This window comes from Sebastes fasciatus, chromosome 12 (assembly GCF_043250625.1).
Source record: "Sebastes fasciatus isolate fSebFas1 chromosome 12, fSebFas1.pri, whole genome shotgun sequence".
NCBI lineage: Eukaryota > Metazoa > Chordata > Actinopteri > Perciformes > Sebastidae > Sebastes > Sebastes fasciatus.
Window position 1 is genome coordinate 32273246 of NC_133806.1, and position 144179 is coordinate 32417424.

At 43.1% G+C, this 144179-nt stretch overlaps 2 protein-coding genes across 4 annotated transcripts; one reads left to right on the top strand and one right to left on the bottom strand.

Moving 5' to 3' along the window:
- Positions 1 to 71056: 71056 nt before the first annotated feature.
- On the bottom strand, positions 71057 to 108207 carry LOC141779747 (teashirt homolog 1-like). Of its 3 annotated transcripts, none has more exons than XM_074654752.1 (3): positions 108067 to 108207; positions 105395 to 105932; positions 71057 to 75914 (listed from the first exon to the last, which is right to left on the bottom strand). In XM_074654752.1, the coding sequence occupies exons 2-3, from the start codon at positions 105432 to 105434 to the stop codon at positions 72403 to 72405; spliced, it is 3552 nt and encodes a 1183-aa protein (XP_074510853.1). In that variant the 5' UTR covers positions 105435 to 105932; positions 108067 to 108207; the 3' UTR covers positions 71057 to 72402. The 3 variants fall into 3 exon arrangements, with proteins under 3 accessions (XP_074510853.1, XP_074510852.1, XP_074510854.1); XM_074654751.1 differs by lacking the exon at positions 108067 to 108207 and adding an exon at positions 106137 to 106782; XM_074654753.1 differs by lacking the exons at positions 105395 to 105932; positions 108067 to 108207 and adding an exon at positions 89249 to 89413.
- On the top strand, positions 107158 to 111475 carry LOC141779749 (prostaglandin reductase 3-like). The gene is made up of 2 exons (XM_074654755.1): positions 107158 to 107920; positions 110212 to 111475. Exons 1-2 carry the CDS (start codon positions 107610 to 107612, stop codon positions 111140 to 111142), a joined length of 1242 nt encoding a protein of 413 aa, XP_074510856.1. The 5' UTR covers positions 107158 to 107609; the 3' UTR covers positions 111143 to 111475.
- Positions 111476 to 144179: the final 32704 nt, after the last annotated feature.

The following is a 144179-nucleotide window of genomic DNA, read 5'->3' on the forward strand; positions in this document are numbered from 1 at the left end:
ATTGGCTGTGGTTAATATTCCAGCTCTACAGTGGTCATGTCATGTTTTTAATGATAGTGATACAATACTCATTACAATACTTTATATATTTTCTTCCCTATAACTTTGAATATGTGAGGACTTTTTTTCTGAATGTTACTGGTCAGCTCTGCTGTTAAGTGAGTCAGCTACATTCTAACACTTTACTGCACGCTGTGTACAGTTACAGTATGATCCATACTAAGTTTAGCACACGCTGCGTGAGTGATAATAATGATTCATGCTAAAGTTACAGGCCAGTATGTTAGGCTATGATAACACAAAAACAAAATATCAAGCATGAAAGAGATTATTTAGCATCCCACGATGCAAATCAAAGTACAAAAGACAAAATCCTTCAACTCCAAAGGTCACAAATCTCCCCAACTGAGGTTAAAATGAGGTTATGGGAACCCGTTTGATCCCAAAGTAGAGGTGTGGACAGTTCTGTGGATGTGTTTTGCTAATGAATAGGAAATGTACTCTATTTATAAGGGCATCCAAACACTCTGTACTACCTCTGTGTACTTGTGAGGACTAGGGGTGGTGTTGGGGGGGGGGACAATAAAGCATAGTATCGCAATACTTTGCATGGCAATATTGTATCGATACACGGATGCCAAGTATCGATCTTTTATTATATAAACTATTAACTTCTTAAGAATCCGACGGCCGGACGGTGGGCCCACCCGCTATTCTCTCACCATGTCATGTTAGCTTGTCAGGGAGAGAGCGCTAAATAATGCTCAAAAGTTACGCTACATTTTAGTGAGGAAAAACTAAAATGGCCATTTTTAAAAGGGGTCCCTTGACCTCTGACCTCAAGATATGTGAATGAAAACTCTGAGATGAACAGAGTGACAAATGCATCTTATCACATTAAACAGATGACAAACTGCATAATTCACAGTTGAAAAAAAAGTTATAAATCGCAATATATCACATCTTATCACAATAGTGAGCATCTTGCAAAATATTTAAAATCGCAATAAGATCATATCGTGACTTATGCGTCGTGATAATATCGTATCGTGGGGCCTCTGGTGATCCCAGGACACAGTACTTTCATTCTTTCTCTGAAGGCTTAATCATAACACCCAACTTGACCTTAACCTTGATCTAGTGATAACTCAACCCTAAACCCTGTCTGAAGTCTGAACCCTAAAATAAACTGTTAACCCCACGGGTGCAGGGTTTCTGTCCCCAGATAAGAAGCGAGTCCCCACACATGATGGTGTGAACAGATTTCTGACCCTGCAAAGTGGTGAATACACACGCACACACACACGCACACACAAACACACACACACACACACACACACACACACACACACACACAGAGACACATGTTCCTGTCATTCAAACAATGCCCCTCTATTAGGCTGAACTCTATACCTTCATATCTATGGATGAAGGCTTGGCACAAAGCGACCCCTCTTTGCCCTAACCCCCATTCCTCCCTTCTCCCCCCTTCTCCCCCCTTCTCTGCTGCTTTTATTTGGGAGTGTGAAGGAGAAGATTAGCAGTGGCTGTTGGAGGGGTGTAGGGGTGTAGGGAGGGAGAGCTGGACGGGTAGTGGGTCTCGTTGGAGAATTAAAAGGTGTGTATTTGTTGCTTTTTTGTTGTCGATGTCCACTGCATGGCAGAGGCATAAAATGGGCACCTCTGTGTTGTGTTGCCCAGACGCTTCTGAATGTCGCCGTTCATCCCTCCTCTCTCTCTCTCTCTCCACACACACACACACACACACACACACAGACACGTATGTTCAGTTCCGCTCTATTTTCCATCTCCTCCGTGAGGGTTAATCTGTGGATGTGTTCCAGTGCCCTCCTTCTCTCTTTCTCTGTCTCCCCCCTCCTCCTCCTCCTCCTCCTCCTCCTCCTCCTCCTGCTCCTGCTCCTTTTCTTTCCCCTCTCATCCCTCCATCCCCTGGGTCTGGAGACAGCCTGTTTCTCTGCATCCCAACATAGCGGGGAGAAGCTAAGAGGCTGCCTGGCCGCTCGGCCGCTCGGCCGGCTGGCATGGAATTGAAAGATGTTTACTAAATAGCCCCCATGTCCCTGCGCCTGGCATTTAGTAGTCAAGACTCTGCTTGCCTGTTACAGCACAATATGAAGGGGAAAATGACTCATAGCTTTGCGGCGGCGACACGCAGCGTCGCATGCTTTGTGCGCTCTATCCGGGGCCTTGTGTTCACAGTTTTGAAACGTTTGCAGAAGTCATTTCAATTAGCACTCAGGCTTGGATCATGTTCTCTAACCTTTTATTTATCTAGGGACAACACCGGAGCATCATTTTCACTTCCTGCAACACCCTGCTTCACATTCATCGCCACAGACGTTCACACTGGATGCAACTCAAACTAAAATAAACAGTGCCTCCTAGTTGCTGAGGGAGAGGAGTGTTAAGCTTTGTTTATGCTCGCGCGAGACGCCGTGGCGCGAACCTCCGTAGATGGCGTGCGCACTACAAGCATGCACAGAGGCGTTTATGCTCAGCGTGCTGTTCGTTACAATATTCACAATATTCTGTGGATAAGCAAGAAGTCAACAAGCGGTACCGGAAAGGAAAGTAGGCTGCCTGGCAACAGTAGTAAACACTAAAGACTGGCGTACGTACCGCCAAACGTTGCATTTGTGTACTGTAATTATTACTGTCGCTTACCTTCAAGTCTATTTTATCTCGTTGCTTCCCCTCGGGTCGCCTCTCTTTCCATGGGACTTTTTTTTTAGCTTTTACAAAACGATCTCTCATATTCTTTCACAGCCTGCGGCAGAAAGCCTCATCTATCCCCAGTGTGTTGCCTATTTCTTTCCAAGTATTTAATGACATGTGACTGTCCCTGCGGTCACGTGACTGTCCCTGCGGTCACGTGACTGTCCCTGTGGTGTCTCAATGAACAGTTGTAGAGATGTCTGTACCGGCGAACCTGCTCGGCCATGTCTTCCCTCGAAGGCGTCCATGTTGAAATGAAAAGCGCAGCGCAGTTAAAAAAATTCAAAGGTGCCTGAAAAACCACCGCGACAACTTTCGGAGCCTTCGCGCACCACGCGAAAGCCGTGTTGATGTTATTTTTTTGGCACGCGCCAGATTCACTACGGCGACCATTAACCAGGCTTTATACTCGCTTACCAGAGTCACAATTCTTTCATCGTCTGGATTTGTGAAACAAGTGAACTTGGTGAATGTGATATTAATGACTTGTTAATATGTAGGTACTCATTCATGCGCACAGGCCAGCTCACAAGCTCTCTCTCACACACACACACACAAAGGCAGGCCTCCCCATCTCCCTGCATGGCTGTGAGAGGGACAAACCCGGCTCATCATAAATCAAGATGATAAATCCTGATCATAAGTCAGTCAGGCTGGTGTCAGAGCCAGCAGGCAGAGACATGCCCTCAGACGACAGGGACACCGGTGACACCCATCACCTTCACATGTCACCCAGCTGAGACACATGAAACACACACACACACACACATTCAGGCCTCTCTGTCCGCTACCACTTGCTCTCCCGTCCTTTAAACATCCCGCCAAGGACATGAACCCCCCCCCCCCCCCCCCCCCCCCCCAAAAAAAAACACACAGACCCAGGTACACACTGCACACATTCACCTCAAAATAGAGCTATCCGTTACCCCACCAGCCCTAGACAGAAAAAGATGACTGCATTCACTTCTTTCATGAGAATTTCAAGGCTGTGAGACAGAAAAGGCCTCAGCTATTAGCCTGGGCCGACCTTCATTAACGCATCGCCATTGATTCCTCCCAACGAGCTGTTTACCTAATTAAAACCGGGAACCCCGCATCGGTTTGCCTAAATAAATATGTCTATTAAAATATGACTTTGCCGCGTACAGACAGGGGGGGTGACGAGTGGCTCATTTCTCAGCGCTGTGCTGCCAGGCTTTGTGGGGGGAGACACGGGAGTTAAATCACACTCGGAGAGGCGAGTGTTTGACAGACCTGGTCCTTGTGCCGCTTGTCACGCACATTTGATATTTTGATAGCTTCCCGTCTCTTCCCATTAGCCCCCGGGGTCCCGAAACCATTTTAGATGTTTATCGGCAAAGCGCTGGGGGTTAATTTCGTGTCTCGTCAGGAGCGCCGGTACAGAACGGTATCGCACTGTCACCTGTCGCGGCCAATCGTCGCAATCGGCCGGCTTATCAGGGAGAGTCGTGTTACACTGACTGACACATGACAATGACCCTGGTGGCTCTCTGAGGGGCTGATAGCATCTGGGTTTTCTTTTCGCTACCTCTCCTTACTCTCCCGCTCTTTCCCTCCCCTCCCCTCCCCTCCCCTCCTCTCTCTTGCAGCTTCCCCCCCCCCTCGTCTTTCTGTCTGACTGCAGGCAATGGAGAAATTGGGACTTTGTCTCTGGGGAAGTGGAAAGAGTAGGAGGGAGAGTGTATGGTGTCTTTGTGGGAGTGTATTACTCACACACATGCACAGATAACACACACAAAGCAAACCCCTGTAAGCCCAGTGCATGCACACACACACACACACACACACACACACACACACATATATAGTAGCTGACTGAGCAGAGGGTGTGTGTTTTTCGTGTGTGTGTGTGTATGTGTGTGTGTGTGTGTGATAATATGCATGCCTATCTCTGGCCATCCAGTTTTATCAGCGACAAAAAGGTATTGGTTTCACTGTTTGGTGTGGAACAGCATGGTGCCACGGGGCATGCCTGCTCAATAATCTGCTAACACACTGGAAACAACCACACACACACACACACACACACACAAACATATTCATGCAGACGCACACACAGGTTCATAAATGCAAACCAATATGCATAAGCATGCTGAACACACGCAGGTGGCACATGTAAAGGTGTACGTGCATTCTGCAAAAATACAAATCTACAAAAAAAGGTGAATTGTGTCTGTCCATCAAGCCTCTCCCAGTCATTTCCAGTCTCCCCTGTCTCCCCTGTCCTCCCTGACACATGGGCTACTCCTTTTTTTTTTTCTTCTCCTCTGCTTTAATCCCCTTATTTGCTTTCAGCTGCTGGTACTGAGGTAGTGTTTATCTTCACTCATACACACACAGCGTAGCTTAAATTACCTCGTATATACAGTATATGATTGATTTCATTTGAAATACATCACAAATAAATGAGTATACAAGTAATTTATGTGTCACACTTCTTCTGACATAAATAAAGCACGATGGCATTGATTTGGAGATATCTCTATGACAACCACGAAGAAACAAGACCACGGTGGCTTCACCCGGCCTCTACTGTGTGCTGCAGTTTTTACATTGGCTGCAGCTGACTTCAGATTTTGTAAGGAAACCTACTGTTACAGTGTGCGACACTAGGGATGTCATGATACCAGAAATTTAGTAGTCAATACCAATAACTGTGAAATTCCACGATTCCAGATACCAATTCAATACCAATAAAAAAGTAAAACAATAAATCCCATTTACTTCAACATAGACTACACTACACTACTTATTACGTTTGCATACTGTTTTTTTTTAGGAAGTTAAGTCATAATTCCCTCTCTATTATCTATTTCATATTGCTGTGAAAACATCTCCTTCAAAGTATTTATTCAAGTTTCTCAACAAATACTACATTTAACAAGATTGCATTTGAACACATCATGATAACATTTGAATGTACCTTCACCCAATACTCATTTAGAACCTGAACGCATCATAATGTAAATCAATGGTGCATCCCGTGTTGAAATGGGCAGTTGAGAGCTAGTTAACGTTAGCTGTTAGCAGCCGGTAAGCAGCACAGTCCTGCATGGAGCTAACAGCTAACGTTAACTAGCTCTCGTCCTGACGATTTCAACACGCATTTGTAGTTTGCAATGTAGTGTTATCAGGGAAAAAATAGGGTGAGTCCCCTGGACGCATCGATACTGAGTTTAGTCCCAAACACATTTTCTATCGATGGGACGATGGTCTCGAAAGCAATAGTCTCGAGCCCTGACGGTATCTACGGTGTATTGGCACAAATCTGGTGATACGATACATATCATGATACTGGGGTAACGATTCAATATATTGTGATATATTGTGATACTGTAAGCAAGACGATATATATTGCGATGTTAGAAAAACTGTCATAGTATAAAGAACACACCAAAAATACAGCATTTTAGAATAGGCAAAAACAACAAATGTATACTGTATGCAAAAAAAACGACATTTTTTTTGCCCCAAACTGCATGTGATTATCATAAAGTGGGCATGTCTGTAAAGGGGAGACTTGTGAGTACCCATAGAACCCATTTACATTCACATATCTGGAGGTCAGAGGTCAAGGGACCCCTTTGAAAATGGCCATGCCAGTTTTTCCTCACTAAAATTAAGCGTAAGTTTGGAGCGTGATTTAGCCTCCTTTGCAACAAGCTAGTATGACATGGTTGGTCCCGATGGAATCTTTAGGTTTTCTAGTTTCATATGATGTCAGTAACTTCACTCTAGCTTTAAAACTAAAAGCTAATAAAACAGGGGGCGCCGCTGTAGCTTACCTGGTAGAGCAGGTGCCCCATGTACCAAGGCTGAGTCCTTACTGCAGCGGCCCGGGGTTTGAATCCGACCTGTGGCCCTTTACTGCATGTCATCCCCTCTCCCTCCTCCTTTCAATAATGTCTGTCACTATCTAATAAAGGCATAAAAAGCTAAAAAAAATAATAATCTTTATAAAAAAAAACTGAATAAAACAACTAATAGAAAATGGATACAGTGTTTTGGAGAATCGATACAATATCACACAACATAATATCGCGATAATCATTCGTATTGATATTTTCTTACACTCATACCTACAGTACGTGCGGTACTGTAGAAAAAATTAGTACCTTGTCCTTCATGTATTCAGAATTTTAGCATTGACTTCTTGTGACATCCCTATGAGACACAAAGGGAGATAGCTTTATAGCACAAAACAGGAAGAAGGTTAGAAGAGAGAAGAGTTGTGGTAGTAAAAGGCCAGTATTCTGAAAATATAATGAAAAGTTTGCTACCAATTGGTCCCGATCACCAGGGTCAAGGTAAAACAGAGAAAAGTCTTATGTTTTCTCTCACTCTTTGATAACTTTTTCTTGTCTCTCTTGTGAAATACAGAACAATTCCAAGTCTTTAGAGCCCCTAAACATCAGACAAAAGAATCTGAGAAGTAAAAAAATCACTCTTTGTTTGAATAGTGAACCAATCATGTCCTCACTGAGTTCTTAACCTGTGTTCAGTGGTTACATTCTCTCATTTTAGGGGTTCACAAGGCACAATGCTCAATGCCCTTTGTTTATAGTATTCACACAAAGACACCGCTGGTAATTGGCCAATGATTTATTATTGCTGGATTTATTGAAATGAAACTAATTCTTGTAAATCATGCATTCTGTCTTATATAATTTTTCTATTGGACAGCAGTAGTACTAAATGTGCTACTCACAGTCACGAGATGATGCATTTGTGGATATTTGCTCAAGTGAAGAAAGCAAAAGACAAATGTGTGTGTGTGTGTGTGTGTGTGTGTGTGTGTGTGTGTGTGTGTGTGTGTGTGTGTGTGTGTAATTCTTTGGGCGCCAGCCATGTCAATCAGCCCCCTGCAGCGCAACTGCCCTTCACACTTCTGTTTATCTGCTGCTGCTGAGGACTGGGAAGACTGATAAGAGTACATCACTCTCTGTCTCCCTCTCTCTCTCTCTCCCTTTCCCCATCTCTCTGTCTGTCTCTCTCACACACATTATACACAAACACCCACAGATTGTTAGCCGTCTCTTCATCATCAGCGAAGATCATCGAGGCTATGTTTCAGTGCAATCGTAAAACAGCATTGCATTGTTTGAAGCGAGACCCGTTCATTGTTAATATTCACCCCCCCAAGTGATGCTCACTTTCTATGCATCCCGCGTGTGTTCCTACGGAATCAGATGTTTAATAGGGGTTCATTCAGGACATACTGCTTCCAGTGGAGTACTCATGTTTATTCCTCAGATGTGGAAAATGATCACAATCATGTATCTAATGGTCAAGGAGAGACCATGTTCTCGGTTTTCAGCGTGCTTATTCACACACGGTGTGTGTTTGAGCTGTTTCAGATTGTGCCCTATATTATAATCAAGGATCAGAATCCATTTTCCCTATCAAAGCGCTCGCCGCCGGCAATGTTGATTAGCAAAAAAAACCTCAAAATGTTTTTTTTTCCCTTCTTCTTCTCTCTTTTTTTCCCCCACAGCCACCTGAAATTTTCTCTTTTCATGTCTGACGGCCGGAGACTGCGAGGCTCCACATTTCCCTGGAGACAGGCCATTGTTACCATGGTCGCCGGACAATATTGGCGGCCATTGTGCCACCCATGTACACCTGTCACTCAAGGATGGAGAGGCCACTCTTGAGCACACAGACGCACTCTATTGAGGTGAACACGTGTGTATGGATGTGCTGAGTGTTGAGGGAGTCCATACCGTGTATATTGAGTGGGTTGAGTCTGCACGCCTCTCTGTGTGTGTGTGTGTGTGTGTGTGTGTGTGTGTGTGTGTGTGTGTGTGTGTGTGTGTGTGTGTGTGTGTGCGCCTGGCTGTGTGCATGTACATGCCTGTGTGTGTCCTCACTCAGTCAGCCAGCTGAGTCTGCAGTCAGTTTACGTTTGACTGCAGGGCAAAAGCTCGAGCAAGAAATGAATTCTGACTCACCGAGCGCCTCACATAAATTCCTTTTCTCATATTCCGACACAAAAGACAACATATCTGCATTGCATTAGCCCTGGGACTCCTTTCTCATTCTGATGATGATTTAGGGATGTTGAGATCTCCCCACGAACCTCAGAGCCGAGCCAAAGAGAAACAGTGAGACGGAGATAAAGAGGAGAGACACACTGAGAGATGGTTTTTGGGTGTGGGGTGAGGAGGAGGGAGGGGGTGCTAAGAAAGGAAAAGGAAGGGATAAAATTATATTTAGGTTTCATGTGCAGTCTGAAATTATATTTTTTCCCCTCAATTATTTGTTTGAATCTGCATGCTGTTAAATGTAATGTGCAAACATTACTGGGCAGCTGTAAAGCTAACGACTTTACATTACCTTGAATGTGATATTCTGTAGGTTGATGATTACACTGCGAGAAAACTTCATCTATGTTTCTAATGGACTCTAATTGAATGTCAGTATACGTATATAAGTAAAGTTTAATATTGTTTCATTTACTAGTTGCCACAGTGACACGTTTTTTTTATCATATCAAAACGTACTACATCCTTCAAACACTTTTATAATGTGCTTATGTCTTAAAATTATGACAGAGTATTAGGGCCACACTTAGGGAAAAGAAATTGGAGATTTCGAGAATAAAGTCATAATATTACGAGAAAAAGTCGTAATATTATGAGAATAAAGTTATAATATCACGAGGAAAAAGTCGTAATATTACAAGAATAAAGTCATAACTTTACGAGAAAAAAAGTTGTAATATTACGAGAATAAAGTCATAAGTTTACGAGAAAAAAAGTAATTTCCTCCTCCAGAAAAGGGGCAATTTCCCCATCAGGTCCGTGTGGTTCTTTCTTTGGAATAAACATAGTTTGTTGCGCAATCTTTTCAAAGTCCTGATGCTGATGATAATGTGGTGCTAATGTGCCAAAAGATGAAGTATTTCGTTATTTGTGAAACCTAAACTATATATATATATATATATATATATATATATATATATATAAATTAATATAACTTCCCAAGATGCTCCATGTTCCTCATTTTCACACAGGAGGCACGCTGCTCTATTTCCCCTCTAAAATAACATGTAAAATTACTACTTTATAATTTTATGACTTTATTCTCATAATATTATGACTTTATTCTCGTCATATTACGACTTTTTTTTCTCGTAAACTTCTGACTTTATTCTCATAATATTACGACTTTTTTTCTCGTAAACCTATGACTTGATTCTCGTAAAATTATGACTTTATTCTCGAAATCTCAGATTTATTTATTTTCCCTCAATGTGGCCCTAATACTCCGTCGTATATAATACCTTCTGTTTACCTCTTGAAGTAAAGTGCTTGACCGATGATTGTTCAAGTTGACCTATTCCTCTAGTGGTATTGTATTGATTGTTTTGACATGTATTGGCACATTATTGGCCTACTAAAGGAGTTGAATTCCACTGAGAGGCATTCATGGTCCATTTTTTTTCTCCTCTCACGGACTTTCTCTCTCTTCTTGTCCCCGAGGTGCACAGAGTGACACGCTGGATAATATTTTCTTTTGACTGAGGTGACAGCCCTCCATTACCATTAGGTCCCAGTGATGCCACAGTCTCAGAGACGGAGAAAAAGAGAGGGAGGAAGATGTAGAAACGGACAAGGTCGATTTCAGTTTTTAACTGTTTTTTTTTTTTTATTTGAGCACCTGTTGTTTGTAAAGGTCGTTTGTGCAGCAGGAAGATATATTTCAAAGAAAGGGGAAAATACAGCATGTGCTCAGCTTGACACGTTTCATAAAGGAAATAGTCCCTGGTCTTGAGAGGGTCTATTTCCACGTTTGTGTCTTTTATTGTGAAACGCTTTACACTGCTAAGAGTCACAGGAAATAAACTGATGAGGTGAAGAAGCTTTTTTTTTGGTTTAGTTTTTCAGGTGCAGGGTTTCCGATCGCAAGCCCAGCGGCCCCCCCCGGGCCTAAGCATCAGGGAATTATGTATTTTTAAGATGTTTTTCCAAACTAAAATGTATTATACAGGTAGAAAGGTCCTTTAAGGAATAACTCAGTGTGTAGGTTGTGTGCTTGACGTTAGCGAGTGTTGGTGTGCAGTCGAGAGAGACAGAGAGTTCCCATGTCTTGCTTTTCCCCTGCTGATTAAAGTGAGGAGGGTTAGCCCCTAAGTTAACGACAATTTACAACCTAACGCCTAGTCTCAACTAGCCAGACTTATCTGGCTCCACACATAATCATTCTGGTATGGGGGGGAGTGGGGGGGGGGGACGCTTGTTTGTATTTCTTTAAGCCAATCCCAATCGTCTTGGGCGGCGCTAAGCAAAGGATGCAGCGAAGGTGCCCTTGCAAAATATATAGCGCAGATTAGGGTTGGGTGATTGGACGAATAAATCGGCTAACGGTGACTGGCTGAGTACATCGCCAGTTTTTTTTTTTGGGGGGGCTGATTTTTGGGCGATGTTTGTCATTTCATTTTGCTAATTTAATGGTCTACCTCTGAAGAACGAGAGCCACTCAGCAGCTGGGGAAAACAACGTGCATAGTCGGCATATTTTCAGATCTAACGCGTTGAAATAAAGGTTTATTTCGACCAAACCAGAGTTGGTGATCGTTGGAAAGACGAACCAAGACGGATTTGGTGAGTTCCACCGCTAAAACTACGGCAGTGGCACGAATATAACAGCCGGTTGTTGGGCTGACGATGGCCGGTTGGAAAATTTGAACATATCGCCAACCCTACAGTCTACATCCAGAGATTCAGACTACTGAACCCCTAACCGCTCCTGATGAGCAGCCCCTGCCATCAGTGTATGAATGTGTGTGTGAATGGGTAAATGCATGTGATGTTGAATGGTCGGTAGACTACAAAAGGCGCTACAGTGTATAAATGCAGTCCATTTACCATTTTACTTTTGAAAAGGTGCTCTGGTGCTTCACCTTACCAATATCTCTGCTGTTTATGCTGCAGCAATGTTATGTTACACCATCTATTCAGAGCGGGATGAAGAAAGAATGTCGTTTGTTTGTTCTCGTTTAAACGCCAATGTGTGTCAAATGAAAGTCAATTAAGAACCCTGATCACAAATGTAAACACTGCAAGGCTGACTGGCATTTCATTTGGTGCACACGTCTTTACAACCTTATGTATTGTTTGGCCCAAAGGGTGGGGCTCTATCAGTCAATATCAAAAATATCATTTGCTTCTTACATTTCAAACTTTGACCTTTTGACATCTGTATAACAGGTTACTGATTGGTCCGAAGGGTGGATACGTCATCGGTGCTTGACTATATGTTTACTGCTGCCTTGTTATTATTGCCATGTCCCGGGCACAGTGGGGGACTTGTCATTGAGGAAGGTTTTAACCTTCATTGGGCGCTCCGGGTGGAGGCAGTGGTAGGTCGGATGGTGTGTGTGTGTGTGTGTGTGTGTGTGTGTGTGTGTGTGTCGGGGGGGGGTTCTGTCTACATGTATGTGTGTGTGTATTAGGGGTCTCTCGGTATCAGAAAATAAAGGGTAACATGCAGGTGTGAACCTCTCATTACCCAGTGGCATGTGTCCTGTCACTCATTCATTGTTACTGGCCACGTTCACATCTGAGCTCTTTCACATTACTCATCCTCTGTTTGCCCCACCTGACCTCTTTCTCACTCTCTCTCACACACACAGACACACACACACACACACACACACACACACACACACACACACACACACACACACACACACAGACAAACAGAACACGGAGTATTCAGGCAGACAAAGCCTCTGCGCACTACAATATTTATACATCTCAGTTGTTCTTGTGTGCTCAACTTAGAATAGAGGAAATTGTTTTACAAAATACTGCTTATTCATTATTTACCGTTCTTTCCCTTTGTTTGTTCTACTCGCCATTCCTTTGTAGCACCGCTTCCTGAACATGTGCATGGAGAAATCTTTCTCACAGTCCTGGAACACTACTAATAGTTTTAATAACTTTGGTGTAAGCCATTAGACACTTTGGAATTAATATAACGGGATTTCAAAAGGTTTCTAGGTACAGGGATCAAAACGTTCTCTATAGACATCCTTGTCATCCTGCCAAATCATACATGTATATCATTTTAATGTCAAAAACTAACTGTGTCAATAAAGCTGTAGAGTGACATTAAAATGTTCAGGCTGTTCTCATACACTGATCGTAGCTATACCTACGAAAAGTAATGCACTGTAATTCGTATTCCATGAAATCAATTCGTATGTTATCCACTTAATCGTGAACCAGGTAGTATAAAGAGCGACAAACGCCATGTAGGGAGGATGTCGCAAAAAACACCAGACTTTCGCCAAGGAGACCGGTGTTCGTACCCGGTGTGAAACCAGAAGCCAACGTTGATTTGTCACGTAACTTCCGTATTTAAGTTACGCCACTTCCGGAGTTATTTTAACCCAAATCACGATCTTTTCCTAAACCTAACTCAGTAGTTTTGTTGCCTAATCCTAACCAAGTTGATCTTTCCCTAAACCTAACCAAGTAGTTTTATTGCCTAATCCTAACCAAGTTGATCTTTTTCTAAACCTAACTAAGTAGCATTGTTGCCTCAAACCAACTAAGTAGTTTTGTTGCCTAATCCTAACCGAGTTGATCTTTTTCTAAATCTAACTAAGTAGTTTTGTTGCCTAAACCTAACCAAGTTGTTTCCTGTGAAGATGGAAATGTATTTTGAAAAGACTCTATGCATGTAACAAGCAGAAACTGACACATGTTGCTGGACATTTGTAGGAAAACGCATGAAAGATGTGGAATAACTTTTCCTAAGATATCATACGAACCGTTGTTGTATGAGGATACATTGAAATGTGACAATGTAAGCATAAGACAGAACTTCTATTGAAGATCCCATAAGTTGGAAGTGTGACAGCAGTGTTCTCGCCACGGGAGTTTGCAAAAAAGAATGTTACAGTAGATACTGGAAGTTTGTCTTCCTTCACGAACTGTTGATTTGGAGCATTGGGTGGGAAGTATAGTCTTATCTATATGCTGTGGAGCTGTGGATTTAGGGGAAAAGGAAGGGGGTGGAGGGGTGGAGGAGTAGTGGCTGTGTTGTACGCATCATTTCATGGGTGACAGAAAATGGAGAGCCCCCAGTGGGTGCCTCCTTCTGCTCAGAGAAGCCAAGGGGAGAGGGACTTTAGGGACTGAGAGTAAAAGAGAGAGAGAGAGTTACAGAGACGGAGTGAGAGAGGGGGGGTCCTGCCATCACATGGGACGGATCAAACCACAGCTGGCTGATTTCATTCGTCCCTCGCCTCCCACTCTTCCCAACCACCCCTGTCTGTCCCCTTGAACCTCCTCGTTCTATTTCTCTGTCCTCTCTCAGAGACGCTACGGAACAGAGGAGATCAAAATGTTTGCAGTGTTCAGCCTGTTGATAGTTTACTGTTTGTCCAATGAAAGCTTTTATGAGTTTGACTTTTGTTTCTACAAATTCCTGCACAAATGGCATTCATTTCTGCGATCTGAAAACCCTTTTTCAACTCTGGTACTCATAGGAACAACAATATAATTATCAATGGCTTCCTGTTTCATGTGTTTATGACCTCAACATGCTGCCTCGTCGGCTAGAATCTAGGATGGTTATGTTTAAAGACCAGCAAAGTTAACTATCCTATGGGGATTGTAACAACATATTTACATATTTACATCACTCCTTTTGGTCAGTGCAAATTCTCCTCTTCTTTATCAAAAAGACTTCCTAAAGATATCGTCAAAGACAAGATGACATTGGCCTAATATCACTCGCCTTCTTCCAAACTAAATGTATAGATGACCAAACTATATGGAGGCATATGACCACCAGCGCACAGCTATATTTCAATCAGCGCTGTAACTCCCACCTCCTACGCTTCCTGCTCCACGCTCTCCTTCTTTTTTTTTCCATGCAGAGGAGGCGGAGGAAGGAGCGAGATCAGACCACACATACAGAACCAGGCCTCCACCCTCCACCCCCAGCCTCCAGTTCCCCCGCCATCTGTGCACGTCCCTCCGCCTGCAACTCCACAACAACAAGGCCCTGAACCTCCGCGGAGGAGTCAATCCATCACCGGCGAAAGAGAGAAAGAGAAAGGAAGTAAAGGGAGAGAGGGGATGAAGGGTGAGGGGGTGAGGAGGGGGGGTGTATGAGGAAGGAGAGGTGAGGAAAAGCGAAAGTGAGATGCCATGAAACTTAATCACAGAAAGGGTCGTGTCGGGCAGAGGAGGGGAACAGATTAAATTAGCATAGCATTAGATATGGAAAATGATCTCTGTCAAAATCATCCGCTGCACAATTATAATATGTTAATTACTTATTTCATTAAGGAAGTTTATTATGGCCTCGCAGATGAAATCATGCAGGCCAAAGACACCTGGAGGAAAAGCAGTGATGCCTGAATATCTCTCTCTCTCTCTCTCTCCCTCCCTCTGCCGTCACTCTGGAGTCTCATCTGCCTCTCTCGCCCCCCTCCCCTCCCCTCCCATCCTCATTCCTTCACTCCTCTCTCTTTGTTCCTCACTACATCACTCACAGTGTCACACTTTAAAACACAATGTTTAATAATGTCTACGATGATCGCTGTAGGAGTGTTATATTGACGACCACCAGAGAAGAGGTTTGATGTCTACCCCTCTGTCTCCTGTCTCATGTGGTCCATCAGTATAAAAAGTGTGCATATAAATAGTCTGGATGTGGAAGTGTACAGTACACGCACACACATGGAGACTGTACAAACATCTGCACATGCAGGTTTATGCAAAGTCTTCACTTTAGAGTCAAGCTGGCTTTCCATCCAAGAGTTGTTTTTGTTTTTTTGCAAATGTATTGTCTTGTCTTGTTTTTTTTTGTCAAATACATGAATTCATAGGCCTCATTGCTTCATCAAAAAGTGGCTTTTAGGTGACAAACATCTGTCTCTATAGAGCAATAACTTTCCCAATACTTATTTATTATTGAAAAGACAGTGGTTGTGTTTTTATTCATTCATAATGCCAATTTATTCACTCCCAACCCAAGTGAAAACACACTTAATTCAGATTCAATTTTTTTGGTGACATTTCAAAAGTTTGCATAAAATTTGCTTGACAGTTGGATGCAAACGGGGGAGCGTGGGGCCGTTAGTATTTGTTTCCACAGCCCTGCTGTCTGGCTAGCTGGCTCGCTGCCTTTCTGGCTCGTCAACGCCGCTCGGACACACAGACGATGATGATGACAGTCATCAGGGATGGAGCAGCCTTCCGCCCGTCCATCCGACAGTATGAGCGAGAGGAGCAGGTGCAGAAAATGGAGAACAAAGAGGAAAGGAGTGAGTAGAGAGAGACTGATAGGAGGGAGAGAGAGAGAGTTCAGGTCGAGGATAACAAAGACGCCCTTTCTTTATACCTGTTATCAATGTGTCACAGGTTATGTCGGATTTAACTTCGAGGTCAGGAAGAGACCGCAAATCCAGGTGTAAATGTGCTCGATGATATTCTGATCAACCAAACAAATTCCCAACTCCAAAGGTGGTCTAAATACCGATGCATCAGGGATTCACATTAAACAGGTATCGACAAAATGAGGGAGATAGTAACCTCGTTGGGCAACACGCTGCTAGCATGGCTACTGTACATGTAATTAAGTGAGACAGGCTGTTCTCATACAACGTTCGTAGCTATACCTGTGAAAAGTAATGCACTGTAATTCGTATATATCCCACAAAATAAATTCATATGTAATCCACGTAATTGTGAACCAGGAAGTATTAAGAGCGACAAACTTCATATGGATGGAGTCGAGGTGGATGGGTGGGTCAAAAAACATCAGACTTTCAACCAGGAGACCTCTGTTCGTGTCCCGGGTGAAACCAGAAGACAAAGTTAATTTATTTGTCACATAACTTCAAACAAACGCCATTTCCGGAGTTATCCTAAACCTAACCAAGTAGTTTCCTGTGAAGACGGAAGTTTATTTTGAAAAGACCGTATGCATGTAATGAGCAGAAATTGACACGTGCTGCTGGACATTAGAACGCACGAAAAATGAGGAAGAACTTTTCGTAAGATGATCATATGAACCGTTGTATGAGGACACGGTGAGTTAGATGGGTCTTTCATGCTTTCATCCAGGCATGAAGGTGCTGCTGCCAGCAGACTGAATATTACATATTTTGTCATACGAACTTGTAAAATGAAGATGTACAGTAAATGTTTTATTATTATTAGAAATGTATTGAATTGTAAAACTGTCAACATCACACAGTATGTGTGGTAACAGCGAACACTTCGTTAAGAATATATGTATAATATATATAATTCATAATTGGGCAGTTTGTAGTGAATAATAGTGAAATAAAGGCTTGCCAATTACAACTCCCCAAATCTCTGCCTACAAATACACTATATGTATATAGAGATAATAAATTACTGGCCATATAATGTTATTGATTTTTGAATGATTATACTATACTATACTATATGATAAACAAAGAGCTATGACCTCAGAATGAAGCTAAAGACCTATATATGAACTTTTTCTTTTCAAGATTTTAACTAGAGTCTACGCTCACATACTGTACGGCAGGAAGATCGGGCGATGCAGTGTTGGTTTCAAATGAAGCAAACTGATTTTCAAAGTAGATTTATAAATATATAAATATGCATATCACATGTTCATTTTGTAACGATAACTGCTACATCCCTGATTTAGTGATCCGCTAATAGATTCAAATGCAAGAATCAGAAACATTATATAAAAAGCTACAGAAAGATCAAAGATAGCTGATAAAAAGCTATAACGTCTGATGCACGTAGAGTGTGCAGCTGGGAGCTGGGAAAAACAAATTCAGACGTTTAACATCTCTCCGATGATCCCAAATTTTCAAAACATCTCCGCTGTTTAACATGTTTAGCATTCCAACTTCAAAAATCCCGCAGCTCCTCTCATATTGGCCGCGAGGCTTCAAGCGAAAAGCGTATTGATCGCAAAGTGAGAGGACTTGCAGGAGATAAATAAAAGGGAAAAAAGAAAAGGAGATGAGAGAGGAGGATCGGGAGATATATATGGCAAGAGAACGAGGGAAAAAAGAGAGAGACAGAGACAGGCCAAATAAACCAGGGGCAATATCTTCAGTATCTGGGGCTCTGTTCTGCAAGGAACACAGGAGGGGAGGGAGGAGAGGAGGAGGAGAAAAGAGGAGAAAAGAGGAGGAGAGCGAGAACATCTTAGAGAGTGTGTACAAAGAGAATGAAAACACACACAAACCCGAAGGCTGGGGTCACAGTCAGAATGCTGGAGAGGTGCAGCGGAGCCGACGGCTACGCAGGAACACCTCGCTCTGCCTTTAATATACCCTGCCCACCCCGCAGATTTCAAAACAGATAGTCAAAAACAAAAAAATCAACGCCCCCAAACGCACATACACACACCCGCCTCGCGCAAACACACACCCTCTACCATGTACATAAACTCTGCAGCCCCCATGCAGATGTTGTGTAGTCTTGTTAGGTCGAGCTCAGAGGGTGGGAATGGGTAAATTCGACAATGGCAGCCTCTGGGGAATTGCAGAATAGTCTCACACATACACTAAACACTCTCACTCTCTCTCTCTCTCTCTCTCTCTCTCTCTCTCTCTCTCTCTCACTATCTTGATCTCTCACACACACACACACACACACAGAGGCAGAGGGAGAAGTGAAAGGTAAGCTTTTCTTATGGTTTCATGCATAATTCTGCCTCACAGCGCCAAACATTGTGATGAATTTTCACAGGGATTTTTTGTTTTTGGGTTGTGTATTTGGAGGCCACGAGGTGCCGCGGTGACAAGATAGTTAAGTTGGTTTGGGCAACAGCTTGTTTTCAATCAGGACATTTATGAGGGGTTGAATCATTTATGCGCCCGGCGTCCCGGGCGTATGACAGATCCCTTGGAAACACAAATTATCATGTTGACTTGCAACAAACACTGTGTAATTACATCATGGCCTGTCGAGAGGCATTAAGGAATCTTCTCCCTATCGCCAAAGTAATGAGACGCTAATGCAGCTACACATGACACAGTCATTGGCAGTTAAAAGATCCGCCCAAATACGCTGCCGCTGAATAATTATAAAATATCTCAGTTTTATAGGTTATGATATTCGAGGGTCTCTACTAGCATGTCGGCTCAATTTCAATAAAGGGTTCAGTAATAGATTCACTATCAGGGACAAATGTCTCCGTGGCCTGCTGTTGGATCTGGTACATCCCCTGGTGTATCAGACCTGCCGCTGATTTCATTTATACATTTCTATCTTTAGGTGAGGAATAAAACTAGCAGACTTTAAGTCTCATTTGAGATCCAGAAGCTCCTGCCATGTAAAAGAGCTAGAAATGGGACAGTCCTCCTGCATGTGTTAGCACTCCACTTGATCCATCAGGCATCTATCTATTCACAGAGGTCTCTTTAGGAGCAGACCGCTCAGGGCTGTTTGCCTTCCCAATGTAAGTGTGAGAGAAATTGGGAGGGCCCTATCCCTTAATGGTGTTGCCCCCCTCTCCCCCCTTACCCACACCCCAGCCTCCTATCCTTAAATCTGCAGGGAATAAAGAGTGCTGTTAAACCAAACTGGAAGAGAAATGGTTTTGTTCAATGGGAAGCCGCCTCCATAAATTCCCACTTAATGTGGCGGAGGAAGGCTGAGGCAGAAACAGGTGATTTCACCGCAGTGAGGGACGCCATTCATTACCACTCAGCAGAGGAGGAGAGCGGGAGGAGAAAAGGCCGGAGTTACTGTAGATGGACAGATGGATGGACGAGTGGACAGGGTGAAGGAAACACAGCTGAGTTGTGATCGTTCACGGCCCATACTCGTTGTCAGAACCTCCATTTTAAAGTCTCAAGGCCTTTACACATCGGGGACATTTTTGTTTTTATGCGATTAATTTGTCAAACATGTCGATATGTTTTTTTTAACTGTCATGAATACTTTCACACAGAACGCGAATATGGCGGCGTCATTTTTTTCCCCGGTACAAGGTCAATTTGAGCTTTCGCACCGCGAATAAAGGCATCAACCAATCACGTTGTGTGAAACGGGTTGAGTTGTGCCTATATTTGTGAAACAACAACGCGGAGGCTCCGCAGTCCGAACCAGGACGACAAACTGTATTACTCCTTGCAACCTTGACAAAGGCAGCGCAGACTAGATCCACTACTCCTGTTCTTACCTTTCACAATAAAAGCTCTAGATATATAATATTCACAGGCGAGTATTCAGCAATTTCGTGTTGATTAAACGTCACGCTCCCCATGTGTAACGGCCTTTAGGTTAGAGAATATATTGTTTTTATCTGATAATGACCAGTCCGTGTCCGGCATCTCTGATTTTATACGGTTACTGTTTGATTTATTGTGATTGAGTGATTAACTGTATAGTATATATGATTAATTTTGGTTCTCTATAAAAAGCTTTTTCATCAGATTCCACTCAATAACTTAAAGATAGGGTCGACGATGTTGGAAAGATAGCATAATTTGAAAGTAGCATCGCCTCAGGAGCTCCGTCTCGGAACGCGAGGCAGTGATTGGTAGACGTTTTTACAGGATTACAGCAGCTACAGATGACGGCTCTTTTCCGCTCCTTTTTCAGAGCTCATCAGTAATGGATCGCTGTCGGGGTGTAAAGACCATTTCAACCAATAGAACAAATAGTGTAGACTGGAGAACATCATCAACCCTGCCTTTAACTTATTAGTATGATTTATGTTGGAAAAACATGGACTTTTACACTGTTCAATATTGGTAAAAGATGTGACAACTCAACAGTTGACTGGTATCAGCAGTCAGAAATCTAAATAATGAGCCCAGACTGAAACACTTGGTATGTGTGATAACAGCGGTCCAGTACCTATTTGGAGTCCCTGACCGTTGCCAAAGTGCTAAAAGTGATTTCTGTTCAATAATGTAATATCTGGGCAAATGGCCGGGGAAAAGAGATATCCTCCGAAGAGATGAGGCGAGGATAAGACGGGACGAGAGGCTCTGAAGGGTGAGATAAGTGAAGGGGGGGAGGAAAGGTAGGATGGGGGTGTGTGGGGTGTTGGAGAAACAGTGGTACAGGGAAGAGAACTGGAGTTTGGAGTGAGCGGTAAGTGAGTTATATTTAAACCATTAGGCAGCTTATTCGCTCAGTACAAATGCAAATGAACCGGCATTATCATCACGGCCTCTTCCCTGGAAATCGACTCCCTCTGTAATACCTCGGCAGAAGTGGACCGGTCGTGAACCCTCCTCCTCTGCAGTGCCAGCTAGCCCTCAAATGGCCTACATAGACAGCTAGACGTGCACACACACAGACACACACACAGACACACACACACATGCAGCCAGTACCCCTCCTCTGCTAGGCACCCGCCCAAATCAGAGATCAAAGGCTGGATTTGTAAAGCTAATGGCTGCTGCGCTGCAGCCAGGGACAGGGAATGAGAGGAGAGAGAAATAGAGGGAAAGAGGGCAAAACAGACAGCAACAGCGGAGGCAGAGTGACACAGACACACGGAGGAAGAAAATCTCTTTGTATTCCTTTTAAACATGCAAAATTACTAAACACAATGTGGACTGCAAAATGCCACGCTATTTAAAAACAAGGCGATATGGAATATAGTGGGAGGTATCTCCTAAACACCTAGACAAACGCCACACTGAGGCGTTCACACTTTTAACTTTTTACTGGGTGCAGTTTTTTTACTTTTAGGCAAAGTGACGAGAGACACGTCCACAGATGGTGACTATCTCTCGCTCATCACTGTGTGGGATTGTGGGATTGATGGTGTTGAAACAGACCTTTCTCTTTGTCTCACACATGGCGCAAGTGCTGCTGCTATTTCCCCACAGTGTGCAGTGAGAGGCCATTGAGATAAATGGCATGAATACAAGAAAAGGAGCGAAAAAGGAAGAAAGGAAAAGGAGGAAAAATGTGTCTTTGCCTTAAATTAAAAAAAAGAAATCTCAAGCATTCAGTCTGCCAGTTTGTATTGTCCCAACATTTATAATGCTTTAAGCTTGTCAGCGGTGCTCAGTCACTCCCACTCATTACAGTACGTTGAAATCCTCACAAAAAAACGTTTCATCACGTGCAATGATTTGGTGATCACAGAAACATATTGAGGAGCATATTTCACAGCTAAAAACTCTGCAGCACGTATACCGAAATCTCATATATTAACAGCTCAACTCTTGGCTCACTGTTTCCAGTTCGCTCAATTAGGAGCCATTTTGGTGGCGAGTGGCTCGCTGACAATGATGAGAGAGGAAAAGTAGCTCTTGCATACATTAGCAGTGAAACCAGGCCAAAAATGCTAGATTTCTCCTGATGACACTAACACTGTGACTTCATTATCATGACAATAAACAAGCGAAATGAGCAAAAAATAAAAGTGTCAGAGCAGCAGAAACGTGCCGGTGGCTGGTTAGAGCCTCCTCTATGTGATGTCGATACCTTATTCAACGTGTTAATCGAGACAGCTGGTAATTCTCAATGGAGATTTCATGGTTCTGCGTCTTGTTTTTTGACAGTGAACAAACCGCATTTAAAGCGTTTTCACCATTTTAATGCCATAAAACAGCCTTGTGATGAAGACAGCCTTCGAGTGTGCCATCACCCCCCACCCTCTTCCTCTTCCTCTTCCTCACCCATCCCCGAGACTCCATCAGTCATCATGATGGGGCGCTGAGGCCCCTCCATATCCCCGTGAGAGAGAGGATGAGGAAGAGGATGATGCCGAGGGATGAGGGCCAAAGCCAGAGCTCTTTGTCAGGTGACAAAAGCTTTCCAACACAACAATAGCTATCAGTCACTCGCCGAGCCTGTCGGATTATACGGATCACTATACGGCAGCGGTGGTATGTGTAGGTGTCTGTTTAAGTGGTGTGGGGGGTTTTGGAGGTGTGGTGGTGGTGTGTGTGTGGGGGGGGGGGGGGGGGGGGGGGGGGGGGTATTGTAGGAAAAGCTGGACATGGCTCCTCTACACATTCAACATTCAGTCAAAGCAGCAGATTCACTATCATTCTGCTTACATAACAGACAACTCCTACAGCGAGCCAAGAAGGCAAACCAGACTGGTGCTGTTGTCTGGTTGTGTGTTCTGGGTCAGGGTGTGTAACATTTAGGATGATCTATTAGCAGAAATGGAATATAATATTAATAAGTATGATTTCTTTTAGTGTGTAATCACTTGAAAATATTTGTGTTTTTGTTACCTCTGTTACTGGACCTGTTGGGTCCTCTTCACGGAGCCGATCGCCATGTTTCTACAGTAGCCCAGAACGGACAAACCAAATATCGGTTCTAGAGAGGGACATTCTCGTTTTCATGTTTTTGCGTTGGCCACCGTGGTTCTCCTACATACTTGGCACATGGGAGAAATTTCTGTTGGTTGCAATCTGTAACCACGGCGCTAGATGTCTCTAGATCCTACACACTGCACCTTTAAATTCGTTTTTTTTTGTCATTTTGTACGACATTTTAACTCTTATTGGGCAGTTGATAGTTTTAATATGTCCCAAGAGGCAAACTGTAAACGTTGTGATTATATTGTACAGTACGTGTCTGAACTACTCAGCCACCAAGACATAGATACTCCATTACAGGTAAAACTCCTGCATTTAAAATTGTACTTAAACATACAGCAGTATTATTCGCAAAAATGTACTTAAAGTTTTTTAAATATAAAGTTCTCATTATGCAGAAAAAAAGGCAGCCGTGAGTTATGATATATTATCATATTGGATCATTACTGATGAAAAAATGTAATCATAAAAGTACCTTATTACTGTTGTAGTTGGTCAAGCAGGAGCTCATTTGAACCTTTTTTACATTTTGGTAGGTAACCTATAATTATGCACCAAATTTTAAGTTGAAGTTCATATCAAATCTCATCTGTGTAGGTCAAATCTTAGTAGCATTTATATTATATTTCTGTTCATATTGGTGCTTTTTATCAACCACCAGGCAAACACAAACTAGTAATAATATACCTAGCTGCATGTTTGTTAACTAAGCTATTATCATGGATAAAGATGACCACTAAATATTACAGTTAGCAGCTCATTTACACTAACAAGTCATGCTGTAGCGTGTAGTGTTTGAGTGTGTACATGCTGGTGGTGGAGATGGACGAGAGGGGCATTGACAGTGACCTCCAGCTACTCTCTCTCAGGTCAAAGTTCAGGGTGAGGACGCTGCTAAAGGAGCGACTAGAGGGAGCCTGAGAAAGAGGGTGGGATCCCGGTAAAAAAAAAAAAAAAAAAAAAATCAATGCATGGCCGGTGGTTGGTCTCCTTCTCAATCAGCCACCATGACAGCTGCTCCAGATGGCCACTGGGTAAGTTGGCTGTCAGGCCATCAGTATCATCATTACCCATAAGGCCCGGCACGGTCAAAAGGTCAAGGGGTGGCCTCTGTAGATTTGTCAACCTGAAACACCAGGGAAGCGCCAAATATTTGTATCGCTGTCAGCGTGTCTGACATTTATCTATTTTATGAAAATGCCATATTATAATGCTCGCTGAACGCGTAAGCAAAACACACAAACTCCAAAGCAGTGGTGCAGAAAGGGATAATTCATCATGAGAAGTCAACATTTCACATTTCATTTCTTTTGCAGAATGGTATAAATGCTGGCATGGAGACGATTGCGGCGACATGTGTTTTCCTTTTGTTGTTATACTATAGTTTACACCACAGTTGCAGGACAGCCCTTCTAAGAATCCTAATCTGAGGGGTTACATGGCTGATGGAGTGTCTGTGTGTCTTTGAACAGTAGATGACCCCTGTGAACTCAGAAATAACACCGCCCTGATGAATCTGAGGCCGCTGGGTCATGGCAGGGTCAGGGGTCACAGAGAGGACTCTTGTCTGACCTTTGGCACTGTGTCTCACTGATAACCTTGCTGTGGAATGAGGAATCAGAGAAAGTAAAAGGGAGACCCTTAATCTAGAGTATTCTAGTCCTACTGCTTCAGCCCTACAGTAGGCCTACCTCCTCTGCTGTAGTCTTCCCTCCGTTAATTAGTCCTAGCTCCTTTAACCAGAGCTACTTAATGTTAAGGTTGACAATGAAGTCGAAGTTAGTTTGACATTTGGGAAATAGGCTTATTCACTTTCTTGCCAAGAGTTAGGCTAGATAAGATGATTGCTATATGTCGCCGGAGCCAGCAGCTGGTTAGCTTAGCTTAGCATAAAGACTGGAAACGGGGGAAAACAACTAGCTTGGTTCTGTCCAAGGTAACAAAATCTACCTACCAGCACATCTAAACAGGTCCCTGATTGACATGTTATATCTCCTTTGTTTAATCCATACAAACTAAGCTCAGCTGAGCTAACCAGCTGTTGGCTATAGCTTCATATCTAACATACATAGGCTACATGAGAGTGGTCTTTGACTCTCAACTAAAACACATAATACTATACTATACTACGAAAAGAGCCAGCTGTAATAATCTGACCAAACTGTTTATGGCTAACAATCAGGACCTGATAGCCCTGTAGTTTTAGTTGAGTTAACTGAATTACTAACAAAACTGTGATTGTTAGCACAGTTTAGACACTGAATCAGATATATCTGGTAGGGATGTCACGGTGAGGAATTGTTACAGATTACACCAGACATTTTACAAGAAAAGATGACGGTCTGTAGAGCGCTTACTTTTATCTTTAACGTTGGATGGCTGTGTGTCTGGCCTCTCCAGTCCAGCTTTTGCTGCGATGTCACAGGTTTCCACCTGGCGCCACTGCGTCGTACACATCCTCCGCATGGCGATGCTTCATTAACTTTATAGTTCCATTATAGCGTTGCGTTTAAATCCAATATATTCCCATAAAGGTGCTTTTATTTTTCAGTTCGACACCGAATCCTACGCCATCGTCTTGTCTGTCAACTCTCTCGTCCCGTGTGTGAAATCGGACTCCTGCTGCTCTGAGCTGAGACTCCGTACGGAGCAGACACTTTCACTTTCAGTTTGTAGCGTCCGTCGTCCGACTATGTATTGATAACATGATGCTGATGCAGGAAAATGAACTAAAGGGGTTATATTTCTATTAAAAAAAAGCAAAACGACAGTGGGGGCGGTGGGAAAGTAATGAAATCGGTGTATGCACGAACACCGCGTAACATCGGCTACCGCGGTAAGCCTGATATCTGGCAGTAAGAAAGCACAGAAATTAATGTCAAGAAACTTAAGTTGCAATTCTAGAAATGAAGGTAATCCAGATCTTCAACATGTCATCTGAAAGCACTCTCTATGTTCTAGTAGAGTATACAAACCGATATTCCTCTGAAGCTATAAAATGATGCTTTTAGTAATCAGTCAACATTCAGTAGAAGAGCTACAAGTTGCGATATTAAAAAAGCAGTATGAATGGAAGTGATGTTGTAAAGCCACCTTTGACAGACAGCTATAATGATATATGTTCACTTTCCTTTGCTGGCTTCCACTGATTAAACACAATGAGGGATCAACAGCATGTTTTTATGATTGCTGTCTGTTTACTGCCCTGCCTGGTCAAATACTCAGAGTGTGTGCATGTAAACATTATGTGCTGTCTTTCACACACACACATATAGACACACACGTGGGAAAACAGCAGTCGTGTAGGAGGGAATGCAGTTGCAATATGTCTGGTGAATCCACAGTCTGACACGACCCTCTAAACAACAGATGCAGTCGCACACACACTCTGGCAAAGACGCATACACATACCCACTCTGACTAACAGAAGCAAAAAACACTCCCATACATCCACACATGCACAAAATACATGCACTGTACGCGACCTTGCCCTGACAATGGCACCCACCTACGCTACAATCTGTGTGACAGTGGAAAGCAAAAAAAGATGGGATGCCCATTCTTCTTGAAGTGGTATTTCTTCGTGGATTTTTTTTTCTGGCATTGTGGTCTGTCGTTGTGCGATTGCACATTAAACTGACAGAAATCTATCTTTTGTAAGCTAACAATGCAGAAGCTGAAAAGCTGAAGTAAGTACTCAAAAGATGGTTTTAACATTTGATCGGTCAGTTCTTAAAAGTTTAAATTCCAGGTGAAAAAAATGTAGCAAAGTACTTCACTTGAAAATATATTCTTTGTTGAATTTATACTGTTGTTGAATATTACGTTAGCTGTCTATTGGGAGCTCAATGTGATGGGTTAAATGGCAAGAATAAATTATATTCAGAGTACATTTTGAAGTCTATGTCAGACGAGAAGAAAATGTTGAGGTCAAGTTAAAAAAGAAAGCGGCAATGTCGTATTCTTGCAGACATCTTTTTTGCAGAATTGATATTACCTTACAGTAGCTGTCTGTGAGGAGCTCTTAACTCTGTGGATACGGTTTACCATCATCTTTGATGGGTTTCAGGGCACAATTTGAACGTCAATAGATAGTTTAAATAGGACCTGTCTGTCTGTCTGTCTGTCTGTGTGCATGTCTTTTTTTCTCGACAACCGTTCCTCCGATCGACTTCACACTCGGCGGGTGTATTGCTGAGGACCCAAGGAAGTGCAGAGTCGAGCTCTTGAGCTCAACGGGACATATGTACACAGTGGATTGAGAGGGGACCCCTATTAACTGTTACACCGCCGGCCATATACTCTAGCATTGCTAGGGGATGCAACTATATGTCATAGCGGGTGTATTGCTCGGGACCCAAGGAAGGGCAGTGTTGAGTGTGAAGTTGTTTGTTGAGCGGTTCTCGAGAGAACTGAAAGCAGCAACACCAGAGGCCGAGCAACCAGCACCGTTCTGAACAGGCCCGTTTTAAACGGGCACCGCTTTAGTGCGATTAACGATGAAATTTGTCAAAGTCAATGCTCTTAAAAAATGTCATAAAACATCTCTTTAAATATCCAAAAATATCTGTATCTGTTTTCCAAAACTCATATTGTTCAAGCCCTGATCTTCTGAAACCTTTTTCTTCTTTTTTTTTTCAAAGGGGGAGAAAACAACAAGAAAACCTAAAGGCTGTTGAACTACATTTGTCTCTCAGACAGCACCTACAGTCTGCTCTGCCAGCAAGGAAAACAAGGAAAGGAGCAACCAGACGGAGGGGGGGCTGTTGTATTATCCTCCTCACAGGGGGGGTGGAGGGGATGCTCTGCCATGTTATTGAAATCTCCAAGTCCTGAAGCACTCTGCTGTACTTCTCATTAACCGGCGCAATGTTTGCCGGGGTGTCTCTTTCCTCTTTAATAATAAAACAACGCTCCCCTCTTTTCTGCCGACTTAAAGGATTTCCTAATTTAATCAACACGGGCAGGAACAATAACAACAAAAGCATCAACAATGGTAACATGGCCTCCAGTGTCTTGTCTGTACTTTTGCAGAGCAGAGAACATGCCTGGATGTGGGAAAAGTCATGTGTGTGTGTATGCTGGTGTTTGGGTTTGTGTGTGTGTGGATGGAGCGGAGGATTGGGGGGGAGAAAAACTGCAGAGGAGATGACATTTACTTCAGTCTCGATGTGGTAATAATGTGGCTGTCAATCCATCAAGCGCTAAGTGATTAACTCAGAGGAGGGAAGAGGATGCTGTGTGTTTTCTGTGTTTGTCTGAGCACATGTTTACACTAAAGGATGACACACACACACAGTCCAGCAAAGACGTTCCTCAAAGTGAGCCACGGTGACCACTGCTTGACCCCGACAGTCTCAGTGTACATGGGCAACCTGACCTGACTCTCACCCCGAATATCACTCCAACACCCCTACACACACACACTCCCACACACACACCAGTGCTTATAGGCTCCACTGACCTCATGATCACCCTCTCATAGTCCAGCTGGCCTCTCTTTCACCCCCCTGACCTCTGGATCACCCCAGACAGCACCCTGAGAGAGACAGAAGGGCCGGGGTTTTAGGTGAAAGGCTACGGTCATCTTCCTCTCAGTGGGTGTCTACAATCCATTTCCCAACTCAGGACAGCTCATAAACCAGTGTAGATTAGAACGTAAAAAAACTGAAGAAAAAAAGTAGAACTGATGACAGCCATGAAGTGAATTACAAATTGAATAGCTACATTTGACTTAAAATGCAAAATATTAATCACATCCAGTTTAACTTCACAGTTGTCCATTGAAAAATGTCCCCCACATTGTATTTATTATATGTTATATTACAGTATAATGTACCTTTTAAGTATTAAAATATATTAGTTGAATCTTCGGATATTCAAACTTCTTATACAATTAGTTTAAATTAGAAGTAAATTGTAAGGAAAGGCAAAAAATATTTTCAAATAATCATTTATTTGCTTCAACTTATTGGGAGACATGCATTAGGAACATTATTTTATGCTGAAATGATTTAGAAAATACTTTCTTGAAGTGCATTTGATGCACAACACGCTACTTCAACTGATGAACTTTTCTTAAAATACAATGCACCTTTAAAGTGTTATAGTGCCTTAATATTTAGCCCCCCTTCCAGGCATGTTTCCTCTTGAAAATGAACCTTTCCTGACATGTTACTGTTATTATACTGCCCGACCACTTTACTGGTTCAGACGATGTTCCTATGGGATTCGATTAGCAGTCTTGTACTATAGATAACAGCGACATAGGGCGAGTCATTGTGTTAAGAAATAAAGTATATAATTCACCACTGTATTAGAGAAAATGTAATTGTTGTCTGCCAGTCCAGTAGAACACGTTTCATACAGTACAGGAATCCAGAGAAACATTGGGGGAAAGGTAGGATTTTGTGCACAATATGCAATAGCTCCATCATATTTGAAATGCAAACCGGCTCCTTTGGTGAGAGACTAGTGGGAGTTGGAGGTGCACTGCAATGGCTTCTGGGAGTAGAAAACAAACAGCGCTGTCAAAACAAATGCTTTAATGCCTGCGGAGGCTGTCCTGCACTCTGCAGTTAGCAAGACTGGTCCATACCAGCCGGCTTAATGGGCTAATATGGATGAGAGAATTTGTTCCTGGTGCTTTTGTAAGCTGAACTTTACATCAAAGACCCATGATTAATTACTGATAAGGGGTTAATAAAACATTAATGCTTTTTGTAATTAACCACGACTCTGAAATACAGTACACCCCCCCACCGTTGCCACCACCACTTCTCTCCTCACTCACCCCCAGCTATGTCTTGTCTTCATCTTTTTATGTCACATTCTGCTGCATCGTGCCGTCTTGCAGTTTTTTGTTTTTTTTCAGAGGTTGAAGTGAAATCATTAAAATAGAGTATAGGATGGGCCAGAAGGGAACAAACACAGCCCCAGATTTGTTTATCCTGCTCCAGAGGAGGACGGGGTGGCGGGTTTTTAATTAAGGGCTTTTGAATATTAATTTGGAAGGGTGATGGAGGCTCCAACAAGGTCAAGATAAAAAAAAACAAGAGCTTCATCACACTGACTTTTACAAGAACTGAGCCTCCAGAAAACAAAACACTCTCATTAATTGTCTCGCGCAGGCCAGTGAGAGGGTTCAGACAAAAAAGTAACGTTGCATCATCAAAATGGGGATTCGCGCTGTTATCTTCTACCTGAGTCAGGCACACAAAGCACAATTTAAGGATTGAAATATAAACACTTGAGAGGCCTCGGGTCCCATCATCATGGCTTTGCTGAGTGAATGGCATCCGGTCTGAAATATGCTCTGCAGCATATAATCACACAAACAAGACATTTAATAATGTCATTTTTAGATTTGTAGGTCTGGAGTATTCTCCTCTTGTATCATCAGCCTCCCCACCGATGTCCTGAAAGCTTCATGGTTTACTAACTATCTAATATGAAGCTCTTACATGACTTTAAAATGTTGTTGATACTAAAGGGACAATTCAACGATTTTAGACATGAAGTTCAGTTAGTCATGTGGAGTACTACTACAATATCTAGTTGTATATCGTCTTCTGTGGCTCTAGAGTTTCAGAAGTTTGAAAAACTATGTCAGAGTTATTACAGTTTGGACTTAAGACGTAAAAGTTATAACATAAAATGTGTGTTAAAAACTGGAGGTGGGGTTTGTAAGAGCTGGGCATTTAGGAAGCGAGGGAAGTTTAATGAAAGATACTATTGAGTTGCATTATGGGAAATGTAGGATACAGTGTCTTTGGACCTTGACATATTCTAGAGACTTTAAAGGAGCAGTGTGTAGGATTTGGCGGTATCTAGCAGTGAGGTAGCAGACTGCAACCAACTGAAACTTCTCCCGGGTGCAAAGTGTGCAGAAGAACTACAGTGGCCGACATCAAAACGCGGATGGCCTTATCTAGAGCTAGGGTTTGGTTTGTCCTTTCTGGGCTACTGTGGAAACATGGCGGCCGGCGCCATGAAGAGGACCTGCTCCCTATGTAGATATAAATGGCTAATTCTAAGGTAACAAAAACAAAGGTGATTATACACTAAAGAAAACATACTTATTAATAAAGAGTGCTGCAGGGATGATGTATTTTTGTAGGCCAACCAGGAAGTTAGCATCGCATTGGTTTCCTCGACAAAAAGTACAATGGGATATTTTGGATTATTGCAGAAAATAAACTCTGTGAAAAACAAATGTTTATGATATTTACAAGTTTTGTTCAGCAAGATCATTTTCAAAAATCTAAAAAGTGGTTTGTTTGTGAAGTGTGAACGCAGTCGCCAGAAGTAAAAAGCTGACGTTGGGCTATAAACAAACTACACAACGGTCACATGAACGCGAGTATAAACACAACGAGGCTGTAAAGGCTGTAGGTATTCTCGTTTAACAGCCGCCTTTTTTTAAGACAAGTAAAAACTTCAAAATTCGTGAGTGGGATATTTACTAAGTATTTTATATAGTAGAACAAAACATTAAAACTCTTCAGCTTGTATTAACCGCAGACCTTATTTAAAGCATCTAACTAACAACCCATTCTAAAAACGATCGACTTCCAGACGACAGGACCGGAAGTGCTAAAATGCCAACTCATTTCCGGGTTTACGGACTCATTCATGCCTCTATTATATTCCACTTCTGCCAAGAGATCCCCCTAAATGCTACACACTGTTTCTTTAAATCAGTATCTCAGCGTCTGTTGTTTTGATTTTGACCATTTAAAAAAATTTCTCTCACAAGTCCTCCAACTCAATGGAAGTTAAATACTAAATCCCTGGAGTACCCCTTTAAAGATCCCCTACAGACATATTTTAAGACATATAGAAATACTCAACTTGGAATTACAAAAAAGCTCAGTTACTTAGTTCAAATTCTTAAAATGACATCTACTCCGTCTCACTTATTTAAAAATCCAGAATCTACGCAAAACCTATTTTTGAGTGAGGGGGACTTAGAGGGTTGGAGTAGAAAATAGTCAAATATGAAAGTCAAGTCAAGAAATGCATCACATTTCCTGTGTAAAGACTTCACCAAATTCCATGGTCCTCTATGTCTTCCATGTCTAATGGAAGTCCTGTAGGACAAATTGCATTGGAAATTAGTAGAATTGGCTGACTGCAGACCTAAAGGTCCCAAAAAAAACACAACACTGACCGATACACTCAGACAACTCCAACACACACCCACAAACACTTGATGCACACAACATACACACACTCGGACGTGAATAGAGAGGTCGCACACATAGCTCTCTCTCTCTATCTCCCAAACACACACACACACATACACAGTGGATGAGACAGCGGGAATGTGTGGTTAATATTTAACAAACAGGAACAGAAATAGATGGGCTTGTGTGTTCAGAGCTGAATAGGTTTCAGCAGAGTGGCCTCCGTGGCGCATGAAACATTTAACACACTCCAAACAGTAAATCATAGGAAATAGAAAAGTAAAGTTTACATCAAGATAGACTTGTAAAAGAGCTTCCACTGGACTGGATGAGGCATGGATGTGGCCCTCCCTTTCAACACTTGATTAAAAGGTGCTACCCAAATGGATGTTACTGCAATCAAAAACTGTATGTGTATGTCACAACCAGGTTATTTATAGCATATTATCCATATTTACTGACTGTTGGTAGGGTTATGAAAACACGCTTTGATGATAAATAATCTGCGCTTTTACTTCTATGCAGGAAAAAGACTGATAGTTACTGCATATTATAGATTAAGGCAATCACCAACACTAATTCAAAGTCATCATATTACCCGGTTTACTGCATGTAAGGATCACATTTCCTTAAAATGAAAAACCATCTGGTGTACGAGGTTTGTGAGCGTGTGTTGTTTTTGCTTTTCCCTGCTTTTTTGGAGCCTGCACATGTGCTACCTGTGTGTATGATAAATCTGTTCTCTCTCATAATCTATGTGATTCAAAATGTGATATATGTGAGCGTGAACTTTGAATTATGACCCATACGGCGGATCGTAAATCTCTCCTCCTCCAAACTCTCTCTGAGTATACACTCTTACACTCTTTGGTTTGGTCCACTCATAAATCTCTCCAAACTGGAGCGGAGGTACACACTCTTTCTTTCTTTCTTTTCTTTCTTTCTTTCCAACACTCCCTCTCACAGAAGTTGGAGACTTTCAGATTAGACAAAACAACAGTGGAGAGGCCAGCTGACTTTTTGGAGTGCATGTGTGAAAGCAACAGAAAGAAATAGTAGACTTTGGGAACAGCAAATTTAGATAGTTTGCTTTGAATTATCAGGAACGTTTGCAATAGATAAATCTAAAAAAACATTTGTGAACATTAATAATACACCAAAACCAAAAGCAAGGCGGCCTACAGCATTTCTATCATCACATAAAAGTAGACAACAATAACAGTTGTTTTGGCCAACACCTCCCACAGCTTCCAGACTGACCACTGGTTCAAGGACTGGAGCCTTGAGGGTTTTTTCCAGACGGTGTTTTTTCTCTCTCCGTCTCATTTGTGCCGCAGCCAAAGTAGATTTCAGGAGAATCACAGCATCAGCAGCCGCAAACCGGAGTGGTGAGAGGACAAAAGAGTCGTCTGCTATTGTTACCCTGGCTCTCAATAATTTGCAAGTTAGCATGAGGTGCGATATCACAAACGCCCTCAAACAAATATTGCCATCTCGGCATCCTTCTGTCACCTGTGAAGAGAAGCACCTGTGCTGCGCAAGAGTCGGTGCATGGTGGCGTCGTGATCGGACAGTGAATATTCATAGGCTGCTTCTGCCATCAGTATATACTGTACAGGCAGTGGGCGTCAGTCAACCCAGCTAAGACCAACGCTGTAAACCTGCATGAGTAGTGGGTTGGGTCACCTACAGTATAGCTGCTTCCTGCTCCTTTGGTGACATCAAGATGTAAATATATTTATGAAATATGGTCAAAACCGCTTCTAAGATGTTTTACATTGTCCATGAAAGCCTTGTGGCATTGCTGTACATGTAGATCTGATCTTATAGCTCTTGTCATCAACATTAAATAAAATTTGTCAGATATCAATTTTGAAGCCACTCAGAAGTACAAATAAGTAATGGTGAAAGAGGTATTTAGATCTTTTACTTCTTACTAGTACAGGAGCAGAGCTTTGTCTCGCTGCTCCGCCGGTCCCCGCTGGGAGCAAACAACGACACCACGCTAATGGAGGTCCAGGCCGTATTACTGGGCCCGCTGGAGGGAAGGGAGGCACGGGAGAACCAGGACCAGGACTGCGTGGGGCAGACGGCTCAGTAAAATCTGAGGTTTCCTAAAGGGACTCTTGTGCTCGGAAACACTACCGCTTTAGTCCACAGGGACCGCCAAAATCAAGTTCCTTGTAGTAGCGTTAAATAAAAGTCGTAATATAGCAGTGTGAAAAAGGACCATCTCAAAATAAGTGATGCAAATTATTAAAAATTTAAAACGTATTTCACCGCCCGAAAGATGGGCTTTTCTCAAAGCTAGGCTGTCTATGCAGTAGAAAGGGCAAATATTTTTGAAATTGGTGCTACATGACCAGAGAAAACAGAGGAAAAATGTCTGTGGTATTCCCTTTTACTCAAAAGGTAGAAAACCTACAACAACCAGAATGCACTGGGTTTGTTGCGCCGCTATCATTACCGGTTGGCGGTGCTTGACTCTCGGCTGTGGCGGCCTCTTCCTCCTGCATACGTCGTAATCCTCCGTACTGTATTCTGGCTCATATAAGTAGCCCCGAATGTCCGATTCATCATTCAGCATTACACTATTAAAATCGGCAGGCATAGGCGCCTGGGTTAGCTCAGTTGGTAGAGCGGGCGTCCATGTATCAAGGCTTGGTCCTGACCGCGGCGGCCCGGGTTCGAATCCGGCTTGTGGCCCTTTCCGCATCCACTCTCTCTCCCCCCTTTCCAAGACTCTATCCACTGTCCTCTCAATAAAAAATGGAAAAATGCCCCCAAAAAAATAACTTTAAAAAAAAAAAAATCGGCAGGCATACAAAAAAGAGGGAAGTACAATCTGTAGTTCGAACAAACATCCTTAGAGCTGACAAAAGAGCAGGGAGCTCTGGGTGCTGGCAACATGGAGGGAAGTTAAACATATACAACCAACATTGTAATGATAAAAAGGTGGATGAAAATCAGCAAAGTTTCCCTTTAAGCGTGTGCTTAAAATATCTAAAGTATTTCTTATATGGACAAACGGCCCAAGTAGTTATATTCTTACGCATAATATTATTGTGATTATTGTTATTGATGCATTAATGTGAAAGCAGCTGGTGTAGTTGGTTGAGCTGGAGTTAATTTAAACCACATTATGGACTGTTTCCGTAGTTTATAAATGTGTCACATTTTGAAAGTATTAATCAGCAAAGTACTGTAACCAATATTTATAGCTGTCAAATAAATGTCGTGGGTTAGCAGGTACAATAAATCCCTCTGGAATTAACTGAAGAAGTATTAAGTAACATAAAATGGAAGCACTCAGGTAAAGTACAATACTACACTAAATGTACTTGATTACATGTATTACAAATAAGGACTATTTGGGATCAGTGTTCCCTCTTTACTTATAGTTAGATGACTTACAATGATCACATTAACCAAATAATAACATCTTGTCAGTCACCAGTGAAACTATTTCTCCACTTTGTCCCCAGAAATTCAATCCTGGTGATTTTTTTTATACCAGACGCAGCTTGCATTTAGTGAACTGATGCACCTGATATGCTTCATTATGATTGTCATTTCCACTTCTGCTCCTACTGGTGCCGCTGCAGCCGTTTTGCTGCCGGTAACGGCGCTATATGGAGTAATTAGCCCGAGTGTGTCGCGGTGGGTTTTACGGGACGCGGCGGCGTCGCCTCCATTACGGCTGACATTCATCGCTCATCAGTCCACTCACAGATGATGATGATCAACATACGGCGCATCATCGCCACTAATGAGATGCGCTTTGCTGATGAAAGCCATTCGTCGAAATTCAAGCGTAAAAAATAGAGAAAGAGAGACAGGAAAAAAAACACACACACACACACACACACACACACACAGGAAGGCACATTCGGACAGCGCTCATCTTTCAATCTAATGGTGTTAACTAAGATTCATTAACCACCAGCCATCTTTGTCCTGCAGGAATCTTGGAAGAGTGTTTGTCTGTTTCTCTTCCACATACTCTCCGTCTTGTGTGGCATGTGGTCATATTGTGTGCGAATGTACTGTATTTGTATGAGTGGCCATGGGAATCAGTACCAGATTCATCTGTTTCAAAGGGAAGGTTCACTTCATGCCATTATCCATAGTAGAAACAAATTCACAAATGACTTGCTCCTGGAAATGTGGCCGTGTGTGTGTGGTTGTGGGTGTGTGTGGGTGTTGTCTGTGCAGACGGGGTGCTCATCATCTCCTGGAAGGATTGATATGAACATTCTGTCACTCACGGGCAGCACAGATGGCTAATTTCCGGAAAAGAGCAGATTTGAGCCAGGTTTTAAAGGGGAAAAAAATAGAAATGGCACTTTTTCAAAGTGTGTGTGTGTGTGTGTGTGTGTTTGGGAGAGAGAGCGTGTGTGTGTGTGTGTGTGTGTGACTGCCTATAATGTAGCGGGGGTTCAGTCAGGCTTGACCACTGACAGATAAAAGCTTTGTGTTGTTGAGCTGCCAGCCCAACATGGCTGCCTGTCAGAGTGTGAGTGAGCAGCGTGTGTGTGTGTGTGTGTGTGTGTGTGTGTGTGTGTGTGTGTGTGCGTGCAGTGAAACCTCCAATGTGATCTAGGCGCCCACAGCTGTGGAGCTCTTCCAAAGTGCTAACATTTAGACAAACAAACCCTGCTCCACATCCATCGGAGGGGGAAAAAAGAGAGAGAAAGAAATCCAGATAACGTCACTTCAATACCCATTTAACACTCGCTCCTCTCGCCACCAAATGTTGGCCGAGGCTTTGCGGAAGGACGAGGGAGAGGTTGTGACAGGATTATAGCGCTGTTTACTGTAAATAACCAATTTAATGACCGCTGGCAAGCTTCAGGCTACAGGCCAGAGGCTCAGAGAGAAGCAGAAATACAAATGTGAGTCATCTGGTCGACTCCCCATAAGGCGAATTTAGCGGAGGTACTTTGGAGCCGCGCTCATGTGATGAAACTTGGCCATAAAATAAAAATAAATAAATAAATAAATAAAAGTAGCACATTTACATAAGAGGGACTTCCTCTTTAGTCAAATGTTGAGTGTTTGAGCTGGAATGTGGGTGATCTGGTGCTGCCATAATCTCAAGAGAGACAAGCTGGGCCAGAGACTTCAGACAATATACTGTAGTTAGGGTGTGTGTGGCACACATTTATTCTTGGATATGCATAGGCCTGTGCAAAGACACTTAACACACTAAACAGACATACCGTAAAACTTCAATTAAAAGCAGAGTCCCTTTTACTTGCCGGGTGTGGTTAGACATTTTGACAAATAAACGCAGGGTAACTTCGTGCTCACCGTAGTTACACACATACGGTCTTCAGCGAGTGTCAGACAGACCGTGTGTGTGTTGTCGGTGGCGTTCTAGCTGTGAACGTAGGTGTAGCAGACAGTGTGTGTACAGTTTATTTGTCGGTGAATAAATGCTACGAGGCTACAACTCCTCCACTCAAGCGAGCTATAGACGGGAGCCAACTTCCTGTATCTGTAACACCGGCTCCGCCCCTTAAGGTGGGCTCTTAAGGTGGACCAGCTTTTGCCCTTCAAGTGACGAGTTTTTAATTTTTAATTAATTAATTATTAACATTTCTTTTAACCGTTTTAACCGATAGCGTTAATCGGTTAAAATGCTCAATGTCGGTTAACGGTTAAACGGTTAATTATTAACTTCCCTATTAAGCATCGTTAGATCGGTTATATTCTCCACAATTCAATCGTCCAGTTCATTTTAAGGAAACCATGAGCACCAAAGAATAATTCATTCAGATTTATGGTGCTGTTGATGGCCCCGTTATGTGCACGCCCTCCCTTTGTGATTTTTGACAAGTGAAAATGTTGTTTTTGAAAGGATAAACGCCAAAAAATATGGATTAAAGCAGAGTGTTTCATTGGATGGAAGCATGTTGGTAATTTTGGAAATGATTACATCGACCTTTTTTTCAATAAATGTTGACTTTTGGACTGAAGATTGAGACAATTGCAGTCAGAGACGCTGAGCGCCGCGTCGCTAGTGTGTGTGAAAGAGAGATAGTAAGAAAGACAAGGCACACAATGTTTCTGTAAGTTATTCATAATAATAATTACAATGTCAACGTTATTCAGCTTATATACGCTTCAAACTATTCGGTGCAGCGGTAAACAAGAGAGACAAATAATATCTTTGAAGCGGTCATAAAGTCTGAATATGTGTTGATATTCCTCAATCATTTATATTCCTTTTGTCCGCAAGGGTTCACCGATCAAAAGAATCAAAACGTTTTTTCATTAAAATCAATGTAAAAAGTCCACTACAAAATACAGGTGTCCCCACCTTTCTCTGTTTAGTTTTCCTTTTCGGCATACCGATAAAAAAAATGAGTAAGTAATATTCATACTGGTTTAAATAATCAATTTGATACTATTTCACATCTCTGCGGAGCATGAGTTTTGTGTGAAAGGAATTAAAGGTCCGTCCTGTATAGACGCCTGTCCCAAATATAGTTGAGTTCAGTGGATGAAGCCAATAAAAGCTTGTGCTATAAATTAGTTTTACGGTATGCACATCACACATGTTAATGTGTCTGCATGTGGATGTGTGTGTGCATTTACCCTTTAAACGCATGTTTAACACTGCTTGTTTCAAACACATTTAGACGTATGCTCTAGGTGTGCATGTGTCAGCGTGCATGCATGTGTTTAGATCTGTGCATTCACCCAGCAGTGCCTCCTTGTCTTAAATAGATGGACGGCTTTATGTTTTGTGTGTGTGTGTGTGTGTGTGTGTGTGTGTGTGTGTTTGGCGTGCAGTGCGTAGGCGCATATCTGTGTGTTCATCTGTGCTAAGCGGATGAGGGACCCGGTGAGCAACGCTAAAACATCCAGCTTCTTGTCCTTGCCCTTGTCAACATGGCGCCGTCCGTTATCCCTCACCTAGCAGACAAAGACACTTCTTACAGGAGGGATCATCAGTCGCCTTTGCAACTCTGCAGATTCACTCCATAAATCCTAATTATACCCCTCCCAAGTCCCCCCTCCCTCTCCCGCTCCACAAATAAATGGTCAGAAAGTGTAAAACATCTGCTGCGTGGATCATCTCAGTGGCTGTGAAGGTAAATCATCCTCGTCTGTTTCTATTATAAAAGGCAGCAGGAGAGAGTCGGGGGACTTCAACTCTGCTGAATGTGAAGCATCACTTCACTGACTTGTTCTACCGCGTCACGTCACTTTTCAGCCACTGAGGCTGTGAATTGTTGTCTGTTACTTTTGCGTTTTTGACCACTTAAAGTGGTGCTTATAAGGTATTAGAAGCACATTACAAGAGAAATGCAGAACTCAGGGTATGACATAATGAGCACACCTCGGTTTAATGTTTCATGGGGCTTATAAATGTAATGGATTTTTCTGATGGCTAGTAATTATGCCCAAAAACTTTTCAATGCTTCTATGTTTCTGCTGGACTACATAACATTTGACATTTGAATTTAAGTGGTAACGATTTATTAATGAAACTTTTGACAAATCATTCACTTGACAAGAGCAAATTGAACAACTTCACAAAAAAAAAAAAAAAGATTAATAACAATAAAGAACTTAAAATAGTGTGTTTCTTGTGCAGGTGTTGGTACATTGATGTTTATATGCTAGCAGTCTTCTTCTTTGCCTTTGTTGGCGCATCTTCGTGCGTTACTGCCTCCAAATGTTGATCGACAGAATAACGTGAAACCAATGGCAGGATGTGAATCGACCCACTAAATAACCCACTATTTAAGTATTTAGTAATATTACTAAATAAGTCATATTTAGTAATAATATTTGCTTAAGTAAATAGGCCCCATATAGTATAACACCCTTCAGTCTCACCGAACAGATACGCTTTTGATTAATACAGCCAGTCTCCACAGACAGCTTGTGTTTTACCTGTGCTCTATGCTCGTATTTGCGACACAAATTTTTATTTAAATTTTTATTTTATTTTCTTCAGTTTCATACACTGATTGTGTTTTGGTCGGTGAGCGCTGCCAAAACGAGGGTGAAGACACAGTGGCTGAACACTTCCTGTGTAGAAACTGATGTAGGACTGAAACTGTGCTGCTGATGGGCTGCTATCGCTACGTGACCATTCAAGGTTATCGAGGACGAGGCGCTGAGCGCTGCATGTTTGAATTTTTTTTTCTGGTCGCCAAGAGTTTCAAAATGTTCCAACTTTGGTTAAAACACTGCGCTCGTCACTGTCACTCTTTACCCAGCCATCCAATCTCAATGGAGGAGGGACGGGACAAATACCACAAAGACCGACTGCCACATCCTACATGTAGGCTACAAGTGCTTTTTTTTTCAGCCTTCCCTTCATCCAGAGCAAGTACTCTACCTTGTGCCAACACTTTACTTCTTCTTTCTTCACAACCAAAGAATCTCCGCGGAAAAAAAACGCTGCACCTCGTTGCCCTTCTGTTTTCTGCATTTAACAATAAACAAGTATTTTATTAGTTTTAAAACCGTCATCTTTGTCATTTAAAAAGCAGCAATATACCTAATAATAGCATGACAATAAAGCTTATTTATATAGCACTAAAATTAAGTAATTTGCAAAAGAGAAAAGGCAATAATAATCGCTATCATTATCACCATAGGGGAAATTTCTCACCGCGACAGCCCTAGAAACATTAACTGTACCACCTCGTCTGACTGCCTACTCATCACACGCTCATCAGTACCCTTATAAAAAGGCCATCACCAATACGCATTACACTATATGGGTTGTATGTTCCAATAATTCAAACACATTCTGTGTAAATTCAAACTTGAGTTCTTGAAAAAATGTCTACATTTGTGACAACATAGGTAGAAGCTTAATTGATCTGCCAGCTCCATCACTTTAAAGTACAGACAGAGGTTGCTTTACAGCACAAACAGGAAGAGGGTGCTGTTTAGCCAGCGCAAACAGAGATGAAGCTTTTTGACTTCCTGACGATAACAGATGGTGGGGAAAGTGATGATGGGAAAATATTTCCACAACATGTTTGTCCTCCTCCATCAACTCCAAAAATGAATTGGAGGGGACAAGAGAGAATGAGGTTCTTCGAAAGTGTGGATTCAAATTGAAAAACGCTGGCGCTAGCAGTACCACTGGCATGAGATAGAGGCTATACCATTCACCCCATTCAGAAACAGTAAATGTAAGACCTTTAACTTCTACAACTATAGTCATTTATTTCTGTTAAATATTAAACAAGTGTACTCACCCGGCCCTGTTGCTATTGACAGCGCATTGTTGTTTACTTGTGTAAAAAAACAGATGGCCTTAACATATTTGATGTTGGGGGAGAAGGGAGGGTGGCAGCGGGTTCATGCTAGTTTAGTTTTGTGTGTGTTTCTTGTGCAGGCGTCTGGTATTTTATTTGCCCTCGTCCTTTTCTGCCTGTCTCTTCTCCCCTTCTCCCTCTCTCTCTCGGCTCTCCTCAGCCTCCAGCCAGCCTCGCTGCAGACAGGAGGTCAGGCCATGCCACTCCGCTCTGCCTGCTATGAGCGCCGGGTCACCGAGCCAGATAACACCACCAACTGTTCAATATTTGAAGAAATCGAGCATTCTGTTTGTTTGAAATTTCACTATTTGTTCGCGTTCTCTCCACCTCCCCTGATAAATCTTGCACTTTATGCAAAACAGTGGAGCAGTTCAAGGGTGGAAAGTAACAAATTAAGGCTTTGTGAAAGCTGTAAGGCAGCAGCTCTTTTGTGTTTCTTGTACTTTATGAAGTAAGATAAATGCATGTTTTGACTCCTGTACATTTCAAAACCAATCCATTGTGGAATACATATTTCACAGGTTTTGTACTAGAAACAGGCCAGTCATAGTTGTGATGAATCAAGCGAGTTATTCCTCAACCGAGCTTCAAAACTTTCATTTACATAGAAAAGACATCTGCAGCTATATGCAAAAATAGTTTGAATCAAACCAAACTTTTTACTTTAAGTACATTTTAAATGTGCCCCTGGATTTAACAGCAGTATGAGAATTTCAGTTTAGCAACGGTGCTTCCACTCAAGTGGGACATTTTGGCACTCAGCTGTTGCTGTTTATCATGAATATTCAAAACGGTGTTGCATTCCAAGACTGAAACATGCAGATCAGTGAAGAAATACACTGCACCACTGACGGTGTTCAACGCTAAAGCTTGTTTTAAACTCTAAGCTAATGTATGTTTCCTTTTTGGTCACCTATAGCGAGCGAAAGCAACCAGTGGTAAAATAGAAAGCCACTGTTGTGGGTGTGTTGTGTAAAAACGGGCTGTTTAAAATGGGAGTGCTCTCATGTGCAGCTGAGCCACGCAGTTTCCTCCACAGTAAAAAGGTGATTTATTTAGTGTTTGGGGGGGCTGTCAGGTCGAGCAGGAGATTTCACAGGGTGTAATTTGATCTTAAATTGCTTGGCTACATACACTTTTCACAGCCAAGAAAGGGACACCCACATAGGGTTTTTCAATAAAAGGATGGCAGACATGTCATTTCAACATAACCCAGAAGTTGTACATATGCAAACATAGCCTATACAAATATGAATGTTAACACATTGCTATAAGTGCCAACATGCAAGGATGTGCCAACACATATAGGCCTACAGAGAAGTGATGTCTGGTCTTCTACAGAGCCTGATTTTCATCGTATGCATAATGTTATCACCTTTTCCATCTCTTTCATTCATTTGCTGCCAAAAAGTCAACCAGATTCTGTAGGAACTGAGCCAACTGTAAACATTAAAACAAGAAAATAATGCACTGGACCTACAATAACTGATGTTTAAGCCTCTTGGGAGGAAGGGAATTAAGCTGTAAAGACAACACGGATCATCTTTTATGTTGATATGGTGAACTTGTTAGCACAGATGTCTACAGCAGCATTCATACAGTAGCTTTCTTTGGAAGTTCTGCTTTTTTCTGGCAAATGCAAGTCGATTTTCAGTTTCCTTTTAGCTCTGTTTTTGGTCTCAACTATTTTTTTTAAGGAAATACGTGGCTCTTTAGCCAGTAAATGCTCCATTAACCTACATGTTCCCCACAGGCATGCAAACTTGTCACCTTTCGGCGAAATTCGCTGTTTTTGAGATGTGTGTGTGTTAATGGATGCAAGTGCTCCGTCTACAGAAGTGAATTGTTCCGTCATAATCTGTTAATTTTTATAGCTAACAAAAAAAGATTCATGCACGTAAATCGAAAACCAAAATTCACAACCGCGAGTTTGCTCGAAAACTTATAGCCGGACGCCGCTAGCAACGAGACACTCTTGCACTACGGGGGTATCAGTAAAGACCAATGAAAGTGACAAGAATTTAGATTTTTTTCTTTTGACTGATTTAGATTCTGGTTGCCTTTAAAGTTGATAAGTAAAGATATTTGTGTTATTTTTAATCTAAAATATAGTTGATAGTTAAATAAGAACACGGTTTAGTTCAGTAAGGAGAGAAATAGGACTCCATCACTAGTAGCATACTTTCTGAAGATAAAATGTTTGATTTTATGCTTTTCATGTGTAAATTGGTGCCTTTGCCAGGGATACAAAATCCTGGTGCACAGGTGCTGCTGGAAATGACGCTATAGGACTGAAGAAAGCATAAACCAAAACTGTAAACCTGCAGGCAACAATGAGCTGAAAGACGCTAACAAGATGCAAGCGGCTGTGTGAGGCCGCACTCATGCAACACGGTGCTTTGAGCCAAATGCTAATGCTAGCAAGCTCACACTGACAATATGCTAACATGCTCATGTTTTGCAGCTAATGTTTACTATCATAGTGTAGCACGCTAGCATGCTCACATTTGCTTATTAGTGCCAAACACAGAGTAAGCTACACTGACATTTAACCCAACAACTGAAATTCTGTTTTAGAAAAATAACAACCAAAACTCGATCCTCAAAAATATATTTTTTATCTTTACTACAATTTATCAACCTATTGGCAACGCCGATCCCCAGCACCTTATTGGATGTGATCAGTGTAGCTATACTGATGTTTTCAGTTGTCAGATGATCTCACATCATCTTCTACTTTGTCTCTCTCGGCAGGTTCTCTCTGCCTGTCTTACTAGCTCTCTCTTTCCGTAATGTCCTCTCCAGACACCAGTACACTTGAGGGGTTTAAGGTAATTGCACTCAGGGCTTCATCTTAGCGCTGCTCTCTCACATGTGGAATCATTATCCAGGCTAACAATTACAGCCTGCTCCAGTAATTGATCAGAAAACTGTCTCGAGGAGGTTAAAAGGTATTAAATATCACCACTTTCTTAATTTACTGCGCCTGTCAAATAAAAAAAGAAGGCGAAAGAGGAGTGAAAATGAGAGTCTTCAGCCTTTTCCCTCTCTCAGCTTAAATAATGACCCCCAATTAGAGTTCTTCTCCGTTACTATGCACTGCTCTAATGCAGGTCTGTTGGCCCTGTGGCTAATTTTGTGTACACAGGGTCATGAAGATTTTAATTTATTGTCTTGGCATCGTAGATGTGTGCGTGGGCTTGCTTTTGTGCGCGTGCATATGCATCTGCGTACACAGCATGTGTATGCGCATGCATTTATTTGTGTGTTTTCTCTTATTTTTCCACTTTACTTTCACCAAATCACCAATTCTAATGAGTTGCCACAGGCAATTATTGCCCACTTTAGCGCTGACCCTACAAGATGGGGGGGTCAGAGTGTGTTACTTTGTGCCTTTGTATGCATCAAAATGGGGAGGAGAAATTATCAAAATGTGCAAAAATAAACACAAGATGTTCATTGTGGCCTAAGTGGTCCATTATGCGCACAAATTTCCCTTTCTATGCTATTATAGCACCCTTTGTACTTTTATTACAAAAAAATGACTTGTTGGATGTTACAGCGAGAATATAAAACATACCGTAGGCTATCAAATACTGTAGAGGGATGAGCTTCTTTATATCGTTAGTATGGTCAGTTATGTGTGTTTCACTCACTAATGTGTATCTGATAAGACCCACAAACATCCCTTTGTTGAAATGAAGACTGAAATGTCCCCATTCTGCGGGATTTCATTGTCATCTTTGTATAATTTTGAGGATATTTGGTCCTAAAAACACCACACAGACATATATATATACATACATATATGCATATGATAACAACACCTTTACTGCTAATTCCTCTTTACCTCTATTAAACAACCAACCCCAACGAATGCTTTACATCCCTCCCTGTTTCTCTCTCCCTCCCAGTAAGGATAGCTGACAATGATGGGCAGACAGGGTGAGGCGGAGGGGGTGATAGGAGGAAGACGAGGGAGGGATGGAGGGATAGAGGGTAACAGCAGGGGACAGCAGGGCTAGCAGGGTGAGCGACGCTCGGTGCCTCTCAAATCAGGTCCATTTTTTCATTAGCTCATATCCTTGCCAGGCTTTACAGCTGGCTGATCAGCAATCAGTGGCCGTTTGTTTCAATCAGGCAGCACCTCCACTGTTACAGACAGGGCCAGATTACCGAGAGGGGGAACAAGGGAGGGATGAGGAGGGGAGGAGAGAGGAAGAGGAAGGCCGGCGAGGGAGGGGAAGGGGAGGCAGTGGGGGGGGAGGATGTCTTTACCTTGCCATCACAGAGATGAAAGGGGTGAAGCAGGGGACATGCAAATACAAAATGGAGAGCAAGGCAGTAGCAAATGTAAGGGTTTCAACAATAGAGTGAACTGTGCTGGAAATGAGAAAACGCTCCCTGTCGCTGCAGAAACAATGGAGCGAGGCTAATTTTATTTCAACGTTGCCACTTGTACGCTGGAAAAGTTAAGGGAGGAAAAAAGGAAAACTGAATGATTGGTACACTGCAAAAGGTATCTCTTTCAACAAGCTTTTCCAGTAAAGTCTTTATTTTTTGTAAAGAATCTGTCATCGGGCAAGATAGAGATGATTATTTCTCTTGTTTTACTATGTTTCCAGTGGAGAAATCTGCATATTCTGCCCTGTTTCAAGATATTGTGGCATGTTTATAACAAAAAATCCCGTGACAGGTGAAACTGCATGAGTAACCAAAAGGAATTATCTCATCTCTGCTGTCCAAATTACCTTCTCATTTCGAGAAAAAGAAGATTTTAAGATCAGATGTATGAGATTAAAAGACTTATTGAGAGCGAGGGAGTTCTCTTTCTTTCCTTTTTTTTTTTGCAGTGAGGGGAAGCGTGAGGAAATAAAGAGAAATGAGAATGATATCTCTCTCATCCCTCTTCCAGTCACCCAGCCGGCCTCTCAGCCTCGCCGTGTTGAAAGGAGGGAGTGAAAAAAGATGAGAATGAGGGATGATTTAAGGGGGAAAGCCAGCACCGTGCCCAGGGAGGCCTTGTGCCTACTGAGCGTGCCCAATGAGTGGCGGAGACTGAGGCGTGTTGGATCTATAAGCAAAGTATTTATCCTGCCAGAGACCCTGAGAGATTAGCCTCCGCAATGGTGATTTATACCGACACACAGCCATCCTTTACCTTATACTACAGACACCCTCTCTCTCTCCTTCTCTCACTCTCTCTCTCTCTCTCTCTCTCTCTCTATCCCTTCATTCCCCGTGGAGTGTGTCTGTCAGTGGGCCCTGATGCCCAGTTAGCCTCCAGCTATGATATTTGATCATAGTAACTACTGACTCTGTCACCTCCATTTCTTTTCTGTTCGGATACATTATATATAAGGCTGCTGAGACTTGGATGTATGGCGGATAGGGGAGGAATCATATGGAGATGGATTAAAACAAGTCTGATGAATAGAGCAGCTTCAGTGTCTGACACGTTGTAGGATGCAGGTTTATTTAGCTCCTTGACAAGCCGGTTGTCTCTCTGTATAAACATGACAGTACGGAATACATCACAGTAATCAAATGGATGAGATGGTGTTAAATCGTAGTTATATAAAACTGAGACGAAGTGTGAGTTACAGAGCAAAATGTGTGGAGTGTGGAGATATAAGCAAACTTTGCTTTATTTGTGTTTTGGAAGACAGATTCTGACCTCGCCAACCAATACACTTCAATTTCAACCTCCTCTGCTTCAGTAGGAATGCTTTGACAGTTAAGACAGTTATTAGACAGGAGGTGATGGTATAAATGTCACGAGAACCAACACTTTGGAACAGAGTCGATGCAAAAATTCTGAAAACGTGACGGCTACTTTTCTATAGCAGCCCACTCGAGACTAATTGCGTCCTCTTATCCTGGGGATAATAGAAAATGTCTTTGGGATGCAGTAAACTCATTATCGCCGCATCCAGGGGACAAACCCTATTTTGTCCCTGATAATGCTACCTTGTGAATAACAAATCAATGTTGAGATCGGCGGGACGAGAGCTAGTTAACGTTAGCTGTTAGCAGCCGGCAGTGAGCACAGTCCTGCACGAAGCTAACTGTAGCACTGCAGGTATTTACAGATAGCTAGGACCAGTTCTAGGTTCTGAGGAGCAGTTTATAACTAGTACTCAAGAATAACAGACCACAGACCAAGAAGTAAGTTTGAACTGCCGGCTTATTTATAATGAAAAGTTAGTAGTACACATACACATTAATTGGTACCAAAATCACACATTTCACACACCAGACAGGAATTGTGTACTTAAATCACTGGAAAACATTGAAAATAAAACCCCAAATCTCATCAAACATGTATTCCTCCCTATTCTATTTCACTCTGGTTTGATTTAAACCTATTTAAGTTCAGGAGATTTTTTCAACTTAGGCGCCTTTAAGTTGTAATTTAGTTTCTTGTTTTTCTTTAAATTAACTCAGTACTAAGTTCTAATTTTTATCTCAGTTAGCCCTCTTTATCTCAGTTAGCCCTCTTTATGACCTTAGTTCTATTTCTCTTTAGTTCACTTAACCATTAAGTGAATACAATTTCAGTAACTCAACCTCTTTGTATCACAAATTCGGCACACAATAAATGAAAATAAAAAAACAGTTTAACACAGAATCAATACATGAAACCAAAATATTACACTGATCAATTTGTATGATTAGTACTTTTGTTAAGTCCTTTATAAGTTCAAATGAGCTCCACTGCGTGTTGCAGCAAAAAACCTACCTGTCCTACCACGATCCAGGAGTATGAATCAGTGTCCTGATCTCAGACGTGCAGGTTGGTCTTGCAGAAGCAGACGCACATCCAACTCGATTTCTCCTACGGGTGGCTCGTCATCTCAATTCTCCAGCTTCGGCGTGTAAACACCAAACGATCCTCTCAACTAAAAAACCTGGCCTGTTGTATAACAGTGCAATACACAGAAAAGTAATTTAGTCTTACATAGTTATAATAATGAAGTACTTGAGGAGGACTAACACCTGAACACAGGTTAATGGTTAACATAATCTGCACCGCACCCAGCACATGGCGGCTTTCACCTCACTTTACTAGCAAGAACTACTTGACCGTGCCTGTTGCATGTAGCTTCTCAACTTGCTTTGCACAAAGAAAACACACAAAATGCATATCATAAAACATCCAAAGTGTCTTAGCTTAGCTACTAGCAATGTATGATACACATTCAGCTTTAAAACAAGAAAATAGCATGCCAATTGACACGGTAAAATTCAGTAACTCACCAAATCCTCGTTCAACTCTCAAACAAAAGAAACGAGTCCAGCAACGTGGACAGAAGGTGAATACAAAATCCTCCAAAAATGTTAAAAAAACTCATAAAACTTGCTTCTTTACTCTTATTTTACTTCTCTTTTTCATTCGTTCGTGATTTCTCTTTCGCTCGTCTCCTGCGCTCTGCTATTCTCTCTCTAATTTCCCTCTCTCACCAGCAAGTGACGCTACAGTTACGCAGATTCGCTGTTTACGCTGTTTACACTGTACGTGTTTAAAGGAACAGTACACAAAGTAAAATAGAAAAAATCAACCATGTAAACTACAATTATGACTGTAAATGTTAATTAACTTAATAACAAATGTCATTTAATTAGCTTACATTGTATTTATTTGTTTAACCTTTTATTTGCTTAAGGTTATATTAACATAGGTTACATAACGGCTAACGTTAACGGGAAGTGCCACTGATTTACATCATTAAAATCAGTAAATGCCGTAAATAATCAGTAAAAATAAGTAGTGGGCGAAAGTAAATTCTAACATTATCATGATGTGTTCAAATGCAATCTTGTAAAATATCATTTTTGGTGAGAAACTTGAATAAATTTAGTTCGCCAGTATGCAACCAGTATGCAAACGGTAATAAAGGAGTGTATAGCTTGGATTCCACCAAAAGTTCGCGGGACTTTTAGTTCCTGGAATTACTTTTCAAGGATCTAAAAGGTTCCTTCAGCCCACTGTTATCTGTGTTTCCACCGCGGTCTAAAGACCTGCAAAGATTAGGTAAATTAGTCCACTGATGTATGAAAAAGCAACATGAAATGGGACAAGGACTGCTCGTGGTCGCAGCAGTAAACACAGTCTGCAGCCTGCAGTTCAGTGTGTCCGCCTGTTTCATCTAAAAAACACACTTCATCTCACTGTGACGATATTTACTGCTGCATATATTTACTGATGCACGTTGGATGCAATGAATGAAATGCAGCAGAGGAAAATGAAACTAAGAGCGTCTGTCTCCACAGTAAATCATCTGTTGAATGTTTTGAAGGAAAGTTCCTGTAATTTCAGAAAGTATTACACCCTGACCAGGGCCTTTTTTCGGGGTAAAAGGTTCCCGGAACTTAATTTAGACCCTGATCCCTGCAGTCGAAACACAAAGAGTTCCTCAAAAGTTTCTTAGTTCAGCGGGAAAGTTCCTGCAGTCGAAACAGGACTTATGTTATTGAATCGTGAAAATTTCACTGGTACTGACTAATACATTTCTATAATCGTAACATCCCTAGTATAAATATGTATTTTGAATAGACAGTGTGAACTTATTGCCCCGTTAGTGACCAAGCTAACTAGCTTGCTTACTGAGAGTGGCACAGCGGATGCATTTCCTTGTACCACCGGGCCTTTAGACCAATTTCCAGTAAATGTAAAATAAAACTACAGTAAATGTATCATATCTATCAAATCAGTCCTGGCTGATACTAACCATGTGATAGCTTTTTTTTCTTTTTTTTTTTAAACAAAGCCAACGTCAGTGATCTCATGTTTAACTCCAGATCCCATTGAACATCTAAGCATCTACAAGCATATTGTCAAGTCTTATGCTGTCAACAGTGCATTAGGCATCTATTGCGAATAACAGCCAGTGTGATGTGGCCGATCATGTGAGCCTCTATTTGCCCCCGATGTAACCACCCCCCTCTCCCCCCGCGGTGCATCGCTGCTGTAATTGGCTGGCCTCAGACAAATACAGTGTGACAGCTAAAAGCAGCAGACAAGTTGGGACATTATGCTAATTATGAGATGTCATTACATCTTTAAGGGAATGGCTGGTGGGCTCAGAGAGAGGAAGGAGGATGTTGGCAGAAGCCATATCAACACAAGCTCAATCCATTAGACGCCCCGATCCGTACCCCCACCCCACCACTTCCCTCTTTAACATCTCACCCTTGACACCAGCACCCTACAGCCCTGTAATTGTCTAGTCTGACCCAGTTACGCAAACACACCAGTGCTTTGACATACCATCCCAGGGCCTCACCTCAACAAGTAATGATGAAGACTGTTACTAATGAAGGTAAGCATGTAATTGACAGCTTCTTTGTTTGACGCCATTGTGTTATTACACAAATCTAGGTGTATCCAAAACTGTGCACACTCAAACAAAATACATACTACAATACCCATGATCCTCGACCACCGTTGCCATGGAGAAGAAGTCAAACAGAGCCGATATCGGTGCGTCGGTATCAGACGCCGACAGGCACTGACCAAGCGTCGGTATTTGACGAGTTAGGAGAGAGAACGGGTTAGTATGTATATACATATATAAAGTGGAAGTGTGTGTCCTCACTGGCCATTTAATAGCTTTGTGAAATGAGGGGTTGGAGGTCCTCTCTGTGAGGTCACTGAATATGACCTGTCACAGCAGAGTGTCAGCTTAACACAAGGTAGGCCACGATGCACACACACGTGCGCACACACAATTGATGTAGTCATAGTAATGAAATATCTATCTAAGCATGACTTAGAGACGCTTTGGTGTCTAACTAAAGATGTCATACTGTGACAAAAAAAAGTGTATTTGAAATTAGAGTATAAACTACCACGGGTGTTGATAGCATTATTTGCTGTGTGTCGCTGAGGCAAACGAGACGATGTCTGATATTTTCTCCCACAGTGACAACAGGTAGAGTGGGTAATCAGCAAAACAGCAAAAGCATTCACACGCACGCACACATTCACACTCGGGCATAGAGCATTCATCTCTCACTAATCTAACCACGGGGATCCCTCACAGATTTGGCCCCTAATAGCAGGAGCTGTCAATATGGACAAGGTTAGTGAACCCGGGGCCATAACAAGCCAGACCCCCGCCACCCACCACCATACGCACACACCCCACATCCACACAATAAACACACTGCCTGGCTTGATCACATACATGAACATCATGAGTATAATTTAGGAATAGTAGACAATGAATGTGTGCACTGTACACGCCTTAATACACCTCAGTCTGGTGCTAATTGAATTTTATCCATTATACTCCAGGCTCCACAGTGGTATAAGGCACAACATGGCATATAATTAACCATTCATTTCCGATGGCATAACATTATATGGATGTTATCACCGGGAGTCTATCAGGGGACTTGTATTGATGAGCTCAATATGCTCATCTGGAGTAAAAATCTGAATGTATAGAGGACGTGCATGTGTTTTCTCTGCCCATAACTGAGATTAAATTAGAGTAAAATTTAAAAAAGTCAAAAGAAGAGGAATCATCATGCCGATAATAGGATTATTGTTTGTTGTTTGTTTGTTATGGATGGCGGATTAAAAAGAAAACCAGGGTTAAACGCAGGGAAGATTAGCACAGGCTGCGTAGTTATCGCCCTGCCGTTTCATAAAATTAGCAAACGCAACAGACTGAGAGCTCATTTGCATGAGGAGATAACGCTGGCATTGTTGTACGAGTGTTGCTGCTAATTAGAGGTTGTGCAAATACTGTTATGATGAATTAAACCCTTCATCATTAACACTGAGAAAACTCACAAATGATTGGACAGAGGGGGGAATAGCTGAAACGGGAGCTTGAGAGAGTATTTACAGGGTGTCAAGTTGACTGACATCCCCCCCGAAAAAGCATCAAGGGAGGGGCGGCTTTCCCTTTCCGGAGTCAGTAAAGCCCCAGATTGAAATATTATGGGGTTTAATAAGACTTGGGGGGTGTGACCTGCTTTTGGGCGATGGTTTGTGTGTGCCTTCTGGATGAGATTGGTGTGTGTGTGTGTGTGTGTGCGTGTGTGTGCGTGTGTGTGTGTGTGTGTGTGTGTGTGATGCGTATATGCGTTTCTGTACCATACTGTACGTGTGTTTGCTTTATCTAAAGTGGTTAATTAAATAGGAGAGTGGAATTGTCATTTAGTTTTAATTATGTGCCATAAATGAGGAGAGCAGCCGGCTCGCTCTCCCTCTCTCTATGAACTGGTCCTTCAAAAACATCAGTGAATAAAAACCTAATATACGGTTCAGTTCGAAGTTATGCAATCTGACGAGGGTAAGGGGGGGGGGTTGTGGAGGGGGTGTAAAAAGGGAGACGGTGCTAATTAAAGTCAGCTCTCTGTCAGTTCTGGTGGATAAACACTTCAAGAAGCTTTGCAGATAGACGAGAGATGCCTTTGTGTCAGGGAAATCTCTCTTACGTGGAAACGTACTCCGCAAAGGGTGACAATCCCCAGGGAGAAAGCGTCTGATAAGGACCTTGTCTCAGTTTTTAAAAAGCCAGAACAGGCCTCATTAAGGACCAAAGTCATATAGATATGCCCTTCGTCTAGTTTCTATAGCCAGCATAAAAAAAAACCTATGGAAACACTCAATTGTGTTGCCAACAGATTTAAGTTTAAGAGGAAAATATAAATTACAGCTTTTTTTGTGACTAGCAAATGATGATCACTAACTAATTTGATTAACTATAAAATACCATATAGAAATCTTTTCGTCTGTCTTTCTACAAATGATAATTCACATCTAATTAACAGAGAACTAACAAAGTGCTTTCCATTAGCTTAAGATGTCGTCTAAAAGCCTTTACATTACATTTGTTAAGCAACATGTTGCAACTGTACAAGAGGCACTTTATGCCAAATAATCACATTACAAAGCTGTACAACACCGACGGTCTCAAACATCTTGTTTCAAGTTTTAGTCTTTTGGCTTGCATGAGGATTTATAGAGTGCTACAGGAATGAGTCCTAAAACCAAGAAATTAGTTAGTATTTTAGCACTTCCTGTTCCCTCGACTGAAAGTCAATGGGTATTTTTGAATAGGATTTTAGTTAGATGCCTGAAATAAGGTCTGTGGTTAACACAAGCTGAAGAGATGTTAACGTTTTGTTCTACGACATAAAATTCATCAATAAATACCACACTCGTGAATTTTGATGAGCGTCGGTGTGCGGCATCATCCTGTTGGGGTTTCTTTCACAACAAAGACCGGCTCGCTGTACATTATCCCTTACATAGACACTGCAGAAAATGGAAACCGTTTCAAATATTCAGTATCGATATGTAGCGATAATTCAATATTTTTGACAACACCAATGCAAGTAATTTCTCCCATGCTTACCATCTTTGTTTAGAGTGTTAACGTGCTAATATTTGCTAGTTGAACACAAAGTAGAACAAACACTGGTGGGAATGTCCTTAGTTGTGCAGGGATTTGGTCATACAAACTAAAGTATTGGACAAATTAAAAATTTGACCTAATGATGGCGCTAGATGAAAAGCCAGGGGGGGTCACTAAAGTCATTGATATTCATTCTCTGGGGAAAATGAATATCTACACCAAATTATGTCCCAATCCATCACGTAGAGACCTTTCAAAGGATAAGTAAAAACTTTGACCTGCTAGTGGCGTCATCAGGATTCATCCTCTGGGGACCAGATAGATTGGTATCTAACAAGAATAACACTAATCTTATTTTAAGTCATTTAAAACCTAGTATCGAGAACGAATTGACTTGTAATTGAATTAACTACAGTAAACAGGAATTCCTTGACAATAGCATTTTTGATTATATATTTTTTTTAGAAATCTGCGCCCCCTGGTTAGAAAAACAGTTGACCAATCAGAGCTGTGTAGGCGAAATTCAGAATCCATGTCGTCATCTTACCACCGAGCTAAGTAGCTACCTCGCTACATCCATGAGAAATAGCAATGTCTGGCTGAATAAATGAAGCCAAACAAAATGTTTCTTACTGAGCCCTTAACTAGAAAATGTTTGTAGAGGGCCAACATTTCACATTAAATTAAAGCTAAACCGGTTGTTACTGTTGTCGTGATTTTGTAAATGTCTTAGAAGTGACAGTAAGAGATACTGGACGATGTATTATGCTGTGTTGAGGTCATTGGCAGTAGTGTGCAGTGGTTGGATGGCTACATGCAATGTAAAACGTAATTTATGCTTGACGGATCTCGAGTGTCCGCACGACCAAAGTGAAGTCACACCATCAGACACGGCCCTTTGCGGGGGTTCCGTGCAGCAGGTTTCACATCCAACATTTTCTAACTATGCGGACGTGGATGGGTGGAGAAAATGGAAAACTTTGAGGAGCTTTGGGATCCAAACCTTTCCTCATCACGATTCCACTTCAGCTCATGTGCGTGCGACCGTCCTTGCGGAAAGGTTTTACTCTCTTTCTAAGCTTAAATGAGCACCTCTTCAAGTGTTAACAAATATTTTAAAATGTCATAAATGTGTACTCCACATACCATCTGAGGTTAATGGTAAAGTAACCTCTTTCATTTTGCCAGCCGTTGATCCTGTGCTCATTTGTCTGCTTTGCTTTGCTGATGTTATTGTGTTACTTCCTGGTCAGCAGATAGTGCCGGGGCCTCTGTTCTAGTACATGTTGTCTGAGGGATGAAATGAGCGGCTGCTGCAGCTCTGAGGGGCCCCGTGCCTGCAGGCAAAGCTGACCCTGCCGTCCTCATTCGACTGTCTGCGATGAGGCGGCGATCCTCGCTTCAGGCTACAAACATACATGGGGGGGATGGATGGAGGGAGGGAGGGGGAGACTGCATGGGGCAAAGGCTTAATTTGCCTGTTTTGTCACTAAATTTCAAAAGGGAGCTGCTCAGAAGTGTAACATTTTACACAGTGTTTAATCCCACTCTGTCATGGCAAACAAGGGGCTAATGGGGAAAAATGGGGTGAGGGAGTCGGGGGTGGGATGGTTGAGAGGTTTTCCCTGAAGTGTGGGGAGCCAGTTGACTGGTGGTTTGCATGGATATTTGCATCCTCGACACAGCCCAGTCTGCACCCACTTATGACATGAAGTATATTTAATTTGTAATTGAAATAATGTAGCCTTCGCTCAAGATAGTAGCCTGCAGATTACATGAAGGATATTGCTGATTTTCAAAATTGATATTTTAAGCATCAGTTTCTTTAAGACTGTCCTCAATGAAAAATGACAGCATTAGTTGTTTACTCAAAAGCTTTGAATGACTTCTATATCTACATTTTCCTCTTGCAGTTGTGTATGAATAAAGGCGGTCTTCTTTCAGCAGCAAAGGTTAAAGACGGTTGACGTTACATTGCCATAAAACCTCTTAAGGAGGACGTCAGGGTGGATGGCTGGCCTTATAAAGTGTGTGTGACAACACCAGAAACTGCGGTTTGCATCCCGCTTCCTTCCGTCAGTTAACACTGGTTTCTTTAAACTATCAAGGCAATCTTTTCTTAACCATAACTAGACAGTTTTAGTTACCTGAACTTTAGACTTAACCATAGAGGTGAAGGATTATGAATTGCTAATACGAGTTGCTTTTTAGAATAGTCACATGGATTGATTTGAAAGCCACTGACAAATGACCCATTTTGTCGTTTAGGTACTCTACGTAGTGATTCGTAAACGACTCTTAAAGAGGAACGAGTAAACTTGATTCGCAAGCGGGAGTGAATCCAAAAATCTTGCTTCTGTATGTTGCATGTGCAGTGTATAAGAGCCACGTTAACCGCCGAGAGAGGCTGCTCAGCGCGACTCTCGTTAAGACCCTCGTTCACTACGACTCTCGTTCAGCGACCTTGTTCAGGGTGACCCAAATGGACTGTTTGCACCCCTTTTTAGTCTTACTTGAATCACTTTTAGGTGGTATAGTAGTGAGCCGTATCCTAGGTTAAAGGAGGATTGCACTTATTGTTCAGTAATCGTTATCCTTCTGATTATCACCAACAGCAGCTCACTCACCTTTTTATTTACTACTATAACACTGTGTATCACGTCCTAGTGGCTGTGAAAAGGAGAGATAGCAAACAAAAAGGTATTTGGTGAAGGTTTTTTTTGGAACTACACCACATTTCTCTTTGAGTGACAGCCAGCAGTATTTTCAAGGCTTTCCTTCCTAGTGTAGCCCGGGCGACAAACTGCACATCACAAGCCGGCCAAGATGGCATCCATCGCACAGCCCTGCCACTGATCTCACCGCCATCGGCCGCCAATCAGACTCATCACATAGCTGCCTTCTGCTTGCTGACAGCAGCCAGGGCCAAGAAAGTTAACTCTTCCTGCACCAGTCTGGACAAAAAAAAAAAATACTAGAATAACTGACTCTTTCTGTGTCTCGCTTTCTCTTTGTTTCTGGTCAGATTGTATCTGCAGAAAACAGGACTGAACCACAGCAAGCGATCACTCTCTCCAGGATCCACCTCAGCCTTCTCACTGTCACCAGGACAGCAATGCAGCTGTGTTTTTTCTTCTTCTTTTTTTTTTACAGCTAGGCCAGGCTTATCATCTCAGTTTGCATACACAACACTGTGGTGAATTATTGTGTGGATGTGCATAGTGAACATCTCTAACTTAATTGGGAATATTGAATAGCAGATAATTAGATATTTGATGTGACACGTGGCGTCTAATGGGCTTGATGCAGTGGTCTCATGTTGTTCCCATAGCGAGAGGGATTTTTGATGTGTTGTCAGGCCCCAGTGTAAAAATAACTGAAGTGACAGCAGTGACTTGGTTGTCAGTGTTGTCGAGGCTGGTGCGGATTTTCACAGCCGTGGGTCCTGTGTATGTGTGTGTGTACGCCTGTGTATATGCGTGTTTGTGTGTGTGTGCGTCAGTGTGCATGCCTGCGCTTGTGTACGTGTGTGTGTTTGTGCACGGCAATGTTGTGGGTGACAGTGCTGATCGCTGTGTGATGACAGCCTATCATTGTCGCTGTGCAAGAGTGAGAGTGGCAGGGGGGCCTTTTTGGCATGTGTTTTCTCCACGCCTTCATCTGTGTCTATGGCACTCCGAGCTTGGCTTAACAAAGGAGAAGCAGGGTGGTGAGGTGTGTGTGTGTGTGTGTGGCAGGGGGGGGGGGGTTACTGGGTGCCGGATGTCGGAGGCTGGGTGGGGCTAGCCGTGGAGAAAATGTGTTGGTAGCGCAGTCACATGGTGTCACTTCCATCCACGGTTCAGGAACAGGAAGCAGAATTCACAAACTCTTTGGGGCAAAAAAAAGTCACCATGGCAACCGGCTTCTTTTTTAAACTCTTGTACGTTTGCATATTGCTGCAGCAAAAACACACCATCAGTCTCATTTAAGGTGTTTCACAGTAGTTGCTTCTATTGCTGCAGGTTTGTCAGGTTCATTACGGCATATGAGAATCCACCAACACACTCCACTGCTACAATAATCCACAACCTAAAAATTAGCAGACGCTTTTGTCTATAGGGACGTACATCTGAGAGTTCGTACAACACAAGCAAGGATGTAGATAGGAGGGAACAACGTGAGTAAGTGCAAACAACGGATTCAAGTCCGATTGGACATACAGTAGGTGCCTACAGGCAGTGCACAGATGCAATGCACAGGGTGTATAGAAGCAGATTTTAGTTTTTTTTGTCATCAACATCATCAATATCATCAGTGTCATTAGGTGCGGAGGTGTTCATGAAAGAGCTGGGTCTTTAGCTTTTTCTTAAAGGTGGAAAGGGACTCTGCGGATCAAATGGAGGTCGGTAAGTCATTCCACCACCGGGGGACTACAGAGGAGAAGAATCTAGCTAGTGACTTAGGGCCCTGTTGTGATGGGAGTACCAGGCGCCTTTCATTGGCAGAGCGTAGTTGGCGGTAGGGTGTGTAGACCTTGAAGAGGGAGTTCAGGTAGGCGTGAGCCGTTTTTGTTGCTGTTTTGTGAGCAACAGGGTTCTGGATCATCTGCAGAGGTTTGAATGTGCATTTCTGCATTCGTTCAGCTGTGTTTTAAATGGCAAAAAAAACACCAAGCAAACCCGACATTATCAACAAGTGCCATGTGGGAGCAGTCATTTCTTTCTCTGGTCAGAAATTTGGTATGGGGAAGGACTTTTATAAAAACTTGCCTTAAGCCATTATTCACAGTGTGTTTCAAAACAGACGGATTACATGATCATCTGTCAAAACAAAGCTCTGCGGTGCTGGTTGAGAAACACAACAAAAAGCCTCTTTCTTTGTTCTGTTATTACTGTATGCGGAGAAACAAACCAAAACAGCATTCATTTTGAAAATTTTTTCTCCAAACTAACTACTGTAGGAACAAAAATGCCCAGAGAGGGTGGCCTTGGCATGCTTGTGAACCAGCATGCTTCATTTAAAAATCGCCCGTAACGGCTGTTGAGAATACACACACAGCACACACACACACACAAGATGGGTGAAGTAAAATTATCTTGGTGAAGTGACAAGGAAGTGACAGGCTGTCCATTAAATCAACACCCAGGAACTGCAGCTTCCTACCTTCCTACCACTACGGTGATGCATGGCCATTAACTGGACTGTCTGCCCATTCTGTTCTCTCCACATTCACCAAAGCTTTCACTCATCTGCAGACTCCTCCATGGGGAAAGCAGTGTGAAACAGATCATAAACAGTAATTGTTCTCTCTGATTGTCCGACCCGTCAATCCTTTTTTATATTAACAATAAAAATCATGTATAATAAATGTGAACTTTTATACGCGTCTTTATATTTACTACTTTATTTCCTCTCATTCCTCTGCTTTAATTTCCTCTCAAGTTCAGGTTGAGTTTACATTCCTCCTTCTCAGTTATTTATACCAGACATGCTGTGACAAAACCTGTCATTTACTCTGTTATCAGAGGGGAAGACGAACTTTTCAGATGCGTCACAGACAATCCACTGCATGTTGTAAACTCTGAGCATCGTGAGAAACGTACGCTTCATAAGTGTGGAGGCAGTTAACCTTTGATAAACAGATGGACAACTCCAACTGGTGCTGTGAAATTAACAGGCTCGAAATAACAACGGGACAATTACATGCAAGCTGCCTACAATGGCAGTCTGCTTCATTTTCCCTTCATTTTACTTTTGTTTCTTAAAACTGATACCACAGTAGTCGGGGGTTCTCACAGATAGGACTTGGGGCCACCTAAGGGTCCTCAGCAAAGTGAGGTCAGTGACATTTCCAGAAGTTAATGCTTTTATTGTTGTAATCAGAGTAACATCACGTCATATCCGTTCCCTATATCCATCACCAAAACAAAACGCAGCCGGCCGCAGTGAGCCCAAACGAGAGAGGAGAAGACGGCGGAGGGTCAGCGTGGATACGACCTGCAACCTCACATGTTAAATACAAAGTATGCAGGAAAAGCAGAGCTAGACATCATGGCTAAAGCTGCATGCTAACTGTCGTGTATAGGAAGCGTTATCGTATTGTATCATACAAGTTGGTCATCATTGTGAAGGTAAATAAACAGGCTTTCCAACGATGTCAAATACAATGCCAATTAGCATTGTAACAACAGAGAAATAATCCAGCAAACACAAGTTTCCTAACTTTTTTTTCCCAGTTTACATATATGGAAATAAAATTGATGAATTATATTCATGGATGGTTTAAAACATTACATGTCCCTTATAAATTAAAAAGAAAATACCACTTATTTGTGAGGGAACTGTATTAATAAATAATTCCTGACAATGATTGATATATTTGACATCAAGACATCTCTGACTACATACATGCTGAAAATCAAACATTTTACTTTATCAATTTGGATATTTTCCAAAGTAAAAGTCCCTGGAAGTTTATGATTCAACTTTTTCCCATGGTCTAGTGTTAAAAAAGTTAACAAAAATCGCGATAAATCGTAATATCGAATTGCAATAGAATCGTGATAGTATCGAATCGGGAGATAGGTGCATCCCAGCCCTAATATTCAAATGCCTATTGAAATCCTAGGTTTCACTTTATTACCCCAACACCTACAGTGTTGAATTAAAAAGAAAAATCTACTGCCGAGTCATATCAAGTGTGAACCCATATGTCAGTTATTTATCTCAGCAACAAAAAGGCCTCTCTTGATAGTCTTCTGTCTTCATTGCAGTCCAAGAAACCCTGTCAGCAACCTCTGACTACAAAAACCAATAATGTTAATGGAAGGTCACAGGGGAGCAGTGATTGAGCTGGTTGGGGGTAATGCAGGGATACTGCTTCCAAACAAATACATTGAAGTTCTTTACAGGAAGGGAATGGATCTACAATACATGCCCCCGAGGTCCAAATCCTCTGGGAAATAATCATTTTATATAAGTCTTAGAAACAGCATTTAGAGCTTTACGGGACACTAAAACTCTCCATAAAAAAAGCTTTCATTGCAGGTTTTCCAGACTGTTGAAAAACTCCCTCCTACACCACACTGGGATTATTTCTGCGGCCACACATCTGATCTTAAAGTAATATTAACAAAAAGATATTGACTAGTTGTGGTCAGGTAGGAACCACCATCAGGGCCGTGGAGGTTAGATCATCTGTATCCTGTCCTGTGTGAGATAACGTCTTGACAGTTGTTACGAGGGTCTGACACTAAATGGATATTGCGTTATCTTGCCCTATTTTTGTATTCAGCACAAGAAAACTTTTATTCTGCAGGCACCAATTTTACACAGGAGGCGTTTTTTTCGTGTGATTAATTTGCATGTAAATATGTTTTATAGAACTGTTGTATTTGTTGTTCTCGTTCACACAGAACACAAATATTACACAACAAAAAAGCGATATGTTTTTTTTCGGAACAAGGCCAATTTTTCAGAGCTTTTGCACCGCAAATAAAGGCATCAACCAATCACGTTACACGGAAAGGACATATCAAATACGCACACTATAGTGTACAACAACACAAAGCCTCTGCAGTCCGAACCGAGAAGATCAACTTTATTACTCCTTTCAACCTCGGCAAAGACAGCGCAGACCAGATCCACTCCTTCTGTTCTTACCTTTCACAATAAAAGCCCTCGACATATACACTATGTAACAGTTTACCAGAGGAAAAATTCACTCAGAGAAAAATAGCTTACAGTAGTTTAGGCCATATAACAATTTAGCTCAGACAGACTACCAGAGGCTGCTCTGGGTCAATAGGATCCTGGTAGTTGGTTCTCTGCCTGCGCAAATCTGTTCAACTTTTTATTGAAAAAGTGTTGCGACTTTCGCAAATTCGCATCACATTTACAACCTTTGATATATTTTTACCCAAATGTGTGGATATGATGTCAATTGTTGTTTGCTTACTGAAACTTAATCATTAGATACAGACTAGATTTACAGACACAAAAAAAGCCTCATCAATTTTGTTTCCTTACATGATGGAGGAATGTCATTTTCACATAATTAGTATTCAGCTGGATGAATTTGGAAATCTAACAGGACAAGATGCAGGACAGGACACAATAACCTAGTGGTACAAGACCCTCATAACATGATAACACATATTATCACACATTTTATTACATGGCTGTGTTGAATACTAGATTCTGACTGGTCAATCCCGGCATTCTGCGGTCTGTAATTTCTGTATAACAGACCGTTGCTATGGGCGCAGTTCAGATGTCGGACTTTGGCGGACCGTTTCTGCGTAAAAGTATTGATTTCTTTAGTAAGTAGCCGTGTAATAAGCGTGATAATGTACAGCTAGCGGGTCATTGTTGTGAAAGAATCCCCTTCAGGGCGATGCTTCGGGGTCTCTCATCACCCTGAAGGGGATTCCTTCACAACAATGACCGGCTCTCTGTACATTATCTCTTACATATTTCTTCCAGCACATTTTAATTTTTCAGTCTGTACCCTCACCATTATTCCGGTATAACCCTTAAGCTGCCGACACGTCGTTTTACGTTGTGTTAACTCACAATAAACATTTTAATCTGCCTTTCTGACCAGCCTGAGTTCACACTGAATGTCAGCATGGTACCCACACCCCGTCGGGTATGTACAGTGACAATTCATAAAAAGTATTCAAACAAGATGGCTGTGCCCTCAATGTTGACAAAAAGAGAGAAAGGCATTACTTTGTGCAATTCAATTATAAACCGAAGGTAAGAAGAAAAAAATACTAATAATACGGAGCTGCAGATGTCTGTAGGAAGTACACACCAGGGTCCCTCTATTCTGCAGCAAAGTTCACTTTTATATCACAGAAGCCTCAAGACTACAGTATTAGTCACAACATGTAGAATACTATTCAAATAATATGAAAACAAGGTCACTACAGTTTATAACGCATCTTTGGACAGCAGCCATGAAGGAAATCGGACAGTGGAACTACTCAAACTGCATGACAGCCGGCCAAAATATCTGACATGCCAGAAATGCATCAAAATTGTCGGAGAATCAGATCGTTGATCGTTCAAACTGCACATCAAACAGCAACCGATCCGGCTGAATCCGTACAGTCTCTGACCGGCTTCAGGGTTCATGGCAACAGACAGAGCTGAAGTGAAATGAATATTTCCCATCAAGCAGCAGCATCACTACAGTAATATCAGTGGACAGGTGACCTACAGGCCTATAGGACCTCCACATCCTCATCCATGCCTGCCCGGGATGAGGCCTGTCCAGAAAAAGGCCCCGAGGGTCCATACTGTACCTCACAGTCATGTCTAATTTTGGTTACTGCGGCAACGGCAGGGATTAGGAGCATGATGAGGGAGGGGCTCCTCTAACAAGACTGGTCATATGCATAATTCATGTAAACGAGCCAGGCAAGGAGAGGGGTTGGGGGGGCAGGCAGGAGTAGTTGATGCGTGATGAGCACTTCCCAAAGACACACACAAAAACTAAAAGCTAACCATAAGCTAATTGATTTTACAATATTAATGTTCATATTGTAAAACATCAACACACATTGGCACATTTACCAATTCCAGTTAGCCGTAATCTAACCATATAGGCCTTTATAGACACGCTTATTTACAAAAAAAAAGCACCAAATCACATGCAAACACATCAACATATAACATATCTAATTAACGCGTTATTCACTGAAGCATATATCACGTGAGGCTGATGAGAAGCGGTGTCAGCGGTGCTTTAACACCACACTGCAGCTGAAGCTTGGAGAACAACCACATCCGAAGGAATGACAGCGGGTCATGTCAACAATATTAGTCATTTTCACTCATGAACAGATGTCTTAAGGGACGAGATTATGGCTGTGATTTCTCTGTGACTCAACATGCATATCGCCAAAGCGTGAATGTGTGTGTGTGTGAGTGTGTGTTAGAGTCCGGGTGTCTGTATTAGTGAATTTGAATGCACTTGTTTATGTATATGTTGCTTCTCAGTGGACATGACAAATGTGTCGCCCCTTCAGTGTGTGCTACACCAAGACGCCGCCTTCCACCGCCCCTCAAAAACACACACACACTGCCACCTCTGCGCCCTCGCTCTCCTCTTCCTGCCTTCCACCCCCCCACCTGCATAATACCCCCCAGCCCCCCTCTGTCTTCCCTGCCAGAGCGCCCATGTCCAAACCAAACACAACAGATCAACAACTCGGCATGCAGATCGTGTCACAGGATAAATTATGCGCAGCGTGTCAGCTTCATACGTGGGCTCTCGGCTGGCTGTCCGTGACATGTGTCAGGGTGCCCCTGCATCTCCGCCGCGCAACGCTAATGACGTGATGCCGGGTTAGCCTCCCATGCACCCCACCCCACCCCGCCTCTCCGCCTGCCCTCAACCACCCCAGCCCTTCTACCCCCCCCCCACCTTCACCCACTCCTCTGCTACTAACCCCCCACCCATCACGCGACGATGAGACAGTGTGTCACCTCCAGAAGGGCGGAAGGGGGAAAAAAAGCTCAGGTTTTAAGGGGATAAAGATGGACAACGGTGTCTGGTCCAGTGTGAGAGGGTGGTGGTTGATGACTGAGGGCCTTTAGACAGAAGAGTTGGACCAATATGGTATTTTGAAGGTCAGTACTGGTTATCAGTATATTAAATATATCAAATATGCAGATTTTTGTGCTTAAAAAACATTTCAACACAACATTTTTCCCTCCAAAATGTTATTCGTTAAAATGGAAATTTTTTAAAATTAGGGAATGATTATATAATATGTGTCATTATCATTAATAATGATAATACATTGTTATCAACTACATTTTTTTCATTGGGAGGTATACAACACTGAACCAAATCCCAAAGGCCAGTATCAGCTGTGTATATCGCTCTAACCCTTTAACATACACAACATGACATGTAAGACCTTTTTAAAACAATTTACTGGTCTCCCCGTCCTCCCTCCCCTCCCTCAAATCTCTACCTTCTCTCCTCGCTCAAGATGGTGCATTTTTTATTTATGCCCTCTTTTTTTTTGTTTTTAGTCTTTGTATGCAAATCCTGTCTGACTTGTCTGAATTATGTGTGTCTGTCCGGGAGCCTCTGTGATTCGGAGTGACTGAGGATTGCACACACGGTGATTGCATCCACTGGGCCTACTCTGAGCCTTGCATAAGTAATTGAGATGTCAGTATGTGTTCTCATATTCCCACAACAAAACTGTAGGAAAACATGCACTGTTGAAGGTCATTTGAATAATTCCTTAATGGAAGGGAGGCCTTGTTTTTCGGGATGCATGAAAAAGCAAATGTCAATGATCAAAATCAAGCAGCATCATATCTCATGGAGGCAGCACTGATTCCTGGAGCACTTCACCCTCTCCATCTCCTCCTCTTTCCCTCAGAAAAGATAGATAAGGGATAAGTGTCTTTGTGCATATCAAACGCAACACAAGCTACTATTTCTCAAGGGTCTTTTTGAAACACAAATTGGTTTTGAGACATTCTCTACGTTGACCTCTTTGATTTGAAATAGGAAATGACAGGGAATGGTAGTTCTCGTATTCAGAAAACCACTGGGAGGTCAATGACTGAATCATACATATACACACACAGGATAATGGGATATATGTCATTAATCTTTCATGTGTGGATTATTATTGTAGCTATAGAGATCTCCCCAGGTGATCAGGCATATAGAGATAGATTACACAGCGAGAGGTTTGCATAGAAAAACATGTAACAGATATATTTAAAGTGGTCGTCATGTTGGAATCTCAGAGATTAATCATTTCTATCAACATTTCATGAAAAGGTGTAGCACGGTTTGGTTTATATATGTCTAAATGCAAGTCAAAGAAATAAAGAAACAAAGATAGACAACAAAACAAACCCCTCCAAAATACAGTGCAGTGTAAGAAGGGAATGGATGGGTATCGCATCTTGTTTTCTAAAACCACATCCCTCATCCACCAAGATGGAGGAAACATTTCATCCCCTGTATTCTTTGTGTTTTGTCCAGGCTTGTGATGGATGAAGGGCCTGGCGACACACACACACACACACACACACACCTGCAGTTCTTATCCACCACCACATCATAACTAAAGGGCTTGGCAGACTGAGATGATCTCCTACATCCGTTAGCCTGCTGCTGTCAAACACCATCATTCTCCAAAGACAACTCTGTCACATCAACCCTCCCACCACAAAATAAACCCACCTTGATGAAAGACTGCCGCGTGTCCATCAAAAACATACAAATACACTGCTACTGACACCAGCTGCAGCACTGCACTCAGTTACTGTGGCAGGAGAGTAGCGCACTGTAGTGCCTGACATGATGTAGCCTATTTTGTAAAAATTCAATCTTGTACAATCTCCAGAAGGAGACAAATAAATAGATGTTAATATATAAGAAAGCTTTTTTGTAAATAAAATGTGTGCTGAGTGTAATGGACCTCATCAATAGGATGATAGGAGGTCTGGTGAAAGCTATGTAAATGTACTCTCTGGTTGGTTAAATCTTTAGGGGGAAAAAAATGGGTTAGATCTTTTATTGTGGTTAAAAAATGTCATTCATTCTTTTAATGGGAGTTGTGTAAATTCAACCTAAAAAGTTTTCTATAACACTACAACAGGTTTTACAATCAAGCCTTGCATTTTCTTGTACAACCCTGTGCAGAAATTACAGTATATGCAACTTAATTATAGGAGGTGGAAAGAGTACTAGAATATTGTACTCAAGTAAAAGTACTTATGTAAAAAATTTACTTAAGTAAAAATAAAAAGTAGGTCAGTTAAAATATACTCTGAGTAAATGTCAGTCCACCTCTCTGGTCCCAGTATATATCCAATCCACATCTCTGGTCCCAGTATATATCCAGTCCACCTCTCTGGTCCCACTGCGCTCCTCAAATTCAAAACGTTTTGAGCTGAATTAGGTCCTACTGTCACAGCAGGTATTAACAGTCTCAACCAGCAGAAAGTCCTCACAAACACCTCATGAAGGTAGAAGTTCCTCAGTGGACTCGGCCGGACGGTGCATTTAATCAGTCATTAATTAAGATAGATGCAACATTTTTTAAACTATACCGAAGTACAATAATTACCCCCACAATAAGACCCTATGTCATCCTAAATGTGGTTCAAGTGGCCCCACTGAGTAACGTTAGCCTTGGCCGTGAACTCAGCGGTCCGTGTGCAAAACATTTATAAAGGTATCACTTCCGGTTTGTCACCTCTGGACTCTGCCTCTGCCTCCTCGCGGTCGCAGACACACCTGCAGCTTCTTCTTTGCAGCAACTGCTGATTTATCTCCTTTCTTCTGTTCACACAGTTTATCAGGACTTTTTCATGTACCTTTTGTTTTATTTTTATTTTTACTCTGTAACAGATGCGACTTGTACAATACTTGTGTGACAGCCTAAATAGTAGGCTGGTTAAGTAAAAGTAAAATTGGGCTTACTGATTTTTATTTAGGTAGATCTATAAGTAGACAGTGGCGGTTTAAGATGGTCAGGGGCCCCTAGGCTACTCTTTGTATGGGCCCCCCACCCTTACCGATCATGCTTTAACGTTACCAGAAAAAAGTAATTTAGTGCCATGTATAAAAGCGTGCTAGGAATATTACACGGCCTACATGGCCTACACGTATACACTCGGGGAGCACTGGCACATGCACACACACATTGAGACAGCCTTTAATCTTAACCTTTAAGAACCGGGATTTTCTTTAGTAGATCTTGATCATGATGTACTTTCAGCTGTTGTGCTTTTTTGTTTTTATGCTCCGTGATCACATTTTCTTTCTGACATTTTGCCACCATTCTGTCCAGTAGTGGCGTATTATTTGAAAACCAATTTGACCTTATGAACCTGGTCACATCATGGGTTCCTACCCAATCTACCCAATCAGCTGCTTAATTTTTTTATGTTTCTTATCGGCCAATAGGGGTAACGTTTTTTTTGTTCTCTGAAGTACAGCCTGTGCATTAATCTACCCCAGCAAGTAGGCCTAACCTACACACAAAAAACTAACTTTGTTACACTAACGAGAGTAAATGTAATTTGTTATGCTGTTAAAAAATTACTGCTGTTATGAGAAAATAAAAAGTAAATAATAAAATTGTAGTATTGTATGGACCCCATTTCAGTGTCTGTGATTACACTGTCTCAAAATGAAAATGTTCTGTTTGCGGCACAAACAGAACATTTTTCGGTTAGTGTGTATGGAAGGTAGAATTGTCACAGATCCTGCACATTTTACAGGATGAAGCTGAGCAACATAATTGAATCAGGCCTACAAACTGACTTAAATCAACATAAAAATAGACTGAGGCAGGTATCTCGTGCAAAAACGTGAATACTGATAACTTCTTCCTGAATGCAATTTCCACAATGAGGCGTTTTATCAGGATCCAAACAGATTCCTCTGACTTTAGTTTCTGATCCAGTGCAAAGGCTCTCAGTTGTCGTCGCTTTGTTTGTTGATTCTCTGTCAGACATTGTTTGTTTGGTTTGAGGTATTTTGGAAGGGTATTAAACCATACGTTGCACAGAGTTGTGTGCAAAGTTGGAGGTTTTATAGACGGCAGACACGCGCCGGGATCCTCAGCAGATGCTTTGTCTTTGTTTTCGTGGGTTCGTGATCCTCATGCCGCTATACAAACCAGGAACAAGGACCATGAACATATGAAGCCTAACAAAAGACTCGTCAGGGAACCACAGGTGTGTGTGTTCCCTGAGCATACTTACATTGGCGGTAATAACACACCTTGCAGCTTTAGAGGTGAACTTCTGAGGAAACATCAAACATCATGGGATCAACATGCCCTCCCTATTTAACTTCACTTCTCTGTGATCTCCTGTAACCATAGAGAGACACCTCTCTATCATTGTCCTTAACAGATGACACAAACATACACAGTATTGGTGCAACGCACAGAGTGTAAAGTGTACACATTCCCATGCAAACACCTCTCCTGTTATATCTCGGCAGAGGCAGACGCGAGTTATGCAGGTTAATACTCCCTCCCTGTGTTCCCACCAGCCCAGGTAATTTTGTTATTCCGTTTGTGCCCTCTGTCTACACCCACCCCTGTCTGCTGTACATAATGGTCCCAGCCCTGAGAGGAAGCAGGCATTTACTTATACAAAACCTTGAGGAAATCCCTACCAATCCTCAGGGCTCACGTTCAGCAGCGCCCAAAACACAAAGGCTATGCAAATCTGCCCAGCCTGCGTTTATCTACCCTCGGTTTCCGTTTGCACCACGGGAACCAGCATTGTGCCGTGCGTGGCGATTATCGCATGTAATTTACATAGAATACGCACAGGAAACAGTGCACTGATCTCTAACAAAGCAGGGAAGAGTCTCTATCGGCTCAGCAGCTATCTGACGGCACAGCAAAATTACAGGTTTAGCTGTGGGGTATTAAACCTACAAGGTGTTTTTTTATTTCTGGTGTGCAGGGGAACACTATCTCCTCCGAATGTTGCTTGTTTATCTGCCTTGTTTGTTTTATAACCCAACTCTAGCAGCACCCTTTTTTTCCGAGGAAGCCGCATCTTCAGCCGGGCTAATCTGCCCCTCTGCCTGTGTTTCCTTTGTCACTGGATCCATGTATCAACACAGCGAGGTGCAGCCAGATCGAGGAGGTGTGTAATTGCACAAAAGACACTCGTGCTAATATAGCCGGGGCAGAGTGAGTGTGTGTGACTGACTCAGCCGACACGAGACATGTTGCGAGTGTGAGGAATGGAAGTCATAACACTGCAGCATGGCGTCATCCGCACAAAGGCGGGCAGTGTAAGTGCTCTATCAGAAACTTGAGACATGAGGGCGAGATGAGAGATCAAATTCCTGATGCGGACGCGTTACCTGCAGCGTTGCCCGAGGAAGAGAAACCCCACAACTTGCTGGGGGTCACCTAGAGGTCATTGTACATGACAAATCACTTTCAGCTCACACTGAAGCTAAATGTTACGGCCGGCGGTGTGCACTGAATGAAGCCAGACCTGGAACATAAGAAAATACAACAGCAGAAAAAAGTTGCGTTGAGAAAAGGCCGTAGCCAGAGTGCAACGGAAGAGATTGAAGGACTTGACTTGAAGATGGAGAAGCTGCTTGATTGGTCAAAAAGGTGGGGACATCTTCTGTCATGCTCTGCAAGCAACTATGCAAACATTCATTTAGAGGAGATGGAAGCAAAGTAAATGAAGTGGAGATGGTTTTCGGCACTACATTTTTTTCACTGACCTTAGATGATCACACGCTGGCTGTGGAAATCAAAAAATGATGCCAAGGTGACGCTTTATCCTGCAATGTTTTATCTGAAGAAACCTTCTAAAATACAGATAGGTGTGTTCACAATGTGGTATTTACTGTACACATGCGCATTAGATTCTGGCTCTGATGAACGATGCCAGCGACGTACGCTCGCCGATTGAAGAGCCGTGTCTGAAAGATCAAGATCCCAGTTATGCCCCTTCACTGTAGCGTCCCCATCACAAGAATGAGTTACAATACGCAGTATTGCAGCTGATCAGAAATAAAGGACAGCTTCCTGCTCATGTATCAAATGAATACTTGTGTTAATTATTGGCTGTGGCCAGTCAGGAGGCTATATCAGGCAGAACAGACACCCATCTGATTTTGTTCCAAGAAGACAGGCAAAAGTACACTGTCTGCCGTCATTAATATAACACTGATTCTTTCAGAAGAGGCCCTCCGAAGGCCAGTCACAAGCCTAGCATGAGTTTCTCACAGCACAATAGGCACCCTTACAGACTTATCATCCCCATCATCTTCATCATTATAATAATCATCGGCAGTATGATGTGGCTCAGTCATCAGTTATGAGTATGACACCAGTGGCTTCTCTTTTTCTCTTAAAAATATCATAAAAGCAGGCTTGTTGTAAAACACAAAACATGTGCTAACAGGGAAACATTTTCAATCTTACCTCTGTAATGCTAAAAGTATAACCCCCCCACCCACCCCCCAAAAAAAGAGAAATCCTATCACACTGGGTTAGGACTTGATATGGTTGTGATCGCTTTAATCTGCCACCAAGCAAACGCTACAGAGTGAATGTTATACATGTTGAGTTCGGTGCACCACCGTGACAAAATGAACACACGACCACAAATGTACGACTGTTTAACAACTGCTTTGGGGTTTATTTTACAATTGAGAAAGAAATGAAACAAACTAATCGGTGCTAAAAAGTTTTTTTTTTTCTTTTTTACAATATTGTCGATAAAACATTGAAATGTATAGTCATTGTGCATCGCTTATTTATTTTCCACACCATTTTCATGCATCAAATTGGATGCAAGTATAATTAAAATCATTTTCTGTAAACCAAGCCAAAGAAGCTAAATTTGTAATTTTCTTTAAAAAAGGACATTTTTGTAGCTCTACAGCATATATCTATATACACCATCTGTTTTTATTTTTTATCATTTTTGTATATAAAATGACAATATAAAAGTTAGAGAATGCACACACCTTAAGATACAAAGAATGTTGAGCCGTTTCAAATGGTAAGATATGTCTGATGGAGTACTGACATTTCACTGGTAATCATTTACATGGAACGGACTGTTTCTCTTTACAGTTGAATAAAGCGACACAATTTAGAAAGAGGATGTTGTAACAAACCATACAACTGGAAAATTGCTATAAGGTGATACTTCACAACGAGGAAAAGGTTTTTTTTGAGCAAACTTGCATACTGACGGCCATTCATTTTCACTGATTGACTCGTAAACCAGAAGCAGCATTTCAGTTTTTCCAAATGTTCACGTGATCTTTTTTTTTTTCTAATACACTGACAGATTTATGAGCAGGCCATTCGTCATCAGAAACATTGCAGTGACAGGAACCCAAAAAGGAGAAGGGGGGGAGGAGGGGAAATGATAATCCTGGATCTTTTCAAATCAATCTGATTTTGACAAATGCAAGATATTTCAAAACATGTTCTCTTTACAAATTCAAAATTCAACCGTCTAAGGTGCTACTTCAGTCTTTCAGGGTATTCTTTCATTCTTTTGGTGTATACATTTAATTTTCACCTTCTTCATATCAAGTATTATACAGTTTTCTCTTCCACCAGTTCTTTTTCCACTCTTCCACTCTTACCATTGAAGCAGTAGTTGTATTTTTGCCATGAAAAGATTAAAATCTTGTGTTTAACCTTGATTCACTAAAATACATGCACAGATCAGACAAATAGCATATAAATATATTACAAAATAAGTGTAAAAAAGCTTGGCAAAACAAAACAAAACAAAAACAAATCAACATGAAAAGACATGGTCCAGTCAGGCAGTTATCACAACAAAAAAAATAATAAGACCGATTTTTTTTTCTGGCGGCTCAGTTCGGCCCAGTGCAGTAACTGTGAACAATGTCATTTTAGTGCAATGAAATTCTAGTCAGTTCCACAGCTGTCAGTCTCTACGCTCAGCTCGAGACCCCCCCCCCACCCCTCCCGCTTAAACCTTCTCCATCTTGTCTAGCTTCTCCAGTTTCTCCAGAGCAGTGACATACACCAGGTGGTCCTCCGGAGACTTGCCGTGGGTCTTGCTGAGGTGCAGTTTGACTGCGTGTTTGCTGCCGAATGTCCGATTGCAAAGTCTGCACTGGTACACGGAGCTTGTGTCGTCCTCTGCCGTGGTCAAGGCTGACAGGGAGCTGCCGAATGTCATTTTGTCTGTGATCACCTTTGAGGCAGCCTGCTGCTCCCGAAGGTGCTCAGTTGACAGTTTGGACAGGTCCTTCAAGCTGAAGCCCAGGTGAGACTCCAGGTGGCCGATGTAGGCGCCGGGAGTCCTGAACTGGGAGGCACAGTCGCCACAGAGGAACACGGGCTGGCACGAGTCCATGTTCTTGAGAAACTTGGTGCCCCCAGTCCGTCTCAGCTGGTACTTGACGTTAGCCAGCCAGTGGGATATGGTGGTCATGGAGAGGCCTGTGAACTTACAGATGTGGACCCGTTCCTGGGGGCCCAGGTCAGTCATGGCGAAGCGGCCCTCTGAGGTCTCCCTCAGGCTGGATACGAACTGCGCCTGGAGGATGAGGAGGTGCTGGGGGTTCCAGTTGGATTGCCTCCCTTTCCTCTTTTGCACTGGGGAGAGGTCGTCCAGGGCGTCCTCGAATGCGCTGCCGTCGGCGTCCGACTTCTCTGAGATGGACGAGGGAGTTGAAGATTTGGGCGTCAGCCTCCCGGTGAGGTTCTTTACCATATCAGAAATGTCCATCAGAGCGTTCTCTCTCAGAGGAGAGGAGACTGAGTCAGGGAGGGAAATGAGTGGTTTGTTACCATTTACGCTATTGTTGGTCAAGAGCAGACTGCTGCTGTTGTTATTGTTGCTGTTAATGCTGGCCTTACTTTTACTCAGGTCTATGGGCTGGTCGCTGCTTTCATACAGCTGATAGTGGTTGATGGGCTCAGCTGGCTTGCCCTGAGGAGTTGAGTTGAAAGCCGGCTTATCCATCATGCTGTTGCTGATTTTGTAAAGCATAGATAGTGGGTCTGCAGCCGGGCTTACTGGTTTGGAGGCCTTACCCAGGTGTGTGTTCATGATTGACTGGAGTGCACTGAGAGGGTTGATGAAAGGACTTTCCGGCAAGTGATCGGTGATGATGCCAAGGCTGTTGCCGTTAGTTACCGGGGATTGGCACGGCTCCGAGCCGTTCTTTGAATGGTTGTTGTGGCCGTCTACTAGGCTCTCTTTGGGCTCCTTCTTGCAGATGAGCTCTGAATCTATGCTGCCCGGGCTGCTACTTCTCATACCAGATGGTTTACCTACAGAAAGGTCATTTGGAGACGTTAAATGTTCTCTCTGCTCTCTCAGTGCGGGAGAGGGGGATTTTACTAACGACGGGGGCCGGCATCGTTCCAAGCTCACCATCTTCTCCTCCTTCTCTTTCTTCACAGTGGCAGCTTTCCCCGTCACTTTCTCCACGAGCTCCTCCATGGCAGTGACGTTGCTCCTGAGGGGGGTGGGGGAGGAGGGGCTCCGAGGCGAGTGGATGACTGAGTTGGGGTCGGTCACCAGGCCTCGTAGCCCGCTGTTAAACATCGGCTGCATCTGGACACTCTGGATCATCGGGGGTAGAAGAGAACCAGAGCTCTTCATGGCGCCCCCGAGCTGGTAGGCTGCGTGAATGCTAGGGTAGCCCCCCCACGTGGGTGTGCCAGTCTGGGCCTTGCTGATGGCACTGGATACCGTGTTCTCGAGGGATTTAAGAATATCTAAACCCCCTTTTGGAGCCTCCTCCAGATCTTCTTCTCTAAGGTATTTATATGATGTGGCTCTGTTCTCGGATTTCTCGCCCGAGTCATCTCTCTCCTCCTTGATTTTTCTCTCCACTAGCTCACCACCGTCAACCTTTTCATCCTCTACGCCTTCCCTCTTGTCCTCTGAGCAAGAGGAGAGGGCGGGGGACACCGGCTGGGACTTAACGCCGCTGGGAACAGGGAGTCTGGTGGTGGTCGGCGGCAGTGGGATAGACTGAATCTTCTCTTCCACCACTGGATCAAACACCAGCTGTTTGCCCTTCTTGGACGCGGAATTTGTAACCTTCAAAAAGTGACCAGTAACCATCATGTGGGCAGTCAGCTGTTGCAGTGTATCATGGGAGCTCCCACACTCCATGCATTTGAGGATCTGGGCTTTACGAGCTTCAAACTGCCATGTGTAGCTGGCGCCGTTCTGGTAGCCGTAGCGGTTGTTTGGCGTAACGTAGGGGTTACCTGCGGATTTTGCGTCTTTGCCAACATCCCCGAGGGATACACCACCACCAGCATGGACAGAGTCTGGGGAGCACGGGGACACTATAGCATCATGGAGAGCTCGCTTTTTATTGGGCATCAGTTTAGTGGCCAAGGCTGGCACTGGTTCTTTGAGAGGCACTTTCTGGTAATGCTTGGTCTTGATCATATGAACGCTGAGATCTTGCAGGGACTCGAATGAGTGGCCACAGTACATGCACTTCAGCACCTTCTGTGCGTCCTCTTTGCCCTCCATCTCCATCAGGGAACGCTTGCGCGGTTTGGACCAGCGCTTCCCGTGATCCTCCTCTTTGTCCTTGTTGTCATCTCGATAGTGGCCCGTCTCATTCATGTGGACCGTTAAACCCACTAGTGTGTCGTAGGCGGCGCTGCAGTCTTTGCAGCGGAACTTGCTTGCACCAGTGAAAACAGAACCGTACAGCTTGTTGTTCTGCCTGTAGAGCTGCACTGTGCTGAAGAGGCTGGGCTCTGGTAAAAGGTGGTAGGGGGTCTGCTGAAAAGTTTTGGCAAGTGCTGCCTGGTGCCAGTCATAGGCTACACCGTTACTAGCCCCGCCACTGCTGCTCCCACTGCAGCTGGTTGCGCTGTGGCTGCTAACAGAGCTAGCTGCTGTGCCATTAGTGTGGCCACTTGCGGTGCTGCCCGTGTGGTTGACAGCGGTGCTGGAGCTCCTGCCGTTATGGTGACTGCTAGACATGTTGGCCCCGCTGCTCTTGTTTGTGGTCGTAGTCGTGGAGACAGAAGCGGTAAGGGCGGGCTCCGGAGTGGTGAGGGCACTGTTGACACTGCCGGCTGCAGCAGGCTTAGCTTTCATGATGTCCATTGTGATGCTGGACCAAGAGGCATCTGAGATGAGGTTTGCATAGACGGCTTTCATCTGCGCCAGGCTATCCTGGAAAGAGAGGCCGTTGTTGGGGCGGAAGGGCAGAGCCGTGCCATCCCTCTCCTGACCGTCCCTGGAAGAGGTGCTCTTGAAGTCCGTCAGCCGGTCGCTGGCGTCGCTGAGCGGAGACCCGTATCCAGCGTCGGGGTTAGTGCCGTTGCTGAGCGGAGAGTCTCTGTAGCTAGGCGGCTGGCCTCCGTCCACATCTTCCTCTTCCTCGTTGCACAGAAACTCAGTGTCCTGGCCGTCTAATGAGAGGCCGTCATCCTGCAGGTGCTCTTCCTCATCGTGATCGGCTGCCTTGAGCTCATCTTCGGGCATGTACGCTGGAGAGAAAGAGAGAGAGACAAAAAAGAGGAGGAGAAGAGAAGAGAGAGAAAAGAGGTCAGCTCAGTGAAATTAAACATTTACAGCAGACCAACAGGACCACTGTCAAAATAACATGGAATGAATACTCAACGATGGGAAATGTAGGCTTTTACTCTCATCCAATGTTAGTGTGTACGCATGCATGCATGAATTTGTGTGTATCTCACACACATGTGGCTCTGAAAGCCAGTGGTGAAAAAAGCCTCCGAGGGAAAAATAAATCACTGAGCTTCTGACAGTTGTCCTTTTCCTTCCCAACTCCCTATTCCTCCACACATGCCTCATGTTCCCCAGGAAATGACTGGCTGTTTGGCCTTGTTAGCCAGCTGCATGCTTGCATGTTCAACTCCCCCCCCCCCCCTCTTCTCTTTCTTTCTCTCTTCCCCAAGCTTTATTGCCTTTCACTCATCCAGTCGGTGAAGTCCCGCTCCTCACATGTTCAGGTTATGCAACTGATTGGGGAGGGAAAGAAACAAAACACTAATTCAGAGATATTGCAGCTTTTTTCTCACCCACTCTGATGAGCTGAAGGTCATTTTCGTTTGAGCTAATAGGCAGGAACTGGCAAAACAATGGCACTTGGATTGAGAATGCCACAATGATTGTTGAAGGAAGGAGTCAGGGGCATACTACTACTGCTCTGTGATCCAAAATGGCATGGACAATGCTTAACAGAAAGACAGATTAAAAGAGGAAAGGGAACTAAAGGATTCTGAGCTGTAACAGGTTTACTAGTAAAATGTATAAAAGGCAAATGAGATAGAGGGCTAGACCATGTGTGTGTGTGTGTGTGTGTTTGCATGCTAGGGAAGACACAGCAAGCATCAGTAAGTAGGAGAGACAGGAGGTGGTTAGGGGGGAGAACAAGTGAATGAAAAGTAGATGTGGGGGGAGAAAGAAAAAGTGAGCAGGAGGTGGTGGGTTTGATGGGCGGGGAGAGTGGGTGTAAGAGAAAAGGGAGAAAGAAGAGAGAGAGAGAGAGAGAGAGGGGGTGAGGGAGGCAGGGAGACAGGAAAGACGGCCCCCTAGCTTCTTCCTTTATCTCCTTCCTGCATGGTGAGATGTGTGTCCTAGATGCCAGTATCAGTCTCTCCTGATGAAACAGATGTGCTGTCAGCTTCAAACGGCACGCTAACCTGTCATATCATAATCTAAGTGGACATAATACCTGATATATATACACTGGCAACATTTACTGCTGCCTGAGAGGAGATGGGTGGAGGGGGGTGGGGGTGGGGGAGGTGAGCAGCTGCACCGTCGACTGTGACTGCGCGATGATGATGTGCATGCGTGTGCGTGTTAGCGCCTCGGTAAGTGCCTGCTTGCGAAAATGCGCGTTTGCCCGCGCGCTCACCTCCCCGTGCCTACTCCACGCACTCTGCGGCTCATGCATGTTTGCTCTTACGGTGCGAACCTGAGCCCACCGACCATAATATTGCCTATAAGTCTGAGTTCGCTGTGTGCTACTGATACACCCCTCTCCAAATGAGCAACATACTCCCCTAACGCCTGACAGGATTTCAGTGAAATGAGAGCACTACAGGAGAACCTGGCTGCGCTTCAATCCCACTGACAGACTGAGACCGAGACAGTTTCTAAAACTCCTGAAAATCCCTAACACAGCAGATTAGCATTATGTGCTGTACTCTCTACAACACATCTGCAGAGTGTCTTCTGTTACAGTGCCTTCCCCCCTCACTAACCCGCTTCCAGAACAGGAGGCTATCAATACATATCAGCCATTTAATATACAAAGCGTCCTGCAGAACGCACGTCCATTCTTCACGAGCCCACACGAACAGTGCAAACATACAGTAGGAATTACCTATGTGAGTCAGTCACAACGGCTGGCTGCAGCCAAAAAATAGCTAAACCCCCCGATAGCTGGCAGTGCTTAATACACACACACACACAGACACACACACGCACACACACATACACACACACACACAGAGAGAGAGAGAGAGACAGACAGCAGGAATGAGAAGCAGCAGATCAGAAATATCACTGGGTGAGTGACAAAACACAGACTGCAGCAGGGAGGGGCTTCCAACAATGAGCAGGTCGCCAGGGAACCCTTTGACGATCCCTGTCAATCAATGCTTGTCCTGCTATGTTGTCATGGAAACAACAAAGAGGGAGATATCAAAAGCACACAGACAAAAGACTGGCAGACACAGACATCTGTAAAAATCACAGGCAGCAAGTGGACGGTTTTCGCAAACCATAAATGTACAATATTAGTGATGAAACGTGGCGTTCAGGTTAGTCTGAAATAAATTACCCCCCCATCTCCTTTGAGATGCTGCATCCATTCTGACAGGATGCTAAAACCTGAATCTACACATAAGCTCTATCTGTTCAATCACCGCAACTTGAGGATGTGTGATTCTGACTGGCGGACCAGATTAAGCCCCCTTCTCTCGTCCTGGACGCGCATACGCCGAGCAACACCAGCGGCAAGGGGGCGGGCTCGGGAGGGAAGGGGCAGGGCCGGCGCGCCGTCCCTGGCGGTTTGGTTTGCCGAGCGGGTGATGGCTGTGAGCAGGGCCATCTGCACGGGCGCCAAAGCGCCTGTCACTTTTGCTCGGGGACGTGCCGCCATCAAGGAGACAGGCGGCAGCGTGGCCAGGATAGCGCCGCAGACTCACTGTCAGAAGCAGCAGCGATCAAGCCCGCCACCAGCCACGCCAGATCACCAGCAACACACACCGAGGAGGCAGGAATTAGCATCGGAGTGTAGCGCTGATCTCCCAACACCTACACATACGGTTAATACACTGTGAACAAAAAGGGATCTGAAATATGTTAAGCACCAAAAATGGTTTGTAGTAGCCCCTTTGGATGTTACAAAGAGCCTTTTTAAAAATGCATAATGCACAAATGGATTGACATACACACTTTATGGTGCTGTAAAGGAGGTGGTATCAAAGGTTTTCATGTCTCAGGCTACAAAATACAGTTTGGGCGACGGACCTTTATGTGATTAGAGATGAGAGCTGAAGCGTGTGTTTTGTTCTCATCTCTCAGTGAGAGAGTTCCAGAAGGACTACCACTTTTTAAAGTGTGCATTAAGCACCCTTTATTCTGATTTGTACCTTATATATGAAGATTAAAGAATGCTACACATCATTACAGATTTTGCATTTGTGATCAGGTTTGTGCATTTAGCACTAGCTCTCAGAGACCAGAGCCAAGGGTGTGCTGAGTCCTGTTGTGCGGATCAGACGACACTTTGATATGATGTTTTCCTGATGAGGAGACCGTGGTGAACGCCCCGTATCCTGCCTCAACATGGGACAACATGATCGACCTAAGCACAGATCATCTTGAAAACATCCCCCCCTCACACGCGTCCTGAGATTTTGTGTATGACTTGATTTTTGTAAACGATACCGAATGAAATATAACCGACGGACACGTCAGTGTTTTGGCAGGGAGCAAAGCAGAAACATATCACTCCTTTTCAAAACTTTGCTATCTTTCTCCGCCCTTCCCCATTTTTTATTTTTTTTTGCCTTCTCCCTTTGCTTCGCTGAGAGTCTGCTGGTTGTTAAATCAATAAAACTCTCTGTCAGGCTCGCGGAGCTTCACCATTTGGCCGATGTCAAAGCCAAACAAACCAGATAAGAAAGGCAGAGAGGCGATGAAACGAGAGAGAGAGGAAAAAGAAGGGGATGAAACCAGTCAGCCTCCCCTCTCCACCACCACCACCTCCACCACCAGCCCCATTCCTCCAACACCCCTCCTTCTATTTATTTACACACATTTCTTTATTTATTTGATGTGAGTTTGGGAAGAGGGGGCAATCACGGCAGTCATTTGCGGCACTAATGTCCAATCACGGGCCCCTTCACTCATGTGATTTAGGCAGTGTAGGAGTGGGTTCGCAGCAGAGAATGGGTGTGGGGGGGTAGGTGGTGGGTGGGGTGGGGGGCAGAGGCCGTTTAGGCCGGCCCCTAATAGGAAACTGGCAGTCTTATTCCTTCCCCAGATTCTGTTTGTCACCCCGCTCTCCATTACGTGCCTCTCAACCCTGATGGCTTTGGACAGGAGCTGATCAAAAAGCCATCGCTTGACCTACACGCCGTGGCAGAACGAGACTCGCGCCCCGCACAGGGAGAGTGGGAGAGAGGGAGATGAGATAGACGAGGAGGATGGGGGGGGGAGAAGGAGGGGTGTATGTCAGTGTATGTGCGGAGAGGAGGAAGAGTGCTGCGGTGAGGAGGGATGGAGGAGGGAGGAGGAGGAGGAGGAGGGGTGATAGCTCTCGGACCGGGACAAGAGGGCTGTAAATAAAATGACATTATTATTTCCTCTGTCCCGTCATGTAGAAAAGCCAATTATGGTAATGCTGCTGCCGGCGTGTCAGAGGGAATGCTGGGATGTGCTTCCCGTGAAGCGGCTAACATGAGAGCAATGCCCTGATCAGGAACACAGGCCTCAGTTTGACAAGAGACTGTACAGATAAGGGGAAGAAGAGGAGAGAGAGGGAGAGAGGGAGAGAGGGAGAGAGAGAGAGAGAGAGATATGAAGCCAATAACAAAGCTGCGTCTGGGCCTTGTTTTCTTAACACACAGATATTAAGCTCTCTGCAGGAGAAAAGATAAGTTTGGGGATCCAGGTTTTGAAGTTTATTCTCACCATTTACTTGATATTACCCTCATCATATTTCATTCTCACTGCTACAAAAAAATTTCAGTTGCATTGAGTTGTTGAAAAATCAACAAGCAACCAAACAATCACCCGTGTGGAGGCGCGCCGTGCAGAATCTTATTAAGTGCAGCTCCATGATGTGAAAATGATTGAGAAGCCCTAAACCCAAAGAAAAAAAGCTATCAACCTGAAAAGTTCAGCAGTTCATGAATTATACTCTGTCACACCTCAAAATTTGACGAGATGAATTATGCAAAGACGACGGCGAGAGAGCCGGATATTGAGGGTGAAGGCGATCATTTACTTTGGAAGCTAATTCGTTCTCATCTCGTCTCAGGCTTCTCCAGGTATCCCGTTCTTCAAAATTCCTCCGAAGGCTTGATAGGGGGGCTCTCCTTAAAATAATTCCTCCTCAGCTACCTTTCTCCCTTCACTTCCCTCCATCACCCCCCTCTTTTCTCTTTTTCTCCCACCCTCCTCCTCCTCCTCCTCCTCCTCTCTCCAGCCTTGCTCACATGCCCACATGGGCCCCTCCCAAGCGGAATAATGGGAGCATATGGCCTAGGCAGCACCTACAGGGCCTTAAATAACTGCTGCAGCATTCCAGCTCGCTGTACCAATTTATCTCCCACCACCCCTCCCCCCCCCCCCCCCCCAACCCCCTCCTCCACCCCATTTCAAAACACTCCTAGCCTGAGTTGAGCTCAGCAGACAGCAGGCGGATGGGACATGTTGTTCTTGAGACACAGCTACATAATGGACTGATGTAGAAAGTGGAGTGAATGTGAATAAGTGCTGTGCAAACAGGATTAGCGGGTGAAATTCTGTATTATTGATATTCATCGAGTCAACCAGCAGCCTTTCCGGTGATCGTTTGCGCTGGTGGCTCCGTGCAAACACTTGAAGTCGTGTTGAGTTACAGTTGGCCGGTAGCATTATGTAAAGTCACAGCGCCGCTCTGTTAGAGAGCAGTTTGTTAGTGGGTTTTGCCTTTGCAAGCAGGATGGCGATCCTACCAGTCTGTAGTCCATTTCTCAACAACTATACTGGCCAGACGCAGATGGGACAAAATCTTCCAGGACTGAAGAGGTTCAGGTTCAATGTCTTTATCGGCTAATGCTGTTTTATCACCATTTTGGGGAGATATCGATCATCTACTTTCTCGTGCTACAAGGCCCTTTGAATAAAAGCTAAATACCAAAATGTGCACAGTACAGATCGATGCATTATTGTTCTGTTAAGCAAGGCGGGGTCAGAGGTCAAGCAGGTAGCCGGTGCTAAGCTGCTACAGGTCATGCTCTCATGTAAATATGTCAATACGTCCCACAGACATCCTTCTATCTGACCTCCATGCAGAAAAATCAGATATGGATTGATGGGATTTGTACATGTGATTGTATACGGGCAGGTGTAAGATCCAAGAGGCATGTGGGCAGGTTTGAGTGTGTGTGTGTGTTTGCGTGTGTGTGTGTGTGTGTGTGTGTGTGTGTGGGTAAGTGAGAGAGAGTGAGTGTGAAAGGTGCTGCTGTTTTATTTATAGAGCAAGCGCTATTTATACCCAACTCAAAGATCAGTTCAGAGAAGCAGCTTGTGGGCCACAGCCAAGATCACTCTCCATTACTGTGCATGCACAAAACCCGAGTCACACACACACACACACACCAACACACACACACACACACCAACACACACACGCTCATGCATACTGAAGCTGAGGCTGCAAGCACAATCCGCTTTTTACACATGCATGCAGTAACAACACAGGGAGACATTTGCAGTATATCCCGCCGTGTGTTAGTTGGTGAAGGGGTGGATGAGGGGTTGCGGGGGGTGTGTGTGGGGGGGGGGGGGGGTATTGAGCCCACACTGACTGACTGAGTGTTCTTCATGGAGTACAGCAGGCTTTAACATGCTGCCGGATCAATACGGTGAACCAGCGCCAATCGATTGCAATTCATCTGGCTTTTTTTTCTTTTTAAAATTTCATTCTCACCCACTCACACTGAGCTGCTGCTGCTGCTGTCCTGCGAGGCAATACATAAATAAACATACACGCATATGCACACACATGAACGCGGTACGCACACCTGAGTGGCTGGAACGATTGCACCCCTCCGTTGCAAACGTAGGGTTCAATAAACCCCGTATGGAATTTATTTATTTTTATTGAGCATATCAGCCCCATCCTGGTCTTCTCTGCATAACAAGGCCTGTATAATTAAACCATAAATTTCAGTGCGCTCCTTTAATTACCACAGACAATGTCAGGAGGCAGCAGAGTAAACAAATGGCTTTGAAGTGAGCAAGAGAAAAAAAAACGCTTCGACACAGCAATGGAGAAGCTGTTCATTTTGGTGGGGATGTTGTTGCACTTGAAAAGGATGAAATGTTCAAAAGAGTGTACGTGCACGGGGAGTACAGTATGTATTTTTCCCCCTCCTGTCTTTTCTAAGAATGCTTTTGAGGGATGCAGGTTTGCTGTAGAGTGAGCGGAGGAATAATCAGCGCTGCGAGCATGACGATGTGCAAATATGTATATTTGGATGAGCGCGGCACGCCTGCGACAACTAATAAAGTATGTTAGCAAGTGTGTGTGTGTTTAAGCATTTGTTTTTCCTGAACACACAGTTTGTTTTTCTGTATAATTTATTGGAAGCCAGAGGTTTTTGTCCCTCTTGACCACGACTGGAGACATCTGTGCGTCCTATACAGTATATATGTGTGTGTGTGTATTGTGTGCTTTAGGTCAATGTCAACACACAGACCTGCTTCCCAGCAGCTTAGCTAATTACACAAGAGCCCTGAAGGCCACTTAGAACAGGTTAGCTAATTAACAAACAGGCTGATTGCAGATTAATTGAGAGGTGTTCCTAATCTTCACCCCTAAACGCAATGACAAATGCTAACTGGCGCTAATTAGGCCGGTATGGAGAGCCGAGAGTGGAGGTTGTATTTACAGTTACCGTCGCTCATATGGACGTGTGGCAAATATCCAGCTGCTTTTTTTACAGATCTGCCAAGCAAATAAAACTTCAGTGAAACTACTCAGACGCAAAAATGTCAACAAGACGATTCACAAACAGTCAAGGTGTGTATTTTTTAACTGTATATTGAATTAGTTTGTGAATTAGCTCTTAAAGGTAGTAAACAGTAGTAAATTATTTTATTTATTGCTTGTAATTTTAGCTATTTAGGCTATAATATTTGTTTACTTTTACTTCACTACTTTTCATATCAACATAATTGTCTAATTATTATGATTGCTTGTATACTGTAATTACTATCATAGTGTCCTCTCAGTTTTGTCCCTTTATTATATCACAGTTTCAGCAATCTCCGTGTCTAAGCTCCACGTCACCAGTTAGCTGTGATGATAAAGCCCTGCACTTTCTTTGAAAACGCCCCCTCATATGTTCACTGAATGCAGCGTTAAGACTATAATGTTTTGCCGTTGACCTTTAAAATGTGTGTGTGTGTGTGTTGGAGCAGTGTGCGTTCACGTCTGCTCTGACATGAATGGCGTGCGTAGATCATGAAACCCGAGACGGCTGCAACACAATGGGTTACGGTGGATTACAATGGCAAAATGGAGAGAAATAGGCCCCTCAGCGGGGATCTGAACCAGCACCCATCTGTGTGACGATCACCTGCCAATAGAAAATAGACCCCCCCCCTCCACACACACACACACACACACACACACACACACACACACTGAATCTTGCAATTTTCACAGCCACTAAAACTACTCCCCAAAGCCCGACTTCTTCCAACTTCCATCTGCCTGGATACATTCATCATACAGCTCCCCTGTCTATCACACACACACACACACACACACACACACACACACACACACACACACACACACACACACACCTGTGCCTTTTAAGCCCCCCCCCCCCCCCCCCCAAACACACACTCTCAAATTCCACCTGGCCTTTCTCAACCTCTGACCCCACCCTCACCCTCCCTCCTATAATCCTTCCCTCCATCCGTCGACTCCTTCCCTTCCCTCCGTCTCCGACGCCACCTGCGCTTTTTAAATCCCCACATCAGGATGGACCGCTTCACCTGAACACACACGCACGTTAACCAGTAAATACACACACACACACACACACAATCACGTATAAACACATGCAATCACCCTCACCCAAAACACACACACATTCATACACAAGTATGTACAAATACACACACACACACATGCACTGTCCCTGACAAGACAACAGCCAGCAGCAGCTGCTTCCATCTCCTAGCAACGGCCAGCCTGATAGATGACCCAACGATGGATAATTACCGTAAATCACCACAGCTCACACGCTAAAGGAGAGAGAGGGGCGAGAGAGCTTGAGAAAGACAGAGAAAGAGAGAGAGAGAGAGAGAGAGAGAGAGAGAGAGAGAGAGAGAGAGAGAGAGAGAGAGAGAGAGAGAGAGAGAGAGAGTAGGGCTGAAAGGGATCAGAAATAGAGGGCTGGGACTGGTCATGTGTGCACTAATGCACCTTGATGAGCTCAAATTCATCCGCCTTTTAAAGCACACAACACACAACTGATACACTCCGGCACACTAAATAAATCTGTGTATATTTGCATGAAACACTCGTAAAAATACACATTTGCATACATACAAATGTACGTGGTTTTGTCGTGTTTACAACACACAAACACACACTCTCTCACACACACACATTGGCAGCATTGTCGCTGTAATCTGAAACCGCAGGCCCCGCCTCCCTACAGAGGTGCCTGTCTGTCACAGATTCACCTCTTTTACACAGCGGCGCCAATCAAAGGCCAAACGGTGCTGGTCAACCCTCCGGTGACGACGATAAAACACATTTGCATCATGTATCCCGTACATTCATTTAGCAAACATGACAAACTACCTCCAGAAGTTTTTTAAATAATTGCACTCAGGACAAAGTTTACTCCAAAATGATCAACAGATCTTCAATATGCACACGCAGCTGCTCCATTTACTTCCCCTTCATTTTCCTCTCTCCCAGACATGCAATCTGTCCCTCTCTCTTTCCCCTTCTTTCTTCCCTCCCTCCGTCCCTGTGCGAGTCCTGGCTGCTGCAGACATTTGATCTGGCTGCCTTGTGATAGATTGACAGGTAATGAGGAGGTTGAAGGGGCGTTGGAGACAGGAGCAGGTGTTCAGCACAGTCTTTTTGGCCAGCGCTAAGCTGCCATGTCCTTCACTGCTGCACCGCACCACACCACTCCGCTTCCTCTCTCTCTCTCTCTCTCTCTCTCTCTCTCTCACACTCATTCTTTCCCTGCTTCTTTCCTTCCTTCTTTCCACCATCCCCCCCTTCCTTTCTCTTCCTGAGAGAAGAGGACTATGCAATCCATCACGCGGTGACACGGTCGGACATAGACTGTCTTTATATGGGGAAAAACGCATGAGCTGTGGAAATAAATAGAGAAACGAACATCGAGTCCCACGCTGGCAGCAGCAAACTAGGCCTCGGACTGATCAGTCAAACTGTGTCGAGGAGAAGATGAGACTGATTTGGAGCATCCTGCGTAGAGGAGACCGATATGGAGTTTTAAGAGGCTGATACTGGTGCCGACATGACTTCTATCACGCTAAAAAGATTTCATTATTATGTGTATCCCCTCAAAATGTACTCTCGGCAGGTTAGGAAAGCTTCTGAAACAGCTTTTCAACCAATTCCTTTAGCTTTAGCAGCTCTGCGAGGTGAGCAACGCAGGTTTCATTGCAGGATTTACACACTGAAGTTGGTGAGTAAATCCTCCCACACCACACTTGAGGTGCATTTTCTGGTCAGCCACCTGAAATAAAAACATTACTAACACAATCATATTCACCTGCTGCAGTCAGGCAGAAGTCTGAACTACATCACATCAGAGGTGGGCAGACTCGTCTGGCCCAAATCCAACAAGAAGCCAATATCAGGAAACATACTGTACAGTGAGTGTATATCGGTCTGACGCTACACACCTATCTGAGTCATTCTACACTTTGACCTGCTTCAGTCCTGCTGACACAGCGAAGCACCGCTGTGCATCGCACCTCACACACTAAGGAGGAGGAAAGAGCAGAGAGGAGGAGGAGGAGGAGGAGGACGAGTGGGAAGACAAAGCAGAAATCTGAGGGTGTGGAGCGGTACTGTGAGGACAAGCTGAGACAAAATATGGGCTGCAGGTGGATGTGCGTGTTTTTAAATGTGCGGTAAAGATCATTCGCTTTGGTTAAAAGTTGGGCTGTCAATCAATTCAAATATTTAATCGCGATTAATCGCATGAGGTGTTCATAGTTAGTCATGATTAATCTCACATTTTGTATCTGTTCAAAATGTACCTTAAAGGGAGATTTGTCAAGTATTTAATACTCTTATCAACACGGGAGTGGACAAACATGCTGCTTTATGCAAATGTATGTATATATTTATTATTGGAAATCAATTAACAACACAAAACAATGACAGATATTGTCCAGAAACCCTCACAGGTACTGCATTTAGTATAAAACAATATGCTCAAATCATAACATGGCAAGCTGCAGCCCAACAGGCAACAACAGCTGTCAGTGTGTCAGTGTGCTGACTTGACTATAATCATAAAGTGGGCATGTCTGTAAAGGGGAGACTCGTGGGTACCCAGAGAACCCATTTACATTCACATATCTGGAGGTCAGAGGTCGACGGGGACCCCTTTGAAAATGGCTATGCCAGTTTTTCCTCGCCAAAATTTAGCGCAAGTTTGGAGCTGTTTCGTGTCAAGCTAGTATGACATGGTTGGTATCAATGGATGCGTTAGGTTTTCTAGTCTCCTATGATAGCAGTATCTTCACTCTGGCTTTAAAACCGAGCCCGCTACAACCTCTGAAAGATCGACTGCATTAAAGAAATTAGTGGGGTTCAAAAGAATTTGCGTTAACGCCTTATTATGGCGTTCCCTTTGACAGCCCGAGTTCTAAGGGAGGGTTGCTTTGCTGCATTGTTTTGGTTGCTTTTCAAAAGCTAAATGTATCAACAGAAATCACAATGAAATATCATTATTCTGAGGTCTTTAACAGGTTTAACCCAGAATGACTAGAGCTTGCAGCAGTTGGCTCAGTGATTTTCGATCCAAACTAATTTCCAGTGTACTGAGAAACGTTCTCTCCATGTGACACACGGCCACATATCGGCTACGGTGGAAACCAACGGCTCTGGTAAAGCTACTTTGAAAACACCTTAAATGCAGAGAGGGCGGAGCTTGTATTGTCGTCATATGGAGCCAAGAGGACAGAGACAGTGGGGGGAAAACAAGGCTTGAGCCCGTAAATCCACCCCTCCAGTTTATTACCCAACATTAAAGGACATGTCAGCCTCCTAAATCAGCCGGCCGAGAGGAGACAGCCGGGCTAAAACAGGGAGCATTTGCATGTTCCCCCTCAAAACATTCCTGAGAGGTGAGCAAACCGCTCGACCACCTACCTCCAGCTACATCAACAACATAGTTCAATTTGAGATTACGCTCTGCGTGATGGATGCCGTCGGCCTGCTGTCACGATGGACCTTTCTGGAGCAAAGTGAAACTTGTATGTTCTGTTATCTAGGTTTTGTTCAGCATTTTTTCCTTCAAACGGATTTAAAACATCCAGCGCCCGGTCAGACGTCTGACCAGCTTTCCTACTTATTCATAGCTACAAAAAAAACAGCTTCACCTGGACAGTTTAATTATTTCAAAATAACGCTAGATAAGAGTGTGTAGAATTAAAGAGGAAGCCACCGAGCTTAAAATTAGCCTTTCCCAATTGTCACCCTACTCAAAGAGAACCTGTTTTCTGAAAAAAAAAAAAAAAAAACGTCATTGACGCGCAATCACATTCAAACACACTCGCCTGTCAGTTTATAACTCTCCTACTCTCACACACAATGACACACTCGCGCTCGCACACACAGGCCACCGAACGTTGTCCGACACACAAACAGACACCCACACATACACACTTTTTAAGCCCTCGCCTGGCATCAGCTGTCACACAACCTGTCTCGGAGAACTAAGCGGAGACAGACGCTGTCAACTTAGAGTGCCTCAAATGCCCACATCCAGCCAGGCAGAGGAGAAATCAAGCCTGTCTCCCAGTATAATTTGCGCTAATCCTTCATGGGAGATAGTAAAGTCTATGGCATATCTGCCTAATAGCATCAGTCACCGGCAGGTTCTAATCTCATATTTAGACCCATTTCCATCACGGACTGACGACAAAAGCACCAGCACAAAGTGTGATTACCTTCTTATTTTTTTTACATTTCTGCATGACTTCACTCCTGATAATGGGGGGGGATTTTAAAACCATGTGAAGCAAAAACTTTGAGGTTCTTTTTCTTAGTGTGAGGAAGAAGAAAGTCATTTCAGGCGACTACAGAAGACAGGTAGACAGGGGGAAAAAAAGAGGAGCAAAGTAAGTGGCGAACTGTATCGGGAGAGAAAAAGTGGAGGTAAAGAGAGTGAAAACCTTTCAGTCAAGAGCCCGCACACTCAAAACACTCCCATTTACACATCCTCATGCACGCACACTCTCACACACACACACACACACACACACACACACACACACACACACACACACACACACACACACACTCTCTCCTTTTCAAAGCGTTTACAACCTGTGGTGTTTGTCCTGCTCTGCTGGCTGCTTTACCACGTGCATTTGAATGCCGACTGGAGTGCATCCCTCCCTTTCAGACGGCGCCATAAAAGACGACACACACAATGAGAGCTCCTTTCAGCCGAGCGGGGGCTGCCTGGGGGTAGGGGGAAGCACCTCCGAAAAACCGCCACGGCACTCCAGCTCTTGGGGGCACAATGAGGTGCTGAGCCCTTGATGAATAATAAGAGATTATTCATAAAGATGACAAACAGAACAGAAACAAACTATACAACGTGTTTTGGGATGAAAAGTCCTTTAGTTTGCAGCTCCCCCCCCCCCTTACAGAGTGTGTGTGTGTGTGTGTGTGTGTCTCCAAGAGTGACCTGGCGAAAGCTAGGGAGACAAAAAGAAAGGGGAGGTAGCGCGAGGATCCTAATGAAGCCGTAAATCAGAGTCCGATGAGAACAGGCTCTCAAGGAGGATCACATCACTGGAGATCAATGCAGACAGCTACACACACACACACACACACACACACACACACACACACACTGACGAGGATAAAGACAAGAAACAGTCGAGCACATGCCAGAATTCCCAAGTGAGGCCGACTTATGAAGGTACAAGCGAGTACATGAGCATAAGCACACACATTCATTCTACACACACACACACACACACACACACACACACACGGTGACATACACTCTCATCTACAATCTATTAAAGTCCCCCCCCACCAGAACCCACCCACATGGGCTCAGGAGTCCCACCTCCTTGTTCAATCCCGCTCGTCTGAATAATATCGGCCGTGATGAATGGCGCCATAACTCTGATATCCACAATCAATCTCTGCTTTAAAGACACATCCATCTTGTGTAATGCTGACGGTGGTGGTGTGGGGGGGGTGGTGGCGGTGGGGGGGTGCTCGCCTGACCTCCTAGTAGGGTGGAGTATGGGGAGAGAGAGGGGCTCAAGGGTGCCGATGGAGGGAAGAAGGGGAGTTGGGAGTGGGGGGGGGGTCACTGAGTGATGTCTGTCAGCTCACATCTGGCTGCAAAAATAAATGAGGCTTATGAAGACGAATGAAAAGAGGCCGTCTCCCCGGTCCCCCACCTCCCTGACACACAGAGAGGATAGAGGGAGGAGGTGAAAAGACAAAGAGAGAAGAAGAAGAATAGGAGAGGTGAGAGGAAATACAGCATCTCAAAGCCTCTTCTCTCATTCTTCATCTCCCTGTAAACACTGTCCATTGTACGTTTAGCATCAGCGTGAGCCCAGTTGTCCGTTTGTGCCAAAATGTGCTCCAGGACTGTGTAAATATGCTTGTTTTATTGTGCTTTAGCCAAACTTGGCTGCGCGTTACAATCAATGAAAAGCGTTTACTGCTCAAGAGGAAAACAAAGATATCAAAATGGCCACGGAAACTCTCCGGCCTGAACTCTACCTATGGCTGTGTGTGGAGGGGTGGGGAGGTATGTAGTGGGCTGGGTGGGTGAACTATCCATGACCTGTTAGAAGGGTCACCCCTCAGTGACACCACCACTGAATATTCTTCTTAATGATGTAACACTTCTTTTAACCCCCGCAGACAAAGCAAGGAAACATTATACTATCAGGAGGGCTCCCCCCACAACCTCTTCTGCTTCTTTTCCTCTTTTTCCCCTCACTCACTCACTCACTCTCTCTCTCTCGCTGTCTGTCTGCTCGCCACCTCGTGCTGCCCCGAGTTGGATTTTTAATTATTAAATAGAGAATTTCACCCAAAGTTTCTCAGCTGCTAGAAGTAGAAATATACTCGGTTTAGTCTGGTGTTGGAAAGCAAAAAGTGAGCGGGTGGTGAAGACGCACGCTTGCAAGATGGATCAAAATTGTATGTATTTGAAATCCCCAGAATGCCTTGAGAAAAAATTTACTACATAAGTACTAACCTGTGGAAATGATCTTGCATCTAATATTGGTAGCTACCAAAAACCCGGTTGTGTTAACTTACATAAAACGTTTATGTCATCACTGTGATACGACATGCAGTCTGGCTACTAAATGGTAACATCGGTCTGGAATTATGTGATTTATTTTGATATATTTCTAAATAAATTCATGCTGATTTTACTTGATCTCTTCATAATTTGGTCGCACTTGCTCAAAAGAAAAGTTCTTGAAAATAAGACGTCGCTCGGTGTTGGACAAACATGGCAACAAGGCCACTAAACACAGGCCAAGAGGCAGATTACAGTGTTCTTAAAGTCTAATCTGGCCATGGTGGAGGAAGGGAAGGGCACCCAGGTGAGATAGTTTATTGATTCTGCTAGTGGCCCAGGATGGAGTTAACCCTAGCGGGGGCCGATGACGGGGGGTGGACGAGGGGGTTGGGATGAAAGGTGAGCCGATGATGGATGAGAGGAAGCTGGAAATGGAGTGCGTGCGGTGAGGTAAGACATTAACACAAAAAAAAAGTTGTAGATAGGCATGCCATGACTGGACTGACACAGCTTGCTATTGTAACTGACACGTCGGCTACAACGGCCGTTCCTATGTACAAGCTGTTCTGCAACGTAATGCGTTCTTAAACGGGCCCCGAGCGCTCAGTGCCGTGACCCTGCAGACCTCCGACTGGGGCCCGACCAGCCGGGAAAGCTGTAATCTCTCTGTCAAACAACTCTTCAGTAGCAGGTATGGAGTGTGTGTGTGTGTGTGTGTGTGTGTGTGTGTGTGTGCATATAAATGTTTCCAGGCCACTAATGTAGGAAACCAACTGAATAAAAATGACAACAAAGTCAGTAAAGAAGGATATGTGGAGAACAGCTACGCTATAATAAGGCTACTATAATAACAATCAGAAACTGTCTTAAACCAGATCAGAAACAGCAAGACAACCAACCTCTAACCCGGGAGGAGCATGACACACACACACACACACAAATCCAAATCCATTTGGCAAGGTAAAGTAGCCGCATTAAACATCTTTCGGCAACAAAACTTTGGAACTAAAGTGTTATTAATATCATCACAGGGTGATCATTTTATGAATGAGGTTATTGAACTGTTAGCTTGAAGGCTTTTGAACGCTTTCTTAAATGTGATTTATTCTTTCCGATTTTCTTCAAACTTGGACCGACTTTGGCTTTAAAGCTTCAGTAGGCAGTATATGTTTGGCATCATTGGGCAAAAATTCCATAATAACCTTTCAGCATATTGTGATTCAAGTGTTCTGAGAGAAAACTAGACTTCTGCTCCTCCTCATGGCTCTGTTTTCAGACTTTAGAACATCTAGCCCGTGACGGGAGACTTTGACCAATCACAGGTCATTTAATTGAGAGAGCGTTCCTATTGGCTGTGCTCCGGTCATGTGATTGGAAGTTGGCGTTGCTTCACCAGATTTCACAATGGTGGTGGCTTCACAAACTTTCACATTTTACAGCTAAACCATGAAAACATTTGAGGAGAGAAATAGGCATTAACGTAACAGAATATTGATTCATATTCGATCAGCGCTGTCTAGTTTGACTGTTTGGTCAGAGTTCGCGAGTGATTGACAGCCGGCTCTCATAGAAAGCAGCTGAACAGCAGACCTCAGATCAGCTCTTACTGCTTGTTTTCCTCCGGTCTGTGAAATCTTGCAGATGCCGTTAGGAGCACAGGAGGACACCGGAGGACACCGGAGGACACCGGAGGACACAGAGGAACATGATTTCTTTCAGGTTACCTGTTTCATGTACTACCGTCATGATATAGCGACCGTTTTATAATTTTCTTTTTAAATCATATTTGCTCCAATCTCGCCTACTTCAGCTTTAAGGTATAACGCAAGTGGCTGTATTCAGCGGAGCAACCCTGCATACACAAACACACACACGGCGGCTGTGTGTGAGTACAGGGGAAGACAGAAAACATTACAGAGCCCTTTTTTGGCACCAGGCAAAGTGAGCAGGGGAGGGTGGAGGTGGTCAGAGAAGAGGTGGGGGGGGGGGCATAGAGGAGAGAAAACGAGGAGGAGAGTGAACGGCGGGGGCGGGCTGAGGGAGTAGAGATGAGGGAGGGAGGGAGGGGAGGAAGGGGAGGGTTGAGCGTTGGAATGAACTCTCTCAGGCTTTGTGGTGCACGTTTCCCAAGGCCCCCGCCTGGCCCCTTTGATAAATGACACATGTCATTCTGTCAGCTTGTGACACTGCAGCTGGGAGGCCCTGTGATGTATGGCTCTGCTGAAAAAGGAAATCAACTTTTTTCCCTTCTCTCTCTCTCTCTCTCTCTCTCTCTCTCCCTCTGTTTCTGTCTCCCTCTCTCTTCCCTTCCTTCTCCCTCCTTCCCTCCTTCCTTCCCTCGGCCCAGGCTGAGGAGTGCATGGCCTTTTTATATGAGGATTTAGGTTTCCTCTGGTCCAGTAAGCTCCCACCTCCTCCCCCCCTACAGCGATAGACAGGCATGCATGCAGCCAGGTTCGCGGCTGGTTTGTTCTCACACACACACACACACACACACACACACACACACACACACACACACACACACACAGTCGCGGTGACGCAGCTATTATGATCGTGTACAAAGCCGTAACCCGAGGAAAAGGGGGCAACGCCACCTTGGAGGTGGATCCAGGATTTATGGCTAAAAGCCGAGGAAGTAAACAAAGTATGCACTTTTTAGTAGGCAAAGGGGGGTTGGGGGGGCAGGTGGAGAGGAGGGGGGGGGTAAGATTCCGGTTGGGCAGGATGGCTGGTGTCTCCCACTGGGTCATCTGTCATCCATGTGTCTGACTGGAGGACAGGCACACACAGCTCTGGAAACATCGTGCATACACACACACACACTCCCACAGGAACTGGGATGAACTAAGAAAAGTATGCCACACACACACACACACACACACACATACACACATACACGTACGCGGGCACATACTGTACAGATGCAGGCAGATAAATATTCACACTCGAAAAAGAGATTTCAGAGCAAATACCCGCACTATCAATCTTCAAACAGTGGAGAGAGAAAAAAAAAAATGAAAACAAAGACGCGGTGAGATTTTATTTCACAGGGCAAAATGAGTCTAGCCAATGAGCTGCTCCCGTGAGGCCTGCCCTAACCCTCCCTTCCTGGCAGATTAGCCTATCACGGCATCCCATTGACCCCTCCACTCCATGCGCCGCCCACGCAATGGGTGAGCCAGCATGAAGAAGACCAATCTCTCTCTCTCTCTTTCCCTTTTTTTTCCGTCTGCATACACACTTTCTTACTCTCTCTCTAATCATATCCTGGTTCTTTCACTTCCTCACTCTACCCCCTCCCTCCTTCCCTCCCTCCTTCTTACCCTCTCTCTTTCTCTTCCCTCCTCCCTCTCGTTTCTCTCTCAACGGCTGACCTGTTATCAGCGCTCTGGAGATTTAACGGCCAAAAAAACAAAAAAAAAAACAGGCGAGCGTGAGTCAGGCGTGACGGAGGGACGTTTCCCAGTGTCGCCTCTCAATCTTCATGTGATCTCACACACACACACACACACACACACAATTCACTCGCCACTACAAGACAAACACATTGATTTTGGAATCAAGCAAATGTCCAAATATCAACACTGGCTGGTTACTCGGCCCGGTATAAAAAACAAAAATCACGACGAGGTGATGGACGTTGTTGGTATGAAAATCACAGGAACAGGATTCAGGCCATTCAGCGTGGCTGCATACACACTAATGAGTAAAGAGTTCACTATGTGTTGCTATGGGGACCAGGGCTACTTTGACTAAAGGAGAGCAAAAGAGCGAGAGACACGGAAAAGACACAGGGAGCAGAGAAGAAAGGAAATAGCATGAAAAGAAAGGAAGAAGTTGGTGAGGATCCAAGAGAGGAAAAGAAAGAGTAGGGTCAGACATATTAATACGTTTGTTTACCAATATTTATCATATATTAAAAGATGACCGACTGATCTATTATGATGGATATATTTCGTCACGTTTATTGTAAAATGATAAGCTCTTTTAACTCTATTTAACAGTGATGCAGCACTCTGATTGGATTAAACTATATTTTTAGTGTTATTATTATTATCATTGCTATTATTATTGGCTTATTGGCTTAGTGCATTTTAGTATCGTATAATTCTGCTTGAAACAGAAAATATTTGCAATTTTTGGTGGCATGAAAATTGTCAAATTAATACCATGCAGCATTATAAATATCAGCTATCTGCACCTCCCAGCACCGAAACATTGATGCACGCTGTAAAAAGGCTTGTATGTGTTTGAACCTAAATGGAATATAATAATGTCAGCCGAGGAGGAGAGAGAGAGAGAGAGAGACCAAAACATGTAAAGAAGTGCAGCAATCTTCTCGACTGCGGCCACCTGGGGGTCACGACCTGCCTTCGACCCCTTCAGATCTGGCCAGGGTGGGGGTGCATGGGTGGGTGGGGGTGGGGGGAAAACAAGGCATCATTAAGGGCTGAGTGATGAGCGGTGGCCATGTCTGACGACTGCAAGGTAGAGCTCCGCTGCTGGACCGACACTGCATTTATAAATGCCAGAAGGCCTTCACAATGCTGTCAACAGCACCAGCGCAACAACTGTGTGTGTGGTTAGAGGAGGAGGGGGTGGTGAGGGGGGGGACCACCACTGGTATGAGCCCCCCCGCCCCCTGTTAACAAGCTGCCTCTGTGACCCACAGGATATTTCTATACACATGTAGACAACAAACACATTGAAAACACACACAGCCACTGGAGGAGCCTTCCCACCGCTAACGTCCATCCACATGAACACTGTGGCCACTGTAGCCATTTTGTTTTTGTTTAGTCTCCTTTCTGCACCAAAGTTTGGTTTTGAGCGGTCTAGATTTTCTCTTTTAATCACAGTTGGAGGAGAGGAAGAAAGAGGCATGAGGAAATGAAGGAAGTGATATGACAAGAGGGGCAGTGTGTGTGTGGAGGCAGGGTCCCGGGAGTGCGTTGTTGTTGTTCTATGTGTGTGTGTGTGTGTGTGTGTAAAGAAGGCAGCGGTGTCGGACTCCAAGGTCAGCCGATAAACACCACATTCACGAGTCAAGAGCGGAGGAAGGTGGAGAACCTGCAACCTCCCATTTACCCCAATTCCTCCGATCCTAGCCGAGCACTCGCCTCAATTAATCACTGGGATTGTTACACCATGGTAATACCAAAAACAATCTCCATGATCACACGCACAAACAAAATCTCAAATTGCTATCATCCATCTCACCTGCCCCCGTTAAAGGCACGGGGAGGGGAGTGGAGGGGAGGGACGGCGGTGGATGGGTGAACCATTCATTGGCCTCCCCTCTCCCTCTCCGTTTCTAAAAGGCCTGGCCAGTGAAACAATGGTGAAAAATTAACGGCAGGCAGCCAAACAAGTAAAGGCGCCAGGGCGAGGGGATCAATGCGCGGCATCCGCGGCGGGAGCAGCTATGTAAAACACTTGCCTTAAGTCAGCCGCATCCGGTTAATATTTAATCCCTCCATCCATCTCCACAAAGAGCGTTTCCCTTTTAGCTTTAGCTGCCGTTTACTTTGATTACACACAACCGTTTGGGGTGGCTGGGGCGGGGTGGGAGAGAGTGGGGGAAGAGGGGGGGGCAAAGCAGGAATGATAAGAGAGCATGGTGGGTGATTTGCATGTGGATGGAAAAATATTCTCAGGTTTGATAATCGCTCGGAGCAGTCTAGTGCCAGTGTGAGACAGAAGAGAGGAGCTATAGGCCTGAAGAAAGAATTAAATAGAGGGAGAGAGGTTGAGAAGTAAAAAAAAAAAAGAAAAGGTGATGCAGAATGAAGCTCCGAAAAACAAACCGAATTTCACTCCGAGGGGTTGCCTTATTTAAAACAAGAGATATGCAAATAAAAGCAGAAGTATAGCGGAATAACACTGATATTATCTTCCCCGGTTATTTTCTGTGGCAAATGATTTCTAGGGAGGAAATCCAAAACTGTAACTCCCAAGTGAACATGCAAATCCATCTGTGTATTCCTGGGGAGCCTCGCGCTCACGCTCACTCTCATGTTGCCTTTTCCGCGTTGCTGTTTTTGCTTCCTCCTTCTACCGATTGAAGCTTCTCATGTTTATTCTGCGCCGGCACCGAAAAAACTGCATTTATTACAGAAAGCAAGTAATAACTACACAGTGTCAACAGCGTGGCACATGAACGCATAATAACTTTAAAATTCATAGAACACATGTGCACGAGAGGGTAAATTATATGGTGTATAATTAGAAATAAAGGTATGTAACGCTAATCTTTACAGTATGTCTCCCTCTTTATTACTCACACACACACACACACACACACACACACACACACACACACACACACGCTGTCACCACTTTGGCCAGCTGAATCGTAGCCTCGCACACATGATGCTTTCTATTACACTTTAATAATTAAAGGGAAATTAAACTGCATGCCACCGCGCTGATTTAAACCCCTAAAAATTGAGAAAATATGGCAAATGAGGAACACACACGCTTGAATTTCCTTTTTTTCCCCCCGCTGTAAAAAAGCCAGAAGCCTGCCGACCCCAAAATGTGTTTGTCAGCCAGCGGCTTTACTGGAAGGGAGCCTTCGAGATGGGCAATGGCAACTGTTCATTTTCTCACTCATTGACCTCAACTCCCCACTTTACAATGTGGAATAAAAGCGGCCCTGTATTAGCCAGCAGCGTGAGTAACAGAGGATCAAGGGAAGCAGAATCTAGGTTACTCTGCAGCCGCTGCTTTGCAAAAGGTGAACACACCACACACTGTGTACAAAATGCACCCACACACACACAAACACAGGCCAGGGATGTAATGAAGGGGCTTTTTCTAACCTGCAGAATGGAGTTAAACACCATACTGCAGCCTGATCTAAAGCTTTAGAACTACGGGTTACTTAAAAAGGCAGCAACAGGGTTTCACGCTGGAGTTAAATCACCATTTTTTCGATGCGTGCGTCATCGCATCTTTCCGGTAATGTTTAGTTACCTGATCGGAGGGCGAGATTCAAACAGTAGATCACAAGTTGTGCAGAAACAAATGGACAAAACTGGTCCACCTACGGACACCACGATCGCTAATACGCCGAGCTATTGATCAGCGAGCCTCTGCCGCTGGCCGCCGTTTCAAAGGGGGGGAGAGAACCAGGGCTGCGGGGCCTGTGACAACACTGACAAGGGTAAAGTGTTATTTCGCTCGCACGCCGACAGCTGGACAAGGGGGTGGGAGGGTTGTAGGGATGGAGGGACGTGTGCAAGTCGGGAGGGGCATTCGGCCGGCCGGGCAGTAATTCTTAATTGACACCTGTCAGGATAATGGCGGCAGTCACAGCTGTTGCAGGAGAATTTGTTCATCGTCCCGTTCATCTGTCAGCTCTAATACCCGTTCTAAAAGCTGCCCCCCCTCCCTCTAACGCCATCACACCACCTTACCATCCATCCGTCCACCCACGTAGACCCCCACCCACTAACACCATCTTCTCTGATGCTGCTGTTGGACTAAACATCGGTGCCCACCGCCATCGACGAACATCCACTCTTCCCGTTTTTCTCGATCGCCAAAACATATTTCACTACATTGCTCTACGCGTTCGAAACCATGTTGAGATGATTAAAGATTTGGCTCCCAAAAAAATCAAGAATGCACACTTTAACTTCCTTCATTTGTTTCCCTTTCAGCTTTTCATTTCCCCGGCGATCTCCACCTAACTTTGTCTGATGAGGTACAACCGACAGGGGGAAAGAAAGGAGCTCAGTTTAAAAAAAAAAAAGGGGGAAAAAAATGTTTTTTCACGTCCCCGTTTTTCATTCACCCCCCTCCTCCTCTACCACCAGCACTTCTCTCTTTTCTCTTTGCTTTTGAGTGGCAAAGAACGAGTATTTATCCAGAAGAGAGGGGGATGTGAGATGAGAAACATGCTGGAGAGGGGAAAAGAGCAAGAAATAAAGGGAGAGGGAGTGCCGAGAAACGAGAGGAGAGATGAGAGGTATACGTGAAAGAGACGGAGAGAGAGGGAGAGGGAGAGGAAGAAGAGACGGAGGAGAGGGAGGAGTGTGCAGGGGTTGGGTGTCCCTGGATAGGGCTTTTGCTCTTCTGTAGTGGGCCCATCTCGTTTGTCTTGTTTGTTTGTTGGCATCAAAGAGCTGCCTCTCACTCCCCCTGCTAACTGATGTAATGAGTGGGTAAGCTACATGTTTTTTTTGTTTTTTTCCTGCGCCGAGGAATTCAAATACTTATTAGACAAAATATTCTGTAATTGCTCATCTTTTATTGATAGAAGTAACATGTTAAATTTGGCTCTAGCAGACTTTTCCCATAGCCTCTCGAGGAGGCACGGCGCTGATCAAGAGAGCAAATTTACCCTCGGCAAATGTAATACTTTACTTAAGAAAATTTGAGATGTCAAGTTTTAGCGCCTTAAATGTTGCACGACTACTTCTCTTGAACGCTTCCCCTCTTATCTTCCTCATGTCTCAAATTATGTGCCGGAGAAGAAGAAGAAGAAGAAGAAAAAAGAAACACAACATGTGAACAATTTTTCATTAATGAGCCTTACATCCCCACTGTGGAGCCTTAACAAAATGTAATTACTCAGCACAACACAAATATTACATAGTAATTAAGCACACTTAACAAAGAGCTGATAACAGCAACAGCGCGCCGTTTATCAAAGCTTTGAGTCCAATCTGAATTTCACGAAAAGTAAAAAAAAAAACGAGTTTGTTATGCTGCCGCGACATTGAAAAATGAGAACAAAAATTCTTTATTTGGGGGAAATTGTTTTTCTATGGCAGTCAGGAGTAAGACTGCTTGTCAGCCCAGTCCCAGAGGGGCTGCTTTCTATCTGTTTCAGACTTGATTTTCTCAGACTTGGATTTTTTTCTTCTTTTTCTTTTTTGGATCCCATGACTTGCTGCTGTTTTTATGTGCTGCAAGGCAGGCAACAAAGCACATCTGGCTGCTTTAATGATATGATTTCCCATCATACTAAGCCACCTCCATTATGACCTCCCACAGAGACATGCTGGCTGCACTTAAGCATTAGGTGTAGGTGTGTGTGTGTGTGTGGATCTGTCTGTCTGTCAGTCTGACTGTCTGTGTTTATGGCTGACAGTGTGTGTGTGTGTGTGTGTGTGTGTGTGTGTGTGTGTGTCTAAAGTGCAGCGAGGGCAACACACTGCTAGTGATGGTAGCAGCGTGCCTTGAGGGCAGCTTTTGTTGAGAATGCCCCGGAAAGAATCAGAAAGAAAGGAAGAGAAAGAGAGAAGGAGGGGTGCTATTGCTACGGTGTGAAATATATTCTTATCTGTGTGAACAGAAAAAGCTTAACGCATGCTGCTTAAACCTTGCTAACACCTTCCATTTCATTATATTAGTTATTCACTGATAATTAATACTATAAAAAAAACTTTCATGTTGATCTTGAAGCTGTTTTATAAATGGAAGATCTGTGCAAAAGGATTGCATGTGCAAGGATAATAAATGTAAGTAACTAATACCACACACGCAGACACACACACACACACACACACACACACACACAGACACACACACAGGGGCACTTCTGGTGACTCGAGGCATTAGAAGAGCGAGCTGAGCGTGTTTGACCTTTGACTGCCTCAAATCTCTGATGTAAATTTAACTAATAGTTTCGGAGGGTGGCGCAGGAGCAAAAGTGGCTATCGACGAGGTCGATCGATGCCACCTGCTAACGACACCACCGCTCCAATTAGCGTAACCTCTAGCCGAGTCCGACCGCCAAACACACATACGCTAAAGGGAATGCCCAGGAAACATAACTTAAAACTGGCCGCTATGGATCAATATAGTGTTCCTGCTCTGTCTGGTATCCCCTCGTTTTTGATTGGGATTAGTGAACAGATATGACAGTCAGAAGAAGTGAGGAATATGTGGAGCTGCAGTTGGAAGGTTGTTTTCGTGCTCCGGCGAGGGAACGGAGAAGGGATCCGAAGACAGGCCCCGCTAAAGAGGATGACTAACACGGAGCGGTTACCGTTACACTCGTTCAAGTTATTCATTCCAGGAAAACTAACACCGGTCAGTGCTAAGCTACAAACACACACACGCTCTCTTCGCCTCTGTCTCCCCCCCCCCCCCTCCCTCCCTAACTCTCACACACACACTTTCTTCACTGAATTATAACATAAACTTCTCATTTCTCAGAAGCTGTGGAGCCCTTAAGCCATCGGATGTAATAAGCCGCTCCAACTTTCAGGCCAAAGACACTAGTTCCTTTGCTGGAAATAAACTTTTTCTTTATCAAAACAAGACTGTTCTAATTCTCAGGAAAGAGGGGGGTATTCAAATCCAGCAACATTAAAAGTAAAAAAAAAAACACACACCTAGAGGCTATACACTGCTGCACTCCTCAGGACGCTGGTGTAGACAGAAGGGTGGTTGGTGGTGGTGGGGGGGTGCACATAAATCTCAGCATGCTGATTATTTCGAGGGGAGAGAATATCACATAACAGCATCGTCAAGTAAGAGCACAAAGGTCGCTGTGTAATCTTAGCTACCCCGGGCATGCAAAATCATTAATCCCTGGGCACTGTGATTCTCCAGCTCGGAAATAAACTGGAGGCCTTCAGCGAGGCGGCTACAAACAGCACCGAGTTGGGAGGACGTTCAGCCAAAAGTGCGAGCGGGCCGTGTTATGATGTGGTGGTGATTTACTAGCAGGGCTGCAACACATGCAAAAAGTGTAAAAAACCTTCCAACCGAACGTCTATATTTTTTAAAAACGGTCCGTGGGATTACTTTGGAGTGCCGATACATCAAGTTGTTAGAACAGGCCCGGGTTGTGTCATTAATATAAAAATAAATAAATCTCCTGCAACAGTTGAAACGTTTCCACCCTCACATTCCAGCCGAAAAACAAGAGGAAACTTTAAGAAAATGCACCGCTACTTGAAACAGAAATGATAAACTCTGTAATTGAAGGGATTAAAATATAAACAAAAGGGAATGAGACCGTCGAAAATACAAATAAAAAACAGAGAGAACAGAGGGAAAGGTTGCGATGTGCTGGTCTGGCTCGCTTATTACAAGGTTATAAGAGAGGTGGGGGTGGGGGCGGCGGGGGCTCACTGAGGTCATTAACTGGCATTGTCTCCTGACGTGATTAGTCAGGTAGCAAAGTCCATTTGTCACCTGCACAGGCAAATTGAGTTGGTGCTGCACTAGGGGCTATGGGGACTGTATAATATCAACTTGATTACATCAAGGCAGCTGCGGACTTGACACCTTACTGAATTTGTCAGCATTAATCGTTAGGGCCTGTCACAAATCCATCAGCTCCGCAGATAATTAGGGCTCTCTCTAATGAAGCCAACGGGAAGCAACCTTACCCCCCCACCCCCCAATACCCACACACACACACACTGTCTTTCTTATAATTAACCACCGTGCTCCGCAGAAATAAGAGCGACTATCTTATCTGCTCTTCCTCCTCATCTTCCTCCTGTAAGGCTATCTAAAAGCCTGCCTCAGATGAAAGACGGCATCACTCCATTCTGTCTTTTTTATTGTTCCTGCCTTCCTTCCTTCCTGCACCCCCTCCCCACCCCCACCCTCATCCCTCACTCTTAAATCCAGTCGTTTTAATGACGAGGTGAGGCTACAAGTGTAATAACACACACAGGAACATGCATCTGTGCACTATAAAATGTATAGTGGAAGGAGGGAAATATCCATTTTACACACTCTCTAAAGCAGGTTTCTTTCCATCTCAGCTTTACTACTCGGATTCTTGAATGAAAACTATAATTTATTTTTTTAAAGTGTAATGAGAGCTACATATGATCTGTAAAATATCCTGGTTTCTTGGCCATTTTTGGTGGATCTTAACTCCACATACAGACACACAAGCTTCAGGAGAAAATTGAGTTGGAAAATTATTGTTTGAGAAAATAAATTTAATTATGAGTCAAAATCAGAGATGTCTTTATGTAACTGTAAAATAAAAAAAATAAAAAAGATAAATTAAAGAAATTTTACAAATTTAGGGGTAAATAAGGAATACAAAAATGCCGTTGTTGCTACAAGCCCATGGAAGACATTTGATTATAACCTGGCTACATTATAGGAAAATATAATTTCTACAGCTGATAGTAAATCTCCAAAGAAATCCACAATTATGACTTTTCGCCATTTCTGGTGTTGTGGAATATTTTATGCCTGATTCGGCCTTGAAACACTAAAACAGACGTTACATAACAAATAATATTCTCTGAAAAAGGTACAAGGTGAGGGAAAAAAAAGAAAGAGAAACCTGTCGAGACAAGTCTGCTATTGTTGTTTTAATTGTCTGAGCTGTGATTTCCATGCTCGCTCGCTCCCACCACCACCATGAGCAATTTCCTCTCTGAGCAGCAGCACAGAGAGGAAGCCACAGGTCAGTACCAGCTCCCAGTGGAGCACCAGGCTAGCCCAGTGTGTGAGTGTGTGTTGGTTATTTGTTGCTACTGGGAGCGTGGAGTGGAGGGCGTTATCTCTGACTGACTGTCATGTTCATGGAAGAATGGAAAACATCCCGTCTGCCAAGCTGTGATTGACCATTACAACCCATATGATGCGCATGGCACTCAGTGGACAGTGTAATGGATCAATGGTGTGTGTGTGTGTGTGTGTGTGTGTGTGTGTGTGGTGAGAGAAGGGAGGGGTCACAGCGATGTCATGTTTTCATGCCTCCATCTACATGCAGAAAGCTAACAGGAGTCACTCAGCTGCCACAATGGTCGACCGTTTCCAGTGGGCTATTTCACCAAAACAACAACCGAAACTCACACACACACACACACTCGGAAAAGTAAAGCGAGATATCTAAATCTGAACAGAGTAGGCCCGAAATCATGTGAGAAGTGCTTTGCTAGGGAGAAAGAGAGAAGTCGACAGTGAGCACCGGTTGAATGTTCTCCATCCTACACTGCTTCTCATCCTCCTCCTCATCCTCACCACCACCACCACCAGCAGCAGCAGCAGCAGCAGCTCCCTGCTTAAAATGATAAAACCCGCTGAGTTCAAAGTCTTCGTCGGCTGGCCCTCCTGTTCGACCCGCTTTGCACCTCATATTTCAAAATCTCTTTAAAATTCTGTAACTGTCTTTTGTTCACTCCAGTTGTTAATGCCTAACTTCAAAGGCCCGGCCTCATTAGCACAGAGGTAGAAACCCCTGTCACTCATTTACATTTGTTTAAAGGCTGCAGGGAGACGAGAGAGGAAAAAAGGGGGAGTCCAAATCCAAACCACTAGAAGTCAACCTTGTTGGTCCTCTCTGCCAAGACCTGGTTTTATCAGTTGGTCACATTGCAAACGTTCTACTCGCCTCCAGCAGTGGATATTGATTTCATTACTGGACTGATTCTTACAGTGAATGTGGGCTGAATCTGGATGGGAATGTTGCTTAAAAGATTATCTCCATCAACCAAAAGGCAAACACCTGATTAAAAAAAGGAGTGTTTGGGTTGATTTTTTTCCTGTGATCTGTTCAACATACACACCGTCCTTTCATCTGCTTTTTCCCTGAAAATAAAACGAGGTGATTTTTCCACCCTAATTCACAACTTTTTTTTTCTGCTTGAGACAACAGGAGGGTTGTGTGCTAAACCTACCAGAGGCATGCTTGTCTTCATGGCAGGATTTATTGATGTTTATCAGGGATGAATAGATCAAAGACTGCCACATGACAGGCGATCAATCACGCATCAAATCAAGGATGGCAATCCTCTAATAAAACAGAAAGAAAAGGAGGAAAAAAAACCGGCTCTCACCAGTTTTCTCCCCCTTCTTTCCCAGTCAATTATTCATCATTACTCACTCTTGAACCTCAAAAGCTCCCTTTTATCCCCATAACATGCCATTTAGTTTATCTCACCATTCTTAAGAGAACTTTCCTGGCAAAGGAGGATAATAAAAAAAATGGCAATGCGCAGATATGTGCGTCATTTGTGCAATTAAGACCCATTCTAAAACACAACTGTGGGTCAGGGGGGTTGAGTCGCGCGCTGTGTTAATAACACAACTAATTAAATTTAAACACAGTTGTTAAATAAATGTCAGCATGCAAAACAACTAAACAATGTGATGTGGAAGGAGATATTTTCATTTGACACTTGACAGTAAATGAGAAGTAGTTGTGTAGTGCTGGTAAATGGAGGAGCGGCTTGTACCTGCTGATCGCCGCGGCTCTTGCTGCTTTCTCCTCGGCATAGTGACCGTCGCTCTCCACGGCGCTTCTCATGCAGCGATTACAAACTAATACAGTCTGTCAGTTCGGACAAATCATCCCGTTTGTCGGGGTGAAGGGGTTCTGATCTCGGAGCTGTCTTCTTCTCAAACTGACTGCTCTTTTTTGGACTCAATAGCTGGCTCGGCTTCGACAACAAGCACCAAAAATTAGGAATGGATTGGGCCAGCTCCTGACACCTCCATGTCCATCAAAGATCATCTTCCTTCATGGCTCTCATGGCAGGGGTTTAAAAAAGAAAAGAAAAGAATCAGCAGCACCTTGAAACCCAAGTTTTCACTTCACTCCCCCTGGAAAAAAATAAATCTCCCTAATCTCCAGTGCTGTTTGGAGGGGGACGATAGTTTGCTGCGTCTTTTGACGCACAGAAACTACACAATAAATAAACTCAACAAAACCAATAAGTCCCGCTCTGATAAGTCTGGTATCCTCGCGTTTCCTTCTCCTCTTGAGCCAGAGACCTGGAAGAGAGAAAGGAGAGAGAACAGAGAGACAGGCATTAGATGGGTTAATGTCAGTCAGTCCCGTCACCACCACGCCACCTCAGCCCGGATCCAGACTCACCAGTCCGGCGGACACTTTTTCCTCCCTCCCTCTTTCTCTCCCATTGAACCAAAGAATAAAATAAGAATAAATGGGACGAGCAGGCTTTCTCTCTTACTTACGTTTTAAGAGTCGCAGATATAATTCCCCCCGCTCATCTCATCGCATGTTGGACCAGAGTCGGGTGTATTTTGTTGTCGGGGTGTCTGATGCGGTGGAGAGCAGATCAGTTGAGAGAGAGAGGAGAAACCAACAGGACGCAGGCGCATCCAGGCTTCACCAACAACACACAGCAGATCGACACGGACTCAAAGATTTGTCTCTTAAAAAGAGCAAAAAAGAGAGAGGGGAAAAACTCCAGGGACTGATCCGAGCTCTCCCAAAAAAAAGAAAAAATGGAAAAGGCGGTGGATCCAGAAGCAGTTTCAGACAGTCTCAACTGATAGACAGACGCATCGAGTGGCTGTTCCTGCTCCAGTTTACTCCTCCCTCTCCACCAGCGTCACCCTGACAGAGGAGCTACCTGTCAATCTCTTTAATTGTCTTGTTTTCCCCCTCTCTCTCTCTCTCTCTCTCTCTTTCTCTCTCTCTCCTTCTCCCTTTGCTTTACTAAAACCCAAAACCTCCGACAAAGGAGAGGATCCTTCCGGAAGTTACCAACTAAAACCAAAACTTAGATGAACATGTAGCTCAAAGCACAACAAACACTCCACTAGTACACGGCTGGTCCAACTTAATGTCCATCTTTAGCTTGTCAGACTACGAGTTGGAGGTTCGTCTCCCACTAGGTGGGGGGGTTCAATAGGACCAAACAGGATGTTACTGTATGTTACAGTATGTTGTAGTCACTGGTTGTACTACGAGTTACACACTATGTTGTAGTTATGTAGGAGTTACATGCGTTTAAATAGCCTGGAGACGTGTTCACAAAATGACAGTTGTCAGGTGACAATTAGATGAGAACACATGTAAAGGAAATGTTCGAGCAGAAAGGAATGCAAACACACTAATGTCTGCTGGAGGTTTTGGTTACAGGTGTAGCCGACATGTGGGCGCAAACACGGTTCAGCAACTGAATCAAAATGCGATTTAAACGGTGCGCAACGGCACAACGCGACCTTTTATTATATAGTGAGCTGCGTATTTGTAGATGTTTGGAGAGGTCGGTGTCGGTTTGGTGGGAGGAAAACGGTTGAGGATCTGTTCGGAGACGAGGATTGATTTGTTTCACCTTACTAGGAAGTGAGTGTTGTGTCCGGGAAGGGGAGGGACTCCGACTACAAGTCTGCTGGGGCGAAGCTGCTGCTGCTGCTGAGCTGCTACAGGGCTGCACCACAGCTACCATTTAAACCCAAATGCTACATTGTTGTTGTTTTTGCAAACAGAGAGGCACGCTGCACAAATATTGCGCCTTTTATTTGTGTTTAAAAGCTCGTGCAGCCCGGTTCAGCTCGGCTTGGCCTGCTCGCTGTGTAGGCTACAGAGAGGAGGAGAGCAGCCCACAGCGCAGGCTAACGGCAGCCCGGCTCACTGCCGCCACTAACGGAGCCTGCTAGTCAAGTTGTCCGTGAACTTTGTCACATTTGGGAGGCGTCATGTCCAGCCTCCTGCTGCTGCTGGGGCGGACCGGGAGGAGCGGCAGCAGAGCGGTGTCGGTTGTGTCGGTGGTCGGAGCGGGTCGCAGAGGAACCGACTCACTTTCCGGAGTTCACCCGGTGGCTCCGCGCCGCTCCATCATAGACATGTCCTACTCCGCGCACTTCATGGATTTTAACGGCTCGTCCATACCGAGCAGCATGAGGAAGCTGGTCGTCAACAAGCTCAGTCCTGATTTCAGAGAGGCCGCTTCTATTCAAACCGTCGCGGTTCCGACTCCCGGAGACGCGGAGCTGCTCGTGAGGAACCGGTAAGTTGTTGTTGTTGTTTTTTAAAAGGTGGACAGAAACAGACAGTAATGTGACCCAAAGCGTGTCAGGAGTCTCTTTAAAGGATCATTATCTGATGGCGATCTATCACAGTGATGTTGAGAAGTTGTATAAAGGCTCCTCTTACCTTCATCTATCCATGTCCGGCACCTGCGATCACCATCATCATCATCATCACCATCACAAGATGGTGAAATACGTGAGGAATAAGCGCTCTACTGTAATTCATAGTTCCGCCCTCTTCTCTGCATTTGTCTATCAATCCATCTCGGCATCTCTCTCTCTCTCTCTCTCTCTCTCTCTCTCTCTGTCCTCCTGTCTCTCTACGTCACCAAACTGCAAACAGAAAGTCATGGAGGTGGGGATGGGGAGGGGAGGGGGGCTCAGACTGGCATCAAGAGATGGAGATGATGATGGAGAAGGAGATGCAGTGTTACATGGCGCGGGAATTGCAGCATCATTTCTCTCATTCAGCAGCAGCAGTGTATTCTCGGTTAGGGAAGAGTAAACCCACCTGAAGTCAGTCAGTCTCCTTGTCTCTTTTTATCCTGACACAGACTAACTGATTATTATTATTATATAAATGGTATTAAACTACATTTGCTCCTTTTTAAGGTGTAAAAAAGGCATAAATTGATGCTCTTTTTGAAAATAGCAGTATTTCTGATTCCAGCCGGAGGTAATATCTCACCCTAATTTTGATTTACTACTACATTACCGACCTGATCTGATTTTAAATGTTACGTTAGCCTTACACAAATGCACCTCGGGGTTTATTGTGGTATTTACTGCCAATACAATTTGTATTTTTCCATCAGATTGAGTGTAGATACATTACTGCCTGGCAAGACCTTTGACCGTATTAGTGAGGCGTCACAGTCATGGGCATCAGTGAAGACGTTTTATCTAACGGAAAATAAATATTTGTGGAATTGTGCAAATTGAGAACCACTTGTGTCCCATATTGCACAGCGTCAGTGCAACAATCCGAATGAAATATCACATACGAAAGTGTTAAAGTGATGAATTTTAGAGGGATAAATTGATCACTGGAAAGATCACGACTGCAGTGGAAGAGGCGGATTAATTCACAAAGAAGAAATTCAACTTTCTTTCTTTATTTTAGATGTTACTGATGATGTCATTGAAGCAGGTCTTTGCCACATGCAGTAAATCCTCAAGTCCCCCCACACCTCCATGTGTTCACTGAAACTTTACACAAAGCTTAAATGTAGTCTCATAAATGTGTACAAATATATGACCTTCTCTTGAATGAATTTAGCATTTTCTTTTAATTATTTTTTATATGTATGCACGCCAAAATAAATAATTTGCATAAATGTGATTGTGTCAGTTTTACTATAAATCAAAAATACAGGCCTCAAAACCTTAACATTTCATTTAGTATTTTTCAAAGTGTAGCTTAAAACACCTTTCATGTTATTATATTATAATATTACCGTAACAAGTGTTGGGTTTTTAAGTTTGCTGTACATCATTTTATCATCTTGGCGAAGCTACGTTATTAGATTCTGAAGTTTTTCAGAGGTTTACGTGCGAACAGGCTTATTTTAATTTGTTAAAACTCAAGTGGCTCAGTGTTTTTACTCATGCACATTGAAATAGTTGCACCTTTTGATGAGAACATAATATTTCCCTGTGAGGAAAGTGATTCTATGGATGTGAAGTAGTCAAATCAAGGTATTCTGTTATATCACTGTGACCCGTCTATAAACCACAGAAGCATTATCTACGAGCTCAAAGTACACGTGTGACATGCACAGTAATGAGGCCCAGCATGCATGCCGCTCTAAGAGACGGTAAATGATTTATTTATACATTCCTTTCTCACATATTTGTTTCCAGCATGTTACCAAAGTAAACAGCCGTCTTTCGTGTCGAGGCAAGAAGAAGCAACTATCTAAGGTTTTTAAAAAGTGCAGTTTGTTGTGGGTGTCTCTGAAGACAATGAATCATGACATCATGCAATGTGTTTTGTGATACAAGCCTTTCCCTGTCAGCGCAGGGCCGTTCTCTTCCAGAGAAAAGGGAATCATTGCCAAAACAAACCAGAGTGTTTGTGCCCCGTGCAGACATGTCTAGAGAAGGAAGCTGAAGCCTTGACCTTCAGACAGAATTCAGGAAATATGCGCCCACACTAATGACCACTTAAAACTTTTGTCCACGACTGTGTGTGCGTTTTATTCACAACTTCATCATGTAACTGTTTTATTTTCTCAACTTTAATCCACTTTTTCTGTTTGTATTTCAGTTTTGTGGGAATCAACGCCTCTGATATTAATTACTCTGCAGGCCGCTACGACCCCTCGGTGAAGCCCCCCTTCGACGCCGGTTTCGAGGGTATCGGTGAGGTTGTTGGCCTCGGCCTTAGCGCCAGCTCCCGTTACACCGTCGGGGACACCGTGGCCTACTTCGGCAGCGGTGCGTTCGCAGAGTACACGGTGGTGCCAGCCAAGGAAAGTGTGCCCGTCCCCTCGGTGAAACAAGAGTTCCTCACCCTGCTGGTCAGCGGCGCCACGGCCTACATCGCCTTGAAACGCCTGGGCAACCTGGCCAAAGGCGAGACGGTCCTGGTCACGGCGGCTGCGGGGGGAACGGGACAGTTCGCCGTGCAGTTTGCCAAGCAGGCCGGTTGCCACGTGATCGGGACCTGCTCATCCAACGAGAAAGCCGGCTTCCTTAAATCCATCGGCTGCGACCGGCCGATCAACTACACCACAGAAGACCTGGCCAAGACGCTGAAGAAAGAGTACCCGCGAGGCGTAGACGTGGTGTACGAGTCAGTCGGAGGCAGCGTCTTAGAGCTTGCAGTGAACAGTCTGGCCAATAAGGGGCGGCTCATAGTGATCGGCTTCATCTCGGGGTACCAGACGGCGTCAGGGGTCCCGGCCTTCAGAGGGGGAACGCTGCCGGTGAAGCTGCTCCAGAAGTCGGCCAGCATGCGGGGATTCTTCCTGCCCCACTTCGTCAGCGACTACAGGGAGGCTCTGGGTAGCATGATGCAGATGTTTGCCAAGGGGAAGCTGGTGTGTGAGGTGGACTGTGGGGATTTGGCTCCGGAGGGGAGGTTCGTAGGCTTGGAGTCAGTCTTCCGGGCGGTGGACTACATGTATGCTGGGAAAAACCTGGGCAAGGTCGTGGTGGAAGTGGCACCGCCCCCTGTTAGCGATAGTAAACTGTGAGTTAAGTGATCGTTAATGCACAAAAAAAAAAATCATACTTGAACTCAAATGATTGAAATCTGCAGGGCTTTAATAGAGGTTATTTTCTTTATTTTTGTAAGATGATTAATATAACAATATAAGTAAATCTACACAATGCTTTTACGAATAAACATAATGAGCTTTATTTTCTGCTATCATGATTTGTAAACTACATTTATTAATATTCACGTGAGGGTTCAACAGTCTGTCATTTGCAAGACTGAATTTAGTATAAAACAAATCTGAAAATTAAATAAGAACCATGCATTGATGATGTTATTGCACAAATATTCAGATTAAAAATCAGAAACGATAGATTTTTTTTGTTTCTTAATCTTGTGTGCCCACCGTCTGGTAGGAGCCCACCTCCTGAAATTAATTTAGACCAGCTGCCATAATGTGCTTGCTTTTTAGCACTCTCAGGCACTTTATCTACCATAAATGTTTTATGATAGACTTCATTGTTTTTCTAATAGGGGCTTACATTGGTATGTGCTTGTCAGAAGTGAGTGCTGCTCCAGGTGTGCTTGGTATTTCATCGCCTGTTTGTGGCTGACAGAAATGGCATTCACACAATCAATCTTTTCATTCACATGCCCCGAAGCTGCACATAATAAAAAAAAAAAATTAGTCCAGCTAACCAGGAGTTGGACTAGAAAACGCCATTACGTTTCCCCACTCCTTGTAAAAAAATAAAAAAAAATAAATCACTTGTAGTGAATGTATTGTGGAATGCCCTTTGACATTTTTTTTTCTATTTAATTTCATTTTGGAAACAAAGCAGCACAACAGTGGGAAGTTAAGTCACATGGCAGATCATTTGACCAAAGATTTAAAAGGCCTCAATAGGTGAAAAGTTTCACAGACTTCTTTAAAAAGCAAGAAGCAGAGAAGAGCCGCTGTATGTTGAAGCAGTCTGTGTTGTGTTAATGTACCGTTTGTAGTCTAAAACAAACACCTGTTCCTACCTGGCAGGGAGGGCTGTAGTGTTCATGCACTGTGAACATGTTATTTCCTCATCCAGGTGGCCACTCAAAATATAACCCAGTGTGAAATACGTTACAGGTGTGACCCCAGCATGCAAAGCTGCTACCTTCACCAGACGGTGCAGGAAATCACAAACACACCAGGCCAAGGCCAGTTTGCATCCATGGTGTAGCGAGTCCGAACAGCTCCTCGACATAGTGGTCACTTTTTCACATTTAGTTACGGTGATTACCGATGTTTTAAGTCCTATAATATCTTTCACATACACATCGGGCCTCATGCTGCAACATTCTCTTAAATTTCTGTTAAGAGAAAAAATAAGAGATGTCAACTCCAGATGCTCCAAACGTTCTTAACCATCCAAATCTGCTCTTACACCAGGTGTGCTGAGTGATGAATCCCACTTGATCGTAAATTATTAGCATAGATAATGCCCCCCAAACGCTATATAAAGGGCAGGTATTAGCATAGGCAGCACCCCCTAAACACTATATAAGAGCAGGTGTTGTGCCGTGTGCAAATACTCTGACACATGCCCGAGAATTGGAGAGAAAAAAAATGCTATTAGGAGAAGAACAATTGATAAGATAGACGACACGGATAGATAGATGGAACACGGAAAACATCTGAACGAGGGTGGGCGGCATATTGAAACCGACAGGCCTATATTACTTCTGTTACTGCTACTGTTAAATAAACTTAAGCAAGGTAAACATGCACTTTTCCAGAGCGTCAGTACTAGCGTTACAAGAAATTCAAAAAGCATCTAAGAGCAGTTTGTAAGCCACGCAATATCATCCAAGAGTTTTTTTTTATCTTAATTGGGATCAATGGACCAATAGTATTTTTTTAGCCCACAAATTGAATAATCCAATAATTATAATTACTCTAAAACATAAAATAATCTAAATTTGATTATATGATATTCATGGATTTTTTTTTATGTTCCTCAAATTTAAAAGGTTTATTTCATGGCATTATACAAACAAACAATTTGTGGACTGTGAAACAAGATGGGTTTTTTTCTTATCTCGGTAAGAGTGCCATCGACCAGAAAATATTGGTGAATCAAAGAAATCAGTGGGTACTAACATAATAAGAGCAAATCGTGGGTACCAACAAAAATAAGAGAATATTAGTTTGTATATCGCTTCCTACATGAGGTCCATTGTGTTCTGGTTTATTGGGGGTAGTTATCCAAATAGAAACAGTTGTGCTAGGTATCAACTGCAAATTATGAAAATATTAAAGTAACACTTTTTAAATTATTAACACATCAACAAGAAAATAATTAATTTGAAAAATACCTCTGGACATTAATTTTTCTCATCTTTCAATATATTTTATTCTCTTTTTTTCCTCCAAATCTTTCGTCCCCGCTTATATTCACTCAATTTCTTGTTAGAAACAATGGTTTTGTTAATATTATATATATTGTCATGATTGTAGAGCAGGTAGACACAACACTGGGTGCTGAATTCTCCAAGAGGTCACGTGTTTCCTTTAAAGGTGCAGTGTGTAGGATTTGCAACCCGCTGAAACTTCTCCTGTGCACAAAGCGTGTAGGAGAACCACGGTGGCCGACGCGGAAACGCAAATGGCCCTCTCTAGAGCCAGAGTTTGGTTTGTCCGTTCTGGGCTACTGTAGAAGAAAATGTCAGCCGGCTCCGTGAAGAGGACCCACTCTATATGTAGATATGAACGGCTCATTCTAAGGTAACGAAAACACAACAATTCGTATATTCAGATGATTATACACTAAAGAAAACGTATTTATTAAAGGTCCCATATCGTGCTCATTTTCAGGTTCATACTTGTATTTTGTGTTTCTACCAGAACATGTTTACATGCTGTAATGTTAAAAAAAACACTTTATTTTCCTCATACTGTCTGCCTGAATATACCTGTATTTACCCTCTGTCTGAAACGCTCTGTTTTAGTGCATTTCAACGGAATTGCGTTGCTAGGCAACAGCTTGAGTCCATGTTTGCTTCCTGTCAGCTGATGTTATTCACATACACTGCAACAGGATATAAACTGGGACACATTTAGAATTTTTATGTTTAAAACCGTGTAATGATCTAAATATTGTATATTTGTGACATCACAAATGGACAGAAATCCTAACGGCTTGTTTCAAACGCACAATTTCTGAATACGGGCTGTGTGCATTTCTCCGTATGGTGAGTGTTTTGATAGTTTAACAGTATTTATATAGCACTTAAACCTGTTTTATAATATAAAAGACCTGGAAATCTCACTTTCTACAATATGGTACCTTTAATATTCCATTTATGCCACTAGATCCTCCTAAATGTTACACACTGTTCCTTTAAACTTCCTTTTCTTTGCTTTGTTTTTATTTAAAGCTACATTATAAAATGTGGACTCACTTAGATAGAGGTTTGGTACATCTTGCACATAACCGTGACCTTTAGCCTTACATGACATTTAAAATTCATGCCTGCAGATGATTTTGAGTCGGAGTGACTTGGTTTGAATTAAATTAATATCATAATTAAAGAAGAAATGAAACTAACACTGTGAAATGCATGGAGTTCATCTCACCAGCAGAACAAACGGTAATCATTATATCATTGCATCACCTCCGTTAACACCGCTGTTTGGTCAGGCGTTATAATGCAAAAGCAAGCTGGTGCATGTGCATCATCACCTCCTTCGAAAGGTGAGGGAGGTGATGATGCACATGGATGTTTAGATGAAGTTAATGTGCTCGAGCACCGCGCGCATCCACGCCGCGCGGCGAGGAGGAGGCCGGGTTTAGCATCTCTTCAATTAGCAGGAGAGGCCTCGTCTCGGCGTCCTCCAGGGCCTACCTGTACCTCCGCTGATTAGTGAGCAGTCACAGCCCCAATTAGAGAACACAGGAACCTGGAGAGACAACACTCTTTATTTAATTGGATTGTGTTGCAGTCGGAGGCTGCTAACTGGCAACGTACTGAAGCAAGCTGGAACTGCGGAGCGTAAACAAGACATTAAAGATAGAGAAGGTCTTCTACAGAAGCATTCACAGACTTTTGTCTGATGGTGAAACTTGGGAAATTTTTCTTCATTTGAGGAATTATGCTAAGTGTCTCTCTCATTTTAAATCTGGGGTACTTCTCCTCAGAAAGGGTCATTAACACGCCAGTTAAATTTAAATAGTTATGTACATGGAAGTAATGGAGGGTAAACTAAATGTACCCGTTTTAACCTAAATGTGAATGATGTCAATTCAGAGCATAGATTATAAAAAAGTGTCAAATTGATGTGGCATTGAAAAGGGAAAATGGTGGATGTGCTGGTTTTCATTTGTGAGTACGTTTTTTTATTGCTGTATGAATGGATATTTTATAGTTAATGCAACTTTATAATTACCAATGAATCAGTGCTCTTCAGAAAAGCCAGAAAAAGTGATGGTTGTCTGAGATTTGCAGATATCGGTGGCGGTGAACATTAAAGTGGGACTATGTAACTTTTGAAAGAAAAAAATTCTTCCTCATGCAAATGAAATGTTGAACTCATGAGAATTAAAATACAACTTTGTTAATATCAACACACTCATGGGTTTAACTGTTTCAGCTTGACTTGGTCTGGTATGACCAGTAGCTTCTGCTGGCTAATGTTAGCAAACTAAAGATGCGTATTGCTGTGTAACTGACTTGCTTCGTGAGTCTGACTCATGGATGTATAATAAGACCTGGATACGGTGCGGGGCCAGCGGGAGGAAAACTACCGTGCATATTCAGTGGGCCGCATAACCCGGAAGTAAAGCCAGATGCTAGAAAACCTTTTCGGTGCAGGTGCCAGGAGAGCAATTCTCATCGGTATTAATAGGCACCATCTTGGGACCCGGTATCTAGTTCTGATAATGCATCCACGGTCTGACTTTATGACCAGTCTCTATTTATGCTACTGTTAACTTGCGATTTTTAAGGTTGTAGCGGTGCTCAAAGCAAAGGGGAGATACTGGTATCATATGAAACTATAAAACCTGATGAATCCATCGGTACCAACCAAGTCATACTAGCTTGTCTCGAAGGAGGCTAAATAACACTCCAAACTTACGCTAAATTTTGGCGAGGAAAAACTGGGACGGCCATTTCCAAAGGTGTCCCTTGACCTCTGACCTCCAGATCAGTGAATGTAAATGGGTTCTATGGGTACCCACGAGTCTCCCCTTTACAGACATGCCCACTTTATGATAATCACATGCAGTTTGGGGCAAGTCATAGTCAAGTCAGCACACTGACACACTGACAGCTGTTGTTGCCTGTCGGGCTGCAGTTTGACATGTTATGATTTGAGCATATTGTTTTATGCTAAATGCAGTACCTGTGAGGGTTTCTGCTCAATATCTGTCATTGTTTTGTGTTGTTAATTGATTTACAATAATAAATATATACATACATGTGCATAAAGCAGCATATTTGTCCACTCCCATGTTGATAGGAGTATTAAATACTTGACAAATCTCCCTTTAAGGTACATTTGGAACTGATAAAAAATGTGAGATTAATTTGAGATTGATCGCAGTTAACTATGGACAATCATGCGAAAGGTTACTAAAATATATTTTTTTAATTTTTTTCCTTTTTCACCTAGCCTACATGTTTATATAGACGATTTTCTTTAATGCAAAAAAAACCCCCAACAACTCCTGAAATCACAACTTTATGTCTTTTAATCCATTTCAATTTTCAATGCAAGGCCAGAGCACAGAGCTGGATTTCATGTTTGCACGTTGACATTCGGGGTAGTGAAATTCTCAAAGGTCTCTTTTCTTCTTTTTTCTTCTTTCTTTTTTAAAAAAAAACCCTAAACCCTCTTTTTTTCCACAGTTTCCCCATCACTGGAACATGTGGCACATAACAAAGACATCACCCTCATATTGTGGGATGGTAGTCTACCTCCAGGCGCCTGAGGGACACTAGCTGGCTGCTTGGTGCTGCCAGGATCCAGACAGTCCAGTTTCTTTTCTGTGCAAGTCAGTCAGACCCCCTTCAACTCCCCAACTCCCCGAGCCCCCGTCACTCCTACCTCCGCCTAATTACCAAACCTAAAACCCCACTCGACTAATTAGCCACAGCAGACCCAGGAACTGTGAGTAAAGGTAAAGAGATGGCTTCATTCACGAGTGTGTGTGTGTGTGTGTTAAAGAGAGGGAGAGTGAAGGAAAGAGACAAGAAGAAAGGGAAATGGAATATTCAAACCTCCTTTAGCGAGCACATCTCTACAGCCAATTAAAGTCATTTATTAAACTCTTTGCGAAACCTGAGTTGTGCATGACAGAATGATAGGGGAATGTGTTTGTTTGTGGCGGTGCATGTGTTTCTGGATATGTCGATGTGCGTGGGGGATGCACACACAAACACGCACCCTCTCTCTCACACACACGTCCACATGTGTCTCAGTATGGCTGGCAATCTGTCGGCTTTTCTGTCTATCAGCGGCACGAGAGCTCAGTGGGACATAAATTACAATATGCAGCAGAGCCACTTGTGTAAGTCTCAATGAAGGGGAGGAATAACTTTCTTAATCAAGTTCCCCTGATTAATTGTAATAAAGGTGTCATCCGTAAATGTGTCCTCCTGATTGAGTAATTCGGGGCCGGAGACAGTAAGCACATCCCTGGTGATTGGGGGGTTGGACAGTGTGGAGGGGGGAGTGGATGAAGGTGTGTGGAGGACATACTGAGACACAAATAGCTCCTGGGCACACTGGCAGCCTTCGCACAACTGACAGTTATGAAATACAATTATCAGTGTGATCTGCTTAAGAATTCATCAGCGGCTTCACCGGCCAGTAAAGACGTTCATAGAGAGACGGAGGGAGGGAGGGAGGGAGGGAGGGAGGTTGACACCAGAGGAGAGAAGGCCTCACTGATTAAATGGGATTTTTATTTAGTCCAGCAGATTGTTCATATTATGTTACACTATTGTGAGAGGATTATCTTCTCTGTTAGAATCACCTGTGTTGTACTATCCTCAGTCCAAACCAATAGCATGTTAAAAGGCTGATCTTTATGATATATTGAAGTGGCTCAGCGAGCACTGAAGCGCAGAGATGTATGTTAAAAGCGGGCTTAATTTGGTTGAAAACTGGTCTAGGTCAACCTTTTTGACATGTGGCCCTTTAAAATGAAGCAAGGTCTTCGTCAACCAAAAGCTTTTGAGACTCATTTAGATCATCTTCAGAGGCCTGAAGAGATTAAATCACCCAGTATTTTACAATAAATGGTAAAGATTAGAGAAAAGTCAGAGTAGTATGATTCTGTTTTTCTTTTTCTAACTTTTCATCAATAATCTCAGTTAGTCTCTAAGTCTCAAATGCTTCTGGCGACCCCTTGGTGGGGTCTCGAGTCCGGGGTTGGCAATAACTTGATTATATATTGCAGTTGTTTCAACAGCATTTGCATCAGTATATGTCAATTTGAAAGAAAAGAAAAATAGTCAATTAGATACTATTAAAACAATGGTTAAATGTGACCTTAACATGTCTGACTTAACCAAACGTAGCTGGTTTTAACCGAGACATCTAGACCCCTTTTGACCTGCAGCTCACAGAATCAGTAATGTAGTAGGAAACATCCTGGAACATTGTCACTGCCAATATTTGACAGATGATCTGCAGGTTTATGTGGCCAAGTTCAAGAGCAAACCAAATAAGCACGCACATTTAAAAGCATGATTTAAAAGCAGGGTGGGGGGTCTTGAGATACTAGAAAGAGTACACTAGATTTAAAAAAATGATCCAGTGTTGCCAACTACTGTATTTTCCAATGAAAGCAGCACTAGCTCCAAAAGTCACTAAATCTAGCTAGAAAGTCGCTAAATCAGCAACACTGACAGTCCATCGCTTCAGGACTCCCTCCAAAGCCACTCCCCCCAAATGATTATCATTACGAACATAAACATATCATAATGAACATAAGCAATGAATATGGCTATTGTTTGTACTCACAGCTGTCAAGCTAGCACGTTGTGGAAGACTCCGGTGACGCGCAATGAGTGCACGGGCAGAGTGCACGGGCAGAGTGCACGCAGGTAGGCAGGTAGCCCGACAAATCATTTCATTCGGATCGGGGTATTACAGTCCTGCGACAGCCACAGATACCAGATTATTTTCTTTTGTTTTGTCATAACATTTGATTTATTGATTGCTTTTGGGATGTAATAAGAATTTCAGCTAATATAACAAAACATGCTTCCAAAATCTTTACCGACCCTACCTTTAACAGCATGCTGAAAAAAAAAAAAATCATATTAGAAGAGCTTATATTTACCACTATCAACACAGTATAATAAAACTTTATTCCAGCTCGCTGCACTACCTGCAAACACATTGAATAAAAGATCAAAACGAGCACTAACGTTTCTATTTGACAGATAAAATCACACTCGACAACATTCATCATCTCTTTCTACCTACATTAACCCTTTAGGGCACCTTCTGTAGCCTCTGGAGGGGAGCGAGGGTCCCTCACCGTGTCTGTTCAGATGTAGATATATATTCAGGTGAAAGGCAAGGGCACTATTCACCACCTCAGGATTAATGACAACATCATCGCCATTGCCATGCTGACCAGCCCCATATTTCCATTGGCTGGATAAAGAGGAGACGGAAGACGGCGGCGGGAGTGGGGCGGAGGGGGGGGGGGGGTAATATGAGCATCCTGTCGGCGGGATGACGGACAGGTCCTCAGTCCAGCTCCCCCAGGTCCCCCCTGTCCTCATTCTTTACTGGCCTGAGCTGGCTAGCGAGGCAGCGTCTCTGCGGCCAAGGACACAGGGGTGTCAGCGATGCGTCTGGGTACCATCGTTCATCAGGCCGCATCGGTAATGGGTAGCTCTCTGTGACAGTGGTCATCAGGACACAAAAGCAAAAGGGCCCATAAACATCACATGACAGATGGCTGGGAGGACAGCTTCGGACAGGGAGGGAGGGATGGAGAGCGAGAGATAAAGTGAGACGGAGAGAGAGGGAGAAGGACGGAGGTGGAAGAGAGATCTCAGGCCGGATTGTTAAGTCTCATGAAAAGTCTCGAGCGCTGGATGGTTTATGAATGTCCATGTTCAATGTCAGCTGTGGAGGGACAAACTGGAAATCACAAGGGAAATAGTTTGCAACTGATGTCCAACAAAAACGACAGAAAATGAGTGTAGTCAGTGCCAAATAGCTCCAGTAAATCAGCTGATATGCTGAAATTTAGGGCTGCAACTAACGATTATTTTCATTTTTTGATTATTTTCTCGATTAATTGATTAGTTGTTCGGTCTATAAAAGGTCAATAAGTGTTTCCCAAAGAGCAAGATGACGTCCTCAAATGTCTTGTTTTGTCCACAACTCCAAAGATATTCAGTTTACTGTCATAGAGGAGGAAAGAAACCAAAACAATATTCACATTTAAGAAGCTGCAATCAGAGAATTTTGACTTTTTTCTTTCTTAAAAAATTACTCAAACCAATTAATCAATCATCAAAATAGTTGCAGATTAATTTAATAGTTGACAACTAATCGATTCGATTAATCATTGCAGCTCTACTGAAATTAATACAAAATATTTTGTCCTATTATTGCAGTAAAAACATTCTGACTCTCGTCTTTTTGTTGTATGAAATAAAATAATTTTCAACAATACAATTTTGTTGAAAACATGGAGAAAGATCGTTCAGGATTCAAGAAAATTAATTTAGTGAACTCACATTTGTGTCCTTTTCCTACTTCCTCCAGTTTGTTTGCCTCCATGTCAGTGATGACTTTGTCCAATTAGTGGGGGTGAAACCAGTTAACCTCCAGCGTGGCACAAACGGTTAAACGGAAGGGCCGATATGAAAGAGGTGTTTGCTTAAAAGCCGAACACAGAGAAAGTTTTGCTTGAAAAGAAAGGATAAGAGATTGTTGAGGAGACATCTTCAGAGATTCAAGCCTGCAGCGCCGATATGTCAGAAGATTTCATCAAAAGGATGTTTGGCACAACTCCGACTTTGAAGAGTTGACAGATAAGCACGCCGCGTCGGAAGAGTCGGCCTGAGGAAGAGGATATTTTTTTAAATAAATTACGGTCTAAGCAGTCTGAGGTGGGGTGAAAGTTAAGGAATAATTACGGAGGTGATAGCAATGACAGAATGCGAGAAACAGGTTGTGTGAAAACGAGGTGAGGTGAGGGTGTCGAGGGCTGTCATAAAAGTGACTGCAGAACCTGTTGTAGGTCCCCGCAGAGGGAAGACGATTGTTGTGTTAGCAACACCTTTGTCACCTCAGGATGTATACTTTGTCTTCGCGTGTTTACAGGGAAAATCAAGTCCCAAATGTGAGGAATCCTTTTCAAAAACACGGGGAAACGCAGCTCCCTGCCCTCCAAAGTGACGCCGCAGGCCGCGCTGCGTCTTTCTTTGTTTTGTGGAAACAGCCTTGCCCGTCCATTAATCGTCATCCATCCATCCTGTGCACCTGTATATAAAAGGGAAATTAGAATATCCATCACTCGAGCACAACGTCAGCGTGATTGATGGGTTAGTCACAGGATCCCCTCCGTTTCCTACCCAAGTCTGTGTTTCAGGAGTGAGAAGCGAACATTATCTAGCGCCATGATCAGATTTAGTCTGCACATTTCCATCTAGGGGAGCGTTTTGAGTGGATGATACACAATCCCTACGAGGAGGCGGCCGGCAGAAGGTTTATGGAAATCTAATATCATAAGGCTTTTTTGGTTTGTTAGACTTGTTATTCACGGAGTGGGCTGGTGACACTTTTGATGTAACAGTATAAGACAATGTAACGAGGCAGAATCTCATTTTGTTGAAGTGTTTCTGTCAAACTATGGTCTGAAGGATGATTGGGAAAATCTGTGCAAACAGGTTTTGAGTGGGGTGTGCTAAGACTAAAATACCAACTGTTCTCAGAGAAAAGCCTTTGGTAAATAACAGGAAACGTCTTCTGAGAAGGCGATATGAATGCCAGAGAGCGTCGCGTGCACGTTTGCCTTTTAAGTTAAGCAGGCAGTATTTAAACAAAAGGCATGAATAGAGTCAGCGCAAACAGACGATGAGAATTAATTTGATGTATCAGACCGATGTTGGGCTTTTATTAATAAAGCTGCTAGCTTTAGTGTGACGCGATGGTGTAAATGCTCTTTAATTCAGGTGGAAAATGCTCAATATTTGCATTTATTTTGGTAAAATCGACTGAAAATCGCTGTCAGTCCAGAAATATTGGTGTTTAAAAACCTATATCGGTCAACTTTACGTCTCTCCTTCTCTCTGTGTGTTTGTGTGTGTGTGCGCTTTGACGAGGTGGAGACAGGAGCCCTAACGCTGCAGGATGGAGAAAGGTGAACAGGAAACAGAAGGTGCCCATGGAGGAGGTATATGACATCTGTCAGGATCCAGGGTGGGTGGAGGATTCAGCGCCCCCCCTCCGCCGGCCGAGGGTCACCCATCGCACCGCAGTCGCTGAAGTTGTCACGACACCGTGACACTTCCTTGGCAATGGTGGCCGCGAGCCGGACAGCCACGGACGTTCAAGACACACACATATTTTTGAGTAAATTTGTCTGAGGGGGAGCGGAGGGGGGGGCGTTTCGTATGTGCTGTTTGTTCTTTCCCTGTGCAGAAATGTCAGCGTCCTTCTCTTTGTTGTTTTTTCCTTCCTTCCTTCCCCTCTCTTCAGGGTCCTGGATGGAGGAAGGTCAGCTGACACGGCAAGGTCGACAAACAAACAAACAAACAAACAGAAGGAATTAAAATAGAGGAAAAACAGCAGATGAAACGTGGCAGTGTGTTTTTATCGCCGTGAGGCTGATTGCATGTAGCAGCCATTACTCTCCGTTGTGTCCTCTGCCCCCCATTGGCTGCAACAACAACCGCCTGGCAGGGCTGCCAGTGTCACGTCATCTCACGCTTCTGCTCAACTACACGGACCTCTAAGGTAGCTGTGTTTTCTCAAGGCGGCAAAGGTCGTTTACACTTGATTTGATAAAAAAATCTTCTTTTCTAAACCAGAGTTCAAATTAGATCTTGTAGTTTTTATCATCTTCATGGAGGGAAAAAGGAAAAGCTAAAAATCCCCACAAAAAGTATTCATAACAGCCAGACTCAGAACCACATCTCTGATTTTCTTTTTTTTACATGAAATGGCAATTCAATCTGATTATCCTGCTAATTGGAGCATCCCCAATGTTCCCTCTAAATTGATGATGTCTGGTGACCTTTCTTTTAATTTATCAAATAAACTAAATAATAGTCTATTGTCAGCCGCAGGTCATTACCTCATTTTGTACGCAGAAATTTTGGTTTGGTAGTTTTGATTGGGAATAATTTTAGATGCAGGAATTTTGAGAAATGTGGAGAAAATAAGGCTCTGCACACTAACTAGGTCCAATACAAGTATTTAAGGATAAAGCCAGGCTTCAGTCGCTACACCTTCATCGGGGCAAATAAATTTCATCTTTAGAATGTTTCAGTAAATACTTGCATTGGACCTAAGCCTTACTTTATCCATGTATTGTAGTATTGTTTTGTGATTGTGGTGATCATCACAACAGAAGCAGGAATTTTATGTCATACATAAAGATTTGAAATGACAGTTTTGCTAAGAATTTGATTATATTTCTGTACCATTTTATTCATGTAAAGATGCCTCTAGTTTTAATTTGTTGCAAATAATTATTTTGTTTCATCAAAAAAATAACATGTAGCAAACTGAGACACAAATGTGTTTGCTATCAAGACTCAGACATTAAAAAATTAGGGCTGTCGATCAATTAAAATATTTAATTGCAATTAATCGCAAATTATTAATCTGTTCAAAATGTACCTTAAAAGGAGATTTGTCAAGTATCTAATACTCTCATCAACATGGGAGTGGACAAATATGCTGCTTTATGCAAATGTATGTATATATTTATTATTATAAATCAATTAACAACACAAAACAATGACAGATATTGTCCAGAAACCCTCACAGGTACTGCATTTAGCATAAAAAATATGCTCAAATCATAACATGTCAAACTGCAGCCCAACAGACAACAACATCTGTCAGTGTGTCAGTGTGCTGACTTGACTATGACTTGCCCCAAACTGCATGTGATTATCATAAAGTGGGCATGTCTGTAAAGGGGAGACTCGTGGGTACCCATAGGACCCATTTACATTCACTGATCTGGAGGTCAGAGGTCAAGGGACCCCTTTAGAAAATGGCCATGACAGTTTTTCCTCACCAAAATGTAGCGTAAGTTTGGAGCGTTATTTAGCTTCCTTTACGACAAGCTAGTCTGACATGATTGGTTCCAATGGATTCATCAGGTTTTTTAGTTTCATATGATACTAGTATCTTCACTCTAGCTTTAAAAATGCAAACAAAAAATCACAAGTTGCGTTAAAGAAATTATCGGTCTTTGCGTTAACGCGTTATTATCGCGGTAACTTTGACAGCCCTAGAAAAATATGTTATTGTTGGGGCTGAATTAATTGATGACCCCCACTTATATATGTAAAAGAATAATATAGTTGTTTTATTATTTAGACTTCATCCTAATAGCCAGCAGAGCCCCGCTTGTCATGACTTTGAGTACGCTTGGCTCCGGCTGCTGCAGGTGAAGCCCGGGCCTCACCCTCACAGATCTGTATGCAGAGTGTGCCTTTAAAAAAGCATGTTTCTTTTGTTTATTCTTTGCGTTGTCTTTTCCTTTCTGTGTGGAGTTTTGACATTGGAGATGACAGGTGTCTGTGGGGTGGAGGAGAAGGGAGGGGGGAGGAGGAGGAGGAGGAGGAGGAGGAGGAGGAGGAGATGCTAGTAAGAAAACAATCTTTGACTGCCTGTGGGTGAAGGCAGACTCCTCTAGGCAAGGCGGCCTTCAGCGTTTAGCTGGGGGCGCAGTATCAAAATCACAGCCACTGCTGTACCCCTAAGGCGCTAATCTCAACCAGTTACCGTCAAGTGCTGCTTCTTCTTTATATAATCCTTCATTCACCCCCCCTTTCCCTCCGCTCACTCCATCTCCGCCATTCCTCTACTGACTCTTCAGACCCAATCCACAGAGGTGAGAGGATAAATGACAGTTTGAGAAGGTGCAGGGGAAGCCAGGCATCTTGAATCCAGCATTGTTCTTTCTTTGCTTACCGGCATTAAAAAACAAATCCAAACTGTAGTGCTTTCACAAAACGGTTTACTGGAATTGTAATATCATAATTAGCGGGGCTTCTGTGCTCGCATGCACCAAACTAGGCATCTCACCAGATGCTGAGGAGACCTCCGCCGTCATTCAGTCGGCTAGATGGAAAAGGCTTGTTGTTTGATCACTGGATGACTGCTAATTTAATAAGTGTTAACTATGGAGCAGCCGAGCGAGGGAAAGAGGGAAAAATGAGGGAAAATGTAGGAGTAAAAAGCATTAAGATTAACTGATGACATGTTCAACTGTGCGCATAATATGAGGCTTAGTTAAGTACGCACATGCTGTTTGTCAATTATTTAAAACCCCAGGAAATTAAGTCCAGGTAATCTCATAAGGTGTAAATAACATTCTTTTTCGTGGCAGCTTAATTGAATTAATTTGACGCTATTTAGAAATAACAGAATTAGATTTGCTTTCAAATTCAGCCAAAGACTGTCGAGAGGCGGTCTTTGTAAAGGTGAAAAGAAGAGGAATTAAACTTACAATTCAAACAGATGTGAAGGGATCAGAAATAGGAAATTGTGCCTGCGGAGCTCTTATTCCTGCACTTTGCACAAGGACTGCACTCAAATCCGTTATTCAATTGTGATGTAGAATTCTAGTGCAGTCACTTGATGAAAATGTCAGCTAAATGCTCTAAATACAGCAAAGATTTTGACATAAATTGATGTCAACTCATATGAATATAAAAGTTGATGTCTTACATCTTTTCAAAACTGTTTTCAAAGCTGTTGTAATCTCTATAATAAAGATCTCCTGCACATCATTATGCATGGAGGGAAATCGTCATGATTGCTGGTTATTCTACTGTTGCATTCACTATATTAAAGCAACTAAGTGTAAGTATCAGTGAATGTGCAGCCATTGTAGAATGAAGCAAAGATGTTTGACAGTGAGTTGTATAAAGACCAGGCCAACCATGCAGATACAGAGACAGTCGCCTCAGGCATTTCTGAATTGGCCTTACTAGTGGGATGGCATGGCTTGACGCTATTTACACACATAGACAAACACACCCACAAAGAGTCTTGATGCAGACTCTAGGTGAAGGCCGGTATATGTCTGTCTTGTCTTGTGAGTGAGCCGGCCGGAGACGGAGGTGGGGGAGACAGATTGGAGGGACGGAGGGGGAAGAAGAAGGGGAAATGGAGGGATTAGATGAAACCTTTCAGTGCGTGTCATCATCCCTGACATTCTGTAGGGCTTGACCTTAACAGAGCAGCATTGTGTCAGAGACAGGGTCTCATCACCGCCAGGGAACACACACACACACACACACACACACACACACACACACACACACACACACACACACACACACACACACACACACACAGACAACCCATCAGAGATCCCTACAGCCCCGACATCAACACCCAACATACATTCTCACATGGACACACATATGCAGACACACACACACACTGGAAAAAATTTACAGGTAAGTGGGCCGGAACTAAAACTCAGGTATCAACCATCATCTACCTCTGATGTGATGTACCTGATGCAGTTTGAATAATTATATATTTACTGGCTAATAGATGATTTTCTGAGGAAGTTGAGAAAAAGCGTTGAAACGATTTCGCTGCCGTGTCAAATATTCATTAACGTACTTGGAACGTGATTTACTTTCACAACTGCTGGTGTTCACACAGACTTTTTTTACACATGAACCAAGAGGAGTAAACATTAGGTGATACGGGCCGATAGTTAACTCATTCATCGGACAGTTTTAGTGTCGCTCTGCATCATCACCACGACAGGAAATCACACGGCACTTTACTGCTTCTTGAGTGTATGTTTTTGTTCTCTGGTGTCACAAAAAGTTTGAAAAGAATTGAATTGAAGCCATTGCCATTCTTTATAACAGCCAGCAGGGGGCGACTCCTCTGGTTGCAAAAAGAAGTCTGATTGTAAAAAAGTCTATGAGAAAAATTAGCCTACTTCTCTCTTGATTTATTACCTCAGTAAACATTGTAAACATGAGTTTATGGTCTCAATCGCTAGTTTCAAGTCTTCTTCAATACAGCATGATGTTCATTTAGTAAATTATGGTCCCATTTAGAGTCAGATAGACCATAAAGCAGGGGATGATTTAGGGCGGGGCTACCTTGTGATTGACGGGTCACAGTGTTGTCCAGTTTGGTGTTCGGTTGTACCAAAGAGTATAGAAGCAAAAAGACGAAACTCCGGTGTTTTTTTTAACAGCCGCCATTTTGGACTGAAGACGTGTACTATATTTATCATATTTTATTGTTCAAAACAGGCCATTTCTCTAGAATATGACAATAAAATAGAAATAATTTTGTTTTACTTTTGTACGGCACTTTTTAAGCAGACGTCCTACCGCCGTCCGATAGTCGCTTTCAGTCCAAAATGGCAGAAGCATAGCTTTGCTGCTGGGCGCTGATTGACTTTCACTTCTTGGCAATATACGTTCTTTGGTTGTACTTAGCTCCACCCTCTCGTGTCACTTCTGGTTGCAAAAAAACAAGATGGAGACAGCCAAAATGCAGAACTCAAGGCTTCAAACCCGTAGTCCATAAACCAATAGGTGACGTCACGGTGACTACGTCCACTTCTTATATACAGTCAGTGGTTGTAGTAGATGTTGAGCATTTAGCATTATCCAATAACTACCCTTTGTAGCCGTGGTGGTCGCTGTTCAGCAAATTTCCATAGTCTCACTGTAATGCATATAGTATAATATCGGCTTGTAAAAATATGTTAGCGGTCAAGTTCTCACATTTATACACACGTACCAAGACTGATGCTAACAAATGCCACTGCTTCCGCACATCCTCACTTAATAGAAATTTACTTAAAGCCAGCCTATAAAACACAAAGTGTATCACAGGTCCCATCTTTCTACCCTGCTCACCTATAAAGACGACGTCGTAATGCTGCCTCGCGCAGCTACTAGACTTTATCTCCCACACCTTCTCATTGGTTGCGCTCCATATTCTGAGGACAGATTTAGATTTGGCCAATAGGGCTGCTATTATAAAAATATGGTTGACCTTTGAGGACCAGGGATGGTTTAGAGCAGGACTGTTCCTCCCCAATGCTGTTTGGACGGCCCGCTCCTCTCAGTCTTATTAACATATGCCAGTCTCCCTAAATGTTCTCAGTCACTTTATTAAAAAATTTAAGTACAACAGTATAATTTTTATTATGCCCATAAAGGAAGCGCTAGCTCGCATTAATTTTTTCATGAACAGTGAACAGTGAACTTTCGCAGCGAACTGCAATGGATTACATAATTAATTTCTGCTTTCTGTTAACCCATCGCCATATATTCCAAAATCCTACTCTTTTGGTTTCTTTACGCTGTTTAAACCTTGTTATCCATCTATCTATCGATCTATCTATCTATCTATCTATCTATCTATCTATCTATCTATCTATCTATCTATCTATCTATCTATCTATCTATCTATCTATCTATCGATCTGCCTATCTATCGATCTATCTATCTATAGATCCAGACTTTAAGTGCAGTAAAACTCAACCATTCTGCTGTCAGTATATTTGAAGGCATTTCCACAGCTGCACATATTTTCTTTATTTCCGCTTTAAGCGAGTTCTAAAATATTTTTTGTGATATTTTTCCTATTTCAATACATCATAAGTCACAGAAATAGCCGGATGGAACACACACTCTGGTGTCTGTGTTTGTCAGTGAGAGCGCTGCTAGGAGTTTTGCAGAAGCGGTGCAGTGGTAGCAGTGTGTTTCTGACCCCATCATGCTATCTGTTCTAATGATGCTCAGGCCTCCATCAAAGTAGGGACCCCCTGTGGCTCCTGGGGGCCCCTGGGCTCAGGCACAGTTGCTCCAGTTCGTTTTTTTTTTCTTCCCTTCACTGCTTGAGGCTCGGCACAGTAATGAGAAACAGAATTTAAAGAAAAGCAAAACAAAACAACAAAAAAAAACCTCCATCTTAGACTGACATCCAGTCTGTGTTCAGTCAGCTTGCTCTTTTTCTCTCCTCTGTATCAAAAACAAAGATTGTTTTAATGGAGCAGTTCAAACACACTGGGCAGCTTTTGTTCAATGCTACATTTTTCTCTTCCCTCGCACGCACGTTCACACAGACACACACACACAAACAGGGAGGATTAGTGTAGACTGCGCGCACATATGGATTGATATGTTACAGCTTACTGGACCGATGCAAGACAGAGGGAAGAAGTATTGATTTTTTGCCAATATGGCTGCGTGTTGATCCTGGGGCCACATTCATTTTCATCACTCAGATACGGGGGTTGGTGGGGGGGGGGGGAGCAGGGAAGTGTCACACTTGTTTTGCCAGTCTCCATGACAACAATGATCATCTAAGTCAGAGGAGGTCAGGCCGCTGGTGAGAGGCGAATGTGGGGTTCACAGAAATCATTCATGAAATGCCCTCCATCCTTCACTCTCTGTCCGTCCATCACCTCTGCTCACATTGCTATTTCTCCTCTTCCTCCACAGGCATCATCACTTCTTTCAGCTTTGCAACAATTTTTCGGTTGTGGTCTGGTTCAAATTCCCACATCAGTAAAGAAAACCTTTGATAGTACTTTTGAATAAGCCTTTGAACCCCCAGCTGCTCCCATGGAACCTCCCAGCAGCCACCGGTAAAACACTGTTGACTTCCCCCGGATGAATGAAGTTTAAACACATCACTCATTTCTCTCATGTCCCCTCCACTCTCTTCTCCGTGTGCTGCAGCTCTCTGACCAGGCTGCATCCTTCACCCCTCATTCTTCCTGATAGATTAGAGTTTATTACCGCCATCCCCGATTTGTTGTCACTGTGTATTTGGGTGGTAATGTGTTTCCTGGCTCCTCATCCAATTTGCTGGCGGCTGATGGGCAGCTGATTTCAGGGGAAGCGTGAGAAGAAGAAAGAAGGGCGGCTGCGAAACCGACTGAGGCCAACCGACTCTACTCAGGTGATAATTGGCTGCTGATGCAACATCCAACCCCTCGTAATTAATCTCAGCCGTTTTGTGTGTGTGTGTGTGTGTGTGTGTGTGTGTGTGTGTGTGTGTGTGTGCACCACAGACAACACGTGTTCACCTCTTTATGGAACACGCAATTTTTACAGTACAAAATAAAGGAAGGCAGACCTAAAATAATTTACGTCATTGATAAAATGCTAAATCTGACCTTCACACTTAACTTTTTCCACCTTTATTTTAATAAATTTTTTGGGTAATAATATTTGTTTGCTTATATCTTTGACAGCGTCAGTATTAATTTTTCATTATTGTAAAAAAAATTGTCCAAAACTGGTAATGAATGTTCACCAAGTGGTCATGGTGCAGTAATGCACTCTGATGGGGTGTTATGTTGGAAACTGGAGTCTGCTTCATTCTTTATCCACCTATATTAGCACACCTTGAAGTGCATTATTGCTTGAATACCAATCAGTATCAAAAGACCTTGATTGATTGCTTACTTACTGTAATATTTATCATCACACTTCATCACTGTAATGCAATGCTTTCAACAGAATTGTTATAATTGTGCAGTCCTTTCCTTAGAAAAAACGTCCGCAGAGATATCGACTGAAATGAGCGTGCTAACCAGCTAGCCCCCAGCCAGTCGTAGAGGAGAGGAAGAGGAAGTAGATGTCAATCATGTTGAAGGTAAAGGGTCCGTGTATGTTTTGATAGTTTATTTATTGGATTGAATCTAAAGTGGCAGGAACAACTCGTATTTTCGCTTCGTCCTCCAGGAGACTATAGCTTTGCTGGAAGGAGAGCGTGCGGCGGCTCCAGGAGACGGACCTTCAGTTAGCGGCTGTGCTGCTGCAGCAACTCAAATTCAACCAATGGTGCAAACCCCATCATCAGGGTCTGATCCCGGGGGGACTGCCCCAACTCCCCGCCAGATCAGCAAACTTTGTGTTGCTGCTGTTACACAGGTTAGACCCGGCACTGCCGCTGGCCACAGCCTGTTGTGATTCCCGTCACTGGGGGTTTGCGCTGGTTAAATTTCAGTTGTTACAGCCGCTAACTGAAGGTCCGTCTCCCGCAGCTGCTGCACACTCCTCCCGGTGAAGTAGTCTTCTGGTGGCAGGGAGGACGAAATGAAAATACAAGTTGTTTTCGTCTCGTTTCTGCCTCTTTGGATCTAATCTAATAAAAACTATCAAAATGTACACGGACCGTACAGCCCCCGGTTAGCAGCACAGTAAACACAGTATAGGCCGACACCACACGGGAAGATTAGAAGAGTGTTATTTTAATCGTCTCTCAGAGTTTCAGCAGTTGAATTTTGCGTATTCTTGCCCTGCCGCTAGTTAGTAGTTGGCTTTTTTTTTTTAAATAATGATTGTAAATTTAGATTGTATGGATCCAGTGGTAGAGGTGAGATTGTGCCACATATATATTTGTTTGGAGCATGTGGCCAGATCTTACACATTGCACCTTTAACCATAGTTTGTTTGTATAAATTGAATAAGTGAGAATTTTTCAAAAGTTGGCATCAGACATAAAAGACGTGTCACTAAATGTAATCTGAGTTTTCAGTGGACCGTTATAGTATTTTTGGTTTCCAACCAACCAATTGATTAGACAACAATATTTTGCATTTAATTTCCAGAGTTATATTACATATAAGCCCACCTGTCAAATATCTTGATGTGTTGATGTTGATATTTGGATTACACAATCACTGGGACGTTAGTGTATGGGATCCTCCAGGAAAACTAAAGCATTAATAATTAGTTTATGTAAAGAACAGCACAGAAAAGCCTTCTCAGTTAATCAGAATCCATTTTTGGCAATCAATATTACATTATAATGTTTCACATAATACACGGGTATATCAGTCCATGTTATTACGTTGCAGTTGGCGATAAGCCGTGAAAATAACCTGACAGAGTACAAGGTAGAGATAAGAGGCAGATAGAATGAGCATCTATCTTACTGTGTTAATTAAAGATAATCAGTCCTTAAAGACATCCAACCCTTTAAAACACAAGATGGCGAGTCCTGCACCTCAAAGACAAAGACAAAGAACAGAGAGATACAAACACTGATAGAGACCGAAGCTGTTTCCATCCAACTGTCAAGCACATTTTACGCAAACTTTTGAAATGTCACCAAAAATAAAATGTTAATTATGTGCGTTTCTACTGAGTTGAAGTAGCCGTACTGTATACACTTTTTGAATATAGAACAGAGATATAACAGGAGCAGGAGACTGTATATCTCCAGAATTGATCATTGAGCAAGATGTTATTATTCTAGCTGATGTTGGGCATATTTCATGTTGTCTGACAAAGATCTAACTAAGAAATTTACATGATAATCCACTAATTAGGTTTTCACCGACACCAAGTCCAGTGTCTGCCCAATATATTTCTAGACTCAGTCAGGGGTAGCAGATGTCTTTAGATTTTGAAGCCACAAAAATATTAAACACATTTTCTTCTTTTTAAATGAAAAAGTCAACATTTTTAAGGTAGGGTGGTGACCTTTTGACCTTTGGAGTGGAACCTAGTGAGATATTCCTTCCTTTAAGTGAAGTATGAATTCACAGAAAACATTATCAAACAGTTAAATATATGTATGACAAAATAAAACGTCATTATAGGTTTCCCAGACCATCTTGGTATCTTATACTGTCAATATCAGCACAATACTGTATATCTGCAAACTGAGCCTACACAATAGATATTAGAGAAACTTTGGTTTCATATTTGTAATGTTGGCATATATCATTTCCACTGGTATCGACAAGATCAACAGATTTAATCTTTTTATAATACATTATATAATTTGTATAAGAAGCAGTGGACAAACAAACGAGAGAGGACTTCTTTTTAAGAGAATGGTGTCAGTTCATCATCTCTGTCTTCAGATAAACCAGTTAACTAAAGGCCCGTCCGGGCGTCTTTGCTTTTTTCCCCCAGTGATTCCGATGGCGGGCGACAGTAAGAAGCCGAGCTTCCTCGCCAGACTTTGTTCTCTGTGACTCCCCTACGGTAGCTTTCATTTGACTCCCAGTGTGAGTTCCGTGTTAATTAGGTAAATGAATACGTGTGTACAGACGGGGCCGCCCTGCACTAATAGCGACACCAGCACAATCGCAACAAAAGGGCCCCACCAGCTAAGGCTAAGTTTGTGATTAAAGGAAAGGCCTCTATGGCGAGGTGTAACAAAACGGCATACAGCGAGCTTTGAAGCTTATTTATGGCGCTTTATCTAATCCCTACCACCCGTGGCTATGGAGGAGATATGAATGTATTATTCATGATAATGTATGGTGGTGACTCTTATGCAGATTCACAACAAAGGCAAACTTTCTTTTTGTGCCTCTAAACGGCCAATTATTTTTTTTTCTTTTAGACTGATGCGGAACGGATCAAATGATGAAAAAAAAAAATCCTGTGTTTCTGACGTTTGGCGGACCAGTTTACTGCATGTTCTTGTCGGTCTTGTGAGTCTCTGAGCCCTCAAGCTATGGGCTTCCTTGGCAGAACTTCTGACTACAAATCACAGTTTTATTCTTCTCACCTAGGGGATGCCAGAGATCCTCCACAGTCCTAGTAGTAAAATTTGAACTCAGTCCAAATCCACATCATGAACACACAGGTCACAAAATAAAGAGGTATCCTTAAAGAAACAAATCTAGCTGAAAAACATCTGAAAATAATTGGCAGTGTACCTTACACTTCTGGGTGCTTTGTATTGTTTGGTGGTGGTTTTCTTTTTCTTTTCTCTTTGGCCTGTTACCCCTCTCGATTTACAATGTGACATTGAAAATATCATTATTTGGTTTACAGCTGCAGCTTTTACCAAGAATCTCTCCTGGGTCACATGTCAGGAGGGAGCAGGATTAAATATTCTGTTTTTACCAACAATTGACCCCATTAGATCTAATAAAAGTCTTTATAATCTGTCTTTGTTATGCTGAAATGAAACTGCTGGGTCAAACAGTCTAAAACTCCTTTACAGTAATACCATTTACAGACCATCTGATCAAATGGTCGTGCAATAGGCCCACATCACATGCAAGTGTTTTAGAGTGTTTGATTAATATGTCATTCATATGAGACTGCTTTCACAGGTTAATCTGGAGTCATTGCCTTCAATCTGCAGCTGTGGGTCCATGCACACAACTGATAAACCAGAGAATAACACTAAATTACATTAGGCCACTTCAGTATCAAATAATGCTAATATCATTAGATTGAGTTTTAATCCCAAAACAGACACCTGTTCACCAAAACTAAACAGTGTCCAATCTGCGTTCAGTCGAGGTCAGGACAAGAGTTGATGACCAAAATCCCCTGATGATTGTCCCATTTAGATTTACTGACAGCCAACAAGGGTTATACTTAATATCTGCTTATCATAAAATGTTTCAGTCATAAAAGAGTAAAAGTGTTTCATCAATTTATTAATTAAATAAGTAATTCTGGCCAATCGGCCTCCCTGGCCTTCTCAAGGAGGATCTATTATGCTTTTGTGCTTTCTCCCTTTTCCTTTAGTGCGTTATATATTTTAGTTTGCATGTAAAAAGGTCTGCAAAGTTACATAGGGTCATGTCTAGAAGGTAACCTGCAAATTGCTAAAACTTGAAAAAAGTCTTGCGAGAGGTCAATGCCTACCCCTTAACTATTTGAGGTTAATGCTTAACCATAACCATGTCGCTAGAGTTTCTCAATTTGCGTGTGGCCTTCAAGCCACGACCGTTACAAAGCCCATGCCAATCTACTCCCCCCCTCAGAAACACTGGTCTTGAACTGCTTGAAACGCTTTGTTTGAAATCCTGAGTATTTGAAATACTCTTCTGTAACGTGGTGATGTCACTAAGTAACACTTTTGCATAATACCTGCTTAGCGGCTAGTTTAGCTAGTTAGAGCAGCGCTGGAACAGAGTCTGAGTCTGTTTAACTTGGTTGACCAATCTTGACAGTGGGCCAGCTGACACATCAGAGTAGCCGGTATGAGAAAAGTAAAGCATTTTTTGAACATTAATGCATGTAAACAAGTTGTAGTAGAAACCTAAAATAAAAGTATGCACCTGAAAATGAGCATAATAGATTAGCTTTAATAGCCAACATATTGATATTGAGATCTCTTTAATTTCTCACTGCCATGTTGATGCTACGTTCATGTACAGGACAGGTTGTGCAAACCTGAGTTAAATTACAAGTTACAATTACAATTACAGTTACAAGTAGGACGTGTGGGAGTTTTGTGTGGGATCTGATATCTTCCCCATAACGTGACAATATGTGGTGTTCTGTATCTCCATGTTACTGTACACCTGACATGTTGATTTCCAAACCCTCTGAGGTCAATAACAACTGTTGCCCGGTTGTTTTTACATCGCTAGTGATAAAGTGCTCAGAGACCACTACTGTCTGTCCCCTGGCTTTGCTCATCAGCCTATAAAGAGGTAGACAATGCTATTCTGGCCATGTTACATCTGGTCCATACTCAACTTGAGGGCCTTGGATTTTTCATGTTTTTTTATGATCCAGCTCCACATCTTGACTTATTAGCACACAAACTGAGTTCTTCAGAGTCTAATCATTTCACCTGAGAAGTACATTAGGTCAAAGGGAGTTCTTTTTTGTTGAATAAAATACCGATACGGGTGTCCGTCAGGGTCCAAACTAAGCTGATTAGTTAATACACCAATCAGACACACTAGGTTCCACAAACAGGCACTTGATTTAAGTTTGCTGACGAGTAAGAAAGGGTCCAGTTTTAGAGGGCTTTATTATATGTTGTGAACATTTCTATAGTACTCTTTGACACTTCCAGTATGAGATGTGAGCCATAACTTAGACTGATAATCATTAAAGACAAACTGATAAAGAGAGGTAAATATCTAGTTGTGTTTCTGGATCATATAACACAGTTAAACTTTTACCAAACACATCTGTAGAAGACAGAAGTTTTTCTATTTTATGTTGGACATTTCCAAGTTTAGACAAGATATTTTTATGCCTCCGCGCCGGCAACACAGCCATGTACGGAGGTGTTATGTTTTCAGGTCATCCGTCCGTGTGTACGTACGTCCGTTCGGTCCATTCTCCTCAACTCCTGAAATTTCTTTAAATTTGGCACAAACATCCACTTGGACTCAAGGATGATCTAATTAGATTTTAATGGTCAAAGGTCAAGGTCCCTGCTAGGGCTGTCCCGAATACCACTTTTTGGGCTTCAAAGCTTTGGTGAGAAATATTCTGTCTCCATCTCCCCCGATTCAGTGCCCAGGACAGTGGCGTCTGAAAACAACTAATAATAGTTAATGTTGAATATGAATAATGAACAGGTGTGGGATTATTCCTTATTTCAATGCGCTATTTTGGGATTTATACTTTAATATTACATAAAGTATAAATATATACTCGGAAGCATTCAAATACTGATTTGGAGGTCGACTACCGTGGCAATGGTTGAAGCTTCGAAGCATTCGGGCCGTCCCTAGTCACTGTGACCACACAAAACACATTTTTAGCCATAACTCAAGAATTAATATGCTAATTATGACAATTTCACACAAATGTCTAACAGGATAAAATTATGATGTGATGACATTTAGGACAGAGAAGGATGTTACCTGCAACTTGACTGGTTGACGGAAGCATATAACCGAGAGGCGGTAATTCTCGTTTCCTATGTCTCTGCTTTGTTTGATATTCATATATTGATTTTCTCTGAGCCTTTATGAAAGGCTTTTAGGAAAAGTAGGAGGCTGAAGTTAAAAAAATATGGAACAATATTGCGTATTTTTGTATGAGAGAAACCTTAAAACGTTTCCTTAACTATTCATTTTCAAACCATATTAATCAGAGGATGGGGTGGGATGATTGCTACTGGACAGACAAGTCAATGCGAAACAACCACACCAGAGTTACGTGTGCTAAATGAAAGACTGTCATTAATTCAAAAGCAGTTAATAATGGATGAGGGAAGACATCACTGAAAGCTATTTACGGTTTGAGGAGGCAGACATATGAATAGATGACCCTTCCCTCTCTCGCGGTGACAGTCGAGGGTTACTTTACAAAACTGTTGGCAGCAGAAGATCTTCCTGTAGCAGACAGACAGAGCTGCTGTCACTCAACGATGAGCTGTCACCCTCTGCTGAGGTACCACCGGTGTGTGTGTGTGTGTGTGTGTAAGGGTGTGTGTCAATGTGACAGGTCTGAATTAATGAGAGGTATGTGTCAAGGGGAGAGAGAGACGTTGAGGAGTAAGGAGGGCAAAGATGGCGGCTGAGTAGTGGCGATTACAGCATGTGTGTGTATGTAGGAACGGCCCCCAAAAGAATTATTTCATTGTTTCCTGCCTGGTTATTTCAGGTGAAGTCAGAATCAGATAAATCTTTAAAGTTATACAATCTTTGACAGTTTCATGTCAAAACACCTCCTGTTATTCCATGTTCCTGGTATAAAGATACTAGTAACCAGTATATAAAAGCTTTTATACTTGCTCTCGTAAAAACTCTACGACAAAGCCTGTGGTGTACAGTACAGGAAGTGATGTCATTTATATTCCAGGTTAGCTGTACTAGGCACAGACTGTGCGTTTCAATACCCATACTACCATACTTTTTAGTATTGGTGCCTTCAAATGAAACTCGTGAGCTCGTGTTTACAACATGGGAAGTCGTGTACACGATATGCTTGGCGTTCAGTGGTTAAGTCGTGAGAACTGCTGAAAAGCAACGGCAATATTAACATTATTGTCGACTTCTAGAAGCCACAGAGGCTAACAATTTAGCAAGCTAGCAAGTGGGTAACATAATGCAGGAAATGCAAAGACATAATGACAGAGGAGAAAGATGAGTCCGTTGGGAATATCAACATTTTCCTCAGACCTGTTATAAAATTACGAAGAAAAACAATATACGGCTTAAATTAAAATATATTAACTTATTATGTACTGAAAAAATAACTTCCATAACTTCCACCATTTCTGTAATAATGAAAAAAACACGTCACAAGTTGTGAACTCGGAAATTTCAGAAACTTTCCACTTCCAAGATCGTGAATACGACCTGAGGGGGCGTTCATATGGGCCCAACTCGTAAACACGGTAAACACGGTAAACACGGTAAACACAGTAAACACGGTAAACACAGTAAACATGGTAAACACGACCCCATTTGAAGGCACCATATGTCCCAATACATAATATGTCAAATGCAGTATGCCAAAAATACCAGGGTGTGCTACTACATCCGGTTTTGCAGCAGGCAAACCAGCATGCTTTTCTGGCTATTCTGACCCACAGTCCTTTGCACAGCGGATATATGAGCAAGAGGGTCAAAGTTCAAGGCGCAATGTTATGACGAACTGTACTAAAAGTAAAAGAAAAAGTATGCATTTTGGAACATAGAAAGAATAAGCATATGCCTTTGGCTAATTGCTAACTTCAGCATGCTAACAGGTTTACTGTTTATCAAAATCGAAGCAGCTGAGGATGAGATATCCTGACTTTTAGTCCATATAACATAAGTCAAGCTACAATTATAATGCAACTGGATAGCGTCTTTAATTAGATATCAGAGTTTTTTTTACTTGAGAAAACTTGAGAAAGACGAGTAAACTGAACTTCCTGTGTAAAATCTATAGTGTGCCACTTTAAAGGGGACATATCATGCTCATTTCCAGGTTCATATTTGTATTTTGGGTTTCTACTAGAACATGTTTACGTGCTTTAATGTTAAAAATACACATTATTTTCCTCATACTGTCTGTCTGAATATACCTGTATTCACCCTCTGTCTGAAATGCTCTGTTTTAGCGCGTGTCTCATTAGGACCCCCTCATGAAAAAAGTCCAGTCTGTTCTGATTGGCTGGTGAGAAAAATATGGTGCACCTTTGCAAAGGTAGTTCTCAACCCGTGGGTGATATATTCTAATGAGCCTGCATGTGACATAGGAAGGGGAGACAAATCTGATTGGCTTGTTGAATCACATATTTTTTGATCTAGACAGCCCACAAAAAAACTGACTGGGTCGTCTTGTTTCACAGTTTGTGGGTTGGAAGACACTCCAGATACCCAAATGTATGAGCACAAGCATTGAAAAGGTGAGTTTTTCATCATGTCCCCTTTAGAACTTGCATTTAATCCAACAGTAATGTATCCTTCCAGAGACTAATTCCCAGTTACTTTCTAATAATCTTACAAAAACAGTTGGGTGAATTTACCCTTTAATAATTTGTCCACTAGCAAAATCTATCTTTATGTCACTAGTGACCCATTTTGTGAATGCAAAAGACTAACCAAAAGACATACTTGATGTTATAAAATAATCATAAAGTAATAAAACAAGGACTGTCAAAGTTAACGCGATACTAACGCGTTAATACTATACAACATGCCACTAATTTCTTAAACTTATTAATGCAACTAGCAATTTTTTAGGTTGTAGTGGGCTCAGTTTTAAAGCTAGAGTGAAGATACTGGTATCATATGAAACTAAAATATCTGATGAATCCATCGGGCCCAACCATGTCATGCTAACTTGTCAAGAAGGACAGTATATAACGCTCTAAATTTACGCTACAGTTTGGCGAGGAAAAATTGGCATGTCCATTTTCAAAGGGGACCCCTGACCTCTGACCGCAAGATATGTGAATGGAGATGGGTTCTATGGGTACCCACAAGTCTTTATGATAATCACATGCAGTTTGGGGCAAGTCATAGTCAAGTCAGCACACTGACACACTGACAGCTGTTGTTACCTGTTAGGCCATGTTATGATTTGAGCATATTGTTTTATGCTAAATGCAGTACCTGTGAGGGTTTCTGGACAATATTTGTCATTGTTTTGTGTTGTTAGCTGATTTCCAGTAATACATATTTGCATACATTTGCATAAAGCAAACATATTAGCCCACTCACATGTTGATAAGAGTATTAAATACTTGAGAAATCCCCCTTTAAGGTACATTTTGAACAGATAAAACATGCGCGATTAATAGCGATTAAATATTTGAATCGATTGACAGCCCTAAATAAAACATTAAATAATAAAAACAAAACACATTTTCTATAAATTCTTATCTTTAAGTACTTTAATAAATGAGTACAGTAGGATCTGCACTGCTTTTCTTTCCTAAACAGTTTGGTCAAATATGGCGCCTTTGCATTTGAAAGGATGTGTTGCTCCACATAAAGAAAAAGATGCTTGACTCAGATGGGTAAACCTCAGTTTGTGTGTGTGTGCATTTACTCTGTGTCTCTCTCTGTGTGTGTGTGTGTGTGTGTGTGTGTGTGTGTGTGTGTGTGTGTGTGCCAGCTTCCTCTCCTGACTGAAGGAGAAAAACAGCCAGGGAGAGTCTATCAGCGTGGCACCCTGCTCCAGAACATTCTTGATGAAGCAAAGGTTGTCTTCATTAGGTGCATTAATATTCATGACGAATGGTAATTTTGACACAGAAAAGGTCTCAGTAACCTTTTCTCGTGCATTTTTTCACTTCTCAAGGAAATTACAGTCCGGCAATGACTTAATTAATGCTTGGTTTCCTCGCCAAGTCGTTTGAGGGCCTGTCACTTTGAGGTTGGGGTATCTGTCTCACACCGACAGCGATTGAGAGAGAGAGATAGAAACAGAGGGAGAGAGAGAGAGAGGGGAGAGCAGGATTTCAGAGAGATAGGGAGGGACAGGATGAGTTGCTACTACACAGGCTTATTTACCATTAAATCCTCCACTCTGTTTTCCTCCATATGCTTCACCCCTCTCCTCTCTCTCTCTCTTTCTCTCTCTCTCTCTCCTCTATACAACCCACCCCCTCCGTCTCTCCACCTCCCTCATTCACTGCGCCGTGGTGTGTTGGTATATGGAGGATGTCACCCTCAAGGCCCTGCAGGCCTCACATTTCAGCCGGGAGATCATGAGATGTGACAGGATGTGACTTTTCACTTTCCTCTCTTTATCATCTCAGGGATCGTTCTGCAACGTGGCTTCAATGCCGCCGAACAGCGAGACACTGCAGTCCTCCGTGCATCTCTAGTCCAGGGGCTATGCAGAAATAAAAACAACCCTCTGTCACATACTGCTGTCTATGAAGAGTGCATAATATACATATATGCTTTAAGTGGCTTCATTCAAAATAAGTGCATTTTTAACACAGATTTTGAGCTCCGGCATGACCACAATGGATCTAGAATCACTGTCAATATGTTGATAGTTTCTCTTTCTGTTAGTATGGAATTACAAGGCGTCAGACAGAGAAAATAACGCATCCAGATATATTAAGGCACCCAAAAAAGAAGAAAGACAAACAACTATATTCATAAAAGAATCTAAAAAATAAAAATATAAAGTTATTTATGCCGTGTTTACATTATTTGGCAGTGTATTACATTTAAAAACTTTATTGCATTTTAACTCTTTAAAGGCACATTTTTATGAGATTGCATTATCCATCAGTTGTAACAGTACTGTCCACCACACACAAACACAAACACAAAGATCAAAGACACACACACCGCAATCTAAAACACTCCATCCTTCCCGTTTCCTCTAAGACAGTAAAATATTTGAACATAAGGCAGCATTTCCTTTATCATGTCCCATAAAAATAGTAATTTGCCGGAGCCCCTTGTAGCACAATATGGTCGGCAGTGTGTTTTCCTGATAATGTAGAGATGACAGATAGGTCCATACTGGGAGGTTTCACTTCACTCTGGATACCAGTGTAATAAATTGCACGGGAAAAGGGAGGAGGAGAGAGGGAAAGATAGAGCAGGAAGAGAGAAAGATAGGGGCAACAGATAGAGACTCCTCCGACATCTCTCTTCTCTGGCCAGTGGAAGGCTGCACTGTGGGCAGTGATTATACGCTATGAAAATGTAGGATTAATTAGGCCGGCAAGGGAAGGCAACCCTGTCTCATTACTGGCACACTATCCCCCCTCAAAGATATCACCGCTAACACAGCCATCGCACTAATGCCAGCAGACAAAGTCCTCTCTTTTCTGCCCATCGCCCTTATTATCTTATTTAAGGCCACTTAAGGAGGGCCCCAAAGGTGGGCGACACCGCAGACTCTCTTCACTGTACGTCGCCTTAATCAGAGCCTCGCCTTTGCTTTCACCCAAAGTTATATAGAGAAAAAAAAAATGTATGTGTTTCAGGGAAGGGAGAGTTTCCTTTTTTCGGTTTAGCGCTAACATGTGTGATTGGGTGGAGCGGGGACAATGGTGGCACAGTTTCCACTTTGTCACAGGAATAATTAGTCTATGGAGACTTTGCCCTCACTGTGTTGATCCTCTGTTCTTCTCGCTTTATCCATTTTCATAGATAACGTGTCACACGGCCGGAGCCTTCCCCCTCCCCATAACATCTGCGATTCTCCATCATACACTGTTCATCTTCCAGGTCTTTATCTCTCTTATTCGTCAAATATTTCACATCGCAGGCGGAGGGGCAATTTTCAACACAGCCGTGCAGATGATGTGGAACTTTGTTTTTTTTGTGATTTATTTAGGTGATAATCTGTAAAATCTTTTGTTTTTCCTCCGTGGTGGCAAGTGGTCACGATTGTGGTGTTTTTAGTCTTTAGGTTATTTATGTCACTACTTCAATTTGTCCGTCAACAGATAATCTGCAGCTATTTTGATATATCAAATAATCTTTTTCGGTCATTTTTCAAGCAAACTTGCCAAAAGTTTGTTGGTTTCAGCTTCTCAAATGTGGCGATTTGATGTTTTTCTTTGTCATTTATGACAATAAGTTGAATATTTTTGGGTTTTGGACTATTGGCTTTATGAAAAAAGAATTTGTATTTGTCACCTTGGGCTTTGATAAATCATAGCGGCCAATTTAAAATATTTTTTAGACAATTAATCCACTAATCAAGATTTTGTTTTTTATTTATTGTTATTATCTTTTTTTTCTTCTGTAAATATTATCAAAAAGCAAATGCAATAGGTTATATGAACTGTTTTAGAAAGACTATTAGCTAGCATAGTTTTTTTAATTATGCTGCAATATAATTACTGAAGGAGCGATGTAGCAGCATCATCATCCAAATGTGAGCCAATCTTAAGACAATATTTCCTTCACTGTGGCAGGTGCCTTTTTGTTTCATAAGGTTACTGAAAGGTCTCCGGTTAGAAAACAACAGGACAAACTGGTGCTGAGAGTGGCCACTTGTGCGTGATGCTTAAAGAATATGACCTTGTTGCCCTGCGTACCACACCGGCCTTGCTGCCAATTGTAACATGTTGTGGAGCCTACATAACGAAACCTAATTAGATTGTTGAGTCAATCAGCATCCCACAGGTACATAACATGGCTGTAGAGAACAACAAACCTGTGTAATTGCCCTGAACATGATTACACCTCTCACCAGGACTGAGTGCTTCAAACAGGCTTGTTTTTGTTTTTGATTGCAAAGTCGTTACACGTGCTAATTGTGGCGTGCAAACCTGTTTGAGCGAGTGTCGGGCCTTGAGATGGAAGTCTAAATTGATAAACATTCAGTGCAATAAATGACATTCTTCCCGCTGCACACACACACGCGCCCAGCTCTTTGCCTTGGAAATAAAACAGCTTCTGTGCGTGTGTGTTCGCCTAACTCGGCTGTTTATAACCGCTGCGAGAGTCTCACCTCCTCCGAGCCAGACTTAGCCGAACATAATTACCCAGGGCGCTCTGCGATAACGCCTACTGTCACTCCTCATTTACAAGGCCTGCTGGAACTCCACTCAATTAAGTAATAAAACATGTTCTCTACTATTACCCTCTATCACATGAACATTTCAATAGTGCACATCCATAATTGACGCGAGCTGCTCTCCCTTTAAATCGGCAAGAGAGTTGTGTGAAGAGGAGAGGAACATCATTTAGTCAAAATGTTGCTGTGTTGGT

Coding starts and splice junctions, on each gene's coding strand:
- LOC141779747 (XM_074654752.1), bottom strand. CDS start 105,434: ATGCCGAGGAGAAAGCAGCAAGAGCCGCGGCGATCAGCAG. Junction 75,915..105,394: donor AGAGCCGCGGCGATCAGCAG/GTACAAGCCGCT, acceptor CTTTCTCTCCAG/CGTACATGCCCGAAGATGAG.
- LOC141779749 (XM_074654755.1), top strand. CDS start 107,610: ATGTCCAGCCTCCTGCTGCTGCTGGGGCGGACCGGGAGGAGCGGCAGC. Junction 107,921..110,211: donor GAGCTGCTCGTGAGGAACCG/GTAAGTTGTTGT, acceptor TTTGTATTTCAG/TTTTGTGGGAATCAACGCCT.